Source organism: Physella acuta, unplaced genomic scaffold (genome assembly GCF_028476545.2).
Source record: "Physella acuta isolate Inbredline_101_S28 unplaced genomic scaffold, ASM2847654v3 ptg000188l, whole genome shotgun sequence".
NCBI classification, from domain to species: Eukaryota; Metazoa; Mollusca; class Gastropoda; family Physidae; genus Physella; species Physella acuta.
The window spans coordinates 270,001-388,985 of record NW_026731707.1 but is presented as its reverse complement, the minus strand read 5'-3'; the positions used below and the strand labels follow the sequence as shown (position 1 = coordinate 388,985).

Here is a 118,985-nt window from a genome sequence, read left to right as displayed (position 1 = left end):
ATCAGGGTACATGCGAATGTGACATCCATAGGTAGGATAAGAAATACATGTTCTCAAAATCGACCCTGTGGATACAAAATGGATAACAACGCTGTGGATACAAGATGAATACAACCCTGTGAATACAAGATGGATACATGTGTTTGACAGCTAACACAGCATATATCATGAACATATATGTCACATAAAGTAGATTACTGCTATCAGCGTGAGTGTTTACGTCAGAGTTCTAAGCTTATTATTGCGGTTGGTGCATTAACGATCTGAATAGAATTAGGGAAGGGTCGGGTTGATACAGATTACGACCTGAAGTTTTAGAAGATTTAAAGCATTGACCAGGTTTGAAATCTTCAGGAAAAACTCAATATGGACGCTGAAAATAACAATACACATTTTATACTTTTAGCCATTAACTCAATGTAGACTGTGTCTGGACTTCCAATTTAAAAGTAACATTATGCAAATAATATTTTATCTAAATGTGTACTTGGTTTAGTATTACAAAGACCACAAAACGTTATTGGAACAAGTAATGGATAAGTCCTACGGCTATGAATGTAATATAAGGTACACTGGTTTTTCACTCGAAATGTAAGTACTTATCTTTACACAGCAAGTAGATAAAAGAAACGAATGTGTAGGCAAGGGTTTGACAATTTGACTTGTTTCAAAATTGTAAGTTACGATTCTGCCACTGTTTTCATTTTCAAAAATTAATAATAAAACTGATAATTAAATCTGATAATGGCAGTTTTCCGAAGTGATTATTTTAATTGCAATGCAAGGGAAGTAAATCAATAAATAGTTTGTAGCGAAATAACACAACGTAGTTACATCCCCTGACATGGTCATATTTTTTTTTTTTTTAATTTTTTTTAATATCTATGTGAGCGGCTGGAGTGTGTTTATCTGTTATAATTATTTGTAACTAAGAAGGCGAATGTCGCTTTTTTGTGTTCCTTTTAGGATTGTTGTGGTTTTTGGTTAAGTAGTCCGCTATTATGGCGCTGATATGATTTTGATTTTACAATGGTTTGTAGCCTGGTTATTGTGTCTTGTTTATATTTTAATGTTATTATTTATGCAAACTTTGTTTTGAATTGTTGCTCCACTTTGCTTTATTTCCTGAATGTAAGTTATTGTTGTATTAGGGACTATTTTCTTGTGCGTAGCTTTGGTTTCTTTGTTCGTAGGATTGGGTTCTTTGTTCGTGAATGTGGGGTGTCGACAGGGAGGGACGTTCTGCTGGAATGTCGAGGCCTGTGTGTTAAAAAGTTTCTGTGACACGTTTATATGGTGTATGGTAACGTAGGGTTATTTTTATAGTGTTTTATTATGTTTTCCATATTTTTGTTTGCTTATTTTGTATACAAAGTGACTATATACTAGATCTATTTAGTCACTTCAACTTTGAGAAGTTTCAATGTTTGTTTTATCCAGACCACGTGGTAGCACGATGGCCTGGGTTTAGTCATGGATTATTGTAGATTTTACTTTCATTTATGAGAGCCTCTTGTTTAGGCTGATAATTGTGTCAGCTTACTGTCTTGTGTATAACTTTTTTTACATTTTAAATTGATTTGTCTAATTTATTTGTTTTCCTTTTTCTAGGACGAAGTCCGAAATTGGGTGTTTTGTTTGATGTAAAAAGTTTGTTTCGTTTGGTTCTGTTTTGTGTCAGTTTTATCTATTCTTTTTTTATAACTTTTGGTTCCATATTTTGTTGAATAAATCTATATTAGTCATTCTTGATAAATAAATTTTATTAAATTGTTAAAAGTTTTGTTTTATTTTAGTAGCTTATTATTTAGACTAAGGTTAGGGTTTAACCACTGTGGGTTCTACCACGGTTGCACTGACCGGACAGATTAGTTAAGCCTAGAAGGGTAGATTGTAGGTATCCCCCCCTAGCAGGGCTTACATCTAGATGGCACTTGCCCATAATATATCACAATCTACGCCGCTTAACAGCAACCTTAAAAAATGCAATATAATAAATAAGAAAAATCGACAAATTAAAGATGCTCATCAGGGGCGTATACAGGTTTTCGAATTAGGGGTAGCGGCGAGGAGAGAAAAAGGCATTTATTTAATTATTTTTTGTTTTTTTAATTTATTTTTTAAATTATGCCCAACAGAGTGAAACTCTGGAACCTGCGACAGAAAAGTCATGATCAAGACCACTATCAGCTAAGCATTATTAAGTCAACAAGCATATATTTTTCGCCCGTATGATGGCCACCGTCGATGGGGTCGTGCGTATAGAACCGGTACTCCATTTGGTCCGAGCATATACCACAGCGCATCTAATGAACGTGATAACGCGTGTATAATAGTGCAGATTAGTTGGATGAGACAGCCTACTAATTTCCCAAAGAACAAATGTCTAATTTTAATTTAATTTTATTTTTTTTGAACTTGTCTATTAGTTACCTAAATGACCCTGTGCTTCAATGAGAGTAGCATTTTAAGTGTAGGCCTACATGTAAAGTTTTAGTATTGAAAAAAATCTACGTTAGGCTTGGCAGTTGACGACCTAGAATTTCTCACGGTTGTTATTTGCCGTGATTTTACTAGTCGGTATCCGTATTGGAGGCGAGCGAGTTGGCGAGAATCCGTCATGTTGTTGACATGGAATAAAAACGTACTTTTTTTTTAGATTTAGCAAACAAAGCGACCGTAAAAATAATAAAAAATAAAAACTTAAGCCTAAAATTAATTCAGAAATTTTATATTTTTAGAATCAATGCTATAAAAGTTGCAAATCCAGAGAACTTGAAAATAATTTGTTGAGTTTAAGACAAATATTGATTGGCTGTTTAGGAACTCCGTGATCGATAACTATTTGTTTACAAAACTTTGCAGATAATGTTTTTAAATAACAATGCAACTTCAAACCCTATGACCTAGTTTTCCTTTTTTTTCCCCTTTACAATGTGTTCAATAAAGTTTATGGCAGCCTATCAAATAGCAGGATGCCATTGTTTATGTCGCCATTACACGTGAGAACAAAATTGTTTTTTTTTTATTTATTTAGTTACCGAAAATATTAAAAACATTAAATTTATCCAATCTTTAGTTAAGTCCCAAAAAAAACAGACAGACAGGATTTTATGACCTAACTACGCAGTGCATGATTTTTAAATTAATTAATCCGCCTCTCGAATACTTTCTCGCTCGTGTCCATTTAGTTCGAACCTGTGAATTTTGCTTAAGTGCTCACATGCCTAAAATATTAACAGTGTTTGCTGCTCAAATAGATATTTATTGTTGAAAATCAAAGACCCCCCCCCCTTTTATTTCCTGTGGAAGGCGAATAATTAAATCTTCATATACCAAGTTTGAGATTTGTATATATAAACAAGTTTACATGCCATATTGGAAGGTTGCAAAAACAAGTCTACATGTCAAGCTAGCGAATTCTGGAAACAAGGCTACATGCTTGGCGGCATCTGGGAATAGCACACCTACACCCCTAGTCAGGAGTTTTCTATATTAGAAACCACAGCTTCAGTATAGTGCTAATATGATATTAAAATACGATGTGTACAAACAGAGTTATACATGTAATATTTAAAGTATAAAATACCTCAAGTATAAACAAGCCTGCATGCCTAGTGAGACGATACACAAGCACGTAACGCCGAGCTGTAAGCTGTGGTATAGTGTACTATACCACATGTATTTACAGATTTTATACTTACGGTATTTTGATTAAAATACTTTAAAGTATATTATGCTGGATAAATACTCGCTATGCAGCTGGGTAGAGGCCAGTGTAGGTACTACACGAGGGTCAAGCGACAGTAAATACACACTACTAAACTGTCGTGCGGTAGGTAAACAGTCACCTCCGTGAGCTAGACGGGGTTTGATATCCACACTGGATGCACAATACTAACAGAGCTCCGATTAACAGTTCTACATAGCCTGACAGAGTACGGATTAATGCTATCTAGCCAATATGACAAGAGTTCTGGTAAATAAGTACAAGAAAACTTGGTACAGTATTACTTAATTATACGCACTATGCAACAGGACAGATTATTGCTATATTTATTTATTTATTTATGTATTTATATTTATTTATGTATTTATGTATTTATGTATTTATGTATTTATGCAATTAATTTATGCAATTATGTATTTGTATATTTATGCAATTATGTATTTATGCAATTTTTATGCAGTTATGTATTTATGTATTTACGCTATTGTGTATTTATGTATATTTGTATTTATGTATTTATGTATTTATGTATTTATGTATTTATGTATATATGTATTTATGTATTTATGTATTTATGTATTTATGTATTAATTTATTTATTTATTTATGTATTTGTGTATGCATTTATTTATGTATGCATTTATTAAATTAAATAATTAATGTATTTAACTAATTAATTTATTTATTTTAATTAATTAATTTATTTTATTTAGTTTTATTTATTTATTTATTATTTATTTATTTATTTATTTATTTATTTATTTATTTATTTATTTATTTATTTATTTATTTATTTATTTATTTATTTATTTATTTATTTATTTATTTATTTATTTATTTAATTTATTTATTTATTTATTTATTTATTTATTTATTTATTTATTTATTTATTAATTTATTTATTTATTTATTTAATTTATTTATTTATTTATTTATTTATTTATTTATTTATTTATTTATTTATTTATTTATTTATTTATTTATTCAATTTATTTAATTTATTTATTTTATTTATTTTATTTATTTTATTTATTTTATTTATTTTATTTATTTTATTTATTCATTTTATTCATTTTATTCATTTTATTCATTTTATTCATTTTATTCATTTTATTCATTGTGTTCATTTTATTTATTTTATTTATTTTATTTATTTTATTTATTTTATTTATTTTATTTATTTTATTTATTTTATTTATTTTATTTATTTTATTTATTTTATTTTGTTCATTTTGTTCATTTTGTTCATTTTGTTCATTTTGTTCATTTTGTTCATTTTATTTATTTATTTTATTTATTTATTTTATTTATTTTATTTATTTTATTTATTTTATTTATTTTATTTATTTTATTTATTTTATTTATTTTATTTATTTTATTTATTTTATTTATTTTATTTATTTTATTTATTTTATTTATTTTATTTATTTTATTTATTTTATTTATTTTATTTATTTTATTTATTTTATTTATTTTATTTATTTAATTTATTTTATTTAATTTATTTAATTTAATTTATTTTATTTTATTTATTTAATTTATTTAATTTATTTAATTTATTTTATTTATTTTATTTATTTTATTTATTTTATTTATTTTATTTATTTTATTTATTTTATTTATTTTATTTATTTTATTTATTTTATTTATTTTATTTTATTTATTTTATTTATTTTATTTATTTTATTTATTTTATTTATTTTATTTATTTTATTTATTTTATTTATTTTATTTATTTTATTTATTTTATTTATTTTATTTATTTTATTTATTTTATTTATTTTATTTATTTTATTTATTTTATTTATTTTATTTATTTTATTTATTTTATTTATTTTATTTATTTTATTTATTTTATTTATTTTATTTATTTTATTTATTTTATTTATTTTATTTATTTATTTATGTATTTAATTTATTTAATAAAGAATTTATCTATTTATCTATTATTTGTCTATTATTCATCTATCTATACTATATTTTTTATATATGTGAAAAATACATTCAACCTTTACTCTGTAGCAAACAAAAGAACAACACACCATGTAGGACAACAACACAAAACAATTTGTCACACAAAACAAAATACAACACAAAATATACACACAACACAACTTGTAAAATAAAAAGACACTTTCTCATACAGGCAACCTGGGGATCCCACACCCACCGCCCCACCCCAATCCTACAGCAGACTTCAGAACTCTGCAGTTATATGGCGCTGAACGCCAATATGACGTGTTTATCGGGGATACACACGCACACAACAACAACAACAACAATAACCACACAAACAAATACACATACATACACACAGACACACTATGGCAGCCGGTTGAGACCACCACCAGCGACCCCAGCAGCAGACTCCGGGGCTCTAACTACTTTTTAAAAGGGCGCCAACACTTTCACGTGAGTGCAGGCGATCCGAAGATCCTCTGGTACCAAAAGGCGCTCACTCCCACGCTAGCAGTGCTCTTGTTTTGCACACATACACACACTACCAGGTCGGACAGATACTTAAACAACACCACCTACCCAGGCGCCAGCTTGCAACGACTTCCTACTGCACTTAGGTGGCGCCACTAGCGACAGCCTTCAGAACAGAGTTTCTTTCAGTTTCTTTTCAGTCTACCGCCCCCCCGCCCCCCCCCCCCCCCCGAAAATTTAAAGTGCCCCCCCCCCCGGAGAAAAAAGTCTGGAAGAATCACTGCTTCAGGACTCTTCGCGTATGGGGCGCTGAACGCCCAAGAGGGAATATCTTTTTCTGGCCTTTACACTGGCACACACACACTACGAAGGCCGATTGCAAGGCCTCCACTAGCAACCCTAGCAGCAGACTTCAGGACTCGGCATCTATGGATGGGTGTTCTCATTCAGGCCCTTATGCGCACAATTTAACACGCCACTTTCATGTATACATTCTGTACGCATACTAAGACGGACATATCACTCCAACGAAGCTTGGCGTAGATCTATATACCACTCTGTGAAGAAACATCACATATAAGTGCCTACGCATCGTTGGCGTGGTTGGTTAAATGTGAATTTCACTGGGAGAACAGCTCTACGTGCGGACGTTAAGGAAAATACGATTGGGATAATAGAATTTTATGAAAATCTAAGCGGACGCCCGATAGGGAAAAATGCGATATTTTATTTGCTAACCAGTAACGTGCAGATCTCTTCGAGACATTGAAACGCTTTGTATTATTGATAACTTAATCAAAATAAATAACATCATTTAATTGTTTTTAAGCATACATTTACATTTTTTTTCTACAAGAGTAAAATGGCTGATGTAGTATAGCTTAAGGTGGCCCATCGATGAGCAGGAGTGGGAAAGAAAACCATGTTTGAGAAAAAAAAATCGTGCTATTTTTTTTATTCCCCCCCCCCCCCCCGCAGATTTAATTAAATTTAATAGTAATAATAGCAACGGGAAAGCGCTGTGTCCTCAACGTTGGTCGAAGAGAGCTAATAAAATTTGTCCGTTGAATTTATCTCACCGAGGCCTATCGGATTTTCCCGCAGTTGATTTTCCTTCACTTCTAAACTTCAGCATAGAAGATGTATACTAAAAAGAAAAACACCGAAGTCTTTCCTTTTATTGCTAATTTTAATTTTTATATTTAGATCTAGATCTAGATCTAGATCTAAATCTAGATCTAGTTTTTTTTTTTGTTAAAAATAATTATGACATAAAAACCAAGATGAATTCAAGTCAGACAACCGTTATATTAAATTTTGGACACGAGAAGCATTGTTTTCTCCGTCTTGTAAAATCTTTCGATGGGCAAAAAAATTCGAGAAATTCATTTTCAAGAAACGATGAAGTAAGTGATCTAGATTCTAGGAGGGGCCTAATATCTATTATCTGATTATCTAGAGTCTAGATCTAGATAGACTCTAGTAAGAAAACCAGAGAACTGTGAAATTCATTCTCTGTGTACTAGAATAGACAATAAGACATAGATCTAGATTCTACGACTGTACACACTGTACTGTAGTTATACACTATACAAATGATTCACGACTGACAAGACTAGATAATAGAATAGATTCTACGATTAGAGGCCTATTACAAAAAATTTTGTCCTACTAATAATAAATTATAATGTTAGTCTAACACTAATGACTAAACTTTACTCTCTACACTATTACTAGATTTAAGACTAATTGAGTTTCTGTTAGTTAGTCACTGCTATTTGACGGTGACTGTTAAGACTAAGACATAGGTGTTATGCACTCTAACAAGATAAAGTAATAAACCCTACCCAGACTTACTCACAGAGTTTCTTCAAGGCATCTCCTACCCCCCCCCCCCCCCTGAAGAAAGTCTACCGACCCCTCAAACGAAATGGAATTTCAATTTATATAGAAAACATACACTTTTACCAGTGTCTGCCCCCTTGGAAAATGTTTTCTGCCCCCCCCAGAGAAAAAAGTCTGGAAGAAAAGCTGCTTACTTACTACTGACTCTTTTGATATAGAATCTGGAATCTAGAAGATCCAGTTCCTAGACTCCTAAGCTCTCAACTCTTAGCCTATAATTTTTTTAAATTTCGTGCAATTATTTTATTTTTTCTGTAATAGATCGTGGTATACCAGGCTGATTTGTCACCCAAACCCAATGCCTACTTTAGCGTGTACGGAAATGACAGTGTACTTACATCGGGAGATTATGTGCAAATAAATGGTTGGTATGGCAACAAGCTGGGCCTAAGAGATGAAGAACCGGTACATCTATTTATATTAATTTTTTTATATATCAACACAGTATTGTAAATTGTTTGTTTTTCACACAACATATAGTAGTAATTCTAGAAGTATGCTACTCTCTCATATAATTTTAAAAAAAATATGTTAAACATCTTTATGCTCATCAGTGTCTTATATTTTATATGTATTTGATCCAACATATGAAAGTAGTGTTGTGTGCTGTTACTGTATGATGATTAGTGTCTTATTCTTAGCCTGCTGTTTTATAGACCTATATTTTTTTAAAATTTGTAATGTGTGATAATAACGTTAAAAAAAAGCATATTTAAGGAAATGAAATTGCTGTAATTTATTTGGGGGGGGGGGGGGGATGGTGCATTTTAATTAGTGAGATGGGTGACTTATTCATCTCATTGATAATAATGAGTTCAATTTGTTAAATACTTCTTTAACCCTTTCAGTACCCCACATGCCAAGTATTGCATTTAAAAATAAAAGATAACTCTTATCTTTGACTATACTACACAATTTAAGTTAGGTCTAAAAGAGTGGTAGTAATATGATTTTCTGAAATTTAGGCAGTCTTTTTGGTTTGAACATTCAGATTTTCCATCTTTAATAAAAACATATTTTATAAGTATTTGAATTTTAACAGAAGAGTTTTGTATTAGTATTAGTGCCTGGTTAATTTTAAACTATACCAATGTTAAAAAAAGCATGTTTTCATTGCAATTATTCATTTAGAGATTCATGAAGGGGTTATTTATTGGAATATTATTAATTTTTGAACACTATTTAGTAACAGTTGTGCCCCCTTTATTATGGTTTTTAGTTATTTCAATTTGAGTTTGCGTTCATAAAACTGTTTACTATCTTGAGAAAAGTTTGCATCAGGTGCCATAGATATGGAGTAATGAAGGTTATTAGTAAACCACCTTTTTGACATAGCCAGCATGTCTTCAAACTTTAAACTATGTGTTTTCACCTAATTTTTCTAACCCTAAACCTAACATGCAGTTAGTACAGTTACCTCAGCAGTGTGGCTTCTTTCACATAATACAGAGTTAACTAGCCCTATTAATTTAAATGTAAACCCTTTCTTTAGTATATTTTCTCTTTTTTCATTGTCATCATATCTTTTTACTCTTAAGTAACAACTTTTAAAATATCTGACCAGTCCCTTACTATCGAACTGTTTACACTCATTTTTATACAATATCCACACACTCATGGATCCAGTGGATAAAGCTGAAAAGTAAAAAAAAAATTGCTCCCTCTAGTACTGATTGATTGTTTCAGCTGCCCTTAAAACAGTTGAGCAAAGTCCTGGCAGCCAAAATGGTGGAGATGGTGCCGCTTTCCCCAGATGATTGGGAAATCATTGTAAGTATAGATGTCACACTCTACGGTTGTCACAGAGTTTAGTTGTCACATTGTGCAGCTGTCACTGATCTAAGACATTACCCCCCCCCCCCTCGAGGGTTAATTGCCCCTGTCAATTAACCCCCCTCCCCCCCTCCCCCAATGGTGAAGAACCCAAACCCCAACACTAGCCCTATCCCTAATTGGGCGTGGGGTAATTGCCCTGAAGAGGAGGAGGGGGGGCGTCAAGCTTCTGGCTGTCACACCATATAGATGTCATACTGTATGACTGTCACATAATGTAGTTGTCACATTATGTAGCTGTCACATAATGTAGTTGTCACATTATATAGCTGTCACATAATGTGGTTGTCACATTATGTAGCTGTCACATAATGTGGTTGTCACATTATGTAGCTGTCACATAATGTAGTTGTCACATTATGTAGCTGTCACATAATGTAGTTGTCACATATAATAAGGTAGCTGGCATGGTATTGTCGTAACATGGTATAGCTGTCGTACCATAGCTATCACACTATTTAACTGTCACATTGTGTAATTGTCACATATTGATTTTATTTTGGTGTTTGTTCCACATATTCATATGCCTAGTATCGCATAGCCCTAGCCATAATAGCTAAACAATTGTTATAAGCCATGTGGGTATAGTTAATCACTGAAAACTTTTAATATAAAATTTTTGTTATCAGCAGTATGTGTCAAATTATGTGAATATCACATGTATAACTTATCAAGGGTAACTACATGTATATGTGTATAACTTGTCAAGCATAACTACATTTTGTAAATTACTAGCTCTATTGAATATTATACATCAGCGATAACCCTAATGGTTAAATGATCTAGCATGTATGTGATTTATACGTAAACAAAAGTACACTTTTTGTATTTAACCTCCACTTGATGTCTAACTACAAGATTACTTTTTAAAAATAATTATATAATTTATATGTATATGTAATATAGTTTATCAATCAGAACCTTTAATGAAAATAGCTTTGATATTACAATTGTTATCTACCCCATTTTAGCGATCAGAATATGTGATTACGGATAATCAGTTTGTTACCGTAACCCTTAAAGTGCGCGCCATGTGGCCTTATGTGTTATAAGTTATGTAACATCAAAGCCATGATCGTGGCTTGGCGCGCTTTAAGGTTTAAGAATTTTTTCTTGTAGACCCTTTTATATTCAAAGATTTAAAATTGTATTCCTGCTAGGAACGGAATCCTCGAAGAATAGAATCCGTCCTGCTGGATCAAGTCCGAGTTGTCTGGACGTCTCAGATATTTCCAATATGGATAGAAAAGAGCGTTTGCATCTACATGAAAATTAGTAGGTGTACTATTTCTTTTTGTTTTTAAAAATGTAATCACTATACACAAATGGCCCTTGAAAATGTTAAATCAGAAAGTGTTTCATATGTTGGTCATCAAAAAAAATGGGTGAGTGTTAGAATTTAAATAAATTTATACAACGAGATATTTTTCTTGCTGGGTAATTGCTTCTAACCAGGTTTAATGAAGGTTATAAATTAATTTTTATTAGATGTAATTTTATGTAATGTTTGGTAAAAATCAGCAAATTATTAGTTGTTGAGAGAAAGGTCACATCCAGATGGCGCCATTAATGTCAGTGTATTTTGAATCCAGCATCCACAGATCCAGCATCCGCTTGTGTCCTGTTAGAAAACGACACGCAGATCAATGTCTCCTCAAAAACTCGGGTGTTGAGTCCCCCGCAGTCGCTGGCCTTGAATCAAACCCCCACGACCCAAGGTTTGACACCTTCTAGTCAAGCAGGTATGTTTTAAATATTTAAAGTGGTTAATTAAAACTATACTTAATTAACTTCATTTAATTATTCTGTGATGAGAATCTTTTTTTTTTTTAAATTTTTATTTAATTAGAGTAGTTTTGTTTAAGTAATTTGATTATTACCTGAGACTTTTGTTAAAAACAAGGAAGCATAATTATAATAAATTATAATAAATCAGGTCGGCGTGGTTGAGTCGGTAAAGCTCATGGTTGCTAATCCGAAAAGTCTCGAGTTCGAACCCTCGGGCGATAAGGCTCGTTAGCTGGGGACAGCCACTCTTCTAGGAGAGACAACTCCAAAATCAAACAACTGCTGCCTTGTAGTTTGTTCTTGGTTGGACAAAGGCTATGGAAGCAAATCCAAAAAGAAAAGCAGGCTGAAATCGAAGTCAATGGCCTCAATGGCGCATAACCAGTTGACATGTAATCCTTAATTGTGATTGAAGCATGGTCGAGTCTGCAAAGCTCATGGTTGATAAATTCGAAAAAAAAAAGTCTCAAGTTCAAACCCTCTGGCAGATAAGGCCCCATCCCTCCCCACTAAAAATTAAGATCGAAGAAGAAGATAATAAATTAATATTCAATGAGCAGTATATTTTTTCAAATTAAAATAACGCAATTGAAATAGTTTAATTAAAATAGAGCATAAAGTATCCAGTGTTTTTTTTTTTTTTCTTAATATTTAAAAGAAATCATTTGATACAGTGAGTATTTTAAATCAGTACTTTGTCTTGGGTAAGAAACACTATAATATGATACTGTGGTACTCTTTTTTTCTCAGTACTGTAGATCTCAGCAATTGAGCACTACAGTATCTTAGATACTGATATAGTACTTTATACTGTGCACTACAGTACTCCACGCTAAGTGATGCATGGATTTGTTCGGTATTAAAAAAGTACCATTAGAATTGTGACTTGGTACTTTTATTTCATGCAGTACCCTAGTGAAAAATTGGATGTGGATTGTTTTCTTTGTGTTGTTGTGTTGATAAACTCAATCACATCTTCTACAATGTTTGGCTCCGTGCTATTTCACAATCCAAATCAGAACTCTAAGTTAGCCACCACAAACAAGGTCATTCACTCAACATAAAGTCAACCACCAAAGTCAACCACTCTAAACAAAGTAATCCACTCCATACAAAGTCAACCCCTCCACACAAAGTCAGAATCTCCACACAAAGTCAGCCATCAAAGTCAGCCCCTCCACACAAAGTCAGAATTTGCACACAAAGTCAGCCATCTAAGTCAGCCCCTCCACACAAAGTCAGCCATCTAAGTCAGCACCTCCACACAAAGTCAGAATCTCTACACACAGTCAGAATCTCCACACAAAGTCAGCCATCTAAGTCAGCCCCTCCACACAAAGTCAGCCATCTAAGTCAGCCCCTCCACACAAATTCAGAATCTGCACACAAAGTCAGCCATCAAAGTCAGCACCTTCACACAATGTCAGCCCCTCCACACAAAGTCAGCCCCTCCACACAAAGTCAGAATCTCCACACAATGTCAGAATCTCCACACAAAGTCAGCCATCTAAGTCAGCCCCTCCACACAAAGTCAGCCATCTAAGTCAGCCCCTCCACACAAAGTCAGCCCCTCCACACAAAGTCAACCCCTCCACATAAAGTCAACCCCTCAACACAAAGTCAACCCCTTCTCACACAATCATCCATTACTTAATCACCACCCCACCCAACAAAAAAATTCACCTATTTACAGACACTAATCTGGTGCAATACCTTCACCACCAGGATTACATATCAAACAGGATCTACAACACATATTGTGTATGGTGCCACTAACTAATTCTTCACTGCACATTCAGTTTAAAAAAAAAATCAATATTCTGTTATCCTGAACATTTTTTGGGGAAATCTATTGTTCTATTTATAGCTTCCTAGTGCTCTAAATATAAAATTTCCTGAAAATTGCCATGCATGGTTTTTATCAGAGTTTCTTAGTCTAGTTCTTGGAAGTTTTTGTTTATGCACATATTTGAGACAGTCTTAGACAAGTTGCCTAGTCGTCTGACTGGTTGTATCCCAACTTGTACTTGTGAATCAAATATCTTGTTCACATCATGCCTAGGTTAACTTTTTTTTCTGTTGAATTTTATTTTTTAATTTCTTGTTTCTAATTGATGAAGTTTTTCAGGATTATTTAAATTCTGTTGTAAAGGATTTTTTTCTTATCAACAATTCTTTAAACTATGTTGCAACTGTTTTCAGTGCCTTATCTTGTTAATTCTTTGCTTGTTTTGAGTATTTGTGAATTTGTATTATAATGTGGATATTCACAGTTGTGAAGATTTAAGGCATTGTTTTTTTCTGAGATTGTCCTTAAACTGTAGTGCAATTGGCTGTAGTATTTAACTGTTATGTATTGAGTTTTTTCTCATATATATTCTTATTTGTTTTGAATTATTTTCAATATCTAAGTTTCTTTGGTAGTGTAGAGAATATGATTTGCCAATGTGGATAAAAATAAAATACTTTACATTGTGATAAAGAGTGTGTTATCAGTCACTTAATGATTTGATGGATTTGAATTTTCTAATTTTAAAAGGAATTATTTCTAAACTAAACCCGAACTGCAGATGCTAGTCTATGAATAATGTCAACAATGTCAAGCCAGTGTTTTCATTTGACAAACAGCACTAGCAGTATAAAACCAGTTGACAAAAAAAGGCAGGAGCCACTGACTAATTTCTGTATTGTCGCCAGCCTCCCAGGTCAGATCCCGGGGTGACCTCTTGTCTGCCAGTGACTACGCCAGTATTGACACACTGGAACCACGCCCAGCGCTATTGAGCCCAGGCAGAGAGTCTAAGAAAAGCTCCAGGAACGTAAGGAAAAATGCAACCACCAATCCACCAGATAACCCTCTTGCACAGAGGCAGATTTCTCTAATGGATATGATCAAGTGAGGGGACACTTCCTACCAACATCTCACTATTTTATTTTAATGAACCTTTTACTAAGAATTTTTTTTAATAATTTAGTTGAAAGTCTGCTAATACTGACTCATGACTGCAAATAGTCTTGAACAGTATTTTATTTTAATGAACCTGTGACTATCTAAGAATTTTTTTATAAAATTTAGTTGAAATTCTACTAATACTGACTGCAAATAGTCTTGAACAGTATTTTATTTTTGTTTTTAGATAGTATGACGAATTTAAGTATAAAGTTGAATAATAATTAAGATGTTGTATTAGTTACAAAATTATTATTTTTTATTAAATTTAAAATATAATTAATTTTTGTACTTAAAATGTTGTATGTGGCCTCAACTCTAGACCTTTAATATTTAGTTTATATTTATCTAAACTTTTTCTTTAGCAATAGCTCACACTCCCTTATTACTATAAGTATGTATGTGAAATTTGTATAGCATGCTTAAAAAGTGTGAAAGATTGCAACAGTAAGGTTTATTTGAGTTCTAGACCTTTACAACAGATATGTTCAAATGCCAGAAAAAATGATAGAAATGTGATCAGTGCAAGCGCAAAGTGCATACATCTTGACCATTGTCTAAGGGAGCTAATTCAACAAACTAATTTACACATTTTAAATGCACTAAAAATGTAGTACCTCTATGATTATAAGTACTTCTGCAGTACCTAGTTTAGGGGATTATTAGTCATTGAAGAATTCTTTTTTTTTCTTTTCAAAAAAGCAATATATTTTCATAGTCCTAACTATTTTAATTATTTTATGTTTTGTAATTGAATTTTTACTTGATTTGTAACCCCCCCCCCCCTTTCCCCCTGAACTAGCAGACTAGTCATGCCTATGTGGAGGTAAATATTAATGCTAAGCCTGAATTCATGCTTGCACAATATGAGAAGCATACATTTGTCTGGTAACTTGTGCTGATGATTGTTACAGACGTGTTCCAAATTTGGGCATGATAGGTTTTGTCCCTTTGGAATGGATGTTTAGTTTTTTTTATGATTGTCTTCATTTTCTTAGCCTCAATTTTTATACATTGTGAAGTAGGGTGACAGCCAGACTGAGTCACAGAATTCATATTTCACCAACAGCCAGATTCACCTAATCCATCTTTCACATAGTCAGATTCACCTAATCTATGTTTCACATACAGCCAGATTCACCTAATCCATGTTTCATATACAGCCAGATTCACCTAATCCATGTTTCACATACAGTCAGATTCACCTAATCCATGTTTCACCAACAGCCAGATTCACCTAATCCATGTTTCACATACAGTCAGATTCACCTAATCCATGTTTCACATACAGTCAGATTCACCTAATCCATGTTTCACATACAGCCAGATTCACCTAATCCATCTTTCACCTAGTCAGATTCACCTAATCCATGTTTCACATATAGCCAGATTCATCTAATTTATACTTTAACTAAAACCAGATTCACATAATTCATGCTTTGCCTACAAAAAGATTCCTGTTAGCCTAAACCAGGGGTCTCCAAACTTTTCAGTCTGAGGGCCGCATTAACTATCAAATTTCATTTCGAGGGCCAGTTTGTTCCAGGCATGTCTTTGATTTTTCTGGGCAAAGTTCCTCAGCCATCACCAACAAACGTTTTTTCCGAGGACAAAAAGATTGCCGCGGGCCGGATGAGAGGACCTCGCGGGCCGCATCCTGCCTGCGGGCCGTAGTTTGGAGACCCCTGGCCTAAAGCCAGAGTCATATAATTCATTTTTTCCCACAGTCAGATCCCAATAATTGCTTTACATTACAGCCATTCACATTGCCTACAGCCAGCTTCACATAATGTATGCTTTGCCTACAACCAGATTCCTTTTTGCCTAAAACCAGATTCACATAATTCACGTTTATCCTACTGATCGGATGCATGCATATTTATAATTGTTCCCAGTGTTTACTTGGGTCTAAGTGTACAATGTACAAATGTAAGACACTGCCATCTTGAGGTACAAGCACAAGTAGTTGACCTGTTGACATAAATGTTTTCTGTATTTAGAGGAGAATCAGGAGAAAAAGATTTTAGCAAAAGCATGGGCTAACTTCAATGTTCATGCTCACCTGGTTACGGGTATTATTTAGGGCTGAGTATGCTCAGATAGACTATGGCCCGGATTTATGTTAGCAAAAGCTTGCTCTGTTTATTGATTGATCTGTTTATTGATTGATCTGTTTATTGATTGATCTGTTTATTGATTGATCTGTTATTCTTTTCTTTATAGTAAGGCTAAAAGGTTTTTTCTTTCTTTTTCAAACATTTCCTTTCATGAATGTTTTTTTAAAAAATATTTTTATGTTAAGTGTTGGAAATATTATCCTTGGATCCTGTTTGTACAGCCAGTAGTGTTGATTGTTTTAACAATTCTCAAGTCACTTGTTGTTTGTCTTGTAACCCCTTTCATAATTCCAACACTGTTTTTTTTTATATTTTTAAAACTATGTTTTTATAACTACCTATGGTAAGTATATTTAAAAAAACCTCATAAATATTATGGTATACCAACAGTCTCCATTATTTGGGTTTGAGTCTGTAGGATGTCCCTGAGTACACCCAACTCTGATGGGTACCTAACGCAAGTTAGGGAAACAAAGGCATCAGGGCATAATGGTGATCACATTATCCCTGTGTATTCTGAGGTCATTGAACCAGATCATTTATCTGCCCCATGTGTCTCTGGCACAAACAAGAAAGATGATGACATTACAATTTACTGTAAGATAAAAAGCAATGAAATATGAAAGGAGAGTTATGTTTCTGGTGCTTTGCACTCACCATCACAGTAATGAAAAATTGAGTGATTCATCAATTTCTTAAATCTTGTTTAAAGAGTAGCGTGATGTTGTTTTAGTTAATACAACCAACATTTGGATTATGAAAATTTATGGAATTTTTTTACTGCTGATACTGACTATTTTTTTTTTAATTATGTTTTTTTTAAGTAATGAATTAGTAATTAATTTTTACTTTTTTACTTTCTCGTATATACAAAGTATGGAGAAAGTCTTGTAAACTTGCAATGAAAAAAAATCAAGATTTTTGCAAATCTCTACTTTTTATAGCTCCCTGTTCCAGAAAAACATAATTTTGCAATCTTGTCCATGTGTGTGTGTGTGTGTGTGTCTGTAAAAATGATAACTTGAGTACCGTTACAGCTAGGTTGATAAAATCTCATTTATAAGTATTATATCAAAATCATAGATCTGTATCAACTTTTGAGCGATATCCGATAAACGAAACTGAAACTTTTTCTACTTTGAATTTTTCAAAAGCCTATAACTTGAGTACTATTTCAGATAGATAAATGAAATTTCACATGTAAGTAAAAGATCTAATTCTCTGCCTTCTATCAAATTTTGAGTAATTTCCGTTGAACAGAAGTAGTAATTTACGCTATTCCCGATTTCTCAAAAAACTCATGTGAATTTATAAAGTACTAAATATATTCCACACTATTATTCACATTTTGTATGGCATTCATTTGGTGTGCAATTTTTTTCTACGAGATTTTATTCTATTTTTAAAAGTTTAAGTGTTTAAAATGGATAAAATCATGTCTATATCCCGAGTTGCCTGTTGTTTAATGTAAGAATATTCGAGAAAGTTTACAGGAGATCACTCCCGGTTTATTTGAGATGTTTTATTTTACTTTTTCAAGTAAAATAAAATTATATATGTTGTAGTAGTCACTTATTAAAATGTTATTTATTTATCTGGCTAACTGTTTATGTTTGCTCTTCTAGATTTCTCAGCTTCCGCAAGAAAGAGGAGTACGACAACAAGTCTGACTCCGACACTGGGTCAGGCATCGACTACTCCATGTCCAACCTCCCCCCACGAAGCAGCATCCTGCGCGTGCAACCGCTCAAGCGCAGCTGCACATTGGAGGAATGCTTCCCCGGCATGAAGCCTGGGATCAAAACAGCTATCATTTCTGGAATTAAATCAACCTCCAGGTCCAACAGCAAAGTCTTCCCGATAAACGTTGAACCGAAATCCGACGAGGAGATGAAAGGTCGATTCCCGTATGAGCTATTCCAGCCGTCAACAATATACGTGGACGCTGAGAGCACTAAAAGTGAACGACTTCTGCATCCGTATCTCCCGTACCTGCCTCGGTGTTTTATCGCTAGAATCCAGAAACTTTACTCACCTAATGACAAAATAGAACTGGCGAAAAGCAGACGGACCAGTTCCACAGGGAACAACACAGAAGGGCAGGCCGGGACGACAGATGGGTCATCTGGCACTGATGCCAGCCCAGGGAGCGTTTGTTACGTCAGGGTTGTGGCTATTGACAGGAAGATGGGGTTGACCGACGATGCGTGGCAGGATGCGGCTGATAGGGTACTTAGTGAGCAGCCGTTGTTGTATGGTAAGTCCCAGCATTTTTGCTTAACCTTTGAATAATTAACTGTGTAATTAGTATTAATTTATTTTGGCACTATTTCATTTGACCAGAATTCTGATAATTTTTAAAATTAGTTTTCGTGTGTTTGTATTGGCATATGTATTCATCTCTTTAATTTTTTAATTAGTAAGTAAATTGTTTTCTGTTTAATTAGTGTTAATTAATTTTTGGCAATATTTAATTCAACCTGAATTTCTAACTATTTTTAAAAATTAGTCTTTGTTGGATTTTATTTGCAACCTTACTCAACTCTTTAATTTTATAATTAGTGTTAACTAATTTGTTTTTGTTTTTTTATTATATGACTTATGTTAGTATACCAAACTAATTTGATTGACTACTAGTTTAGACCATAAAGTACTAGTTTTATCCCTTGCATTCAACAGATCAATTAAATACATATCTACCCCTGGCTAGTAATGCCCACCTAAAATATGATACTTTAGTAATGTCCACCTTTCTTTGTCTCTATCCCTGGCAAGTAATGTCCTCCTAAAATTTTATTGTGTAAAGTAATGTAGACCTGTCTGTACCCCCAGGCCATGCCATAGTGCCAGACCTGTTGAGACGTCAGCTCAAGCTGGAAGCCACCAGTTCTGTCTGGCTACAGACGGGTCCAGTGGAGATGGTCACGCCACGCAAGGTCTCCATCTACCCAGCCAGTACCTCCTTGGTGAGCTCAGTTTTATACTGCTCAGTTTAGCATACTGCTTGTTTTTATATAGCTGATGTACCATAAAACAAACTATAATCCATATGTATGAATTAGACCCTCTTTAAAGGTGTCGACATGGTGGGGTCGGTTAAAGCTCTTGCTAAACCGAAAATTCCCAGTTCGAACCCCAGGCAGATGAGGCTCGATAACTGGGACAGAAACTCTTCTAGGGGAGACAACTCCAAAATCAAACAACTGCTGCTGTGTAGTTTGTTCTTGGTTGGACAAAGGCTATGGAAACAAATAAAAAAGAAAAGCAGGCTGAAAAAGGAGTCAATGGCAGATATGGCATGTAGCAGGTTGACTCATGCAATTTTAATTGTGTTGGAGGAAATCCAGTCTATCATTTCAACTAAAAACTAAGAAGAAGGAAACAAAAACTCTCTATAACATAAACCATAACACATGTATAAATATAACCCTGACTATACAATAAGATAAACAATAACACATGTATCATGTATGTATATAACCCTGACTATACCATAAGATAAACAATAACACATGTATGAATATAACCTTGACTACACCATAAGATAAACAATAACACATGTATGAATATAACCCTAACTATACCATAAGATAAACAATAACACATGTATTAATATAACCCTGACTATACCATAAGATAAACAATAACACATGTATGAATATAACCCTGACTATACCATAAGATAAACAATAACACATGTATGACTATAACCCTGACTATACCATAAGATAAACAATAACACATGTATGAATATAACCCTGCTTATACCATAAGATAAACAATAACACATGTATGACTATAACCCTGACTATACCATAAGATAAACAATAACACATGTATGAATATAACCCTGACTATACCATAAGATAAACAATAACATATGTATGACTATAACCCTGACTATACCATAAGATAAACAATAACACATGTATGAATATAACACTGACTATACCATAAGATAAACAATAACACATGTATGACTGTATCATAAGATAAACAATAACACATGTATGAATATAACCCTGACTGTACCATAAGATAAACAATAACAAATGTATGAATTTAACTTTATATAAACCTTTTCTGTTCCCAGCCCAGCAAGATGACAACAGATCTACTGAAGACATTTTTTATCAAGTACATAAAGCAGTGTGCCACTGAGAAAGTCCCGCTTGTTGTCTTCCAGGGCATTTTCCTCAAGTACATGGTCGCAAATGGTCAGTCCCTGTAGGTCGTGGTTGCAATTAAGCAGTCCCTATAGTTTTGGTCTCAAATAGTCAGTCTCTATAGGTCATGGTCTTAAATAGTCAGTCTCTATAGGTCATGGTCTTAAATAGTCAGTCTCTATAGGTCATGGTCTTAAATGGTCTGTCCCTGTAGGTCATGGTCATAAATGGCCAGTCCATGTAGGTCATGGACTCAAATGGTCATTCTGTTTATGGCTTGGTCACAAATGGTCATTTTATATAGATCATCATGTATTTCTACAAGAAAAAACAAAAGTAATGAGTTTAGATTCCTGATGTAAATCCCTCATTAACTCAATGCTCTCTAGTCCAGCCGGCTCTGATAGGGAAAGTAAAGGCAGCTAGGCATAGAACTGACCACTATCTCTTCAAATACTGAGAACATCACTATAACCAGTTGAAATGTTACTCCCCAATAGAACTGGTGAATAAGTTCATCCTATAAGACCTGGGCCACATTGGTTTTCTTTTCTCATGATTCCCAAAGCCTGCAAGAATTTCTTTTGAGTCTAAGAATTTTATTCACATGATTTCTAATTAATAGAAAAGATCCTTTGATTTATCCATATTTTGGTCTCATTATTCGTAATTTAAGATCTTTTATTTATCAATATTTTGGTCAATTGATTTCTTATTAGAGATTCATCAATTTAACTATAGTTTAGTCACATGATTTCTGATTAAAGATCTTTTGATTTATTGATATTTTGGTCACATGATTTCTTATAAACGATTCTTTAATGTCTCATTAATGATTTGTTGCAGATCCCTTGGAAGTTCAGCTGGTGTTTTATGGAGAGAATGACCAGTACCACCCCAATGGAGTGGCCATGCTGAACGAGGTCAACATTGACTACGTGCTGCTGACGGTGGAGCGTGATATCAAGACCGACAAGGCCAAGGTCATCAACAGGATGTTGTCGTACGTCCAGATATCTGACATGGACCCAAAACCTCACTCGGTCAGCTTGAAACAGCTGGGGTAAGTCTCACAAACCTCTGTCAGCTTGAAACAGCAGGGGTAAGTCTCACGTCATCAACAGGATGTTGTCGTACGTCCAGATATCTGACATGGACCCCAAACCTCACTCGGTCAGCTTGAAACAGCTGGGGTAAGTCTCACGTCCGCAGCATCTTGCGTCAGGTTCACCTAGAGTACTTTGGTCTGTTCATAACACTTAGTTAAATAACCTGCTTAGGTGAAGCTCCCGTGATCTTGCAAAACCCACCATGGTGAGTTAAATAACAGCCTTATTCAGGTAAAAACCACCTAGGAAGGTAAAATCCACCTATCAGGTAAAACTCCCTTGGTCAGGTAAAAACCACCTAGTCAGGTAAAAACCACCTAGTCAGGTAAAAACCACCTAGTCAGGTAAAAACCACCTAGTTAGGTAAAAACCACATAGCAAGGTAAAAACCACAGAGGAAGGTTAAAAGCCACCTAGCAGGTAAAACTGCCTTGGTCAGGTAAAAACCACCTAGTCAGGTAAAAACCACCTAGTCAGGTAAAAACCACCTAGTCAGGTAAAAACCACCTAGTCATGTAAAAACCACCTAGTCAGGTAAAACTGCCTTGGTCAGGTTAAAACCACCTAGTCAGGTAAAAACCACCTAGTCAGGTAAAAACCACCTAGTCAGGTAAAAACCACCTAGTCAGGTAAAAACAACCTAGTCAGGTAAAAACCACCTAGTCATGTAAAAACCACCTAGTCAGGTAAAACTGCCTTGGTCAGGTAAAAACCACCTTGTCAGGTAAAAACCACAATAGTCAGGAAAATCCAACTCCAATAAAAATTTATCCAGGTAACAACTAGTTTACAAAAAAATAAATAAATGCAAGCCAAGTTTATGTCAAGCATCAGATATAGCTATTTGTATTTTCAATTTTAATTACATTATCCTTCCTAATTAATTAAATTATTAAGTAAATTATTTAAAAATAAACATTCCACAAATATTGTTTTATCCTGCTAATATAAACCAAAAAGTCTTTTTCCTTATGTTCCAGGGGTGTCAGAAGTATAGCCGAGAAAGCCCTCACCCACATGCACACATGTCTGGGGGTGCGGCCCCTGAGCCAGCATACTTTCATGTCCCGCCCCGGCCTCTCCCACGGCATCCTGCTCATCACTGGACCCAAGGGCTCGGGGAAGACAACTCTGGTGAAAGCACTGTGTCGCAGGGTCAGTCACCTCCCCATTATGGCTCACATCACCATGGTAGACTGTAAATCTTTCAGAGGTAATCATTCAGCTCAAAACTAATTAGGTAATTAGTCTTTAAATCAGGCAGGAAATTATAATTTCTGTACTTGTTACAATTTATTTTGCCTTAAATTGTCTTGATTGTTTTTTTTTAATATAGTTAAGTTCTAACAAATGTTTGATAACTTATTCAAAATTGAAAACTGATAGCACAGGTGAAGTAGAGTTTATTTGTTTTTACAACTGTTGTGATCAGTGCAGAGCAAAACAGCTTTTGCTATAGAATAACTTTTGGTGTCATCTGTTTTATGCGTCTATGTCAATTATTTGTAACGTGGTGTTTCGATGTCTGTTGTCATGTTCAGGCATGCCACTGACATATGTCTCATTTCAGGTGTGTCACTGTCACATGTCACATTTCAGGTGTGTCACTGTCACATGTCACGTTTCAGGTGTGTCACTGTCAAATGTCACATTTCAGGTGTGTCACTGTCACTTGTCACATTCCAGGTGTGTCACTGTCAAATGTCACATTTCAGGTGTGTCACTGTCAAATGTCACGTTTTGTGTGTTACTGTCAAATGTCACATTTCAGGTGTGTCACATGTCACATTTCAGGTGTGTCACTGTCACATTTCAGGTGTGTCACTGTCAAATGTCACATTTCAGATGTGTCACTGTCAAATGTAACATTTTGGTGTGTCACTGTCAAATGTCACATTTCAGGTGTGTCACATGTCACATTTCAAGTGCGTCACTGTCAAATGTCACATTTCAGGTGTGTCACTGTCAAATGTCACATTTCAGGTGTGTCACTGTCAAATGTCACATTTCGTGTGTCACTGTCAAATGTCACATTTCAGGTGTGTCACATGTCACATTTCAAGTGTGTCACTGTCAAATGTCACATTTCAGGTGTGTCACTGTCAAATGTCACATTTCAGGTGTGTCATTGTCACATGTCACATTTCAGGTGTGTCACTATCACATGTCACATTTCATGTGTGTCACATGTCACATTTCAGGCGTGTCACCGTCAAATGTCACATTTCAGGCGTGTCACTGTCACATTTCAGGTGTGTCACTGTCCAGCATCCAGAAACAGCTGGAACAATTCTTTGACGAGGCTGCCTGGCGTGAGCCGTCCATCATCGTGTTCGACAACCTGGACGCCATCACACCAGCGCCATCTGGCCCAGAGAATGAGATGAACGCTGAGGCCCTCTATGCTGCCAGATTTGCACAAAGTAGGTCACGTCGACCTGGTTTTAATATTTTTAGTTAGCTTTTCTCCCTTTATAAATTCAACACCATTTCTTCTTGTATTATTTTTTTCCTTTTTGTGTAATATTGTAACCTGTTCTTCTTGTATAAATATGTGACCATATTTCCTCATGTAATATGACCTCCATGTCAAATTGTGTAACAACATCTTGTGTAATTGTATCCCCATTTCTCAGTGTATAATTTCATGATCTTCACTATTGGTATAATTTTATGACAATTTTTCATGTATAGCTATGACCATTTCTACTTGTGTATTTTTATTTTGTGATCTTAGCCCCTTGTATAATTGTGACCATTTCTACATGTATATTTTTATTTTGTGATCTTAGCTCCTTGTATAATTGTGACCATTTCTACCTGTATATTTTTATTATGTGATCTTAGCTCCTTGTATAATTGTGACCATTTCTACCTGTATATTTTTATTTTGTGATCTTAGCTCCTTGTATAATTGTGACCATTTCTACTTGTATATTTGTATTTTGTGACCTTAGCTCCTTATATAGTTGAGACCATTGCTCTCTAGCTACAATTGTCACAGTTGCTTCTGGTATTACTGTAAGCATAAAATCCTGTGACCTTTGCACCTGGTATAATGAAATGACCTTTCACCCTTGCAGTCATGCAGGGCCTAATCAAGTTTGAGGTGGAGAACAACAGCCGGCTGGCGGTGATTGCCACCAGCAAGTCCAGCTCCTCCCTGCACCCCACCCTCGTCTCATCCAGGGGCATTCACTATGTGCAACAAACACTCAACATTCCCTCCCCTGATAGGGTAGGTCATTTTTAGAAACCATTTGTTTTTTTTTAAATTACATTGTTGATTGATTAAACTTAGAATTTAAAGGGAAATACCTAAAATTAAAATTTTCACTCGTTCAATTAAAAGTGTTGAAACGTTAACTTAAAAGGGAATAAGTAACATTAAAATCATCACTTTCTTGTTTGATTGTCTTGTGGTTGGATCCTGAATTTGGGAAAATAAATATGCAAAGCGCATATATAAGCAAATTTCATTCACCACAGACTCTGCATATCATCATCTACATCATCATCTTTTCCCGTTTGTACCCAAGACACATTGGGCGGATGAAGTAGAGTTCATCTGTTTCCAATACCTTGACATACAAGGGTATAGTGTGGTCATCACTATGCCCAACCCCCATTGTTTCCGTAACATGAGTTAGGTACCCATCAGAGCTGGGTAGATTCAGGGACTTTGTACTGATTTGAACCCGGATTCGAACTCAAGACTTTTGGTTTAGCAGTCTAACTAGGCCAATCCATCCCAGTGTGTGTCACTTATTGGGTGCAAATGTTAGTTCAATGTTGTGTTTCAAAAACCAGAGTTCTAACATTACTATGATCTCTCATCAGATTGAGGTCTAACATTACTATGTGATCTCTCATCAGATTGAGGTCTAACATTACTGTGTGATCTCTCATCAGATTGAGGTCTAACATTACTATGTGATCTCTCATCAGATTGAGGTCTAACATTACTATGTGATCTCTCATCAGATTGAGGTCTAACAATACTATGTGATCTCTCATCAGATTGAGGTCTAACATTACGATGTGATCTCTCATCAGATTGAGGTCTAACATTACTATGATCTCTCATCAGATTGAGGTCTAACATTACTATGTCATCTCTCATCAGATTGAGGTCTAACATTACTATATGATCTCTCATCAGATTGAGGTCTAACATTACTATGTCATCTCTCATCAGATTGAGGTCTAACATTATGATGTGATCTCTCATCAGATTGAGGTCTAACATTACTATATGATCTCTCATCAGATTGAGGTCTAACATTACTGTGTGATCTCTCATCAGATTGAGGTCTAACATTACTATGTGATCTCTCATCAGATTGAGGTCTAACATTACTATGTGATCTCTCATCAGATTGAGGTCTAACAATACTATGTGATCTCTCATCAGATTGAGGTCTAACATTACGATGTGATCTCTCATCAGATTGAGGTCTAACATTACTATGATCTCTCATCAGATTGAGGTCTAACATTACTATGTCATCTCTCATCAGATTGAGGTCTAACATTACTATATGATCTCTCATCAGATTGAGGTCTAACATTACTATGTCATCTCTCATCAGATTGAGGTCTAACATTATGATGTGATCTCTCATCAGATTGAGGTCTAACATTACTATGTCATCTCTCATCAGATTGAGGTCTAAGATTACTATGTGCCCTCATCAGATTGAGGTCTAACATTACTATGTATCTCTCATCAGATTGAGGTCTAACATTACGATGTGATCTCTCATCAGATTGAGGTCTAACATTACTATGTGATCTCTCATCAGATTGAGGTCTAACATTACTGTGTCATCTCTCATCAGATTGAGGTCTAACATTACTATGTGATCTCTCATCAGATTGAGTTCTTACATTACGATATGATCTCTCATCAGATTGCTAGGATGGAGATCCTAGAGGCCATACTGCACCACCACAACAGCATCACCATCGAGACCACTAAAACACTGGACTTTCAGCAACTGGCGGCCAAGATGGAAGGTTACGTGGCTAGGGATGTCGAGTCACTAGTTAACATGGCCATACACGCTAAGTTGACACGTGAAACAGAAAGTGAGTGCTAAGTATTAGAGAAAGTGAGTGCTAAATTTTAGAGAAAATGAGTTCTAAGTATTAGAGAAAGTGAGTGCTAAATTTTAGAGAAAATGAGTTCTAAGTATTAGAGAAAGTGAGTGCTAAGTTTTAGAGAAAGTGAGTGCTAAGTTTTAGAGAAAGGGAGTGCTAAGTTTAAGAGGAAGTGAGTGCTACGTTTTAGAGAAAGTGAGTGCTAAGTTTTAGAGAAAGAGAGTGCTAAGTTTTGGAGAATGTGAGTGCTAAGTTTTAGAGAAAGTGAGTCCTAAGTTTTAGAGAATGTGAGTGCTAAGTTTTAAAGAAAGTGAGTGCTTAGTTTTAGAGAAAGTGACTGCTAAGTTTTAGAGTGAGTGCTATGTTTTAGAGAAAGTGAGTGCTAAGTTTAGAGAAAGTGAGTGCTAAGTTTTAGAGAAATTGAGTGCTAAGTTTTAGAGAAAGTGAGTGCTATGTTTTAAAGAAAGTGGGTGCTAAGTTTTAGAGAAAGTGAGTGCTAAGTTTTAGAGAAAGTGCGTGTTAAGTTTTAGAGAAAGTGAGTGCTAAGTTTTAAAGAAAGTGGGTACTTAGCTTTAGAGAAAGTGATTGCTAAGTTTTATAGAAAGTGAGTGCTTCAACACCTTCTTCCACTTAGTGCTTTGCTGTTATAGGGATCACTCAAACATTACTTTTAGACTACTAAACTGTTTCATCTTTCCCTCCCTCCACCCTAATCCCTCCTCCCAACAGCTGCCAATTCCAAGCTGACCCTCACCCAGGAAGACTTTGATGCAGCACTGCTGACCTTCAAGCCAGCATCCACCAGGAACGTCAAGCTCCACAAACCTGGTGAGCTGGGATGGGACGATGTCGGGGGACTGAAAAATGTCAAGACTGCGCTGGTGGAGACTTTAAAGTGGCCCACTAAAGTTTGTATACCTTTTTTTTTAGTTTGTTTACCTTTTCTTAAGTTTGTATACATTTTCTAAAGTTTGTATACCTTTTCTTAAGTTTGTAAACCTTTACTGAAGTTTGTAAACCTTTACTGAAGTTTGTATACCTTTTCTTAAGTGTGTATACTTTTTCTAAAGCTTGTATAACTTTTCTAAAAAAATTATATTTCAACCTGCCAATTGAAAAATAATTTAAATTTGTATTTTGATTTTCATAAATGTATTTAATGTTCATTTCTTTTTTTAAAGACTAAGGAAAATAAATTGTTTGTGTTATTCTAAAACTATTCTAAACTAAAGTAGTAATCTTTTAAACTTTTTAACTTAGGAAATGCATCTGTGATGTAAATGAATTCTAAAATTTAGCTTACCGTATACTTAACATTAAATCACAAGCATAACACCTCAATCCACTTACCCTGGACATTTTTCCTGACATTAACCCCACAATGAGCCGGACAAAGTCATTTTAAATTAAGCCATTGTTTTAAATCTTTTTTTTTAGAAAGTTATAAGGAAAACTTCTTATGTGACTGGTGTAAACATTTTCTGAAAATGTGTGTTGATCTTTAGTTTACAGCTTTATCACTCAGCTGTTTTTATTCCCCAGCTCTGTTTAGTCCTCAGCTCTATTTAGTTTCTAGCTCTATTTAGTACTTAGCTCTATTAAGTACCCCTCTCTGTTCAGAGCTGACCTTTTTTGTGATCTATTTGCAGTACCCAGCTCTATTTAGTACCTAGCTGTATTCAGTACCAATCTCTGTTTAGAGCTGACCTTTATTGTGATCTATTTACAGTACCCAGCTCTGTTCAACTCCTGCCCACTGAGGCTGAGGTCTGGAATCCTGTTGTACGGGGCGCCAGGCACAGGCAAAACTCTGTTGGCTGGGGTGGTGGCTAAGGAGTGTGGTCTGAACTTCATCAGCATTAAGGTAGTGTACGTTAACTTTCTCCTGGGGTCATATGGTTTCCCCAGGGTGGGGGGGGGGGGGGGGGGGTGGCTAAGGAGTGTGGTCTGAACTTCATCAGCATAATGGTAGTGTATGTTAACTTTCTCTTGGGGTCATACAATTTCCCCTGGGGCTGGGACATTAACTTTATCTCAGGCATGGGTTCTCATGGTTGGATGACAGAGCATAGAGCTACAACCCAAAAGTCTCAAGTTTAAAACCTGGATTCATGTCAGTAGAACCTCCCTGAGTCCACTCAGCTCTTATTGATACCTGACACATTAGGGAAGGTAATTGCAGCTGGGCATAATGGCCAGTCCATCCAAGGTCACTGAAACAGATGAACTCTACTTCACCTGCCCCAAAGGGTACTTAACTTACAGGTCTGGGATTGTGACCAAGGAATATAAACCTCAATGCTGAACTTCATCAGTATTAAGATTGGCACATCTGCATTCCCCAGCGCTGGATGAATATTGTGTACAAATAAATTTTGTCCCCAATCTTGCATAAACCTACCTGTGTTTTCTTCTCTCTAGGGCCCTGAGCTGTTGAGTAAATATATTGGTGCCAGTGAACAGGCTGTCAGGGACTTATTCATCAGGTCATATTTTATCTAGTGTGTTAATAGTGGTTACTTCCCTTGTATTTTAGGTTTATATCAGTTGCTTCCCCTACCCTATAAAACTTTGTTTTCAATATTCACATTTTTCAAATTAATGCTGTATATTAGATTATTTTTTTCTTTTTAACGATTTTTTCCCACATGTTATATTTTTAAAATTTGGTTTCTGAAAGGTGTAAATTAGTTGCTTATAAATATGCATAGGGTGAAACCTAGATTGTCTTATTTTTAGTGATATTCCTATAATTAACTTTTGTTGACCAAATTTTCTTTCAGAGCCCAAAGTGTGAAGCCATGCATACTTTTCTTTGATGAGTTTGACTCTATTGCACCCAAGTAAGATTTGTTCTTTATGCATGCTTTTTTTCCATTAATGATTCAACTATTGAGTTGTCTAACTTTTCACAAAACGCTGGGACAACCTTGAATCCTTGCGGAAATTGAGCTAACATGACATCCCATAAAGGGCATAATAAAAACGTTTGAAACCTCTTCCTTCCAAGGGTGTTTCAAAATTAAAATGTTTTTTTAGTTGTTTAGTTACATTTCTATTCTTATATTCTTTCCTAAAAAAAAATGTTACTTTCTTTTTACCCTGGTTATACAGAACGTAATAATTATTCAAGGTATATTGGACTACCTTACCCTTTAAAAAGATTTTTTGTCCTACACTTTTTAACTGGGGATGTTTAGGGCTATGTTGTAGATTGGGGATTGCCTGAGATTACTCTTAACACTGTAGGACATCTTCAAGTCCACTAGAGGTGCATGATTTCAACCAGTGACAGTAGGATTATCTCATTATTGTACTGGCTCTACAATCACATTCTTTCTATATTGGTGGTAAAAATAAATTAACTCCATCTGCTTCCACTGGTTTGCGAAAAGTGCCCTTAACAAAGTCTGTCTTATAAATATATTATATTACTGACAAAAAGTTTTTATTTTGTCCAGACGAGGTCATGACAGCACTGGCGTCACTGACAGGGTGGTGAATCAGCTGCTGACACAACTGGATGGGGTCGAAGGGCTTCAAGGTGAGATGGTGACACATGCCCCCACCCCCTATGCCCGACTGCAACTTTAAAATCTTCTCTGTTAGGTTTTTCTGACAGACAGAAATACTGTTGTCAGTTTTTTTAACTCAGTTGTTTATAAAACATGGGATGGCATGGTCTAGCTGTAGAGCGCTCGACTGCTAACTGAAAATCTTGACTGAATCTGTTTCAAGTCAGTAGAAGGTCGAGTCTGGAAAGTAAAGGCGGCTGGGTATAGTACTGACTACATTATTCCTTTCATATGCTGAGGTGACAGAAACAGGTGAACTCTACTTCACTTGTCCTATCAGGTTTTAAAAAGGAACCTTACTGTTAAAAAACATATCACCATAACCTAAAGTCATGACCTTAGGCTGTACGGCTGGAACTAGCATTCAGTTCAAAGAACAAAAGGACCATACCTGCATTTCTTAACACACAACTATCATATGAAAGTGTGGAAACTATATTTTGATGTATTTTATTACAAGAAAATTGTTTTTCATGTAACACTTATACATTATTCTGGTTTCAAAGGTCATACTCATTATGTTGATTTTTTTTTTTCAGTGAATCTTAAGAAATTTTAAAAAAGAACCATACACTTTGATAGTCTAAGATGTTAATTAAAAATATTTTTAAAAGTAGAAAAAACTTTTAAAATTTTGTTTTAGGGATCTATGTGCTGGGCGCCACAAGTCGGCCAGATTTAATTGACCCGGCTCTTTTGAGGCCAGGAAGGTTGGACAAATCCATGAGTTGTGACTTGCCAAATAAGGTAGATTTGTGATTTCTTTCTTGGTTATTATAGGGCAATATTTTTCCTTAGGCCACAATGGCACAGAAGTATTTCCTGGCCATGGTGGGATAAAATTTCTCCTTGGCCATCATGGTTGATTGGGTACAAACATGGACCAAAGAAAAATATTAAAAAATGTTTAACTACACTATAAATTTTTGGAAAAAATTTATTTTTGCAACTTTCTAGTCGATGTAGGTAAAAGCAAGCCTCACAGTATCACAATGAGTACGGCTCTAAATTTTGAAAAGCTAATTTTTGCACCTAACCTCAAAACGTTTCTAACATAACTTAATCTCCAGGATGACCGCTACGAAATTCTCGTCGCCCTCACCCGAAAAATGTCTCTGGCTGATAATGTGAACTTACAGGAAATTGCAGAAATCTCCGAGTTCTTCACCGGCGCCGACCTGAAGGCTCTGCTGTACAACGCGCAACTGAAATCTATCCATGAGCAGACAGAAGCTGCGCGCTGTATGAAGGACGGTGTCTTCAGAATTCAAGGAGATGCCACAAAATGCATCGCTTTCAGGCGGCCGTCTCTAGTAGGTTACGAGAATTTTACGTCTAAGCTTCATATTTCTTCTTCAAAATCTGCTTCCTTGAACACGTCAGTTGATGAATCGATGCCGAGTAATGAATCCTCCAATAAAAACTCACCGATCTCCCCCAAATTTCAAAAGTTAGATTCAGGGGATAGGTTTAGTAAAACTCTGGCCGGCAAAGTTGTAAAAGGGGAGTCATTCGCCCATCCGAACGCGGTTCCAATTCTAGATGAGGAGGAAATTGAAACCCAAGATCAGCCGGAAACAGTGGGTCAGGTTGAGAAAAATCTGAAGTATATTGATGACATTGAAAGTCCAACTGTTGCCTCGGAATCTTTATCCGACACCAGTCTAGCGGCTTCGACCTCACAGTCTCAATCCTTAGAAGCTCCAGCTCCACCATCCGGTGATGCTGTTGCCGATGGCAACAAGAAACCATTGTCACAGAATGAGCTGGATGATGTTGTTAAGAAACTGACCAACGTGGTGGAATCACGTAACGCGCCTCAGGAGATTCACTGGCCGCACAAAGAGAAGGCTCTTGCGGCTCTCGCGGCTCTGCAGCGCCAAACTGAGGCAGCGAATGCCGAGGCACCAATGGCTAGAAGTAGGTCATTTGTGTCAGAGGCGGAGTCCAGGCCTAGTTCAGCTTCCAGGCTAGTGAAGACTTCATCACTGGATATAGAAAACAGGACTGGAAGTCCTGAACATTCTGGGCAGAAAGGCAAGAGGAAACGACAAGCTCCACAAACTTCCGGTAAGTTTTTTTTTTTTTTAAGTTAGGTAGAAAACCTTCGTTTTTCAATTGATGGTTTGCTAGTTTAGAGGGGACTCCTGTATTTATTGATGGTTTTCTAGGTTTGTTGAGGTAAGTTAGAAAACTAAAAGCACCCTTCTGACCTGATGGTCTATTAAGGCAGAGGCTGTAGAGTTCATCTGTTCCTTCAAACTAGCATGTTGGTGGGATTGTGTGATCAGCTCTCCTTTCAGCCTTGAGTGCTAGCTATGAGCTGTGTGAACTAAGGCACATCTCATGGGTGAAATATGAATCCCAGCATTTGACCTTTGTGCTAGCAATCACATACTGATCAGACCCCTTGACGTTCAGAGAAAAAGCAGCTGTTTAACATTGTTTACCTTTAGATGACCCCTTCCTTTTGACATTTGAACTTTGTTGTTTACCTCTAGATGACCCCTTCCATTTGACATTTTAACTTTGTTTACCTCTAGATGACCCCTTCCATTTGACATTTTAACTTTGTTTACCTCTAGATGACCCCTTCCATTTGACATTTTAACTTTGTTTACCTCTAGATGACCCCTTCCATTTGACATTTTAACTTTGTTTACCTCTAGATGACCCCTTCCATTTGACATTTTAACTTTGTTTACCTCTAGACAACCCCTTCCATTTGATATTTTAACTTTGTTTACCTCTAGACAACCCCTTCCATTTGACATTTTAACTTTGTTTACCTCTAGATGACCCCTTCCATTTGTCAGTGAAATTAGCCCCCGGCTCCCAAAACCTCAAGTCCCCGTCCCAAGAAAAGCCAGTTACAGTTTTTAACCTGGAGCAGGGGCTGGCAACTCTATCTGCTGATGATCAGGCCAAGTATCTGGCCATGGTGAGTTTTGTCTCTTATTTCTAATCCTTGTTTTTAGTTTACTTTTGTATCAGGCCAAGTACCTGGCCATGGTGAGTTTTGTTTTGTCTCTTATTTCTCATCCTTGTTTTTAGTTTTCTTTTATATCAGGCCAAGTACCTGGCCATGGTGAGTTTTGTTTTGTCTCTTATTTCTCATCCTTGTTTTTAGTTTTCTTTTGTATCAGGCCAAGTTCTTGGCCATGGTGAGTTTTGTTTTGTCTCTTATTTCTAATCCTTGTTTTTAGTTTACTTTTGTATCAGGCCAAGTACCTGGCCATGGTGAGTTTTGTTTTGTCTCTTATTTCTCATCCTTGTTTTTAGTTTTCTTTTATATCAGGCCAAGTACCTGGCCATGGTGAGTTTTGTTTTGTCTCTTATTTCTAATCCTTGTTTTTAGTTTACTTTTGTATCAGGCCAAGTACCTGGCCATGGTGAGTTTTGTTTTGTCTCTTATTTCTCATCCTTGTTTTTAGTTTTCTTTTATATCAGGCCAAGTACCTGGCCATGGTGAGTTTTGTTTTGTCTCTTATTTCTCATCCTTGTTTTTTGTTTTCTTTTGTATCAGGCCAAGTTCTTGGCCATGGTGAGTTTTGTTTTGTCTCTTATTTCTCATCCTTGTTTTTAGTTTTCTTTTGTATCAGGCCAAGTTCTTGGCCATGGTGAGTTTTGTTTTGTCTCTTATTTCTCATCCTTGTTTTTAGTTTTCTTTTGTATCAGGCCAAGTTCTTGGCCATGGTGAGTTTTGTTTTGTCTCTTATTTCTAATCCTTGTTTTTAGTTTACTTTTGTATCAGGCCAAGTACCTGGCCATGGTGAGTTTTGTTTTGTCTCTTATTTCTCATCCTTGTTTTTAGTTTTCTTTTGTATCAGGCCAAATGCCTGGCCATGGTGAGTTTTGTTTTGTCTCTTATTTTCTAATCCTTGTTTTTAGTTTACTTTTGTATCAGGCCAAATGCCTGGCCATGGTGAGTTTTGTTTTGTCTCTTATTTCTAATCCTTGTTTTTAGTTTTCTTTTGTATCAGGCCAAATGCCTGGCCATGGTGAGTTTTGTTTTGTCTCTTATTTTCTAATCCTTGTTTTTAGTTTACTTTTGTATCAGGCCAAATGCCTGGCCATGGTGAGTTTTGTTTTGTCTCTTATTTCTAATCCTTGTTTTTAGTTTTCTTTTGTATCAGGCCAAATGCCTGGCCATGGTGAGTTTTGTTTTGTCTCTTATTTTCTAATGAGCTGACCCACGACGTAGCATATGCCACTATTTAGTTTTTTAATTTTCTATTTTTCAGTAATTCATAATTTGTGAATTCGTCACTACCAATGCTGGGACTGAAAATATTTTGCTTTAAAACACTATCAGTAGCTAGTGAAGGATGATTATCTCCACCCTCACTTTCCACTTCTCTTCTTTTTTTTCAATCTGCATATATCTTTTTCCTTTGTTTGATCCTAATTGTGCTTGACCTCATCAGCAGACACATTGTCCATGACCAAACATAATGCCTTCATCCAGTGAAGTTGATAACATATTTTTTTTTACCTTTGAATTTTCATCATCATACAATTAGTTCTACACCTTTTTTAAAGAACTACTGTCACATTGACAACACTAAATGGCCTTGACCTTGTGAAGAAAACAAGTTATTTTGTACCATAATTATAATTGACCTTGTTAAAAAAATGCCCTTGACAATGTCAACAAACAAATTGTCCTTGACCTTGTCTACAAACAAATTTTCCGTGACCTCGTCAACCAACAAATTGTCCTTGACCTTGTCAACTAACAAGCTGACCTTGACCTTCCCCAGGTGAAAAAGATCCAACAGAGAGACGAGTACTTGTTCCAGTCTGCCAACGACAGACGCAGGACCTCACTGCAGATGGCCTCCAGGCCGGCCGTACTCCTGGAGGTCAACCAGCGCCACCTGCTGGAGGCCATTGTGGCCATGAGGCCGTCCGTCTCCCCCCAGGAGAGGCAGAAGTACCTGGACATGTGAGTGTTGTTGTGGTGCTGGTCTGGATAATATCATTTCTGTAATATAGAGGTATCCTCCATGAGGAAACTCCAAATTTCAAATGTCTCACCCTAATGTTCCAGCTGCTCAACCCCCCCCCCCCCCACACACACACACACACACAAAGCCTACATGATCTACATCCCCTAGATTGCTGATCATGTGACTCTACTTCTATAAAGAAAATCACTGGTACCAAAACAATTAGCCATGAAACAACTAATTACACTATTTACTTTTTAGAACAGTAACCAGCAGTATTTTTTTTTACTGAATATAGCAACAGTAATGAACCAAATCTTAGCTTATTAGCTTATTCCTTTGATTACACCTAAAATAAGTGCAGGAAACTAGAAATGGTTCACCGAAAAGTATGTTACACAATCAACTTGTTCACCAAATAGACTCCTTTTGTCTTTCATGTAACACTTTTTCATAGTGTCTGTGTGGATATTATAGCATTCCCTCACAATTACGTTAAAAGCTGAATTTTATACATTTTCCTCTACCAATACAAAAAGTTTCAGTCGTTCAGTAGCTTGTTAAAGTTATTCATATCAGTCAGCACAGGGTGACACTATCTAGGGGGGGGGGGTGACACCAAACCACCGAAAGTTTTACAGCAACAGTGAACGAGGGGTGGGGCCCTGCATCAACACACCATGTGCCCCCTCCCCTATCCAACTGACGTCACTCATAATATATATAGATATTAATATGTATATATATATATATATATATATATATATATATATATATATATATATATATATATATACAATATATACACACACACATATACAATCAGTGGCTTTAACAGTGGCAGAACTAGGGAAAAAAAGCCCCCCCTCCCCACCTCATCGTATCGCGGGGTATATGATTTAAGCATTAAAGCACTTTATATTTCCCGGCCATTTTACAAAATGAGTTGAGCTCATGGTTTTAGTTTTACCAACTGAAATATTCCATCCCACCCCTCACCCATCCCATCACGAGCAAACATCTAGTCCACTACTAGGGGGCGTCTGGCCCTGTGATGTTTCCACTTTCTGTTTGTTTTTTTACCCTCCGTTTACAAATGAGCTTTGTAAGGGAGACAAAAACCTACAGTGTTGCCGTTCTTGTCAATAAAATCCTGCTTCTGTCCCTTGGACAATACCGCGGGGTGTACCCGGCCGTCCGGTCTATTTGCACGGACGCAAACCCGGGCTTTGATTTATAAACATTAACCCTCCCTCCCCCACCCACCCTTTATCGTGCTGTGTATCTACTCCTTTTTGTTGAATTTTCCACATGGGGTCTTTACCTAGGACGATGAGCCCCGTAGACAAAAGACCCCGACTCGACTAATTGAATTACAAAGCACATTTTTTTTTTTTCAATTTAAAAAAAAAAAAAGTTTTTTTAGTTGGGAGTTGGCGGAATTGTGATCAAAGTTAAAGTTTTTTTTTTTTTAGACTAGTGAGTTTAAACAAGAGCTGTGTAGTTGATGTTATGTTAACTGTACTTACTGACAGGAGTATTCAGGGATAGGGGAGGGAGATTTGTGCTTCATTATCTGGCGTTCTAAACGAGAGGAAAATTACCATGTTGGGTCAGGGGTCATCGATAATTGACATCATGATTTTTGTTTGATTTTAAACAACATCTTCCTTTCTCCCCTCCGGCGCATTATTAGACAATATCTCTACCCTTCCCTCCGTCCATTAAACGTCGCATAACTTCCAATACAGATCACGTGTATAAGTAAAGCTCCCCTTACAAACCTGACGGCCTATAGGGCAAGTGAAGTAGAGTTCACTTGTTTCTGTGACCTCGGCATATGAAGAAGAGATAGTGTGGTCAGCACTATGCCCACCCGCCTTTACTTTCCCTAACGTGAGTTAGATACCCATCAGAGTTGGGTGGACTCTGGGACATTCAACTGACTTGAAGCCGCATTCGAACTCGAGACTTACGGGTTAGCAGTCCAGCTCTCTACCACTAGACCACTCCGTCCCAGTATTAGACAATATCTACCTTTTCCTCCGTCCATTAAACGTCGCATAACTTTCATTACAGTAGGAATATCACGAGTAAGAATATAAAAAATCTGCTCACATCGATTATCCATACCGCCGCATCGAGTTAATCATTCACTCGACATTAACACGTATCCTAAGATTTTTTATTTAATTGAATTGTTTAAATTTTTTTTTTTTTTTGAGTGAGGTGAGGATGGAGGGGGTGAAAGAGGGTCATCCATATAATTATGACGCCAACCTCCTTGGGCAGTTGAAAGGTCGGAATTTTGTCTCGATTGGGGACGGTGGTGGATATCTAAAAATATGATAAAGTTTTATTTTTACGATAAAAAAATAAAGAACAACACGTATTTCTTTAGAATTATGGTTGGAGGGGGGGGGGTGGAGGCAGGTTTGCCTGGCTTTTCGTGCTCACGTGTAAAGATACGGGTCTGGTTGAAGGTAAAAAATCTAAATTAAAAGAGTGACGTCATTTATGGGTTACCCCCCCCCCCCCCCCCCTTTTTCTAAATGTCGAAATAACAAAGCTTTAACTAATCCGTGCTCTAATTTCACTCAAATCCTAATTCTCCCAGTATTAACGTTTACGTAAATACATGTGTGTACACCTGGTACTTCATAACGGAATTGTAGCGCAAACATCTACCATCCATACCCCTTGTTCACTGTTCAAAAAACCGAGTGCTCTATATCACCGTGACGGTATTTCCTATCGACAATTTTAAAAAATCATGAACCGGCCTCACTGTGAAAGATGAACGAAACAATTCCGAACACAAATGGGATTAGCACTAGGAAATTCTTTCGTTTAATTAGGCGTGTGTTTAGGATTTAGCCGGCACCGGCAACAATTCCGGCTGATGCATGACAGGCCACCTGTGTTGGTTCAGTCAACTTAGTGCCTGGTGTTGCCTGACTTCGGGATTTCAATATTTGACTTGACTCATGACTGAATAGAAGATGGTGGGCTTGTTACTTATATTTTTAGATAAATTATCCCTTAAAAAAGTGTTTAATCTTTTTAAAATATTGTAGGATGGTTGTTGTAAAAGCTATTATAAAAGTTTTCTTTTAGAACCTGGCTATCCATAGGGGCAAGTGAAGTAGAGTTGACCTGTTTCTGTGACCTCGGCATATAAAGGGATAGTATAGTCAGCACTTTACCTAGCCGCCTTTACTTTCCCTAACGTGTGTTAGGTACCTATAAGAGCTGGGTGGACTTAGTGACGTTCTACTGATTTGAACCCGGATTCGAACTCTGAGTCTTACTTTAGCAGTCTAGCGCTCTACAACACGGCCACATCCCGTTGTTTATTATGTTATTTTTGCAAATTTAGACGCCAAGTATTATTTCAATAGTTCTCGTCATTGCCCTATGCTTTTTATGCCAGTTACTCACGATCAATTTGATAGATTTTAAAGTCTGTCTTTCTGCTGTATAAGTCTGTCTAGCTACAGTAGTCAGACACAGACATTAGGCAGACACGAGACAGACATTCAGTATGTATTAGACAGACATTTAAACATACTTAAAGCCGACACTCACTCAGACTATGATGTCAATCGCAGCCTCAGTTTCTCTTCATTAATCCTTAATCTTAACGTGAACTCTAGCCTAGCCCTAACCTAAATCAAATGGCCCTAACTTCACGTCACTAAATGGAAATGTCAAACTGTGTTAATGTGGGATGGTGTATCAAAGTCTGGGACTTACGGGGATATGTATTTAAACTTAAACAGCAGAGGCTTTACAAAATGTCTGAGTTTGATATGTTAATGTTACTTCACATGATCGTTTTGCTCTGTTTTGTTATTGTAAGTAATTGTTGTTTTGTTGTTGTTGTTTTTTTTTAAAAAAAAAACAATCTTGTCCCCTCTTAATCAACTTGTCTTATGTAAACCTATAGTTATTTCGTGCTTGTCTGATTAGTGTTTCGATCCCCACTCCCCCCTCTCCCACTATGAAAGTTGTTTATCCTTCTTGTTATTTTTCTATGAATCCCCCCCCCTCATCCCCACCATTAATTTGCCACTGCTGTCAGTGGCGACACTAGATTGGGTGACACGTTGTGCGGCAACTGAGAGTGTCATACCCCCCTCCCCCTCTTAACAATGACTACATTTTCAGTTTGGTGTCACCCGTCCCCTCAACTATTGTATTTTAACTGAATTGATTTGACAATAAAGTTTACGATTTTTACTTTCTCGTATATACGAAGTATAGAGAAAGTCTTGTAATCGTGCAAAAAAAAAAAATCGAGATTTTTACAAATCTCGACGTTTTACACCTCACTGATACGGAAAAACATAATTTTGCAATCTTGTCCGTATGTCTGTGTGTCTGTCTGTGTGTCTGTGTGTCTGTGTGTCTGTCTGTCCGTGTGTAAACACGATAACTTGAGTACCGTTACAGCTAGGTTGATGAAATTTCATATATAAGTATTTTATCAAAATCGTAGATCCGTATCAACTTTTGAGCGATTTCCGATAACCGGAAGTGGTACTTTTCCTACTTTGAATTTTTCAAAAGCCTATAACTTGAGTACTATTTCAGATAGATAAATGAAATTTCACATGTAAGTAAAAGATCTAATTCTCTACCTTCTGTTAAATTTTGAGTAATTTCCGTTGACTGGAAGTAGTACTTTACGCTACTTCCGATTTCTCAAAAAACTAATGTAAATTTTAAAAGTACTAATAATATTGCGCACTATTATGCGCTTTTTTATAAGGCGTTCACTTGGTGTGCAATTAATTGTCTACGAGATTTTATTCTATTTTTAAAACTTTAAGTATTTAAAATGGATTAAAAATCATGTCTATAGCCCGAGTTCCCATCCCCTGTTATTTTATATAATAATATTCGAGAAAGTTTAGGGGAGATCACTCCCGGTTTATTTGATTTGGTATCACCAACGCCCCTCACCCCCGCTACTGTTTATTGTGCCCCCCACCCACCCCATGTTAAGTTGTCTCACCCCCTGCTTCAACCCCCCCCCCCCCCCCCGCCCCCCTCTCTCTCCCACACCATTCACTCACATACAAACACCTCACCAACGTACAGTTATTTCGCCCTTGTCTGATTGCGTCCCTTTGATCTACCGGATCAACTGCGACGTGTTATGTCGGTAGCGCCCCCTGAAATGGGATTTAATTGCTCCCCTGTTTGATGTCGTTCGACCATTAGTTCACCCGACGTGATGGGATTGAAACCGCTCTTGTTTCAACCCCGGCTCGCATGAGTTGCCGCCCTTTGTTTTAATTCACACGCCGGACAGCTCTGGGTCGTACGCTGACAATATAGAGGTGTGGTGACGAGGGGGGGGGGGGGGAAGAGAATTGAGGTGGGGGGAGGGGGGGGGGGGGGTAGATCAGACACCGGATGTTGTACAAATGACTTTGCATTGTTGCGTGGCGTCGCTGACGTCATGGGTTTTGTGTGGAGGGGGGGGGGGGGGGGGGAATTGCACACAATACGCGTGGATTATTAATGATCAGTTAACGAATGTCTTAATTGTTTGCTAGTGATCGCTGAGCTTATCATGTGGGCGTGAGGGGGGTGGGGGTGGAATAATGGCGTTGTCATTGCTGTATATTTCCATAGGACCCGCTCCAGTGCATGGGTTTAGCACCATTCTTGTACAAGCTATTAAAGTCAATATTTGGTCTACACCATTTCTTTCAGGCTTTTTTCTCCCGGGGGGGGGGGGGGAAGGGGGGCACTGGATATTTTCGTGGGGGGGGGGCGGACGATGGAAAAAGTATGCTTTCTGTTTAAATTCCATTTTGTTGGGAGGGGGGGGGGGGTGTCGGTAGAAGTTCGTTTAACCTTAACATTAAACCAAACGTAGCCGTAACCTAAATCAAATGGTCTTACTTAACGCCAATAATAGGGCTTGTAAGTAGCCTACTCTTGGTATTCTAAAATCTTGCTCCCCCTACCTCCTTCCCCTCACACATCGTCAAAAAAAGCCAGACATTCCCCCCCCCCCCCCCCCCCCCCCCCGCCTTAATAGCCGCTATGAATTGTGTTATCAATAAAAAAAAACGATGTTCAAAACAATTAATTTAGTTATAAAATGTATATCTCTCCCTGGCTATCGAGATTTCAAATTTTAAGCGAGAGAGACCGAGACTTAGTAGCTCTATTAGAAATGACAAACTGTATTACTGTGCGAAGAGGTGCCTGAACGAAACTCTTCACGTTTGTTTTAAAAATCACCAGTTAGATAAACATTAAGGATTTGGTTCAAAGATAACTAACGTCATGATTGTATAAGCTTTTTTAATGTTCGTAGGTGCATCAGTATCAGTGGCGTAGCTACCGTAAAGCTAGCGTAAGCAATGCATAGGGGCCCAAGGCAAATAGGGGCCCTTTTTCAAAATTTGAAGGGGGGGGGTTGCAAGTCGAAATTCTGAGGGGGGGGGGGGGTGCAAATCGACAGTCTGAGCAGGGGGAAGGGGTGCAAATCGAAAGTTTGTGGGGGTGCAAATAGAAAGTCTGAGCAGGGGGAAGGGGTGCAAATCGAAAGTCTGAGGAGGGGGAAGGGGTGCAAATCGAAAGTCTGAGGGGGGTGCAAATCGAGAGGCTGAGGGGGGGGTGCAAATCGAAAGTTTGTCCCCGGTCGCCGGGAAGGGTCGCTACGCCTCTGAGGGGCCCACTAACACTTTTTGCATTGGGGCCCAAAAATCCTAGCTACGCCACTGATCAGTATATTATGGCTGTTATACGGTTGGGAACAATATGAGTGTAGGGAATATATGAAAATATGTGTGTGTGTGTGTGTCTGTCTGTCTGTCTGGTGTGATGTGGGGGGGTGCTAGGAGTGGGGGTGCACTGAGTATGTATAAGATTATTGAATTTTATATATATATATATATATATGTAACTGGGGTAGGCCTAACTACCAGTTACAAATGATAACGAACGAGAAGCCGCGACGCAGTATGAAATCTGACGCAACTATAACAGGTGGCTTATTGGATCGGTCTGATAACAATCTCAAAGCCAACGCGTGCTATTTTGGGAAACGGTACGAGAAGTTTCAGACGAGCTGTCAACTTTGATGGATAGGATGCAGGTGTTTTATTAGTCGGACTGTACGTAGAACTGCGCAACTAGTATTCGGAGACATCGATTACAAGTATCGATTACGGAAATGGATACAAGTACGACTACGATTTCAAGGGATAAATAGGGGGGGGACGGCGGAGCTCGACCCTTTTTCCCCTCTTGCCTCTTTCATCGCTCGCTTAGATCAGTCAGTCTGTGTGACTATGTCAAGTCGGTTATAGAACGGGTTAGCCGTATTGTGTTAAGGAGGATTATAGACATGTGGATTCAGTTATATGAAGCCTAGTGAAGGACTGTTAGGGGTCAGTTGATTCAGACTATTATTGAGAAGCATTCCTGTTGATTTATTGTGTTATTATGAAGCATTTCTTGATTCATGTAATAAAGGATCAATAGCGAACCTGCATCTTGAGTATCTATACTGTGGTCAATGTTGTCTAGAATGAGTGGTTAAACTCGTTAACACGTGGCACTACAGGCAATTAGGTCTCATTACATGTGGCGTTGCGAGCATGGTAACTGTTGGCTCGTTACAATTGGCGTTGTCGGCAGGATAAATGTTCGCTCGTCACAATTGGCGCTGCGAGCAGGGTAAATGTTCGCTCGTCACAATTGGCGCTGCGATCAGGATGAATTCAACTAGACTTGCCGTTTAAGGCACCTATAGTCAACCTTGTGCATAACTGTGTTTAGTGTGTGTGTGAATTCGGACATTCAGGAACTGTGAAAATTGAGGAACGAGGAAAAATTTTTCATACACACACGGTAAGAAAGAACTCTTTTTTTTAGTACTTAAGGAAGAAAATGTCTACTCTGGACGAGAAGCAGACCCATATAGTGGTCCTACCCAGAGAGTCCCATATTAACAAATTTTACGGGGACGGAGATCCAACTTTAACCAACAGGTTCAGTGAAGAGGTCAAAGCGGCCTGGGCCTCGAGACATATGTCACCAGAGGAAAGATTAAGACTGCTGATGGGCAGTATAGGTGAAACGGTTAGGGCAGAGGTTAAGTGCCACGATAGGACCGTCCAATCAGATCCAGATAAGGTGCTAGATCTGATTATGGAGACCTTTGGGGAGAGACGGTCGGGAGTGCAACTGCTATCGGGATTCGTGGGCTTAAAGCAGAGAATGGCGGAGAGTGTGATGGAGTACTCACACAGGATGAACAGGGCCTTTGATTTGGTAAAGGGCAAATCACCGGACATTGATGTACGCCTACTGAGGGACCATTTCATCGAGGGGCTAGCAACCCCGATCTTAAGGAGAGAGTTGAAAGAGGAGGTCCACAGAGACCAGCAGTTGACCTTCCTTCAGGTCAGGAACTCAGCGATCCGCAGGTCCGAGGATGAGGACCAATCGAACTGTTCGGTGGACAAAGTCTCTGTGCCTGAACAGAGACAATCCCCACCCACAGGGGCCGACACGATGGAGACCATGATGGCTCAACTGTTGGCCCACCTAGAGAAGGTTGACCAACGCTTGAAGTGGTTGGAAAGCAGGTCAACAGCTGAGAATCAGGAAAAGAACGGTACAAAACAGGGACGGGTTGGACGGCCGCGTCCTGCCAAGCCATCACTCCAATGGACGGCAGACGGTCGACCAATTTGTTTGTCTTGTTCACAACCCGGACATATGGCACGGTACTGCCAGGGAAACGGTCGTCCTCTGTAAGGCAGGGCCAGGCTACAGAGGGGCGAGGTTATGGCCCAAGAAGCAAAATGATGGGAGTCTGTCCCGAAATGGTGATTACGATTGGGGACATCGCGGTGAAGGCAATTGTGGATACAGGCTCCCAGGTGACGACAATCACGGAAAATTTTTACACCAAATGGATGAAAGGAAAAGACCATGGGTTGAGGTCTGACACAGGCATGCGCCTAACGGCAGCTAATGGACTAACCATTCCATACTGTGGTTATTTTCTGGCGGATTTCGTGGTGGCAGGACATAGGTTGAAGCAGGTTGGGGTGTTCGTTACGAAACACAACCTAGAGACAAATGTGTCAAATATACCTTGCCTGTTGGGCATGAATATTCTTGGCCAGTTGCCAGAATTTCTTACAAATATTGTCGGATCGACCACACCAGGTCGGGGATCCAAGTTGGCCAGGTTTGCCAAGACCAGAGGAAGGACAGCAGTCCCGGCAAACACGGTCAAGGCAATCACATTACAAATTGGTGATAGAAGCGTGAATGGTGATGTGATGATAGAACCATGTGGCGCCGCACTGAGGGCAGGCGTCGTGTTACTGCGGACATACACATCAGCGGAAAACGGACTAGTTCAAGGGTTGGTAGCTAATGTTTTGGATGAGGAAATTTTTATACCGCCTAACACTCTGGTAGGAGTACCACAGAACGTCGAGGTACAAAGGTCGGCACAGTGCATCGAACTGATCAATACCAGTAGTAATGAAGTAACAATTAGGTCGGTCAATGTGACGGCCGAGGTGAAGAAAAAGGGTGGCCGATCATATATATTCCCGGAAACTGAAGACCCAAAATTAAATGAATTACTGAATAAATACAGGGATGTATTTGCCTCGTATGAGGGTGATTTGGGGTACACGGAAGTAATCAAACACCAGATACCCTTACTACAAGACAAGCCGGTGGCGCAACCTTATCGAAGATTACCACCGAGTCACTACTCGGCGGTGAAGGCACACCTGAATGATCTACTAGAAAAGGGAATTATTACAACTAGTACAAGCCCGTATGCGGCACCGATTGTAGTGGTAAAAAAGAAGTCAGGGGAGATAAGACTGTGTTGTGATTACCGGAAATTGAACAATATCACAAGAAGGGATGCATTCCCCTTGCCTCGTATTGATGAATGTCTTGATGCGTTGGGGGGAGCAAGATTTTTTTCTACCTTGGATTTGGCCAGTGGCTACCACCAAGTGGCCATGCACCCCAACGATCAACATAAAACTGCATTTATTTCTCCACTGGGACTGTACGAGTGGACCCGTATGCCGTTTGGTCTAACTAATGCACCTGCTACATTCCAGCGAGTAATGCAGAGTGCTATGAGTGACTTTCTATTTCAAATAATGTTGGTGTATTTGGATGATATTCTAGTTTACTCAAAAACTTGGGAGGACCATCTAAAAAGATTAGAACAAGTGTTTCTCCGTCTTAGGGAGATAGGAGTAAAGCTGAACCCAGACAAATGCTGCTTTGGTTTGAAATCGGTACATTTTTTGGGTTACGTGATTTCGTCGGATGGCATCGCCACTGACCCAGATAAAATTGCAGCTGTTAAAGAATGGAAACAACCAACAACTACGGTAGAGGTCAGGTCATTCTTGGGCTTTGCTTCCTATTATAGAAAATTTGTGCCGGGTTTTGCAAAAATTGCCGCACCATTGCATGACTTGGTAAACAAAATGACAAAGAAACACAGTAAGGAGAAAAAGAAAGGTAAAACACAACTGATAGGTGAATTATGGACTGATGAATGCCTGAACTCGTTTAAGCTCTTGAAAAAGGCTTTGACAGAGGCACCGATATTGGGATACGCGGACTTTGACAAACCATTTCGGTTAGAAATCGACGCCAGCTCTAAAGGTCTGGGAGCTTTGCTATCACAACAACAAAAGCAAGGTTTCAGGGTTATTGCGTATGCCAGTCGAGCTCTGAAGGGATCAGAGAGAAACATGACAAATTACAGCGCCATGAAACTAGAACTTTTGACATTAAAATGGGCTGTGACTGAGAAATTCAGGGACTATCTATTAGGTGCTAAATGTGTGGTATACACTGACAATAACCCCTTGAGTCACCTAAAGACAGCAAAGTTGGGATCCATCGAACAGCGATGGGCAGCAGAATTGGCACTCTTTGACCTAGAGATAAAGTATCGCCCGGGGCGGTCCAATGGCAATGCGGACGCCTTATCAAGGAATCCTTACGAGAGACCGGGTGATGAGGAGGAAACACTGACAGGAATATGTGAGGTCAGAGCGTCAACAGATATCCCTCATGGGGTACAAGTGATGCAGAACGGGCAGACCGGGGTGGAGCACATATCCACGGAACCCGAACATATGGACAGTAGTGATTTTATTTGCCTTAATCACAAAAAGATAAGAGATGCCCAGAGAACGGATAGTGGCTTACAACCGCTATTGAAATACGTCCAGGAACAAAAATTCCCAGGAAGAAGGGAAAGAGAACAATTTGGTCGAGAAACAAAGAAAATACTGAGTCAGTGGGACCGTCTCAGTATAGAGGATGGTGTTCTCATACGGAGAATTCATGACCAAATTGATGGGACAATACACCAGGTGGTGGTGCCTGGACAGTTAAGAGAAGAAGTGCTAAGGTTGGCACATGACAGGGCAGGACACCAGGGTCAGGACAGGACGCACAAAATATTACGACGGAGGTGTTACTGGCCCAATATGGAAATGGAGGTCAAACGCCATTGTGAGGCTTGTGTGAGGTGTCAGCATGCGAAAATGCCAGTTGTCAAAATGAGACAGCCATCAGGACACCTACTAGCGACAAAACCACTAGAGATTGTGGCGATGGACTTTACGTCGTTGGAGCAATCATCGGATGGGACGGAACATGTGTTGGTAATGACTGATGTATTCACCAAATGGACTGTGGCGGTGCCCACACGAGATCAGACTGCCAAAACAGTGGCAAAGGTATTAATAGAACATTGGTTCATCAAATATGGCATACCAAGACAATTACACTCTGACCAAGGAAGGGCTTTCGAGTCAGAAGTAATTAACCAACTGTGCAGCCACTACGGGATCAACAAATCTAGAACAACCACATTTAATCCGAAGGGAAACGGACAGTGTGAACGGTTCAACCGCAGCATGCATGATTTGCTGCGTACGCTAGAACCTGAACAGAAAAAACGTTGGCCTGATTTTCTCCCAGAGTTGGTATATCTATACAACTGCACACCCCATGCCACAACCGGCTTTACGCCATACATGTTGCTGTTCGGACGAGAGGCTCGACTCCCTCTTGATTTGTTCCTAGGAAAAAGGGAGAGTATGACTGGCTCATACACCGCACTGGAATATGTGAATGAACATATGAGAAGAATTAGAGAAATGTACAGGGTAGTACAGGAAAGACTAGAACATGAATCTCGGCGAAGGGAACCGCCGATACAGACGAAGGACCCGCCACTCAAACTGAATGACAGGGTATTAGTAGTATATTAGGTCACTTTTGGGTCGTATTTGGGTGGCGCAAAGGTTATATAGCAAAATACTCGGGAGGAGGATGCGCGGGATGTACAACGACATATAGTAAAATACTCCCTAGGGTGGCGCAAAGACATATAGTAAAATACTACGCCAGCTGCCGCAGGGTGGGTGAGCAGGATGTACAATGAGATATAGTAAAATACTACGCCAACTAGGGTTGGCGGAGGTGGTGGGGAAGTAGGTCACCACCGGTGACCTTGTGACGTAATCATTGACCTTGTGACGTAATCAGTCACATTGTGACGTAATCATTGACCTAGTTACGTAATTTTAATGCGTTTTTTTAATGAGTTTTAATGAGTTTTTTTAAATTTTAATTAATTTTTGACCTAGTTACGTAATTTTAATGTGTTTTTATTACATAATTGTTTAATTTGTTTGATTTAAATTGTTTAATTACTTTGTTTATATTGTGTAATTTTTATTAACGAGTTACGTAATTTGATTATTTGTTTACTTTTTAATTATTTTTTATTGACCTAGTTACGTAATTGGATTTTAATGAGTTTGAATTTAATTTTGTAATTTTAATTAATTTTTATTAACGAGTTACGTAATTTGATTATTTGTTTGATTTTAAATTGTTTACTTTGTTTGTTTACTTGTTGTTTATTTGTTTATATTGTGTAATTTTTATTCAATAGTTACGTAATGTGATTTTAATTATTTTTATTTTGTTTATTTTTAATTTAATTTTATTTTATAATTAGTTAAATTATTATTAACGAGTTACGTAATTTGATTTTAATTACTTTTGTTTATTTATTTATTTGATATATTTCTTTTCTTTGATGTATGGTATTTAAAATAAAAGACAATGTTTATTTGATTTTAAACGGATAGGGGTGTTGGTCGATGAGAGGGGAGTAATGACGGGGTTTGAGGGTAGGGGTGCGTTAGCGTGTACTTTGTGAATAACATCCATTAACCAGACACGTAACATCTGTTACGTATCGACCGCCCGCGAACTTTTCCGGGCTGCGTATTTTTTAATGGGAATGTATTGATCGCACCCACGGGCCATCACAGCATGATGTCCCACCTAATTAAATTTTTTTTTTTTTTTTTTTGTTAGGCTTCACCGAGTTTCCCCCACTCGGTTGACAGGTTATGGTAATTTACGACGTACATTAAGTGGCTTTCCACGAAGTACGTAGGTCATTATGCAACAGCTGTGTAATATCGATCGCATCCACTGACCATCACACCTAATTAAATTGGTCACGTATCGTAAGTGTAGCGACATCGGTAATTATTCGCTTATAGCGAGGTCAGCGAAAACCGATCGATTTGTCAGCTCCGTGAAGCCCTTAGGTAACAGCTGGTGCTGTAATTAGTCACGGCTCTCGGATTTTTTCATTAGATTACAGCTGTCCATGAACTATGTTCACATATCATACGCCCGATCATTCTTTGATCAAATTAAAAAATTTTGTTTCCACATGTCCTACGAACCGTCCCTTGCTATGTATGAAAGATTAATGGTTGTAACTATTCGCTTATAGCGAGGGTCAACGAAAACAAAATATATTTAAGGGTCGGAATTTTCTTTCGACCACCGTTAAAGCAGGTTTTGAGACGAAACGAGGTCTCGGTAGGTTCGTGCTTTTTAATGGGCGACAGGGGCGACTTAGTGCGTTGGTACGTAAGATATGCGTGGGTAGACATGTTTTTTACAAGTCTGGAAAAGTAATTAAGTTTTTTATGACCGTTCCGATTTTCTTTTGATCTGACCACCATTTGACCACCCTGAGCCAGATAAATTTAACAAATGTTCAATACATAGTCGCTTATAGTAACATTAGTGATTGTATGTTCGGCAAGACGGTTTGACAAGACATCACGACTCTGTTCACCGCCGACAAGGACATCTCTGTACAACATGCGGGAATCTATTTACACGACTTGACAATTTAACAAGACATTGTAAAACAACACACACCAACCAAACATCACCGACCGACACCCCATCAGCAACCGATAGACAAACTCCACAACCACTATACGTGACCGACAGACAAACCATGCAACCCCTAGCAGCGATCCAAACAACTCGTACCATGACCAATACTATTCCATTAAAGCGACATACGATATATGACGACATAGCAATCAACAAACGCGTAAAGACTAACAACGACAGTAACGTTAATTCATACACCACTATTTTTCCTATAGACGACCTACCCATGATACGTTATACATGTGACATATGTGAGCATGCATTCACCTGCAAACATGGTTTGAAACGACATCACGATACGGCACACAGACGACGAAGACATACATGTAGAGAATGTTTGCAAGAATTTACAAGAAAATATAATTTAACGAACCACTATAAAATACCACACACCATCAAAACATTACCAGACGACACATCAGCGACCGACACGAATATCCCATAGGATGACTTCTCACAGACATCTCCTTACACCCAACACAGAAACTCACTTTCTTACTTTTATATTAAAAGACAAGTAGACACAATGTGACATCTCCCCTAGACTGTAGACCGATGGGGTTGTTTTTATTCAATAAAAATTTATTATATATGGTCTTTTGTGATTTTTTAATGTGTTATTGTTTTGTTACTTGTCCCTGAAAGTTATGTAACTCGGTATCCTGTATAAGAGGTATGACTGGAATCAAAATCAGGGGAGAGAACGTGACGTACATCGCGATATTTGAAAACATGGCGATGTTTAACCTCAACCAAAAAAGGCAATGAACCTAGAAGGAAGACGAATATATATCTTAGTCTTGCAGCAGATTACCTTCCCATGTTCGCTTTAGTATTACAGTTTTCATCAATCTTCTTTTTGACTTGAACTTCTTTAATTTTTAAGAAAGTTTACATAATACATTACGTCTAATGACAATTTTTTTTTTTTTTTTATTTTTACCACTCAATGTATTTTCTTTTTCTATATCTTACATTGTCATCTTAATTTTTGATCACCTTAGGTGGTGGTAAGGTGGTAAGGTGGTGGTAAGGTGGTGGTAAATTTGCTTAAGATTATAAACTTCAAGTTTTAAAAATCAACAACGTTATAGTACGTCGTGTCAAATGACACACCTTTAAAATGTCTACATTTAAAGTTCACCAAAATAATGACGTAAAAACTAAATATGATATGACGTTAGCATACATATCATTCAATCTAATCACTCTAAAGTACAAATCAATAATTTTTATTGATTAAGGGGCTGGGTGAGTTATTTTTATCACTATTCGCCCTTCCCCTTCCCTTTGTCCGCAACCCCGTTCCCCTTCTCCCATCCAACCTTGCGTCATCACACTAACCTCAATACCAACCGCTAGATAAACAGACCGTACTACTACTACTCACACTATTCCTTGGACAGACAAAGGCTGTATGACAATCCTACAGACAAATATTTATTCAACTAATAGCACAACCCCCTAGAAACCACTCCAACAGACTGGGATACATAACTTGTAGACACCACTCCCCAATGAATATCTCTTGCACCCTACCTACATCGACAACTTTGTCCGCCACCCTCGCCCCCGTCCCTAGTATGAACTCGGTTACCAACAATTTCAAAACATGCATGTTCCGAGTTCAAAACCAACCTTCACCGACACTAGTATGAACTCGACCCCTAACACTTCCAAAACATGCCTGTACTAACTTTGAAACCACTTCGGTGAAAACTTCACCGACCCTAGTATGGACTCTACACCTATCGATTCCAAAACACGCATGTTCCGAGTTCAAAACCAACCTTCACCGACACTAGTATGAACTCGGCTACCAACAATTCCAAAACATGCATGTTCCGAGTTCAAAACCAACCTTCACCGACACTAGTATGAACTCGGCTACCAACAATTCCCAAACATGCATGTACCAACTTTCCAACCTGCCTCAGTGCTAACAAAATTCCCCGACCCTAGTATGAACTCGACTGCCATCAATTCCTAAACATCCATGTACCGACTTTGTAACCTGCCTCGGTGAAAACTTCACCGACCTTAGTTTAACTCTCCCTAACAATTCCAATGATGCATGTACGAACTTTGTAACCTGCCTCGGTGAAAACACCCCCGTCCCTAGTATGAACTCGGTTACCAACAATTTCAAAACATGCATGTTCCGAGTTCAAAACCAATCTTCACCGACACTAGTATGAACTCGGCTACCAACAATTCCTAAACATGGATGTACCAACTTTGCAACTTACCTCGGTGTTAACGAAAACTCCCCTGACCCTAGTATGGACTCTACACCGACTGATTCCAAAACATACATGTTCCGAGTTCAAAACCAACCTTCACCGACACTAGTATGAACTCGGCTACCAACAATTCCTAAACATACATGTAACACCTTTGCAACCTGCCTCGGTGAAATCATCTCCGACCCTAGTTTGAACTCGGCTGCCAACAATTCCTAAACATGCCTGGCCCAACTTTGTAACCTGCCTCGGTGAAAACTTCACCGACCCTAGTATGAACTCTAGACCTACCGATTCCAAAACATACATGTTCCGAGTTCAAAACCAACCTTCACCGACCCTAGTATGAACACGGCCCCTAACAATTCCAAGGATGCATGTACCAACTTTACAACCTGCCTCGGTGTTAGCAAAACTCCCCGACCCTAGTATGAACTCAACTGCCAACAATTCCTAAACATCCATGTCCCAACTTTGCAACCTGCCTCGGTGAAAACTTCACCGACCCTAGTATGGCCTCTCTACCTATCAATTCTAAAACATGGATGTACCAACTTCGAAACATCCCTCTGTGTTAACAAAACTCCCCCGACCCTACTATAGACTCGACCCCTAACAATTCCAAAACATGCATGGTCTAGCTTCGAACCTCCCTCGGTGAAAACGTCACCGACTCGTGTATAAAATCTGTCCCAACCAACTCCAAACCTTCCCTGGGCACCCGAATAAAAATAACTCACCCAGCCCCTTAATCAATAAAAATTATTGATTTGTACTTTAGAGTGATTAGATTGAATGATATGTATGCTAACGTCATATCATATTTAGTTTTTACGTCATTATTTTGGTGAACTTTAAATGTAGACATTTTAAAGGTGTGTCATTTGACACGACGTACTATAACGTTGTTGATTTTTAAAACTTGAAGTTTATAATCTTAAGCAAATTTACCACCACCTTACCACCACCTTACCACCTTACCACCACCTAAGGTGATCAAAAATTAAGATGACAATGTAAGATATAGAAAAAGAAAATACATTGAGTGGTAAAAATAAAAAAAAAAAAAAAAATTGTCATTAGACGTAATGTATTATGTAAACTTTCTTAAAAATTAAAGAAGTTCAAGTCAAAAAGAAGATTGATGAAAACTGTAATACTAAAGCGAACATGGGAAGGTAATCTGCTGCAAGACTAAGATATATATTCGTCTTCCTTCTAGGTTCATTGCCTTTTTTGGTTGAGGTTAAACATCGCCATGTTTTCAAATATCGCGATGTACGTCACGTTCTCTCCCCTGATTTTGATTCCAGTCATACCTCTTATACAGGATACCGAGTTACATAACTTTCAGGGACAAGTAACAAAACAATAACACATTAAAAAATCACAAAAGACCATATATAATAAATTTTTATTGAATAAAAACAACCCCATCGGTCTACAGTCTAGGGGAGATGTCACATTGTGTCTACTTGTCTTTTAATATAAAAGTAAGAAAGTGAGTTTCTGTGTTGGGTGTAAGGAGATGTCTGTGAGAAGTCATCCTATGGGATATTCGTGTCGGTCGCTGATGTGTCGTCTGGTAATGTTTTGATGGTGTGTGGTATTTTATAGTGGTTCGTTAAATTATATTTTCTTGTAAATTCTTGCAAACATTCTCTACATGTATGTCTTCGTCGTCTGTGTGCCGTATCGTGATGTCGTTTCAAACCATGTTTGCAGGTGAATGCATGCTCACATATGTCACATGTATAACGTATCATGGGTAGGTCGTCTATAGGAAAAATAGTGGTGTATGAATTAACGTTACTGTCGTTGTTAGTCTTTACGCGTTTGTTGATTGCTATGTCGTCATATATCGTATGTCGCTTTAATGGAATAGTATTGGTCATGGTACGAGTTGTTTGGATCGCTGCTAGGGGTTGCATGGTTTGTCTGTCGGTCACGTATAGTGGTTGTGGAGTTTGTCTATCGGTTGCTGATGGGGTGTCGGTCGGTGATGTTTGGTTGGTGTGTGTTGTTTTACAATGTCTTGTTAAATTGTCAAGTCGTGTAAATAGATTCCCGCATGTTGTACAGAGATGTCCTTGTCGGCGGTGAACAGAGTCGTGATGTCTTGTCAAACCGTCTTGCCGAACATACAATCACTAATGTTACTATAAGCGACTATGTATTGAACATTTGTTAAATTTATCTGGCTCAGGGTGGTCAAATGGTGGTCAGATCAAAAGAAAATCGGAACGGTCATAAAAAACTTAATTACTTTTCCAGACTTGTAAAAAACATGTCTACCCACGCATATCTTACGTACCAACGCACTAAGTCGCCCCTGTCGCCCATTAAAAAGCACGAACCTACCGAGACCTCGTTTCGTCTCAAAACCTGCTTTAACGGTGGTCGAAAGAAAATTCCGACCCTTAAATATATTTTGTTTTCGTTGACCCTCGCTATAAGCGAATAGTTACAACCATTAATCTTTCATACATAGCAAGGGACGGTTCGTAGGACATGTGGAAACAAAATTTTTTAATTTGATCAAAGAATGATCGGGCGTATGATATGTGAACATAGTTCATGGACAGCTGTAATCTAATGAAAAAATCCGAGAGCCGTGACTAATTACAGCACCAGCTGTTACCTAAGGGCTTCACGGAGCTGACAAATCGATCGGTTTTCGCTGACCTCGCTATAAGCGAATAATTACCGATGTCGCTACACTTACGATACGTGACCAATTTAATTAGGTGTGATGGTCAGTGGATGCGATCGATATTACACAGCTGTTGCATAATGACCTACGTACTTCGTGGAAAGCCACTTAATGTACGTCGTAAATTACCATAACCTGTCAACCGAGTGGGGGAAACTCGGTGAAGCCTAACAAAAAAAAAAAAAAAAATTTAATTAGGTGGGACATCATGCTGTGATGGCCCGTGGGTGCGATCAATACATTCCCATTAAAAAATACGCAGCCCGGAAAAGTTCGCGGGCGGTCGATACGTAACAGATGTTACGTGTCTGGTTAATGGATGTTATTCACAAAGTACACGCTAACGCACCCCTACCCTCAAACCCCGTCATTACTCCCCTCTCATCGACCAACACCCCTATCCGTTTAAAATCAAATAAACATTGTCTTTTATTTTAAATACCATACATCAAAGAAAAGAAATATATCAAATAAATAAATAAACAAAAGTAATTAAAATCAAATTACGTAACTCGTTAATAATAATTTAACTAATTATAAAATAAAATTAAATTAAAAATAAACAAAATAAAAATAATTAAAATCACATTACGTAACTATTGAATAAAAATTACACAATATAAACAAATAAACAACAAGTAAACAAACAAAGTAAACAATTTAAAATCAAACAAATAATCAAATTACGTAACTCGTTAATAAAAATTAATTAAAATTACAAAATTAAATTCAAACTCATTAAAATCCAATTACGTAACTAGGTCAATAAAAAATAATTAAAAAGTAAACAAATAATCAAATTACGTAACTCGTTAATAAAAATTACACAATATAAACAAAGTAATTAAACAATTTAAATCAAACAAATTAAACAATTATGTAATAAAAACACATTAAAATTACGTAACTAGGTCAAAAATTAATTAAAATTTAAAAAAACTCATTAAAACTCATTAAAAAAACGCATTAAAATTACGTAACTAGGTCAATGATTACGTCACAATGTGACTGATTACGTCACAAGGTCAATGATTACGTCACAAGGTCACCGGTGGTGACCTACTTCCCCACCACCTCCGCCAACCCTAGTTGGCGTAGTATTTTACTATATCTCATTGTACATCCTGCTCACCCACCCTGCGGCAGCTGGCGTAGTATTTTACTATATGTCTTTGCGCGACCCTAGGGAGTATTTTACTATATGTCGTTGTACATCCCGCGCATCCTCCTCCCGAGTATTTTGCTATATAACCTTTGCGCCACCCAAATACGACCCAAAAGTGACCTAATATACTACTGGTATTACTGCGTAGCCACCCGTTAGGCAGAAACAAAATCCACGATCTCTGGGGACAGGAGATATGGCAAGTCGTGGAGATGCCTAAAGCAGCAGGTGGCCCCTTTAAGATAAGACCCATCGATCACGCCAAACCGGATCGGTGGGCGAATATTGCTCAATTAAAGAAATATTGGAATAGGCAAGAAGAGCAGCTACACACAGAGAAACCCAAGACAATTAGGGAACCGGAAGTTATAACGGAAATTCACATACCCATTCCGGAACCATATCACCATCAACAGAACAAACGCGATATACAAGTGGAGGATACCGGCAACAATGAGGATCCCGGTCCCTCCAGAAGCAGAGAGACAGTAGACCATCGGATAAGTGGTCCGCGGAGAAGTTTAAGGAACAGAAGGAATACGAAATTTTTTGTCAGCAACCATCAATTCTTTCATGGTCGCGCTGGTATGAAAACAGACTGTTCAAAGAGCTATAGAAGTGAACTGGTGAAGGCACCAAATGGAAAGGGTGGATGTGAATTCTAGAACTGTTTTGTGTCTCAGGAAGATGATGTAGACACAGTTGATATGTGAAATAGGTAGAACTGTCAATCGTAAAGAATGGAACGTCGTGGACAGTGAGTGGAACAATAAATTTTTTTTTTTACGACTGTGCGATTGACTTTGGAGGAGTGCACCTGCCAGGCGTTGTTTGTGGTTGAAAACACACAAAAAAAGCAGGGGTGGATGTAACTGGGGTAGGCCTAACTACCAGTTACAAATGATAACGAACGAGAAGCCGCGGCGCAGTATGAAATCTGACGCAACTATAACAGGTGGCTTATTGGATCGGTCTGATAACAATCTCAAAGCCAACGCGTGCTATTTTGGGAAACGGTACGAGAAGTTTCAGACGAGCTGTCAACTTTGATGGATAGGATGCAGGTGTTTTATTAGTCGGACTGTACGTAGAACTGCGCAACTAGTATTCGGAGACATCGATTACAAGTATCGATTACGGAAATGGATACAAGTACGACTACGATTTCAAGGGATAAATAGGGGGGGGACGGCGGAGCTCGACCCTTTTCCCCTCTTGCCTCTTTCATCGCTCGCTTAGATCAGTCAGTCTGTGTGACTATGTCAAGTCGGTTATAGAACGGGTTAGCCGTATTGTGTTAAGGAGGATTATAGACATGTGGATTCAGTTATATGAAGCCTAGTGAAGGACTGTTAGGGGTCAGTTGATTCAGACTATTATTGAGAAGCATTCCTGTTGATTTATTGTGTTATTATGAAGCATTTCTTGATTCATGTAATAAAGGATCAATAGCGAACCTGCATCTTGAGTATCTATACTGTGGTCAATGTTGTCTAGAATGAGTGGTTAAACTCGTTAACACGTGGCACTACAGGCAATTAGGTCTCATTACATGTGGCGTTGCGAGCATGGTAACTGTTGGCTCGTTACAATTGGCGTTGTCGGCAGGATAAATGTTCGCTCGTCACAATTGGCGCTGCGAGCAGGGTAAATGTTCGCTCGTCACATATATATATATATATATATATATATATATATATATATATATATATATATATATATATATATATATATATATATATATATATATACACACATATATGGATCATTGCCATTCTTATATTTAGGTTATTGAGAAAAACTATAAAAGATCCATAAAACCCGCGTATTGTTGTAACCCACTAAGGCATTCAAACGCAAATGATTTTAAACCAAAACAGAAAATGAAACAGCGGGTAGTCTGTGCTATCTATACATTAATTTTTTTTTTTAAAGTTTCAGTATTTGCTAAACCGATCTGCCTAATCCCCGGGTTTAATCCGCATTATTTTCGCATCACCCGATCTCTGTTTTTTGTGCCGAGTGCCGCGCCATAAGTTTATGCAAGGGGAGATCACTACGAACTGCCTATTGATATCTCGACAAAGCAAACGTCGTATGATGTATTGAGTTGAAGATATTTTCTATGATTTGAAGTCGAGTCTGTCAAATGTTTAAAAAAAATCCTTTGAGTTTAAGTATTGAATTCTAATATCGAATTCAATGCGTAAGAAATAAAATTGTAAATTGGTTTACTGTTACAGTCTTTGAAGTTTCATGAGTTAAGTCAGCTGTGATAAGTACTCAGCATAATTTGGGGGAAATACTTGTCTCTGTTGTTCCTGGATTCTCGCTCATAATTTTTTTCTTTCTGATTTATCAAATTCGCGAGTTCTAAGCTCCTAGTTGGTTTGTAGCGATTGTTTTTGTTTTGTTGTTTATTTCCGGTTAGACTTTTGCCTCTATTAAAAATCAATTTGAAAAAGTGGTGTTTTCTTACCCCATGTTGAAAGAACTGAGACTTTCTTCCAACGCAGTGCAATTTTTGTCTGCCCAACTGTAGGGTGGGGAGTTTCTTAAGGCTCAGTGGTGGGCGGAGTTCACTAGGGCTCAGCCATGGGGGGGGGGGGGGGGGATTGATAGTCACCAATGTTTCCTCTAAGACGAAAAAAATCGTGTGGAACGTATATTTTGTGTGCGCGGTGTTCTAAAAGTCTTATATAAGGATACATATATTTTACAAAATGACTGCGCCGCAGTTAAAAACTACTGCGCGGCCACGCAACTGCGCAGCTTTGAGGGAACATAGCTCAATTATTGAGAGGGGTAGTTCCCTATGGAGGGGAACAGTTACTTAGCATAATTATGAAGAGGGGTAGTTCACTAGGGCTCAACTATGGAGGTGGGGGGCGGGGGTACCTTGGGCTTAGTCATGCGTGGGGGTGTCTAGGGCTTAACCATGATGTAGGGGGTGGGGGGGGGGGGGTTACCTAGGACTCAGTCATGTTGAGGGGGGGGGGGGTAAATTTGTCAAGTGATATGATGAGGGGGGAGAGATGTTACCTAGGAATCAGTCATGAGAGTGGGGGGTAGTTATCTAGGGCTTAACCATGATGTTTCTGGGAGGGAGGGAGGGGGGGGGGGTTCAAGTCCCATGATATGGGGGGGGGGGGGGGATAGGCTAACTAGGAATCAGCCATGAGAGTGGGGGGGGGGTAGTTGTTGTCTAGGGCTAAGGGCCTGCAATGTGTAAGAGAGGACTGTCGGCTGATCTTACTGTTATGGAACTGGCTCAAACCACACAGGTGGGAATGTTAACCCACCTGGAATTTCCGTGGGGAGGGGGGGGGGGATGAGGACGAGGGGGTGGGGCGGTATGTTTATTTTGTTGTGTAATTGAAAACAGCGAGCGTGTAAGTTCTCGTCATTTTCCCGCCCTTTTTGGTCGTGGCTTGCGTGTCACAGTTTGCCCCGTCCCCCCGGATTTTCCCCGGCTCCGTGGAAGCAGCCAAATTAAGTATGAAAGCGCAGCTAATCCGCGCTGTGTTTGGCTCGCGTTAGCAGATAAAACCGGGGCGCTGATGAAAGGGAAACAACCCCGACACTGAAAACGAAACTCGCTTTTATTCATTTACTTTTTTTAATTTTTATTAGGAGGGGGGGTTGTTTGGCGAGGTTTAAAAAAAACAGGGGGGACAATTTGTTAAATTCAACTTGCATTATCTTCTCTTGACCCACAGCAATCGAAAGTGTTGACAAGGGGATTAATTTTGCATTAACCCCTCGGAAGCGTCGAACAAATACTGGGTTTAAAATGGACGTTTTACACCAGAATAAAAGATGAATGCGAAACGTGCGGAGAGAGGTGCGGAAGTAGCTCTGTCTGAGCGACCAAAACGAGGTCTGGTAGTTGTTCAGTTTACCATTGCGCGATTACCTTTGTCGTGTAAACTGGTGGAGGTAAACAAGATCTGTTACCTGCCTTATAATGTTTGAATGACGTTTGAGTAATGATATATCATTGTTATATCAATGTTTTTGGTGTTTGGTTGAATGATTAGTTGAATAAAGGTATACATTAACATGGTAGGTCTATAGCCTTGCTGTTGGTAATGTTGTATACCCTTGCTGTTGGTAATGATGTACAGCTTTAACGTTGGTAATATTGTATAATCTTGCTGTTGGTAATGTTGTATAGCCTTGCCGTTGGTAAGGGGCAGAGTGGCTTAGCGGTAGAGAGCTGGAATGTTAACCCGTAGTCTCAAGTTCGAATCCGGTTCAAGTCGGTAGAATGACCCAGCTCTGATGGGTACCTAACTCACTTTAGGGAAAGTAAAGGCGGCTGGGCATAGTGCTGACCACACTATCCCTTCATATGCCGAGGTCACAGAAACAGATTAACTCTACTTCACTTGCCCCGTAGACCGTCAGGTTTGATAGGGAACTTTACTACTTTACTTATTATTGGTAATGTTGTATAGCCGTAATGTTGGTAATGTTGTATAGCCTTGCTGTTGGTAATGTTGTAGAAACTACAATTGTAAAACACCGAATTTTCTAGTATACAAGACGCATTTTTTAAGCCAAGAAAAACATCACAAAAGTTGAAACTTTCCTTTACCTATAAAAGTTGGGAGCCTATAAAACTCCATATTGTCTTAATCGCTGGAATACACCGTGCTTAAAATATTTAGGGCTTGAATTCTGTGTTTGCAGGTTTGTGTTTGCAAGATGGATCGCTTTGATTTAAGAAATTGTATCGATGATAAACAGTTATTTCTTTTATTTATTTATGTTATAAAAAGCTAAATAAATACGCATAGTTTTCTGTACCCGTCCCATATTCTTACAAAAAGTAGACCCCCACCCCTAATAGGTAACGCTCGTAAATCTCATGTTATATGTCCCCTCGTATACATCTCGTTATGTGTCCTCCCAAAAAATCTTATGTTATGTGCCGCACCCCCGTACAAATCTCATTTTATGTGCACCCCCCATACACATCTCATGTTGTGTGTCCCCCCTACAAATCTCATGTTATGTGCCCCCCCCCCCTACAAATCTCATGTTATGTGTCCCCCCTACAAATCTCATGTTATGTGCCCCCCCCCCCTTACAAATCTCATGTTATGTGTCCCCCCCCCTACAAATCTCATGTTATGTGCCCCCCCCTACAAATCTCATGTTATGTGCCACCTCCCCCCCATACACATCTCATGTTATGTGTCCCCCCCCCCCCTACAAATCTCATGTTATGTGCCACCCCCCCCATACACATCTCATGTTATGTGTGTCCCCCCCCCTACAAATCTCATGTTATGTGTGTCCCCCATATAAATCTCATCTTATGTGTGTGTCCCCATATAAATCTCATGTTAGCTGTTCCCCCCCCCCCCCATATAAATCTCATGTTATGTGTTCCCTCCCCCCCCCCTTCCCCCTACAAATCTCATGTCATGTGTTCCTCATATACATCTCATTCCTCTACTTTCAGCTACGAGAGCTTTGTGTCCTCACGTACAGGCAAGTATGAGAAACCTAAGCCAGCGCCAGTGGGCAGCCGAGCCACATTGGCATAAACAAAGTGAAAGTGGCCAGATTTTTCTCAAACTCGTGCTCAAAATGTTTCCTCAAGTCAGTCTACTGTGTTAGTTATCACCAAATAAACAATGTATTTCGAATTGTTATTTTGGCTTATGCTTTGTTTAAAATCAATTTTTATAATAGGGGCGTGAAAAGTTATATTGGCTTTTGCTTTTTTTTTTAAATTAATACTTATATTAGAGGTTTACTAAAAATTAATTTACTTAATTTATGTTTTGTTATAAATAACTGGATACCTATTTACCTACAGATTTGAGAATTACTTTATTGTATGATCTGTAAAAGCAAAAAAAACAAAACAAAAAAACTCATGACAAATTTGTATTGTGCCGGTTAAAGCTATTACTCCAAACTGTCCATGCTAATTGTTGATTAAACATTGAGAAAAAGAGTAATTTGATCCAAATACTGTAAGCCTTTTTTTTCATCTATGTATATTATATTAATTTTATGAACAGGTTGCTGAAATACTCAGCTATGTTGAAATCGTTATGTACCTCAGGTTTTTCTCATTTGTTTTTATTAACTCCTTCCCTGCCGATGTTTTTTTTTTCCTTTACTTAATGCCATGAAAATTACGATATCACTTTATATACATTCTCAATGATGCTGTAATGTTTATTTTCTTATTTAGTTATCTTTTTTTTTTTTTTGGAAACTTATCCTTAGATTTATAATTATATTTTAAATATCCTATTAATTAGTATTCTTACTCAGTAATTAATTTAAAAAAATGGTTTAATAATTTTCCTTAATGAGTGTTGCTGTTTGTACTTACTTGATAAAAATGCCTATATTATTTGTCTTACTTTTCTTTAAATAACTATTTGATATTTTGTGTTTGCTATTATCGTATTTTATTCAGGAATTTATTAAGCTACTTTGATTATGTAATTAGCTGTATATATCTTAAGTTAATTGCCAATGATCGTCCATACCTTAAGACAAGAATCCATATAACAGCTCTTAATTGGTGTCTTTGTTTCAATCCTGTTTTTTTTTATTTAAACCAACTCTATTGTAAATGACAGAAAATATACGGTGAAAATAAACAAACACAATGCATGCTGTTTATGCTGAAACTATGTTTATCAGGCAAAATACTTTTTTAAGTTGAAATATAGTTGAAATGTATGTATGCTAAATATGCAATGTATGCTGTGTATGTAATGCTAAAGCTGAACATTTGCTATTAGTATGCTAAATGGTTGGATGGTAGAACCTATGACTGCTAACCTGAATGTCTCGAGTTCGGAACCCCAGGCTTGAGTCTGTAGGACGTTCCTGAGTCCACCCAGCTCTGATGGGTACCTGACTCATGTTAGCGAAGCTATGGCGGCTGGGTATAAAGCTGCTCACTGTGGGTGGCATCACACTACCCCTGTATGCCGAGGTCTTTGAAACAGATGAACTCTACTTCATCTGCTACATGTTTCTAGGGCAGGAAAGGAAAAAGGTTATGTATGGGAGTATATATGTATGTATGAGTGTATGGATGGATGATGTATTGGTGTAATAATGGGCTGAATATCCCGAGTTTACATTCCGTGGGTAAAACAAACAGAAAAATATTAACCCTTTCTTCATTGTTGTAAATGTAATGTTAATCGTGGAGTCAAGCGTGATTAATATTGTTCCAAAATTTACTAACCTTTTCTTGAAGAACCTATGTATTTTAATAATATTGGTGAAAATAATATAAAATATTATCTCTAATGTATTTGTGTTTATCAACACACAATTGATTTTTTTTTCTTTTAAAAAAATATTTTTTTTAATCAGAATGTCAAAGATTTTCGTTTGTTTAGATGTAAAATATTGCGGTTTAAAGCTTAGGCAGTGTCCAAACTCACGCTCAACCAATTTACCTCCCTTTAATTTCTCACTGTTTTTTCTATTGTCTTTTCTCAAATGCTCATTTTTCTATTATATCTGAACACGACAACAATGTCAATGATGCAAATAGTGGATGACTGTGGTTGGTGGGCTTTGCTAAGTTTCTCTAGATAACTGTTTGAAATTGGGTTTTAATTTAGGGGAGAAGTTGTCTGGTTTTTTGAATGGTCGGATGACTTTGTTGACTAGGCACGACGATGTTGACTGGACAGTGGAATATTGACCAGAGGTGGGATCTAGGCTGGACACGAAGATCCTAACTGGACTAAAACGTTGACTGGATATCAAGATGTTGAATGGATATCAAGATGTTCACTGGATATAAAGATGTTCACTGGATATCAAGATGTTGACTGGAAATGAAGATGTTGACTGGATATGATGTTGACTGGATATGAAGATGTTGACTGAATATGAAGATGTTGAATGAAGATGTTGATTGAGATTGACTGAACCCTTAGTTTTAGCACAATTTAACCGTAATCAATTTTTTCGTATTAAAATAATTAGCCTAATTGTGATACATGACACATTGCTGAGAATTTTTTGCAGTCTACCTTACAAAATCTGATTAAAAATATATGGCTACGTGCCAAAACCAAATCCGCCTTTTATTATCTTTTTTTATGTTTTATTACAGGGGTCAGTTGAAAACCGCATAGGTCTCAGGGGTCATGTTAAACCCACATGTGCACAGGGGGCATGTGATCACCACATACAGTGGTCACTTGTATTTTAAGGATCAAATAAATGCCACGTATGTGGATCAAACAAACACAACATAAACAGGTCACATGAACTCATACGGTGTTGTAGGTCCACCTTATTCAGGGCTCACTAAGTCCGGCTAAATTCATATTTAGGTCCCCCTTTTAAAAGGTTCATAAAGTCCAACTAAATTCATATTGACGTCCACCTTTTAAAGGGCTCATAAAGTCCAACTAAATTCATATTGAGGTCCACCTTTTAAATGGCTCATAAAGTCCAACTAAATTCATATTGAGGTCCACCTTTTAAATGGCTCATAAAGTCCAACTAAATTCATATTAAGGTCCACATTTTAAAGGGTTCATGAAGTCCAACTAAATTCATATTTAGGTCCACCTTTTAAAGGGTTCATGAAGTCCAACTAAATTCATATTTAGGTCCACCTTTTAAAGGGTTCATGAAGTCCTACTAAATTCATCTGCAGCGTGTACTGAATATTGGCATACGTAGAAGCATGTCGATTATGTTTATCAATTGCTTTAACATGTGAAATTAATTTGTTTCATTGACAGGTCTGGAAATATCTTCAAAAATACTTTTTTTAATGAAAAAATTGTTTGCAAAATTTATTTTAAAATGTGATGGATTATCGATGGCGTCGCTTGGCAAACATGGCGTCGCTAGGGTGGAGGGGGGGGGGGGTGACGACCAGGGCGTCGTTAAGTGGGAGGGGGGGGGGGGCACAGTGTATGCGCCATAAAGGGGAGAGTCGTCATTAGGTAGGAGACGCATTGTATACGTCACAAGGTTGGGGTGAGTGGCGTCACTATACATCAATCAGGGAGTCAGCAGGTAAGAGGGGGTGAGTCACCTATAAATACAGGCTGTTTTACAAAGGGCGATACGTTTAGTGGATGCCACACATATATTGACGGGAAACGCCCTAAAGTTCGAACCTCAGAACCCACCCGAACAGATGAAGTAGAGTTAACCAGTTACTGTCACATTGACCACCTATCCCATCAAGGCTGGGTAAACTTCATGACTTCATAAGGACTGAAAATCGTGGAACCGAACTCTAGACTTTTGTTCTGGCAGTTGTGCGTGTTATCCCCTTGACCACGCCGTTATATTATTTTCAAAAAGGACATTTGATTATCAAATCAAAAGCACCGTCCCCACCCCAACCTCCTTAACTTTAAATGTATAAAATCTACCTACCGTGCTTTTTATCACATTAAAAAAAAATAGAAACCACATGATAAATGTCTCTCATATGATCGTATTGAAATCATTACCCCTGCCAACAATAGGCTAAAGAAATCCTATTTGTTTTTATTCCCAGTCAGCCTTTGTGAGGCGCGGCTTCCTCTCCCGCTCTGTTGATAAACAAACGCTGACGCAATCTGTCGCAGTTCATAAATAAAAAAATCTTTTTATTGCGTAAAAGAGGCGCACACCTACACCCAAATTTATGATAACTCTTCACTCCCCCAAACTCAATTTCAATTAATATTAATTTAATAAAGTAATACTTTATTTAAATAATAATATTTAATAATAATATGTGTTAATAAAGAATTAATAAGTAGAAAAATAATGTAAATATTGTAAATATTCGAGTTGGTTTATCGTCGAAAGATCTTCGTCAGCGAAAATAAAAAAAAAGATGTGTTTAAAAAAATAAACCAATCTTTCGTTATCTGTTTTGTACTTCAAAAGCCAGAAAAAAATATCAGTTTTTTTTTCGTTTCATAGGAGAGGGTGAAATAGAGCTTAAAAGATGACCCGGGCGTTTTTTTTTTTTGCTTGCGACCCGGTAACATCTCCAGTCTGTGAGAGGAACGGGGGGGGGGGGGGGCTGCGCATGTGTCTGGCAGATTGGAATCATTAAAAGAAGGCGGGAACAGGTGCCAGAACGGTGTCGTCGGGTGCAGCCTTGTTGACGCAGCCATCGGCGTGAACGGGTTCGTGGTTAAGAGGCCGTGGAGGGGGTGGGGGAGGGTGGGGGGGGGGGGGTTCTCGACCATCAGGAATCGCTCAAACGCCTACACACGATGGTTCCATTCATTCCCAGGACAAGGCGGTGAATAGGTCCTGGGGTAGGATGGGTGGGTCCTATTGGATGGTGGATGGGTCTTGCACTATGCTAGTGGGCCCTGCGGTATGGTGGATGGGTCTTGCAGTATGGTGGGTGCGTCCTATAGGAAGGTGGATGGGTCCTGCAGTATGGTGGATGGGTCCTATACGGCGGTGGATGGGTCCTACGGTATGGTGGATGCGTCCTATAGGAAGGTGGATGGGTCCTACGGTATGGTGGATGGGTCTTGCACTATGGTGAATGGTCCTATAGAATGGTTGTTGGATGCTGCAGTATGGTGGATGGGTCTTCTAGCATGGTGGACTAGTTCTACTGGACGGTTATTGTGTCCTACAGGGCAGTGAATTGGCCCTAAACGCTGGTGACTTTGTCCTACAGAAAGATGAGTCCTTATGTCGTACATGAAGACAGTGGCGTAGCGAGGTCGGGTGTCACCCGGTGCGGCACTTAATGGTGTCACCCCCCCAGAGGCATAGAGACCCTTCCCAGGGACAAACTTTCAAATTTTCGATTTGCACCCCCCCCCCTCAAGTTTTCAATTTGCCCCCCCCCCCCTCAACCTTTCGATTTGCACCCCCCCCCCCTCTCAAGTCCTTGGTGTCACCCCCCTAAATGGTGTCACCCGGTGCGGTCCGCACCCCCCGCCCCCCCTCGCTACGCCCCTGCATGAAGGGGATGGGTCCTACAGGACAGTGGATGGGACCTACAAGAAAATGGGCCCTATATGGGTCTCCCCTTTTGGACAACGATTTAACGTTCACAACAAACTAACGTTTTTCGTGACTCGCACAGAGGTAAGGAAAGGAAAGGGGAAGTAAGAAAACACATCATTTCATCTCAAAGCAAAGAAAACAATGCTTAAGTTACCGAGCCAGTCCACAGGGAGATAACATACAGTTACTGTACACAAATTATCTCCCTTCACCACTGACAGCTGAAGATGCATTTCAGAATAACAGTTCAATCAATTAGTCATCAATTAAATGATAATTACATGCTTAAGTTATAACGTGAGTTTATGATCAAATTTTAATTAGTGTCGAAAGACATAACTGTACTAATTAGTCTCTCTAAGTGGCACGACGGGGTCGTATAGTAGAGCGTACGACCACCAACCCAAAGGTTCGAATCCTGGCTTGAGTTTGTTAGGGGAAGTAAAGTCGACTGGACATAGTGTTGACCACACCATCTCGGCATACGCCGACGTCACAGAAACAGATCAACTCTACTTCATCTGCCCCGTGTCCCGCTTGAGTACGGATTAAAAGTAGGCCTAGTTGCTGTAAGTCACGGGTTCCCAACCTGGGGGTCGCGACCCCCCTGGGGGTCGCGAAGGGCTTTCTGGGGGGTCGCCAACTGGTATACTAAACCTTATTAATTTGAAACAAAACATAAATATTTAGAAGAATTTTTTGAAATTCGGCTTTACTAACATCACTGGAAAGGGAATAGAGAAGAAGCAAAGCGTACTGTACAAAGTTGTTCTCAGTCACGAATCTATGAAATCTTCAAAACTAAAACGTCATTTGAGACGAGTCATTCGGAACACATCAACAAAGATATGGAGTTCTTTCGTCGGTAAGAAGCTAGTTGCAGACGTCAGAGACTTGATCGAACAGGAAGTTTTCACCAAGGAAACACAGAATTAGTGCAAGCATAAGCATCACATAAAGTCGCGACAGAAAATGCCAAGCAAAAAACAAACACAATAGGAGAAAATCTCGTCAAACGCTGCATATTGAACATGGTGAAGTTAATTCTTACATGTCAGTAGATGTTAAATAACACATTTTTATTGAAATTAAGCTTTCAACATGTTTTGCTTTTCAAGTTGATAAATCAACAGACGTGAGTTTGTGTTCGCAGTTGCTGGTCTTTGTCTATATTCATTCAGATGATAGCAAAGAAGAGTTGCTCTTTTGTGAAGATAGCATGGAGAAAATAAATACGTTTTTTTTTAAAATTGGATGATTAAAACGGTTAAAACGGCTGTGAGGGTTTGTACAGATGGTGCACCATCTATGTTTAGGTCAAAATCGGGCATTCAGAAAGCAGAAAAGATTTAGCTCCCTAACCACTGCCCTCACCAATCGCCATCAAGACTCCATTGCTAGTATAAGTCCTAAATTATATAAAATCTGGAGCCTTCAAAGAACTGAGCAAAGACCTGAATAAAGATAACGAGGTTCTGCTCTTCTACGCTACAGTGCGCTGGCTGTCAAACGAATTGTTGTGAGTCGTGTTTTTGAATTGAAATCTGAAATCAAATTGTTCTTGGAAATGCAAAGGAAACAAGACCTTTTGATATACTTAAAACGACATAGAGTGGTTGGAGAGAGTATCATACCTAGCAGATGTGTTCGAACATCAACATAAGCATAACATGAAGCTTAAGGGAAAATGAACGAATATTATCACTTTCCATGATAATCTCGGGGCATTTTTATCAAAGCTGCAAAATTGGCGAAGAAAATAAATCTTGGAAATATTGTAAATTTGAGAAACTCTGCAGTGTGGTAGATGAATCTAATTGTGAGATAATTAAAATTTTGAAAGAAGCAATTTCTGGGCATCTTAAATATCTTGAAAACGAACTGTATCGCTATTTCTCTGAGCTGAAAAAAAAAAGAATCTGCATTGACGCATTATCCATTCTCTTCGTCCCTTGATGTTGCCAGCATTCCCGAAGAATTACAAGATGAATTCTTTAATTTGTAGAATGATTCCGCGTAAGATGAAAAACTTGAGACACAATTTTGGTGTAGTATTAACCATTTATATCCAAACGTAAAATTGATTGACTTTTCGAGAATATAATTTTATTTTGAACACTATTTTTCGAGCAAAAACAAAATTAAGATAATGATAATGACATAGGTTGGCGTTAACAAAAAAAATACTTTAAAAAAAATTAACCGCGAATGTTTAATGAATAGTATGCAATTTTACTCATGGTATTAAAACAGTTATCAAGAGTAGTTCATATTGAAAGTCTAGAAAACTTTATTTTAGTGCTTAGTGATTTCCATACTAATTTCGGCTTTTTAATTCTATGGGGGTCGCGGGTCACTTAATTTTTATAAAAGGGGGTCGCCACTCGAAAAAGGTTGGGAACCACTGCTGTAAGTTTTTCGAGGGGGGGGGGGGGATGGAGAGATGTGATAGTTAATTGTTAGTCAATTTATTCGTGTATTTCTATGTATGTAGTATGTATATGAATGTTTATGTTTCCTTGTACGCCAATGTATAATTTGTGTGAATTCACGCACATTTCAAATTGGGATAGTTAATCCTTTCTCTGATCCAACTAGTAAAAATCTACAAAAAGTGAATTAATTAATTAATTTAATATTAAATTTTAAACACGCCTTCTCTACCACCGAGCTTCCTATTATTAAAACCGATTCTTTGACGTCATCAGAGCAGAAATCATTACAATTGTCGTCACTTTCGTTGTTTTCTTTGAGCTAAAATTAACCTCGTTGTTTTTACTAGTGCACGGGTCCGCCTATACAACAACAACATTGCCAGATAAAGATACGAATAACGGGTAAATTATGTAAACATCAGAGGCCATTTCATGTAACAATCGTCACTCGACTTCTGTAATTAATTTTCACTTAAATGTTGCCGTTTATACCGAATTCTGCATTCGTTTAGAGGTTATAAAATAATACAATATAAATTATATATTTATTTGATATTAATACTATAAATAATAATTATCAACTGGATACTAATTAGAACATTTTTAATGAGCTTCACATACGTCAGCCAAATTTTAAAAAAAAACAATCCTTATCAGAAATGTATTCTTCTTATACGACGAATATAGACGGGATAATGCATTTTTGTTGGTATAAGAAAAAACACCTTTTCAGAAGAATTAATTTTCAATAAATGATGTGTACCTTTACGCCTCGCTTTTGTGCATGTGAGGGTTGGGGGAGGGGGGTGGTGATGGAGGGAGAACAGCGTAGGAGTTTAACATTTTTGTTGTTGCGTTCCAACGATTTAACGCAGAGATTATTTTTAATTATTTTATAAATATAAATTTATAAAATAATTAAAATAATTTATTGAACAAGTGGATTCGAACCTACCATCTAGCGAGAACAATAGAAGATAGAGTGTTATAGATATTCAATAATTCGTTCAGTCAGGGGCTTACTTCCCTTTTTTTCTTAGTATTTTATCTCATCACATCGACCTTGTCGTCTGTCTTATTATCGCTTCCCTTCCGTCGCCTCTATCGAATCCTTTCTGTCACATCATCCATGGTATGTATTCCTCATATCTTTAATATATACCATACCCCACCCCTTCACCCCGCCCCCACTCCTTCACCCCCAACACTGACTACAGCCGACCCCTACACCCCACACACTCTACACATAACTGGCCTAAAGTTCCCTTCAGAACCTGACGCTCCGTGGGATAGGTGAAGTAGAGCTCATCTGTTTCTATGACCTCGGCATCTGAAAAGATAATGTAATCAGCCACCTTTACTTTCCCTACTGTAAATCAGGTACCCATCTGAGATGGGTTAACACAGCCCCGTTCTTCTGACTTAAATCCGGATTCGAACTCGAGACTTTCATGCTAGGAGTTAGCCGTAGTATACTCTACTATTCGACCCTACCGCCACAAATAATTTAAAATAATTTATAATTTTCCAGACAACCAGAAAAGCACAATGCGGACTTGCCAGTACAACTAGATCTGTGTAAAATATTTTAAAATTAACACCGGTTAACTTCCTTTTTAACCAACTGTTTTATCACCCTTGTATAAAATTCCTCATATTAATATTGTAAACCAATAAATGAAAACCTAGAGTTCTAAAAGCGTAAATTAAAGATTCAGAATCGCCTTTTTGTGTGTTAATAACCACCAATTAAATTTCAATGGTATTATCCGTAGGTTAACCAACACAACACAAGCTCTCCAATGCAACTTCTGTCCCTTTCGTATTCAATTTTCAAAAGCTGTTTTAGTTTCGTATTCACTTTTCTAAAGCTGTTTTAATTTCGTATTCACTTTTCAAAAGGTGTTTTAGTTTCGTATTCAAACGGACAAATATTACTCACTCAGAATAAACTCGCACGAACGGATAATCAGTAAAACGAATTCTAAGGTGTCGCTTACAATCCAGCTTAAAAGAGGATTGGAAACAATTTATCCAACAAAATAATCATTGCCGTGGATTTTTTAAAATGCATTATAAATGCAAATCTTTTACAAATCCCTAGTATTTAAATCTTAATTTTGAAAATTTAAAAAAATTGTATTTTTAAGCGATTTGGATTAAAGGCGGCGCCCTGGGATTAATCTAGTTAACGGACGTCAAGAAATTGCCTTAAAAATTTTACAAATATCATTGCTAATAATAAGCTTTCTTATGTGCAATAAAATGAATTTAAAATGATAAACTGTCTAGATTTTAAAATGCTGTTTTTATGTCAACCCCCAAAGATTATATCTAATGAAGTTAATCTATACCCTAGTAGTTAATCTTTAGTTAAGCTAATCTTTTACCATATAAATTTATGCATATTGGAAACATTTATTGACAATAACTTTTATGTCAGTTTTAACACATAACTTACATAATACAGAAAGCATTGTTCTTTCAAAGTTAGTGTGGAAAATGTTGCAAGCATAGTCATAAACGTTTCTTGAGAGTTTTAATTTTATGTCTAAATAAATTTATAGTTACAACCCTTTTCTAACAACCCATTTTAAAAAACATCCCAGTTTTGCTCAATCTATTTTAAGAAAGAAAAAAAAACTTATCCAAATATTACAATACAAATATGCACTTTTTTATAGCAAAAATCTTTAAAATAAAATAAATAACCCATATACAATCTAATTAACAAAACATTTAACAAAATATTCTGCTTACATAAATATATAAAATTCAAATCGAACTATCATTGAACATTGAACACATATATTGTGTTTACATAATTGAACACATATATCGCATACGGCCTGATACAGTTGACCTTTTTAAATATCGGTAAATCAAACACTGCGCATGCGCTGTTGAAGTATTCACTTCCCCTCAAGTCTATCCCCTTTAGTTAGAAACCGATTAGGTTCTGGAAACCATTAAGTCGACTGTTCTTTTCGGCGCCCTCACTTTAAGGGCGCCGTGGGGCGCGGTGTTCTGGGATATCAAACGAAGGGGAAACAGTTTGCCAACAAACATTATTCCTTGTCATTCAGCTGTCCACAGGGGAAACAAAAAACCTGTCTAAATAATGCAGACACAATCTGCAAGGGTTAATTCCCCTTGGTGCCATCACCTGCAGGCCGACCGCCATTTTGGAAGCACAGGTGACGTAAACAACGCGGGAGCTGATTGGCTGCGTGGCAAGGGGAGGGAAGCAGGCTACACCGGATGACCCCCGCGCTAATGATAAAAACCTTCGGGAGAATTCCGACTGTGCATTTTCAAGAAAAACAAGGGAGAGTATTGAACATGAAACAAAAGTTGCCTCACAAAACACAGTGGGGATGTCAAATTAGTTATCTCCCCCTACACGATTAGTCTCTTAACGCTATTTTGGCAAGTGACTTCCCTTTGATTTCAAGAAAATTGTAAACTTGGGTTTTATTTTTATTTTTCTTTATTTTTTTTTTAAACTCCGTAAACGATTCAGTAGAAGTTGGAACAGAACGGTCCAATTACTCAAACCGAAACCTCTTTGATATAGGGTGAGTTAGGCTTTTCTTAGCCTCGTGACAACAACTTCTGCAAATAGATAAGTGGCGCGAAACACACGCAATCAGCAGACGTGGGTGCACAAGGCGGCAACGAGTTGTGGTTCTTGTTACAGCTAGTTGAGGGCGCTATACGTTTCTTCCTTCCAAATAGACACAGAAACCGGAAGTGTGGTTCTCATTATGGGATGGGTTACAATATGGCGGCCGGATGGGAGGCCGAGTGACGAAGTTTAGTAATTTAATTAGTGATTAATTATGTTTTATGTGTGTGGTGGAGGGATTTAATTTGCTGTTTTTTTTAAGCATTCCATAATTTGCCAAAAAGATGGGTTTTTGAGTTGTGTTTTGTGAAATCTGGAAATGTATCAAACAAAATTTCACAACCACATTCTAGGTATAATTTGCATTGGCAAGGTGTAATACATTATGCTAGTATTTCCTGGCACAAAACTAGTATAATATATGAATAAGGTTATAGTAAACACTGACTTCCAACAATCAGAAAACAGAGTTTCTTCCAGGCATCTCTTTGCCCCCCCCCCCCCCCGAAGAAAGTCTACCACCCCCTTCCCCTCCGAACGTGATGGATTTTATATAGTAAACATACCCTTTTTTTGTGTCCACCCCCCCCCCCCCCAAAATGTTGACCGCCCCCACCCCACCCCTCCCCCCCCCTGGAGAAAAAAGTCTGGAAAAAAACACTGACAACAATTGGTTGAAAAAAAGTTATTAAACTCACTTGTTTTCTTGCCTTTTTCTACTTTTATCTGAGTTGTTGCTATGAGTTCAAATATTCATTTCTGAAAGTGTTAAAATTCTTTGTTTTTGACATTGGGTTTGTTTTTTTTTTTTTTTTTTTTTTTTGGGGGGGGGGGGGTATTTCATAACCTTATTCAATACTAATTTTATGATTTTCTGATATTTTATTTGAATTGCTTGCTATTTGGGACGCTGTCCCCAAAACTCGCAACTTCCGGGGTTTGTCCCTATAGAATGGGTACCCACGGGCTCTGTTTCCTGGGTGTGGGCCCACTTGGACATGGTTTCCATGGATTGGGAACCCCTGAAATATAGGCAACAAAATACTAATTGCGTCTTTCAGCAAATAGTATACAACGTTCAAAAAGATATCGTATTATGTAAATTAAAGGTCTTTGAGTTTTTATGTAAGATAGTTTCAATGACGGTGTGAAAATTATTGCCTACTCGTGAAATTCCATCAATTTCGCGATTCTAGATATTTTCGCGCGAAACTTAAGCCAGAAAACTTGGCGAGGTTATAAGATGTGGCTTGAATGTATGGGAGATAAACTCGCCATTTAACTAATGTTCAACCTGTTTTTTCTCCCATTCGCGATCACCGTTTAAATCTAGCTCGTCCCACCAGAGGTATTGTCCCCTTCCGTTTCATGGGAGGTAATTTGTTTTTATATCTATTTCCACATCAACATTTCGCCGGCGACTCGTTCCCAACCCCCACAAAAAAAAAAAAAAAAAAAAAAAGCAAGGTGGTACAGTTACATCCCCTTTTATGAGCTAATAAATTATCGCCCCTTGTTGAATGCGAAGTTTTGTTCGCTCCCTATACATTAACTTGACACGTATTCGCGAAAATAAAGATTTGTTGTCTCCCTTTACGAGGCAATACGATAGTGTTGAATGCAGTGAAGTCCATAGCTCTCATGCTCCGCTATGAACAATTGGAGTTTTTGAATATATTTACATGAACCTTTTTTATCACTGAAGGGTATTATACCATTACAATAAAAATATTTTATACGTATAGAGTCTAAGCGTACACACGCTGAATAGACTGCCGGGTGCCGTTTCAACGCAGCGGCGAAGATATTTTTCTTCACTGCGCTAGATGATACGTTGATTTTTTTAGAGTTTATTTCCATTCAGATATGTAAAAAAGGGTTTTGTTCGCTGCTGAATGGTTTGAATCGCGCCGAACAAACCTCGTTGTCAGGTGTTTCGTTTCCAACTGTGCAATGGATTCGGGTTTTGTATCGCGGACCACAATGCATGTTTTGTGCGGAGCTTGTGTGGGATTGTGTGGGGTTGTGTGGGGGTTGTGTTGAGAAATGTTAATGCCACGAGATACGTGGATGCAGAGAGAAGAATAGTGGGGGTTGAATGCGCATAAAAAAGTATACGGCATATGCGGTGACAATGGCAGCCCATGAGATTTGTTGAATAATGGATTGTGTGCGTGTTACACGAGCGAGGTAAGGTAAAGAAAAACTAGTAAATAAAACCCGTCGAGCTTTGTAAGCAACGGGCATATTGTTTTAGATTAAGAAATACTACAAACCTGATCAATATGATATGTTTTTGTTGTAAAGAATGAAATATATTTCTTTTCTAGTCATAATGGTTATAGGGCAAGGGGAGTTGAGTTTTTTGTTTATGAGATAAATATGGTACAAATGTGTCGCTTTTGCAATACATTGCGAAATGTGTGTTCCTAAATTCAAACCAGGTATCTGTCAAATTTGAGATAACTCTGAATGTTCTAACAGAAGAAACCAGGCGGGTTGCTGTCGTTTTAACAGTCTGGGATTAGTCCAGTAGCGTAGCGAAGGGGGGCGGGGGGGTACATATGTCCCCGGGCGCCGACCTTAAGGGGCGCCAAAATGGGTTGGAAAAATAAATTGAAAGGTTGAGGGGGGTGCAAATCGAAATCTCAAGGGGGGGGGGGTGCAAATCGAAAATTTGAGGGGGGGGGTGCAAATCGAAAAGTTTGTCCCCGGGCGCCGGGAAGGGTCGCTACGCCTCTGGATTAGTCTCATTAGCGTGAGATCATAAATCAGGTTTTAGGGTTGGTTATGTATTTAGGGTGGGTTAGGGGGTAGGTTAAAAGATAGATTAGGGTTAAGGCTATGGTATGAGTTTAGTTATGTATTAGTAGAAAGATAAATTTTTACATTGGGATTAGGCCTGGGCTAAAAGATTGATTAAAGCTAGTGCTAGGGTATGAGTTTAGATTGGGATTAGGGTTAGGCTAAAAACATTTACTAAAGTGATAAGGTATGAGTTTAGATGGGGATTATGGCTAGGTAAAGCGTTTAGATCAGGGTTAGGTCTATGGTAGGCTTTAAGAGTGACGTTATGACTATGGTAGAAGCCAAAAAAATCCCCACAACCTCAACCAGAGTGAACAAAACAATACATTGTGTGAGATCTAACTTTTTCAATTAACATGAACATATCTTTTGACATAGGCTGCCTTTCCCCCTTTTTCCCAACTGCAAGTACATCGAAGTTTCGAACTTTTTTCACAGCTAGATTCTAGATCTAACCAATGTTTTTAAAAACAACTAACTACACGTACTTTAACACAAGTAGGCATTTTTTTCAACATATCTAATTAAAAATATCATGATTTGGCAGATAAATTATGAGAAAAACAACTTGTTGAATGCATTGAGAGAAATCCACTCCAATATTACAATTAAGAACGAAGAAGAAGAAGAACGCTGTTGAAGCGTTGCCCCTGGGGTTACTGAAGATGAGCATCAGTTTTGGTGTAACATCACTCAGAAATTTCTAGGCACTCGTAGAAATTTAAACATGTCGCCTCAGGTCGAGAGGGGTCTCCATATTTTATTATTAGCGGTTAAGGTGCCTCTATGGCGAGATAACTCCCGGAGTTTTCATGACTAATTAAGTTACTTCCCTTATCCCTCAAGACAAATTGTAGTAATATCCAGCTGAAATCACTCATTATTTCTAGAAAAAAAAAGTGGTTAGTATTAAAGTGTGTATATTTAAAAAAAAACATACATACACACGTACACAATACAAACGCATTATATATATATATATATATATATATATATATATATATATATATATATATATATATATATATATATATATATATATATATTATTTCCTTTACAAACTAATTAAGTTCCTTCCTTACTGTCATTTTTCTTGCGTAATAATTCATGTTTTTATTAAAGCCAATCGGTTGGGTTAACTATAGAAGAATTTATTTTCCAAATAATTGTAAAGATAGTTGTAAAAATTTATAATACTCTCCCTACACATTTTTGTACATTGAAAAAAAAAAGCAAACAAATATTCTCCAATTTCTAGATTTGGCCCTGATTTGGAAGACGAATCCAATGAAAGCGAGACCCTAGTCCGTCAATTAACCACGTCCTCTCAGCTTGACTAGCAAAATGACCCGATTTCAACGGGGGTCGCGATCTGTTTGTGTGCCGCGCAAATCAAATTCCCAGCCCGCGGTCTTGCCAATTGCGCCCCTTTTTCCGCGCCCGTTCCCCGCAAGACAACTCGCCCTATAGCAGGAGCTGTGCTTGACTGCGGCACGGGGACATTGGGTTTATGGGACCTCATTATCAGACACACTGGGCAGGACAAGTGCCGAGGAAGAGAGCCGATGGAAGGCTTCTAAAGTCTCAGAATTCGCGTGTGGATGGTTGAAGAATGGGGGTCCAATTGTTGAGAATTAGCGAAGGTTTTTTCTTCCCACTTTGCTTTTCGTGTCGGGGAGGGTTAATACGCTGGTGTCGGGAAGGGGGGGGGGGGTTAATACGAGGAGAGGCGCGTGCTTCACAGCGCGTGACAACTCGGGCGTGCGTTAAAGGGGGAAAACTCATCAAGGGAGGCGAGCGAGTTTATAAATTGGACGGTTTAGCACCCTCCCTGGAGAAGGTTGTATTTTAATGGTTGAAAATTAGCTTGATAATTGCATCTAAATCGTCTCGATGGAGACCTTCTTAAATCGGCTTTGCTCTGCTAGATTGGAGAAAACGTTATTATCTTCCTTCGTTATTTTATACATGCAGTGGTTGTATCCCTTGTCAGAGTAAACATAAAACATTTTTTTTTTCAAGACTTGAAAACTAGACGAAAATAAAAGAGAGAATTGCTATCCAAGTAAACTTTTGAAATCAAAACTGTTTTATTAATATTTAAACAAATACAGTTTGATTTGTTAAAATTATTCTCCCGATCAGAGTTTTGTTTTCCCAGAGCATAGTGCAATTTTGACATGAGTAAAAGTTTTCAGAGTAATCTCCAAGTAAAAGGATTCTGCTCAACGCGAGAGACTGGTTAAGTTTTGGGTCGGTATTAATGTTGTGTAGTCTTTAATATAAGTAAGTAAGTTTCTCTTTCAAACCTGACGGTCTATGTTTCTGTGACCTCGGCATATGAAGAGATAGTGGGGTCAGCACTATGCCCAGCCGCCTTTACTTTCCCTAACGTGAGTTTGGAACCCATCAGAGTTGGGTGGACTCAGGGACGGTCTACTGACTTGAACCCGGATTCGAACTCGAGACTTACGGGCTAGCAGTCCAGCTCTCTACCGCTAGACCACTCCGTCCCTAAGTCTTTAGTATACCTAATAGTAAAACTGTTCTTTTTCTTCTTCGTTCTTAATTATAATATTGGAGGGGTTTTCGTTCACACAGTTAAATATGACGTGTCAACATGTTATGTACCTTAAGTCCATTGACTTCAACTTGAGCCTGCTTTACTTTAAGGATTTACTTCTTTATCCGTTTTACAGCTAAGAACAATCTGCATGAGAAGTTCATGAGTAGATGAGAATGTTTTCCCCCTCCTAAATGGGCTGCTATTCCCAGCTCAAGAGCTTTATCAGCCCGAGGACCGAACTCTGGACTTAGGGAGTTAGCAATCATACGCTCTCCCCTACCACACCATTCCCTGTAGTGTTTACTTGTATTTTTGCCAAACTCTTTTATCACTAGACTGCTAACTAGAACGTCTCGAGTTCGAATCCGGGCCCGTCAGTAGATCGTGGCTGAGTCCACCCAGCTTTGACCACACTATTCCAGCAAATGCCGAGGTCACAAAAACTGGTGAACTCTACTTGGGCCGTCAGGTTCGAAAAGGGACCTTAACTTGCTTGCTTGTGCTTTTATGGGAAAATATGTGCCGTATGGGGTATCCCCCCTCCCCGTCTACCCACTATTGAAAGGCGTGGTCGGATGGTAGAACATACGACTGCTAACCCGAAAGTCTTGAGTTCGAATCCCAGGCTCATGTCAGTAGAACGACCCAGCTCTGATGGGTACGTTACCCAGTAAAGGCGACTGGACATAGTGCTGATCACACTATTCCTTCATATGCCGAGAACATAGAAACAAGTGAACTTGTCTAACAATATAGTTTGATAAGAAAACCGTCTGACAAGAATACTGATTGACAAGAATACCACCTGACAAGAACACCGTCTAACCAAATACCGTCATACCAGAATAACGTCTGTCAAGAATACCATCTGCCAAGAATACTGTGTGACAAGAATGCCTTGTGACGCGAATACCGACTGACAAGAATACCTTCTGACAAGAATACCTTTTGACAAAACGAATTGTGAGACAATAATACTGTTTAGCAAGTATTCTGTTCAAACATTACAAGAACGCAACTTGACATAGATACTGTTTATCGACGATGCTTTTTAAAAAATCTAACAAAAATGATGTTGACAAGTTTAAAATTTGCCAAATATGCTGTTAAAAATTAACAAAAAATGGCACTATTTCGAGAAAATCGACTAAACAAATATGCAAATACGCACTTCTCATTTTCTTCCAACTCTAACACCAGTCGCCTCCCTTTCGGCTAGTTCTCATTGTCTCCCTTCTCAACAAAACCATCAAGGGACACAATCGAGTACATGACACATGAAACTGTTGGCCAGATTTTTCTCGCCACTCATCAATGCAATCACCCAAATCAAACAAACACGCCATCACGAAGCAGCCGTAGTCAGCTTTTACAGTTATTATTATTATTTTTATAACTCATTCAAAAATCACAACTACCCAGATTTTTATTAGAAACACTCGACGAAAAGCCCTTTTATTACTTCCCTTTAACGCCATTCAGTTCAAAAACTGAGAAAATAAAATTTATTTTATTTCTTCACTCGTCTAAAAAGATTTTATTTCACCACTCGTATTCCCGTTTCACGTTTTTATAATACCATTTCCTTCATTAAAAATTATTCCTTACAAATCAAAACGAGCGTTTTATAATTTTGTACTTCCCCCTCTGATACAGGGAGACAATCCGCTCAAATTATGGTTTTCTTCTCTCGGCAAGTGATGAGTTCGGCGTGGCTGTGCTTTGGGTGATCGCGGAGTGGCAGTGTGGTGTCTTGCAAGGGATGTTGATTGGAGCGTGCTGTGATTCTGGCGAAGGGTTTCTTCAATATGCGAAACGAGAATGAATCAAACAAGATTTCCGGAAATTTCCGGTTGATTTATTTTACTTGGAAAGTATCATCGTTGGGACAGAGGTTCTGATGTTATAGTGTTCAGAGGCTCCGGGAAGGTTTAGAAGGTTTTATAATTTTAGGTCAAAAGGTCACTACATTATTAACTGAACAGATTGTTACACAATTAAGTCGAGAGGTCCATGCATTTTGTAACTGTAAATGACACTACAATTTTAGTTCAAAACAATCTCACAATTTTAGCAGAGAAAGTTCTTACTACTTTAGGTCCAGAAGTCTTGAAAATGTTTAAGTCGTTATAATTTAATTCAAAAGATGAATGCAATTCTATGTAAACAGGTCATTTCAATGTTCGGTTAAGATCCGTTTTCAACGTTGTCATTTCGATTTTTCTAGTTTCACAAAGAGGTTTTAAAATATCAGCGTCTGGAGTTTTCTTAAAATATCTGGTCCAAAGGTCTTTAATGTCTTGAGGTAATTCGCCATTTTTAGTTCAACTACAATTACCTTTCTAAAAATTTAAATTAAATTACCAATCTAAAATAAAGTCAAGCAAAACAACGAATCTAAAATTCAAATGTAATTACCAATCTAAAATTCAAGAACAATTACAAATCGAACATTCAAATATAACTACCAATCCTAAATTCAAACAGAATTACAAATTTAAATTTTAAATATAATTACCAATCTAAAATTCAATGAAAATTATCAATCTAAAATAAATTCAGGCACAACAACGAAACTAAAATGTAATTGCAATTACCAATCTAAAATTCAAGCATAATTACCAACCTAAAATTCAAATATAATTACCAATTATAAAATTCAATCACAATAGAAATCTTCTATCTAGATAAAGCTGTCGCTGAATTGAGTTATGAAACAGATTAGAGAAATTGTACAAGTTTTCACCTTACATCAGATATACTTGAAGCGTAGAGAAAGTTTCATAGGCCAACAGAACATTTATGACAAGTTTCATGTGTTGTAACAAAACATGACCATCTATTCAATTTGACAAGTTTTATTTCTTGTCACAAAACACGACCATCTATTCAATTTGACAAGTTTTATTTCTTGTCACAAAACATGACCATCTATTCAATTTGACAAGTTTTGTTTCTTGATACAAAATACTTTTATTTGCCTATACCAAGGCCTGTCGTTTTTTCACAATACACTTAACAATTTGAGGCGATCGAATACAGTACGGTCGTCGTTAATGAGTAGCATTTTAAAGACATTCAGCGCAATCTAAAAACTAGAAACAAACGAGGTATTGAAAGCAGGCCGAACTAGTATGTTTATAATTGTATCCGTACACTCTAAATGCCGTGACGTGAATGAAAACACCGAAACGTAACAAGATAGGAACACAAGAAATTGGACATTCTATTTTATCTTGTGACATTGATGTCGGTGACAGAGAAAATAAAGTAAATGAGGTTTTTAATGAGAGAATATTTTCTAGGTTGTTCAGTGTTGATCGATGCAGTGACAATCAATAGCTATCAATCAACGAGGACGATTCCGGTTTATTTACTTATTAAATGATTAAAATAAATATCGCACAAATATTGGGTTAGTAGTTGCACAATCTCGATTGCACAGTCCTCAGATGTAAAGTACTCAAAAGTCAGCTCCAGACACACAAACTCTACTTCACCTGACTTTTGGAAAACCGTATTCTAGGCCCGCACTTAGACGTAGAGGTGTTTAATCTCTACATCGCATCAACCACATACCTTAATGCAAATTAGTCCTTGCTACTCTCATTACAATTCTGATTTACAGTAACTTTATTTTCGATAGAAAACAACCCGTAAACACAGAAGCGTATCGAAAGGGGGCGGGTGACATTTGTCTCCGGGCGCCGACCCTAGGGGCGCCAAAATGGGTTTGAAAAAAAATTAAAAGCTAATTTTAGCTGCAGTTTTAAATTATAAATATTAAAATATATGGGGGGGGGGGGGCGCCAAATTGAAAGTTTGTCCCCGGGCGCCGAGAGGGGTCGCTACGCCTGTGGGTAAACATTGTAATGTACGCTATAACCCAACAATTTACTATTTACTATCTATATATTTGAAACAATCGCATTTGACAAAATACAATAACGCTACATGCTGTTTCGTCGAATAGCCAGATATCTCTAATTCTGTAATAACGAATCTATTGAAAAGGCCCCTAAGACCCTAACAATACCACTCCAAGTACACGGCGATACTTTACACAATGCCCGACGATACCGCCAACAATACCCGCAGTAATCGATTCCGCGGGTACAATAAAAATTATTTTATGAATTTAGGAACAAGCTTTTGTGTTGACGTGGGTGCAAACTAATCGTACATGAATGGCGCGCGCTGAAATTGTGTGATGTCAATTATCGCAGTATCGTTCATCAGAAAACGGGCCAATAATAGCCATTTCCGGTTTCGTTCTTTTGTTTTGTGTCGTGCCATAAATGATGCTACGCTCGGCTGGCACTATTCGATTCCAGCCTATTGTTGTTTTTTTTTTGTCTATGTGACACTAACGTTATGACGAGAATGCACAAAGATATTTTTTTTCACCCCCACCCCCTTAACAAAAGTTCGGAACTGCGCAGGCGTTGGACCAATCAAAAACAGCGGTACATCTGCACGAGAGAAGAACGCGACTGTTTTGTTTATTTCAATTAGTTCATCATGTAAAATTGCAGCAGGGGGAAGAGGACGGTTGGTTAATGAAGCGTGACGTAGTCTTAGCCACGTGATCTTACACCGACAAAATGTTATGGCTTACATGAGTTTAAATTGTACCGTATAATAAAATACTTAAAAAAAACTTTTAAAAAAACCACGTTTTTCTTGTGGACTAAAAAGTAGAAAATAACTATTTACATACATTTGATGACAAAAAACGTGGGTACGTTCACCATCAAATTTCCCGACCCATCTGCCCGACCCACGTTTTTTGTCATCAAATGTATGTAAATAGTTATTTTCTACTTTTTAGTCCACAAGAAAAACGTGGTTTTTTAAAAAGTTTTTTTTTAAGTATTTTATTTTCTCCTTTTTAGTCCGTTGCTACACATGAAAAACGTGGTTTTTAAAAAAGTGTTTATAAATACACGGACTAAAAATCTTGAGCGACCAGGATTCGAACCTGGGTTGTCGCGGCCACAACGCGAAGTACTAACCGCTATACGATCACGGCCAGCGCGCTCACATCGATTGGGGCCGAAGTAACTGTGTCAATAGGCCTAAAGTCTTGTCGGTATCTTTAGAAATCATGTCCTCAATTTTATGGTCCTTGGGGCGTAATTAAATTAAGCTAATTACGGTCACTAATTGCTAGTTTTTATGATTGCATCTGAAATTGTTAGGCGAAAGTAGCATGCATGCCAAATTTCAGGTCTCTAGAGCAATCAGAAGTGGGCTAATTTTCGATGTCAATTTTAACAACAAACATCCAAACAAACAAACGCGAAGCTGAGTTAAGAAAAACGTTTTAAAAATACACCGGGTTTTTCAATTTGGAATAATTCATTCTTTTATTGCCCTAATGGGTATGTTAATATACAAGTAAACATGTAAACTCTGTTCATCTTCTTCTTCGTTATTGTTTATGTTAGACTGTTATGCGCCTCCGTTTTCAGCCTGTTTTTCTTCCTGGATTCGCTTCCAAAGCCTTTGTCTAAGCAAAGATCAATTTTCAAAGCAAGAATTGTATTCTTTTTTATTTTGGAGTTTTCTCTCCTAGATGGAGTAGCTGTCCTCAGCTATCGAGACTCATATACCCGGGGGTTCGAACTCAGAATTTTTCGGTTTAGTACTAACGAGCTTTACCAACCCGACCACGCCAACCAATTGAGTACTGAGTACTCTATTATATCCCCATAAACCCAGTACTGAGTACGCTACCGAAATGATATAAATCCAGTACTAAGTGCTATATAAAACCTTGTAAGTTTTGTCCTAAGTACTCTAACACATATAGATTGGTGTGGTATTAGCGGTAGAGCGCTAGGTTACTAACCCGAAAGTCTCGAGTTCGAATCCGTGTTACTAAGTACACCTAACACAATCTTATACAATCATATTTGAAGTACTGAGTACTCCTATCACATCCCTATACATAGTATTGAGTACTAAGTACACCTAACACAATCTTATAGAATCATGTTTGAAGTACTGAGTACTTTTATCACATCCCTATACATATTTTGAGTACTGAGTACACCTAACACAATCTCATACAATTACATGTCAAGTACTGAGTACTACTATCACATCCCTATACATATTGTTGAGTACTGAGTACACCTAACACAATCTTATACAATCATATTTGAAGTACTGAGTACTCCAATCACATCCCTATACATGGTGTCAGTACTGAATACTCTATCACCTCGCTAAATATTAAATGCGTCTTTGTCCCTAAGTACACACCACCACAATGCCTGCTACTACACAATGTTTTTACCATTCAGACTTGACAATACTCATTTGACAAGTCTTCAAATGCTGCTGTCAATACTAGACTAACCGAACAATGGTCGTGTCAAGCCTCGCCATATCCCAACACACAAAAGAGCCTGTTTCGCCATAAGGTAGAGAAAAAAAATGTCTTTGAAATTTTTAAGCCGTGAAATTATTTTATTCAACAATTTAATTTTTTTAATGTAACAATAACTCTATTGACTTTTTTCTTTGTTGACTTTTTTTTTCTGTTAGAGTTACGTACCCTTAGTTATTAGTGTTTTGTTTCATTTGACACGGTAGTCAACTTTTGAATATTTTGGAAAAAAAATATATTTTGTTCTGCCTATTTTTATTTTCTTTTATTCTCTAAGTAAATTTGCACACGACGTAAAATTCCCAGAGACTTGGAGGTTTAATGGGCTTTATATTGGTGCTTACCCCCCCCCCCACCCACCCCAAGGCCTTTGTCATGCTTCCATGATGCCACTACACCACCCTCCCCCCATTCCCCTTGTATTTTCAGTCAAACAATAGAATCGATCGAAATCTTTGATTAGTTGCAATAACGGGGGATGAAATACAGAACAAAAAGCGCCGTGGTTGAGTGTGAGATGGTGCTGTTGGTTGAGTGTGGGGTGGTGCCGTTGGTTGGGTGTGGGGTGGTGCCGTTGGTTAGGTGTGGGGTGGTGCCGTTGGTTAGGTGTGGGGGTGGTGCTGTTGGTTGGGTGTGAGGTGGTGTCGTTGGTTGGGGATATGTGGGAGGGTGTTTGTTGTAAGGGAAGGCAATGTGTTTTGTGTTTTCTAATGGGTTTTATGTTTTCTAATATGTTTTATGTTGTTGAATATGTTTTATATTGTTACCAGTGTTTTGTACTCTCAAATGCGTTTTACGTTGTCAATGCTTTTACATTTCACAATTTTAACACGCACACACACAAAACACACACAACACACACAACACACACAACACACACTTATCCTTGCTACTTCATCTCTGCCCACCCTCCCCCCCCCATCTAGCGTCACATCTTATGTTGTGTTTTTTTTTTTACATATACCTACTATGTAGAATATGTATATGACACCCCCCCCCCCCACCCCACGTTTGCCCCAAATACCATTTCCAAAAACATTTTAGTACGACAAAAAAATTAGGATTTAAAAATAAAAGTATGGGATTCACGTCATTTTAGATAAAACAGCTTGTTATATCTTAACTGTAAATCTGCTGGGACTAATTTTGCGTTAATAAAATGAATCTTAAACCCTCTATTTATGAGTATGTCTAACTACGTTTTCCCAAACCCATTATGATAGTTTACAAAAAATCTGAAACCAATTAACGACATGAGCTAATTACTTAGATAAAGCATCATTCTCAAATAGCATCGGCTATCGCAATATAATGAAGGGTTCGAACTCCAGACAACTTTATCAACATTCATTTGCTCTATCGAGTTACCACGCTTATATATGTCTCAATACAAGTATCATCTTATAGCATGAGAGAGAAATGAAATTGGAATTATTTTTTTTAAATATTTACTGAATTTTATTTTTACTTTTGTTCTTTAAATATACCTTGTGTTTATATGTTTTTATTCATCATTATTCCCTGTTTTCATTTTATTTTCTGCTTTAAAAAAATAGTTAATAAAACCGCAACGTTTGAAACTGCGTGGAATAGTACACAAAACAACGCCAAACTGTAATAATGCTTTTATAAATTATAAATGATTAACTCGTACAGTTTATTAATCATTAATCCATATCGGTGATTATTCCCCAGCATTAAAGGTGTCGCTATTGTCAGGGTTTGTGACATTCAATCGCTTCATTTGTTCCGGTATCGTCGACGCCGATTCTGTGTAGTGGTATCGTTTACACAGCGATTACCTGACGCCAAATCGTGCGAGGTGGAGCTTCGATAAATCACGTAGGAATATAATCGATTCCCTAGCAATCGAAGTATTGTGGTGTGTGTTTTGTTTTTTGGTTTACTTGCACGTCCGCGTGGCGAGCGAGAACTTGAATTGGATAGTCATAAAGGTTTTGGCTTTGTTTTTAGAGTTCTTTCTTCCTGGTGATAATTGTTTGTTAGTGTGTCGTTGAGGTGTGTGAATGTCGACGAGGTGTAAAAATAGCAGGTGATGGTTGGAACGTGAGGTAGGGGAGGGGGTAGGAGGGAGATGTGGGGTAAGGGACGTGTTAATTTGACGAAGAAATTTAAAAAAAAATAATGTCAAGGGGTCTAAAATTTAAAATACGTGTTTAGCTTTTATAAATAACTTTCCTAATGTAAGTGGTCAAATGGTAGAGTACATGGTGAGTTCGTATCCCATGCTCGAATCCATAGGAAGTCTGAGTCCACTCAGCGCTGTCGAGTACCTAACTCGAGTTGGTGAAAACTAAGTTGGATAGACATTATACTGACCACAATCACGTCAAATGCTGAAGGCCTTAAAATAAGTTTCCCCTTACCATTCTAAAACTACAATCAACATCGGAACCCAAATGAACGATAACATGTAATACTGCAAGTTAAATTTATCACTCACCACAATAGGGCCTAGACTCTATATATTCAAGGCGAGAATTCAATTTCTGAAAGGTGTTCACTTTACTTTCTTATTTTAACTTTTTTTTTAAACTTAGAATTAAAAGAACACGAAAGTTAACCATCCTTGGCTATCTCATGAAGGCTTTATTTTGTGGAGACGATGTCTCGCATGCAAGGGAGTTAACCCTTATGGTTTAAACTGTTTACAATACACCAACACTATTGCATCGTCAGTAGGGGAAGCCATCTATATATATATATATATATATATATATATATATATATATATATATATATATATATATATATATATATATATATATATATATATATATATATATAATTCTCTTCTGGGAGACGCTAGAAAACAAGCTGTAAGCGCGCTCCCTACCTCCCCACCCCTACATGATCTCGTGAGCTGTGGTTCACACTAAATGTTTACAAGCAGAGCCGGGTTTAGTGACGAGTATTAGGGGCAGATAATTTAGTTTGAAACGATTTGAAACGTCCTTAACGAGCTACTTATAGTGTTTTAAAGAAATATTTTCAGTGGCAGCGTTGGTACTGTCGAATTCACAAATTATGAATTACTGAAAAGTAGAAAAAACAACAACTAAATAGCGGCGTATGTTATGCCGCGGGTCGGCTCGTTCTTAATAACCGCACTATGTTTACATTTGATACAGGAACGCACGGACATGTTAGCAGCCGCTAACAACACAGAGATCAAATACACTAGCCGTTGACGGTTGAAACTTTTCCTGGATTGTATAGATAATTAAAATATTTTTCCGTTTGTACTCATGATGAAGTAGAGTTCATCGGTTCTAATTACCTCCGTCATACACGAAATTAGTGTGCCCAATTGCTTTAGTTTACCTAGCGTGAGTCAAGTACAAATCAAATCCGGGGATCCGAACTCGAGACCTTTGGGTTAGCAGTCGTGACCTCTACCAACCGACCACTCCGCCTCAAGTTTCCAATATTTTTTTAATGTACTTTATGGTTATGGTTTAATATAATGAGAGCCTTATAATACAGTTTAAAGTAGACAAAAAATACATTATTTTTTGTTTAATTAAGCATAAAATTCAACAGCACTAACCATCAATTCGAACCCCCACTTCAATAAACATTTTAGCCAACAAAAACTCGACATACATCAAATCGAGTTAGCCACGCGATTCAACTGTGAATATTGTTTTAAAAAGTTAAGAACTGAATGAAATTTAATTTGGCGACAATAGTTTGTAAAATGAATTTGTTTTATCTAATTTTAAACGCTTTTCAATAATGTTTTTTTTTTTTTATTTTTTTTTGGTAGATAAATCTTTGTGTTGAAAGTTTTGTTATACATTGAAAAGTTGGAAAGTGAGTGGGGGGGGGGGGGGCGGTAGATTGAAGGAGACGGTCCCCCATAAAGAAAGTGCTTTTCATTTCATCGTCTTGTGTATGCCGCCGTGAAGGCCACCCCCCCCCCCCGTCCCCCGGGACTTGTCGGATAATCACCGATAATGGAACCTCACTGAGTCAGTGTAACGTGACGTAATCCCCCCGCGTCCCCCTTGCGTTGCGGGAATTCTAAAAACTCGGATAAACACAAACCGGAAGTACTCACGTAGTGAGTTGTTTTTTTTTTTAGATAAAACTTTACGATAAATTATTATCCTGTTTTAAGCACAATCTGTTAATCAAAAGTTGCGTTAATCTGGTGAATTATAGTTCAATTAAACGGTTTAGCAGTCAGTTGAGTAAAGTGAAAATCAGGTTTTGTTCATTGTTTAACATCAAAGGTGGTTTAACCCTACGAGACAAGCAAAGCAATTTGACTGAAGTAATAGAAAGATTCATACAAGGGAATTAAAGACTATTATCTAAATTCAATGCCACGGGTGGAAGAAACGATGTTTAAAATGCATTTTAAATGGAATAGCCTTTCTCGCTTTGTATTGAAGAGCAGACAAACGTAAAGGGGGTGAATTCAAAAGGACACAATTGGTGATTTATTTTGTGTACGTCGGTATTGTAGTTCATGTTGAAATCAATGAAAGCGTTTTTTCATTCCTGAAAAGGGTTGGAAACTGGAAAGGATTGTAAAGAATATTGTTCCGTTGATTTAATTGTTTCAGGTTTTTAAAAAAATTCTTTTGTGACGGCTGTACTTGATGACTTGGGAATGGAACAGTAGCAGGGAACCGATCGACAGGAACTTTAGCAGGAACCGTACTCTGGAACTCTTTAAAGCAGTGTGTACTTGTCTACGACTTGCTACAAGGGAGACAATTGCACAAATAGACCTTACACTTAAAGTTATATAAATAGTGGTGCATTTTTAATTTCAAAGAATTTTTTTTTCGATTTTTAGTGCGTGAATAAAAGCTCGCTATAATTAACGGTTAATGTTTTGTATTTTTTAGTTTTAATTTTAAAGAAAATCTTACTAAACGCAAATAATGAAGGTAAAGTCCCGAGTTTAAGCACATGAGGAAATAAGGTTCAATAGCCAAGGACAGCAACTCATCCAGGAGAGACAACTCCAAAATAAAATAAAAACTGCCACCTTGTAACTTGTTCTTGGGTGGACAAAGGCTATGGAAGAAAATCAAGAAAGAAAATTATTCTGAAATGGGAGTCAAGGACTTATATGGCGTGGAAAAAGCTGGGGACCTAATATTTAATTGTGTTGGGGGAAATCTAAACCAACATTACTCGTAGGAACGAAGAAGAAGAAAAAGATTAGACAGAGGGTCATAGTGATCAAGGTATAAGCTTGTAGAGTTGAGAGCAAGTGAATGGAATAGTGTGAAGTGTGGGGAGAGTATGCTTGATACAATTCGAGGAGAGCGTATCAGAGTGTATGATACAATTCGAGGAGAGCGTATCAGAGTGTATGATACAATTCGAGGAGAGCGTATCAGAGTGTATGATACAATTCGAGGAGAGAGTATCAGAGTGTATGATACAATTCGAGGAGAGCGTATCAGAGTGTATGATACAATTCGAGGAGGGAGTATCAGTATGTATGATACAATTCGAGGAGATAGTATCAGAGTGTATGATACAAGTCGAGGAGAGAGTATCAGTATGTATGATACAATTCGAGGAGATAGTATCAGAGTGTATGATACAAGTCGAGGAGAGAGTATCAGTATGTATGATACAATTTGAGGAGAGCGTATCAGTATGTATGATACAAGTCGAGTTGAAGACGTGTTAAAATATTTGGTAACACGCTAGTATCTTTACACTGTGTACGGCATTTAAGCAAGCGTTAATCCTCATAGGTTTTCAATTAAAATAATTCTCACCCTTTTCGAATCGATAGTACATGTGCTCATTATAAATTATATGACTTAGCAACGTATGTGACTTTATGATAAATAATGTGACTTTAGCTAAGTATGTGATCTTATGACTTGACTTACTTGACTTAGTCCTCTTTACTGCTTGTGTAGCAATCATGACCTTCTATTTTGTCCTGTCCCCAGTTGTTGATTTTATGTGATCTAACTTGACCTAAGTATGTGATGTATGAGATCTTATGGGGAATTTTATTGTGCCCGTATGGTATGTGACGTCACTTAGCTATAAATACTAAACAAAACAAGGTACCCTATGGACCGAAAGGTTATAGTAAAACTGTGTACAAGCACTTTCTATTTATGTTTTCAAATTGTGACAAACAAAATAATCCGACCCGGCGGCACTGATTATAATTGGAAACACCGCACGAAAAGACAAGGTCACTTAATTAATCATTTAATCATTAATTTATTAAACCAGAGTTGGTTTTCGTGACAATATCTGTCAAATTTCCTGACCAGATGACATTCACTTGCGGAAAATAATTAGCGTTAATTAATAAACTTTAATTAATCTTTCATGTGGAGACACGATTTAATGGAATAAAATATCAAGTTATTTTTGTTGGTTGTGGAATTTGTCTGCCTCTGTTTCTGTTGGTCAACATATTTTATCGAGACTTTTTGTATATGTATATATATATATATATATATATATATATATATATATATATATATATATATATATATATATATATATATATATATATATATATATATATATATATATATATATATATATATATATATATATATATATATATATATATATATATATATATATATATGTGTGTGTGTGTGTGCGTGTGTGTGTGTGTGTATCTATAGGCCCTATATATATAGCCCCTATATATATATATATATATATATATATATATATATATATATATATATATATAGCCCCTATATATATATATATATATATATATATATATATATATATATATATATATATATATATATATATATATATATATATATATATATATATATATAATTAACATGGATTTATTGCATAAATATTATGAATCTGGAGCGACCAAAATTTTTATTCTGAGGGGCCCATTGAGATTTTTTTCCTGACGGGTCCACTGAGATTTTTGACGGTAAAACGGCGGACCAGTCCACCCCTGAATATCAATGATTGGTCAGTGTCTAGTGCTAATAAGGAAATATTTAATGACATAAGCGTTACATTGTTTTGGTTATAATAATATCATCATCTTTTCCCGCGCCCATGACACAAGGGCAGATGAAGTAGAGTTCATCTGTTTCAGTGACCTTGGCATATGAGGTGATAGTGTGGTCAGCAGTATGCCCAGCCGCCTTTATTTCCCCAACTTTAGTCAGGCACCCATCAGAGCTGGGTGGACTCAGGGTCGTCACAAGGACTCGAACTCAGGATCCGAACTCGAGACTTTCGTATTAGTAGTTGTAATTTGGTGAAGCCGTCCCCATTTAAAACAATTTATGTATGGAAAACGTGCTTGGCATCTTGTTTCATGACCATTACGTGAACATGAATGTGTCTCAACTATATCAATTATAAGATGCTTAGCTTATCCAGCATGCTGAAACATTCTACAAAAAACAATAATTTTAGATAGTTAATGACTATCTTATCGCTGATATATCCTCCACCACACACCCATCACAACCACAGCTTAACCTCACCCTCACTGACATTCTAACCCCCCCTACCACCACCATAACTTCACCCCTCAACCCACTGCTAACCCTATCCCCACCCACACCCTTACCACACCCTCACTCACACCTCATCTTCTATCATCCCTGCATCAAACCATCTTAACACAGACACCAACATTAAAAAAAAACCAACACAAACTCTCTACCCCCAGTGTTTTTATCCACAACCCCCCCCCCCCCCCCCCCCACCCATCGATCAACAACCCCCCCCCCCCCCCCATACCTCAACCTCCACTCCCACCACCCCTGGAGCTATTGTCAAACGCACAAGCTATTAGTTGAGCCGTCTGAAAGCAAGAACGTGGACCCCCTAACAAAAGCAAGCCAGCTCGCCATTCACCCCCATTCACAACATCTATGGCGGCATAGACCCGTACCATTACAGCGCCTGAATGGCAAAGAATGGGCCCCCGCTTTTCTAAGTGCTAAAAACGATGATAATTTCATTTGCGGGTATAAACAGACCGTTTCTCTTCCGTTAATAGCCTTGCTTTATTGGACGAAGGACAAGGTTTGCACCACAAGGGGAGTTGTGAGGGAACAAAGCCCGGCTAGTGGGGGTTATTGTGGGAGGCTGGACGAAAGGAGAATGTTATTTCTGAATAAGCGAATGTTAACAGTTCTTTTTTATGGATCGCGGGTGGGGTAGGACAATGGGGAGGTGTGGGGAGTGATGGTGGGGAGGGACTATGGGTAGGGGTGAGGACTGGTGGGGGTGTTGGATGTGTAGAACATGAAGATGTGTAAGGTCAGTGTTGTCTTTGTGGAGCTCGTGGTAAACCGATGTTTAATGAGTTTTAAAATTTGACGAAAAAATTATTACGCTGGTACCGATATGGGACGGCATGGTCGAAGCTTAGAGCATTTAGCTGGTAACCCGAAAGTCTCGAGTTCGAATAGGGGATCAAGAACTTACCTGAGTCCACCCAGCTCTGATGGTTATCTACTCACGTATCGGAAAGTAAAGTCGATTTGATATAGTGCTGACTACACTATCACTTCATAAGCCGAGGTCACGGAAACAGGTGAACTCTACTTTACTGGCCACATGTTCGAAAGGGTTTCTTACTTACTTTTTTTACTATCACGTTTAATGCAACGATAAATCCCGTTGTTTTTTTTTTACTTTAAATAAGATCAGACAGTCATAACTCGGTTTAATTAAGGTGGCAGTAGTAAATAATGGTAAGTCTAATACGTCCCATTTCGTCGTACATTTCCTTTCTATTGTCACTATGTCTTTATTAGGTCTCCATTGTTTCCACATTAGGTCTGTAGTAGGTCCCTAAAGGCTTGCTTTAGGTCCCAAAAGGCATGCTGTAGGTCCCTATTATGTCTCCATTACCTCTGTATTTCTATCAAAACTACGAATATTGTAACATCATTACAAACAAAAAAAAAACACCCCTATACTGTTTTCTTCTTTGATGGGTTTCGCTCCTACCATATCCCATATACTCATCCCTTTCTCCCCAATAAATAAAAAAAACGACCAATACGGTCATCGGTTGTTTTGTCCAGCTTGACCAACCACAAACTACACTATTAGCTTTAGACGCTGACCACTTGGTCCAAAACCTGACCGTTGGTGATTAAACGTGACGCCGCTTTCAAAACTTGTCGAACGCACACAATTTAGCAGTGGGCGAGAACCAAAAGGTAATTTCCCCTTCTTAACAAACCCTCAGCACTGGAGTCAGACCCGGGGGTCAGGGGTCTACGACTAGCCAGATCACGTGATTTGTATTTTTTTTTATTATCTAAAGACTAGAAACTTGCAAGGAGTTGGTCACCGAAAACAAATGAACCGCATTCTTTCTCTGATTGTCTTCGCGGCTATCAAACCCCTTACCCGCTTGTTTTGGAGTTGGAGAGTATACTTCCTGTCTGTGTCCCGGGCGCATGCGCAGCGCGGCACTCCTGGTACCGGAAGCGGAGATGGGCTGTCGTCTTGAGTCCACAGGGCTACGGCTCTGGTGAGAAGCGGGTGCTCTGCGCGGAGGAAATGGAGACTTAATTAATCAGCGTGAATGTGATACAGCGAACCGCTAGAGTATATCCCGAACAGAATGGGTGTGTTTGCTTTAGAAAATGAAGAATTTCACGGAGAATAGATTTTCTATTCTTTCCCCTCCCTCCGCCCCCCGTCCCACGTGATGGGGGGAGACGGGACGGAGTTAATTCCAGGAGGGGAATTTCTTTAGACGGCGTCACGGATTGACCACAGAACTGATTTGTTGATGACGCCGAATATTGTTCGGTGGATTCTGACGCTTTGTGTGAGAATGGCTGGGGCAAGACTGCTCAACAAAAACAATACCCCTCCACTGGCCTCCACCCCTTCCCCGAAACCCTCAAACCCTAACCATGCCCTGACACTTCCAGATATGTAACATGAATACAAATCCTTAGTCGGCCGATAGATCATACATACATAGGCTATTGTTTAAAAAACTTCTATTTCACAATAGCTTACCTAAAAAGTGCTTTTTTATGATAGCTATTAAGTACAGCTAACTCCAAATGAGTCTAAGCTTACAAACCACTGATTATCAAAGTTTACAAATCTGAAAATGTAAATATTTACCAAGTACTAGAAATTTACTGTCATTTATGCGAGAAAATTTCAGACTTTTCAATCAAGTATTGGTTCTGACCAACGTTCCCTCTAAAAGGAAAAAGCTATTGGGAAACGTGTATTTTGTGTGCGTGGTGTTCTGAATGTCTTATTTAATGTTATATGTATTTTACAAAATGACTGCGCGACCGCGCAACCGCGTAACTTAGAGGGCACATTGATTCTGATTACACAAGCTTCAAGCTAGATGATAACTTACATGCACCTTTATCGGTGACCACTCTCGCTAAGCCTCGTGACATCTTGATCCACATCTTGTACGAATGGACGACAATCACTTGCTTCTAGTTATACAAAGCACATTTTTATGATCGCGATCTTGGTATTTAGTTTCATGTTTTTGCAATAAAACCATCTCATTTGTTCGCTTGCAGAAGTGGAAGTTTTAATTTCTTTTAAAAAATAAGAATCCATTTAAGTAAACAATGTGTGGCAGGAAGCGATGACAGCTAATGTTTACACTGTGTGGCTGAGAGGATTCAACCGTTTGAAGTATAAACATATCACACTTTTTTGTGACTCGAAAATAATATTATTAAATATGACATTTAATCCTACATTCTGGTGTATCTAAAAAGTTTTATTACATAAAAAAAAATTACGCGGTCTAATGCACTTTTTCCTTACGTAATAAAAAAGTTTGGGGTCCCAGAAAAATGAAGGGCACTGGTTTATAGCAGACACAAAGACAATGTTTCCGCCGAGCCGCTACTGGAATAGAATGTTAACCTTCCTGGTAATGTTTGAACTCGGGCTAGGGTAAGGTAACCAAAGCTTCAACGACGCACACTGTAACGAAAAAAAGAAACGACCACTACACACACTGACGCCAAAAAGAAAAGACAACTACACACACTGACGCCAATAAAAGACTACTACACACACTGTGACGCCAAAAAGAAAAGACAACGACACACACACTGACGCCAAAAAGAAAAGACAACTACACACACTGACGCCAACAAGAAAATACAACTACACAGACTGTGACGCCTAGAAGAGAAGACAACGACGCACACTGACGCCAATATAAGACTACTACACACACTGTGACGCCAAAAAGAAAAGACAACGACACACACACTGACGCCAAAAAGAAAAGACAACTACACACATTGACGCCAAAGTGAAAAGACTACGACACACACTGACGCCAAAAAGAAAAGACAACGACACACACACTGACGCCAAAAAGAAAAGACAACTACACACACTGACACCAAAACGAAAGACAACCGTACATAGTGTGACGCCAAAACCAAAAGACAACGACACACACACTGACGCCAAAAAGAAAAGACAACTACACACACTGACACCAAAACGAAAGACAACCGTACATAGTGTGACGCCAAAACCAAAAGACAACGACACACACTGACGCCAAGAAGACAGAAGCCTGAACCACAGGGAACCACAGGGAACGTGTCACGATGTTCGGCCACGCCCATTAAGCCTTAACGACCCCTCGGGGGGTCGCTCGTTACCCTACTTAATTATGCAAAGCTTTTTACTCTCTGACCCCGCCCCATTGAGTAATTAGTGTCTTTATTAAGCGTGGCGAACACAGGAAAGGTCAAGCCAGGATTGGGTATTGTGGTCTCGGATAGAGACGACGGAGGTCAAGACAAAAAGGTCCCTGACATGACCTAATCTCTGATCAAACTGACAGTAGGTCACATACATGACCCAAGTTTTATTTCTCTTTCGCAATATGTCACATACATTTCTCATACATGTCATATACATGTCATATACATGTCACATACATATCACATAAATGTCACATAAATGTCACATACATGTCGCATACATGTCACATACATGGTCACATGTCACATACATGTCACATATATGTCACATACATGTCACATACATGTCAACTACATGTCACATACATGTCACACACATGTTACATAAATGTCACATAAATGTCACGTACATGTTGCATACATGCCACATAAATGTCACATACATGACCTAAGCGTTAATCCCTTTTCAATGTAGGTCACACACATGTTAGATACATGTCAGATATGTGTCACATACATGTCACATAAATGTCACGTACATGTTACATAAATGTCACATACATGTCACATATTGTAACATGCATGTCACATACATGTCACATACATGTCACATACATGTCATATACATGTCACATACATGTCACATACATGTCACATACATGTCACATACATGTCACATACATGTCACATACATGTCACACACATGTCACATACATGTCACATACATGTCACATACATGTCGCATGCATGTCGCATACATGTCACATACATGTCACATACATGTCACATACATGTCACATACCTGTCACATACATGTCACATACATGTCACATACATGTCACATACATGTCACATACCTGTCACATACATGTCACATACATGTCACATACATGTCACATACATGTCGCATACATGGCACATACATGGCACATACATGTCACATACATGTCACATATATGTCACATATATGCCACATACATGGCACATACATGTCACATACATGTCATATACATGTCACATACATGCCACATGCATGTCACATACATGTCACATACATGTCACATACATGTCACATACATGTCACATATATGTCACATACATGTCACATACACGTCACATACATATCACATACATGTCACATACATGTCACATAGATGTCACATACACGTCACACACATATCACACACATATCACATACATGTCACATACATGTCACATACATGTCACATACATGTCCTATGTTGTAATCCACTTAACACTACCCTCTATTGCTATAATAAAAGTATTAGTCGCGAAAATATCTCAATGATGTTATGAGCGACCAATACAGCTAGCTGCCATCTATGTTGGCTTTTCTTCTTCTTCTTCTTCTGAATTTTAGTGTTGGAAGGTATCGCCTCCAACATAATTAAGTATACGTGTCAACTTGTTATTCGCCTCTTGGCTTTTAAAATTGTAGCTTTATTGTAAGCATCGAAGATCTTACTCGGGATTTGCTTACTAATAAGGTGTGTGGTGTATTTCTACTTTTTGTTTTTTGGCGTCGTCCACGAATGACGTCACACAATAATGGCGTACAGGGAAGACTTCGAATGGTATAATATGATGCGTATGTGGGGGTATGTGGGAGGTGGGGCAGGGCGGGGGGGGGGGGGATTAAAAAATGTGTTACATAGAACATATTTTTAATCTATCTTAAACTTCTTCTACTTCGTTCTTAATTTTTAGTGTTGGGAGGGATCGAGCCTTATCTGCCAGAGGGTTTGTACTCGAGACTTTTTTTTCGAATTTATCAACCAATGAGCTTTGCCGACTACAAGCCAGCAGTTGTTTGATTTTGGAGTTGTCTCTTACATGACCTAACGAGCCTCATCTGCCCGAGGGTTCGAACTCGAGACTTTTCGGTTTAGCAACCATGAGCTTTACCGACTCGACCACGCCGACCCTTATTTTAAACGAATGTGATAACAAAAATTAGGACAATTAAGTTAGAAATACTGATGTTAAGTTTGATTTTGATTTATTGGCATTTGAGACGCCATTTTTAAATGGGGTGGGGGGGGGGGGTTGCAAGTCGTGACGAAGCGTGACGATAAAATTGCCATGTTTTTTTTTTAAAGCGTGACGTCATTTTAAAGACGGTCCTTACTTCCGTATTTAAAATTTTGAAGAAATAATTTCCAATGTAGCCAATCAATCGGCATTCTTTCAAAATCTCCCCCCCCCCCCCGCCTCAACATCAAAGCTAATCACCCTCTCATTAAACTAGATAAAAGCCTCCAACCCAGCCCTTAATGAAAGAAATGTATTGTCTCGTTACTTCATAAATTTCAATTGCTCCCCCTCCCCCCTCCTCTCGCGTACACCTCGTAATGAATGTATTATAGACAGGTGATGACAACATAATCTACCTACTCACTCGAACCGTTCTACCTGTCGATACAAAACGACTCCATTAACAGCTCCGGGAGCCGGGCGCTCGAAGCTGGATTGGTAAAATGGCCGTTATTATATGGATTACAATGTCAAAATCGGGGGCCGCGTCTTCGTAGGGGGAGTGACAAAGAACCGGCAAGCCGGCTAATGGCCGGCTATTAAAGACCGTGACAATGGGAGTGACACTTGCAAGGGGTAAGCGTCAGGAGTGTGACGCTGGTGTTACGTCACGGTGACGCAAGGGGAGGAGGATATACGGGTATAAATAGGTAATTATGTTCGGGGGTTAGGATGGATGGATGGGTGGGGCAGGGGGGGGGGGGGTAAGATGAAGAAAAGTGTCAACCAAATGGGATCGTTACTGCTCCAGACAAAAAGTAATCGAATATCTGAATCATCGTGGTGTTTTTGCAGACAAAAAGTAATCGAATATTTGAATCATCAGGGTGTTTGTGTAGACAAAAAGTAATCGAATAAAATAATCGAAAATCTAAATCATAGAGGCCTTTGTGTAGTCAAAAAGTAATCGAATATCTAAATCATCGAGGTGTTTGTGTAGACACAAAGTAATCGAATATCTAAATCATCGAGGTGTTTGTGTTGACACAAAGTAATCGAATATCTGAATCATCGAGGTGTTTGTGTAGACAAAAAAGTAATCAAATATCTAAATCATCGAGATGTTTCTGATGTGTTCGTAACTTGATTGTTGAGAATGTGCATGATAAAACAAAGTCAACTAAAAAGCCAGGAAAGTCATCCCAAAAACCAAAATTCGTCCAATTTCATCAATATCATCCAGAAATACAGCGTCATCCAAAGTCATGAAAATTAAGTTATAATTTTAATTTTTTAAAATTATATCTAAGACTAATAATCCAACAGAAAAAAAAAAGATGATAAATAATTGTATCCTCAACGAGAAATATTCCAAATCTTCGTCCTTACCCCTATGGCTATCAGAAGATGTATCCTTCTGTTGGGGGACGGCGTGGTGGAGTGGTACAGCGTACGACTACCAACCCGTATGTCTCGAGTTTGGCTCCTGTCCGTAGGGCCGCACTAAGTTCACCCAGCTCTGATGGGATTGTAAAGCCAACTGGGCGTAGTGCTGACCACATTATCCCTTCAAAGTCACAGAAACAGGGAGACTCTACTTCACCTGCCCCATCGTCCATCACGTTCAAAAAGGGTACTTTGTTAATGTTACCATACCCTTCATGTACCCATAACACCAAACGCAATCTTTATGGAAAAGTGGATTAAAGCATCACCCTACCCATTAATCCTATGTAATTATAATCCTAATCCTACATTCAGATTTTACACTATTTACGTAACCTTTAACCCTCCCTCGTCTACGGATTAAACCAACACCGCGTCAAATGGTGTCATTGACACCCGAATAAAAACAAAAGATTCAAACAATATCATCTTCAGAGCCTGGACATAAAAAATATGCAAGAGACAATAATTAAATTTTTAATTAATTATCCAACCACTTCCTGGTTGAGTGCCCTACATATCTTGCTGATATAATTCAACATGTCTGATTTTGTTTAGTTACACCTGACTGTCAACGTTCCCTCTAAGGGGGAAAAGCTAGTGTGCAAAGTTTATTTTCTGTGCGCGCTGTTCTGAAAGTTTATACATGGATACATTTATCTTACAAAATCACTGCGCGGCAGCTCAAAACTACTGGGCGGCCGCGCAACCGCGCAGCAACATTGCTGGTTGTCTGAACAAAATTTAGACTTCACCTTAATCAGTTAATTAATTACAGCCAGGGGCGTAGCTACCCATTCCAACTCTGGCGAGAGGGGTCGTTTTCTACATCATTGTTACAAATCCCGTGAGGTTTTAGTCGAGAGGTAGCCCATGCCATTACTAACCTGATTAACATGTTCAAATCCTTAGATCCACACAGTTGAAATCGTAGTTCAAATTTCATCTGGAGAGCGAGCTTGATGAAAAGATCTTTGAAATTATACAGGTATAACAGAAGCTGCACTCTACTTTACCTGTCTTTCTTGTCTTCTTTACCTCATATACATGTGTGTAGAAGTAAACAGTTGGGCACCTAATGCCACTGGTAGCATCAACCCTTACACACTACGGCTTACTGCCCAATTTACCACATAAATTATAGCTGCCCCAATCAGCCCATAGCTTATAGTTAGCCCATTTAATCCATATCTTATAGTTAGCCCATTTAATCCATAGCTTATAGTTAGCCCATTTAATCCATAGCTTATAGTTAGCCCATTTAATCCATAGCTTATAGTTAGCCCATTTAATCCATATCTTATAGTTAGCCCATTTAATCCATAGCTTATAGTTAGCCCATTTAATCCATAGCTTATAGTTAGCCCATTTAATCCATAGCTTATAGTTAGCCCATTTAATCCATAGCTTATAGTTAGCCCATTTAATCCATAGCTTATAGTTATCCGTTTAATCCATAGCTTATAGATAGCCCATTTCATCCATAGCTTATAGATAGCCCAATAAACCCATGGTTTACAGTTAGCCCAATTATCAAATGGCTTACAATTTGCCCAATGAGCCCATGGCTTATAGTTAGCCCATTGAGCCCTAGACTAGCTACGGCCCTAGCTACATACTATATTCCATTTTATTCGCCAACTATAGTTCCTCAAAAAGACAGGTAACTTTTCCCCATAAAAATGAAACCAATGATAAACAAAAAGACAAAAAAAAAACATGATGGACATTCGTTAAAGACGATTAATTAGCAAACCTTTATTCTATTACCCGTAATTAAGATCTGTTGCTTTATTTTCTTGTTGATGAACTTTTGGTTAAAAAATGTGACGAGTTCATTAACACTTTGTTGTGTTGTGTCTGTCACATATTGTTACAGTTTTTGACATATTTGTTTGTCCAAGGTCTAAAGAAGGGTGTTTTTTTTCCCTGAAATATTACGGGTAGGTTAAGTGAGTTATGCAATGTGGGTCATGGTTATAAAGACGATGGTCATATTTTGAGTTAATTACGTCAAAGTAAATACGTAAAAAGGATTAGGACAAATATTGTTCAAACGGATGGGTCATTTTATGAAATATTCGTCTAAAGGTCCTGGGTCTTTGGTTACATATTGTGTGACATTTTTTTGTGACATCTTGTGATTCTTCACTCCACCTCACCTACTTTTTTGTCGTCCCTGGAGAGCAAAGGGCTGCAACCACACCTCTCCTTGGGAGCAAAGGGCTGCAACCACACCTCTCCTTGGGAGCAAAGGGCTGCAACCACACCTCTCCTGGGGAGCAAAGGGCTGCAACCACACCTCTCCTTGGGAGCAAAGGGCTGCAACCACACCTCTCCTGGGGAGCAAAGGGCTGCAACCACACCTCTCCTTGGGAGCAAAGGGCTGCAACCACACCTCTCCTTGGGAGCAAAGGGCTGCAACCACACCTCTCCTGGGGAGCAAAGGGCTGCAACCACACCTCTCCTTGGGAGCAAAGGGCTGCAACCACACCTCTCCTTGGGAGCAAAGGGCTGCAACCACACCTCTCCTGGGGAGCAAAGGGCTGCAACCACACCTCTCCTGGGGAGCAAAGGGCTGTAACCACACCTCTCCTGGGGAGCAAAGGGCTGCAACCACACCTCTCCTTGGGAGCAAAGGGCTGCAACCACACCTCTCCTGGGGAGCAAAGGGCTGCAACCACACCTCTCCTGGGGAGCAAAGGGCTGCAACCACACCTCTCCTGGGGAGTAAAGGGCTGTAACCACACCTCTCCTGGGGAGCAAAGGGCTGCAACCACACCTCTCCTGGAGAGCAAAGGGCTGCAACCACACCTCTCCTTGGAAGCAAAGGGATGCAACCACACCTCTCCTGGGTAGCAAAGGGCTGCAACCACACCTCTCCTGGGGAGCAAAGGGCTGCAACCACCTCTCCTTGGAAGCAAAGGGATGCAACCACACCTCTCCTGGGGAGCAAAGGGCTGCAACCACACCTCTCCTGGGGAGCAAAGGGCTGCAACCACACCTCTCCTGGGGAGCAAAGGGCTGTAACCACACCTCTCCTGTGGAGTAAAGGGCTTCAACCACACCTGTCCTGGGGAGTAAAGGGCTTCAACCACACCTCTCCTGGGGAGCAAAGGGCTGCAACCACACCTCTCCTGGGGAGTAAAGGGCTGTAACCACACCTCTCCTGGGGAGCAAAGGGCTGCAACCACACCTCTCCTGGAGAGCAAAGGGCTGCAACCACACCTCTCCTTGGAAGCAAAGGGATGCAACCACACCTCTCCTGGGTAGCAAAGGGCTGCAACCACACCTCTCCTGGGGAGCAAAGGGCTGCAACCACCTCTCCTTGGAAGCAAAGGGATGCAACCACACCTCTCCTGGGGAGCAAAGGGCTGCAACCACACCTCTCCTGGGGAGCAAAGGGCTGCAACCACACCTCTCCTGGGGAGCAAAGGGCTGTAACCACACCTCTCCTGTGGAGTAAAGGGCTTCAACCACACCTGTCCTGGGGAGTAAAGGGCTGCAACCACACCTCTCCTGGGGAGCAAAGGGCTGCAACCACACCTCTCCATTGGACTCAGGTTTGGGCAGCTTTACTTACCTGTGCCCACGTAAACCCAGAAGCCGTTGCATCTCCTCCCACAGTCTCTCAGGATTTCCTCTACCGGCCTATATTTTCCTCTTCCGCTTCCCCTGGGGATTCAAGTCTTAAGCTTGTCTCACGATGTTATCATCTCCCTTTTGTTCGCTATTCGAATAGGTCACCGAGCCTGAAAACGTAGGTCCAGTTATCTTCTCCATGCCTACCCCAGAATCGTATCATTTGAAAGAATTGCTGTCACCGTTGTCTGTTTGTTTACTTTTCAGCAGTTCGTGATCTCGCGTAATTAGATTTTAATTGTGATTTTTTTTTCTGGACGATGGGTTGACTAAACAGATGTCAGACAGGTGCCAGAGTTCTCAGGTACCAGGCTGGAATCCCAGGTGTAAAACAATAAAGGCCCAATGCGTAAAAAGTGGTTGATGAAATACCACAATATTGAATGTACACGAGGGAAAAAATTTGGAAAAAATACCACAATCAGTTCTTCAAAATACTCAACAAAACCAATTTTTCCACTGTAAAGTGTGTAGTTTGTGTTACACTCCCCCCTCCCCCCGCCTCTCCACCACCCTCGGGTGATAGTTCTAAACTGTGCACAACTAATAGTAAATATGTTTATCTATAGTCAGTTATTAATACAGGTGGGTTAACTGTAATTAATCAGTAATTGTACTGGCAAAAAGCATATTTCTTCTATATATTTTGCTACTGTCGCCATGGTGTCACCCCCTAAATGGTGTCACCCGGTGCGGTGCCTCCGCCTCGCGACGCCTCTGGTCAAGAATACAACGATCTCCTACACAAAGACACACGGGCACACTTTGAGAACCTCTGTGAACGACACCCACCTATAGTCCCCATGTCATGAATCCAACTATCTAGTACACAATGAAAAACGAGGACACACGTTGAGAACCGCTGTGAACGACACCACCTGGCCATTGTTCCCTTGTCACAAATACAACTAATTAAATCCCACTAAATAAAACATCGCCGCCAAATCTCCAACTCTCCCCAGGTTTCATTGCCTAGCAGATAACTCTTTCCAGGCTTTTCCGCTTTAATCTCTCGAGTAGTGTCCCCTTTCAAAGGTTTTATTTTTATTTTTTTTCCCTAAAAAATACTCTTGGTCAGCTCTACAGATATCATACACTTATCTCAAGATTCATTTTTTTAATGTTCGAGGATAATCATTAAAAAAAATTTGATATGTTTAAATAAAAATGTTCCTGCTATTATTAGAAGTGTTCTCGATTATTCTTTGGTTGTCGCCCCTTTGCGATACGGGAAATGCCGGCTTATTTCGACGGACGTGACATAAAAAAAAAACTTATCGCCCGGCTTTATCTGGACGTACGGACGTAGTCTCAGAGACCGCACGGACGTATGGACGTACTTTAAGAGATCGCGCGGACGTATGGACGTACTTTTAACAGACCGCACGGCCTAGCGCTTCGAGTTCATCACAATAGAAAGAAAAGCCCATTTTCCAACAAAGTGGCGATTGTGTGCGTGCTTTGATGCTGTTACCCGATGCGAGAAAACGCTGATAATGGTAGCTCATGTTATTGTTGGTGGGGTTTTTTTTTTACTTCCGCTATAGCCCCACCCCACGTGGCACCCCCCCCCCCCCCCACACACACACACACACTAGACCCAGCGTATGTCACAATTACACGTACAATACAGGCCACGTTTCTCAATTTATTTATTTTTAAAACTATTTTCTTTCTTTCTACAAATTCATCTTTTGTTTTCAGTACCGCTCGCCATGAGCTTGAGTTTAAATCACCTATTCGCGGCGAATCTTTCCGCGATCGCCATGAATCCGAAGAACTTAATCGCAGACGAATCTGAAACCGGATCCTCGGAAAAAAAAAGCGCGATTCCATGAGTTCTGGGACCCTTGCAGGATGGTTAAAAAAGACAACTGATGATCCCCGGAGAGAGTAGCATTGCAGACTCGCCATTGTTATTTTTTTGTTATGATCCTTCTAAAAGGGGAATATCCGCTAGCGCTGTTCGTTAATCGCATGCGGATTAAACTTAATCCAAAATCCGTAGGGAATGTGATGTACAGTGTGGTTCATGGGCTAATTATAATTAAGCAATTATGTTGTTTTTTGGCCTCTCATCTCTATTCTTATTTAAATGTATTTTTAGTAAAGTAGTAAAGTAGTAAAGTACCATTTCACACTTTGCGACCACTGTGTAGATGAAGTAGAGTTCATCTTTTTTTTTTAAATTTCGCCTATCAAGGCTAGCACTTGTCTTGTTATTTCATTTCCAAGCTATTGTTTAGGTATACTTCAGAAACAAAGGAATTTTGCACAGTATTTCTGCTTAAATCTTTAAGAGACATTTTTGCTTTGCTAAATTCAAAACGCCATTTTTAATCGTTTAAGGAGCTACATGGCGAGACGGCGTGGTCGGGTGGTAGAGCGCTCGACTGTTAAATCGAAGGTCTCGAGTTCGGATCCCGGGCTCCAGTCCTAGGACGTTCTGAGTGTACCCAGCCCTAATTGGTACCTGACTCACATTAGGGAGAATACAGGCAGCTGACTGTGAGGCTGACCATACCGTCTCTACAAGAAGTCAAGAAACATGAAATCTACTTCACCTGCCCTCTAGATCATTAGTTATGAAAGGGTATATTTATTTACTTATTTCCCTTACACCGTAAAGATATGTTGTTTTCAAACACTAAAAGAATGCCCCCACCCCCATGGAATATTTAGTTTGGATGTCCGGGTGTTAAGCCCAATTCGTGAGTCAGGTACCCATTAGTGCTGGGTGGACTCAGGGACATCCTACAAACTCGCTCTCTAGATCTGAACTCGAGAGCTTTGGATAAGCACTCACAACCTCTACCATTCGACCACTACGTCCAAAAGATCTAGTTCCTGTTAATCTGTGATTTTAAAACAATTATGTTTCCTTCTCATGAAGTTCAGACTCATCTATTATTTTAATCTTCGATAACTCTTCTAATTCTAATTCCTAAAACAAATGTTTAAATTCTAACATATGCGTCGACCTGGGTTCGATTCCAACTGCCTCTAAAAAAACGGAACTCGTCATTTCTATTCAAACATCATCATTACCAAACACATCACGTCCAGATTTTTATTTATTTTTTTTCTCCCCCCCCCCCCCCCCACCCCCTCTCGTTCTAACTTCGCCCCATTTCCTAATCTTGCGAATAATTGAGGACATTCAAGGCCCGCAACTCAAGAGGACAAACTCCGGTCGCGATTATACAATTTAGAATACAAATAAATGTCCAGCGACAATTCAACCGCCTGTTTACGCGGCTAAATTGTGACGTTTTCAAGCTGAAATCTAATTTCTCGTCGCAAATTGCGTCGGAGATGGTACGTTTAATTGTTTTAGATAGCCGGCAGGAAATGCGCGCTCATTAGTTGCGCGTCGACAAACTTCGGGACTCCCCGATGGGGGGGGGGGGGGGGAGGAGGGGGGAGTGAGAGAGAGGGGGGGGGTTAACTCGATGATGCGAGAGTGTGAACAGGGGGACGTAATCCGGACAACAATTGGGACGATTCGATTGTCGGACGCCGACGTCGCCATTATTCATTGGAGTTCTGTTTGATAAAGTTGGATGGTAACGTGGGTAGGAGGCTAGATTTATAACTAGACTATAAAGCCTTGTTTTGGTTTGTGAGTTCTGTTTGATAAAGTTGGATGGTAACGTGGGTAGGAGGCTAGATTTATAACTAGACTATGAAGCCTCGTTTTGGTTTGAGAATTTTTGATAAACTTAAGGGTAATGTATGTAGCAGGCTAGATTTAAAACTAGACTATGAAGCCTCGTTTTGGTTTGTTCTGCTTGATAAACTTAAGGGTAACGTGGGTAGCAGGCTAGATATTTTATAACTAGACTGTAAAGCCTCGTTTTGGTTTGTTCTGTTTGATAAAGTTGAGGGTAATGTGGATAGCATGCTAGATTTATAACTAGACTATGAAGCCTCGTTTTGGGTTGAGAATTTTTAATAAACTTGAGGAAACGGGTAGTTGGCTAGATTTATAACTAGACCAGGGGTCGGCAACCTGCGGCTCGCGAGCCGCATGCGGCTCTTTTGATATCAAGATGCGGCTCTCCAGCTCCTTGAACAAATACTAATAATCTTAATAAAAAAATAAAATATTTGAAATAAAAAATATGTTAGTGGCTCTTTAAAACCAGGAAAATTTTGAAAATTGTAACTTTTGGCTCTTCCGCTTCAAAAGGTTGCCGACCCCTGAACTAGACTATGAAGCCTCGTTTTAGTTTGTGAGTTCTGCTTGATAAACTTAAGGGTAACGGGTAGCAAGCTAGATTTATAACTAGACTTTGAAGCCTCGTTTTAGTTTGTGAGTTCTGCTTGATAAACTTAAGGGTAACGGGTAGCAGGCTAGATTTATAACTAGACTTTGAAGCCTCGTTTTGGTTTGACTATTGTGTTTGATAAACTTAAGGGTAACTGGAAGCCGGCTAGATTTATAACTAGACTATAAAGCCTTGTTTTGGTTTGTGAGTTCTGTTTGATAAACTTAAGGGTTCTGTATTTAGCAGGCTAGATTTATAACTAAGCTATGAAGCCTCGTTGTTGTTTTTTTCGCAGACTTACTGAAAATGAGCCTGTTATATTATTGCCTCCATCGTTAAATATGACTAGACTACCCGTTATCTAGTTAGATAACTGTGGGTTTCGAGGGTCATCCATAAATGACATCACGTCTGCCAGCACTTATGATCCCAAAATAACCAGACCCCACATTCAAAAAGACGTTTTTTATATTTTAAAACTCTACTAAACTCTACTTCACCTGCCCAGTGCCCCGCCAAGTCTCAGACATGACCTACCCAGTGCCCCGCCAAGTCTCAGACATGTTTGTATTTAAAAAAAAAAACGATTCCGGCCGAGCATGGCTCTGACCACACTATCCCTTCATATGCTGAAAACATAGAAACAGGTGAACTCAACTTCACCTGCCCTGTGTCTCGCGAGGTCCTGATAGTCAACCTTATCATTCACATACAGGCCTAAAGAAAAAAATAATTGAACATTGTTGTAAAATAAGAACTTTAAACTATTACTTGAGTCTATGTTCTAAATTTTATAATAAATGTGGTTAATCTACCTAAGAATATATCAATAAATTAATTAACGACTTTAAATTAGTTAGTAATTAACAGTGTGTTCAAGAAAGAACAATATTTACCACCCACAATCCTATTTTACAGCTCTACACATAATGCAGATTCTCCCCAAAAACAAATCAAAAAACAAACAAACAAAAAAAAACAAGTAATTTAAAAAAGTCTAGTGACAATTTTAGCGCAATTTCCTTATGTTATCTAGAAATAGCTCTGTCGTAGCGTAAATCAAGAGCAGGGTTAGTAAAACCATTGGTTAGTTATTAAAACGTTTTTTATTAATTTTTTTTTTCAGTATTTTACATGTTTTATTTACAATAGAGTAACATGACTAAAAACCATTGCGCGCCCAGCTACCGAACGTGACGTCGCAGCCATTGAACGTGATGGCGCAGCTATTGAACGTGATGACGCGTGTGGTGTGGTTGCATAAAATACCTACTAATTCGGTCCAAATTTTAATTAATTCAAAAAAATTTTTGTGACCGAACGAAAGGATATTTTTGAAAACTTTCTTCAGCAATATTGTTCTAAATTATGGCAGGAATCGATTGGTACATGTTTCAAGTCGCTAAGTGGTCTGGTTGCCGAGATATGGGCAAAAAACTGCTTTTTTCCGAGGTTTTTTGGCTTTTCCGGGAAATCCATGAAAGAAACCCGTAATTTTTATGGCCTATGCTCATCCTCTTAACTTGCTTAACATAATTGCTTTTGGAACTAGTCATCGATATTGCTTCGTTGAGGAGGAAATACGACTTAAAGCTGCGGACACACATCCATCCATCCATCCATCCATTCATTCATACATCCAGAAATGACGGGTTAATAAACGCAATTCTCCAGAATGGAAATTGCGCTAATGAGTTATCAAACGTCACTATTCAGTCAAAATTAAGCCATTGTTCTAAAACTTAAAAAAAAAATGTGGTTTATCTACCTATGAATAAATCAATAAAGTAATTAACGTCTTTAAATAAATGTGTGATTAACAGTCTGTCTGCAATAAAAAATTGTTCTCTACCTACATACTATTTTACAGCCCCCCATATCGAGCAGTTTCCTTACAGTACGAAATCAGACAAACAAATAAATATTCAAACATGTAAACAAACTTGAGTTTTAGAAGTATTAGATATTTATTTTCAGATAATAAAGTATGGTTTTTAATTTAGTAAGACATTTTTTTAACTATAATATTTTTTTTAAACCTCGATGTCAAATGTGTTAGCCGTTTTAAGCAAAATAATTTTAGTCCAGTGGCGCTTCTAAGAGGGGTTTGCGGGGTAGTCTGCCTTGGGCGGAACTCCAAGAAGACAGTTTAAACACACACAAAAAGGCCAAAACTAAAGATTATCTCAGATACCAAATCGCAAAATTATGCCAATGTTGAGTCCAATAGTTTAATTAATGTGAAAAGCCACTTTCACGTTTCTGTTATTTTTTTTTAAACTTTGTTCAATCGGGTTAGCCGTACCACGACACATTGTACCCAAATATCTCCCTGGGGAGTGGGGCACATTTTAGTTTCCCGGGGATGATGTGCGGATATAATTTTTTCTATATAAATTCTATATTTTGTGTATTCCATACTTATTTGTGAAATTTCGTCTCCCTAACTGAAACGGTTTTCAAATTATCGTGTTTCCCCAGAAATAGTGTATTGTACTTCTTTCGCTTACCGGAAATCGTTCAAAAGTTGACAAAAAATTGCGAAACAATTCCAAAACTTTGTCCATCTAATTACGCAATACTCAAGTTATGGGTTTTAATGAAACCGGAAGTAGAGTCAATACAGCTTGCGGTTAATGGAAATAATCGTTCGAAAGTTGGAAGACAATTTTAAATATGATATAATACTTATATATATATATAATGTCGTCAATCTAACTGAAATGGTACTTCTGTTATAGTGTTTACACACACACACATATGCATGCACACACGCATGCATACACACACACACACACACACACACACACACAAACAAATATCGACAGCCAAGATTGCAAAAGTAAGATTTTTTACTTTTTTCATAGGCATTCACAGTATACGAGAAAGTAAAAAATAAAAATAAATAATTCTAGTTCCTTAAATACTCTGACTATTTAACTTTATTTTACGTACTTCCCCAATTTGCCTAGATTTGAATTCCGTAGTGTATTTCAAAATGTTTTTTCTCTCAATTTAATACATACAAAGAAAAAGCATACACCGAAAGTCATAGCCATGCTTTGTTAAAATGAGTATATAAAAAACTTTTCCCGTTTTTGTACAAAACTTTCACGTGTAAAACATTCACGCCCGTGACATTAGCGATCACGTTCGTGAATGTTATCGACGTGGCCACACCATGTCATTGTCTTCTTAACATTCCACACCGGCAGTTGTTTTCTCTGATTCGTTAAATTGTCTCCCCTGAACGCTAGCCCTAAATTGTCTCCCCTGAACGCTAGCCCGCCCCCCTCAGTGTTTTTACTCGCTTAATTTGAGCTCTCCCGACGAGAGGCTAAATTGATTTGCATGTTAAACTAAGACGCCCATCTTCCCCTCTGTGTTGCCCTTTCTGGTGGTGCCACTGTGGAACTCGATTCCAGACCGGAGGTTTTTGAGTTAAGGTGTGGAGGGCCAAGCAGTTCGTTGGGGGTAGAATACAAGAAGAGTAGGATTCCTGATACAACATAGTGTTGAAGTGTTCTTTTTTGTTTTGTTTTGTTTCTTTCAGTTCAGTTTTTTTTATAGATTAGTGGAGCGGTCGGCGTGGCTGAGTCGGTAGAGCTAATTTTTAAACCGAAAAGTCTCGAGTTCGAACCCTCGAGTTGATGAAAGCTGAGGACAGCAACTCTTCCAGGATAGACGAATCCAAAATCATACAACTGATGCCTTGTGGTTTGTTCTTGGTTAGACAATGGCTATGGAAGCAAATCCAAAAAGAAAAGCAGGCTGAAATCGGAGTCAAGGCCTATATCGTGCATAATAAGTTGACACGAAATATTTATTTGTGTTGAAGGAAATCTCTTCCAACATTGCAATAGACTTCAAAACTTGTTCCAAATTTTCTTTTGCTAGATAGCATATTTTTGTGTAATAAGTACATCCGTATGATATTCTGTGGACTTAGGTACGATAGTCGAAAACCCTTTGATCCCCTCCCCTGTATGATAGTTTAAGCTCCCGTCAAACGGTGTTCCACAAACCACAAAAGAAAACACCGCTTGTGTCAACGCGAGCTTGTTTTTACCCTGACGCAACGTCAATCACCCCTGACCACCCCTGGCTACCCCTGACCCCCCCCCTGACCACCCCTTACCACCACCCCCCTGACCACCCCCTGACCACCCCCTGACCACCAGCGTGGACATCTGGCATTCAGACTTTGTTTCCACTTGCTCTGATAATTCGATAATCCCCCCCCCCCCCCGCCCCTTCCCCACCTCCCTCCCTCGTCCCTCCAAAAAAAATCTTAAACCAACACCGCCAGAGACCACGGTTTCACGAAAAGGGAGTTTACTCTCGTACAAAGATATCGGAGGCGGCCATTACAAGCTTGAAAGGTGTCTCCAAAAAGCCCATTACACCAACCCCGTCCAGAATCAACTTCAACTCAATAAAGCCTTTTGACCGCAAGCTTGACCACTGTCCGGGTATCTCGGGGGGGGGGGGGGGGATTCGCTGACCGCTATTGTCCCCCACCCCCCACCCTCAACTTGCGGTCCCGGCAAAGGAGACCGACACCCCACAACGACCAAGGTGCTCTATTCACTCCTATTCACTCTATTCACTCCCCTTTTCTCTTCTCTACAGCCCGTCTCTTTTTATGGTTTAAATATCCCCTATTCAAGGGAGGACAACTGCGGTATTCAAGAGGCGACAACACCGAAGCCTCGTCCAGTATGTGTAATTTATTTCATTTCCACTAAAACCAAATCCCCGGGGCAGATAAGACGCCATGTTGCTTTTGTCAAGGGGGTGGGGGGGGGGGGGGGATCCCGTGGGCGGATCGAGTTATTCTTTTGTCACCTACACCCGGAGTGGAGAAAGAATCAAAGGGTTTAAACGCAAGTTTCAGAGCAAGGGGAGTGAACTCCCTATTTGCTGCGGTTGACCTTCGCGAAGGGAGATAACGCGAGGCATTGTCGTGAGCCACAAAGGAATTACAATGGGAAGAAGACGTTTTTTTTTAGGGTAGATGACGGATGGTGTATGGAAAAAAGGAGGGTGGGTTGGAGGGGGATGAAACAGTATTCCTGTTTTTTTTTTTTTTTTGTTAATAGTCGAAGTTCAGTACATTAAGTACCGGACCTATTTTTGTACCAATAAAAAACACGAAAAAAGCGAAGGAATTTTTTTTTTTCATTCTGAATTCTCAATAGAGTTTTTTTTTAATGTACTTGATGGTTAGAAAGATATGATGGTTGAAACCATGATCATAATAAAAAAAAAAAGCCTGATCGGGCCGTGATTAATCTCCAACGGTAATAGAGTACACCGTTGACCCTCCCGCTCCCACGATATAGAGCAGTAGTAATAGCATACAAAATGACCCCCAAATATGACTAGACTGGCCCGCAGGTCTATCGGGAAAATCCCCGTGGGCCCCAGGTGAAAAATCTCATTGGGCCCCCAATTAAAAAATCCGGAAGGCACTCAGGTAAAAAAAATCCGGTGGGCCCCCAATTACCAGTGGCCCCACATGTAAAAAATCTCGGTGAGTCCCTAGGTAAAACTAAAAAATCCGGAAGGCCACCAGGTAAAAAAACATCCGGTGGGCCCCCAAGTAAAAAATCCGGAAGGCCCTCAGGTAAAATATCTCGGTGGGCCCCAAGGTGAAAAATCTCAGTGGCCCCACAGGTAAAAAATCTCGGTGGACACCCAGGTAAAAAATCCAGTGGGCAAGTAAAAAAACTGGAAGGCACCCAGGTAAAAATCATGGTGGGGCCCAAGGTAAAAAAATGTATTGGCCCTCAAGAACAAGGTGTTTAGATTTTTTTAAAAAGAATTTGTTGCGTCTATCTCCTTTATGCTGGGGACAATGATCAGACTACGATGCAAAAAAAATGCACAATGGAAATTTTTAATCTGGGGTTTGGGGCCCATTTTAAAATGTCCCAGGCCTTTTGGAGAAAGCCCTGCCCCCACATATGGGCAACAGTAGTAACTTACTAAAATAACGCACCTCTAAAATAGATGTACCTTGATATTAGAAAGATCCACACCCTTATATAAGCTGTACTTTGATACTGATGAGACCGACATCTTTAAAGTATACGTACTATGGTATTAAAATGTCCCCAATTCTTAAGTATATATATCATAATACTGAAATGACCCCCACAGATTAAATAGCTGTATTATAATACTTACCTGAACCCTTTTGAAGTACCTGTATTTTGATACTAAAATGGCCACCATCTTTAAATTAGAAGCACTATCATACTCACATTACCTCAGAGGCAACACTACTAGACAGTGACGTCATCGGGTCGAATGTCACCCGTTACGGGAAAATTAGGGTGTTACCCCCCCCCCCCCCCCCCCCCAATTCCCTCAAATAATTTTGCACTTTCTGTTTGATGTCACCCCAATTCCCTACTATTTTGTTATTTTAACCGGGAAAAACATTATTTTGAAAGTAAATTGTAAGATTTCTTTGTCGTGATGTTACCTTAATAAGGTGTCGCCCGGGGTGGACCGCCCCCCCCCCCCCTCTACACCCACCTTGTGACGCCCCTGCTGCTAAATAGTTAAATCAAGAGCAGCAAGAAATTTTCAAAGACCCCCTTCAATCTTGGCAGAAACATTCATTAAGAAATATGTAATTGCTGTTAGTTTTACTAAAACAGTGGTTCTTAACCTTGTTGGAGGTACCGAACCCCACCAGTTTCATAAGCAAATTCACCGAACCCTTCTTAATATTTTCATCATCCGCACTGATAAAAACAGATCGTGAATACTTTGAGTCGGGTTTTGAATTTAGCCGAACCCTTGAGACTGCCTGACCGAACCCCAGGGGTTCGATCGAACCCAGGTTAAGAACCACCGCACTAGAAGAAAGTCAAATCACGGATGGGTGAAAGTGTAAAACCTAAACCACAAATGTGAAATAGCAAAAGACCAGCTGGACTGATGATGGTGAGACAGACCTACAGCCACCGAGAGCCGAGACGTTAAAGAAGAAGAAGAAGAAGACAGCAGGAATGGAAGAAGTTGGTGAAGCGGTAGGTACAGCCTCTTGGGCTGGTGGAGTACACGTCAACTGTAACTGAACTCTTTCAACGTGACGTAAAACATTTTATCCTTATCACAACCAGGCATTCTGGACGAAAATATCCACATAACATTGTATTAATTTTTTTACTGAAAACATTTTTTTCTTATAAAAAAAAATAGGCTTCTAGACTAAAATATCCACATAACATTGTATTAATTTTTTTACTGAAAACATTTTTTTCTTATAAAAAAAAATAGGCTTCTAGACTAAAATATCCACATATCATTGTATTAATTTTTTTACTGAAAACATTTTTTTCTTATAAAAAAAAATAGGCTTCTAGACTAAAATATCCACATAACATTGTATTAATTTTTTTACTAAAAACATTTTTTTCTTATAAAAAAAAATAGGCTTCTAGACTAAAATATCCACATATCATTGTATTAATTTTTTTACTAAAAACATTTTTTTCTTATAAAAAAAAATAGGCTTCTAGACTAAAATATCCACATAACATTGTATTAATTTTTTTACTAAAAACATTTTTTTCTTATAAAAAAAATAGGCTTCTAGACTAAAATATCCACATAACATTGTATTAATTTTTTTACTAAAAACATTTTTTTCTTATAAAAAAAATAGGCTTCTAGACTAAAATATCCACATATCATTGTATTAATTTTTTTACTAAAAACATTTTTTCTTATAAAAAAAATAGGCTTCTAGACTAAAATATCCACATAACATTGTATTAATTTTTTTACTAAAAACATTTTTTTCTTATAAAAAAAATAGGCTTCTAGACTAAAATATCCACATATCATTGTATTAATTTTTTTACTAAAAACATTTTTTTCTTATAAAAAAAATAGGCTTCTAGACTAAAATATCCACATATCATTGTATTAATTTTTTTACTAAAAACATTTTTTTCTTATAAAAAAAATAGGCTTCTAGACTAAAATATCCACATATCATTGTATTAATTTTTTTACTAAAAACATTTTTTTCTTATAAAAAAAATAGGCTTCTAGACTAAAATATCCACATAACATTGTATTAATTTTTTTACTGAAAACATTTTTTTCTTATAAAAAAAATAGGCTTCTAGACTAAAATATCCACATAACATTGTATTAATTTTTTTTACTAAAAACATTTTTTTCTTATAAAAAAAATAGGCTTCTAGACTAAAATATCCACATAACATTGTATTAATTTTTTTACTAAAAACATTTTTTTCTTATAAAAAAAATAGGCTTCTAGACTAAAATATCCACATAACATTGTATTAATTTTTTTACTGAAAACATTTTTTTCTTATAAAAAAAATAGGCTTCTAGACTAAAATATCCACATAACATTGTATTAATTTTTTTTACTGAAAACATTTTTTTCTTATAAAAAAAATAGGCTTCTAGACTAAAATATCCACATATCATTGTATTAATTTTTTTACTAAAAACATCTTTTTCTTATAAAAAAAATAGGCTTCTAGACTAAAATATCCACATATCATTGTATTAATTTTTTTACTAAAAACATTTTTTTCTTATAAAAAAAATAGGCTTCTAGACTAAAATATCCACATATCATTGTATTAATTTTTTTACTAAAAACATTTTTTTCTTATAAAAAAAATAGGCTTCTAGACTAAAATATCCACATAACATTGTATTAATTTTTTTACTGAAAACATTTTTTTCTTATAAAAAAAATAGGCTTCTAGACTAAAATATCCACATAACATTGTATTAATTTTTTTTACTAAAAACATTTTTTTCTTATAAAAAAAATAGGCTTCTAGACTAAAATATCCACATAACATTGTATTAATTTTTTTACTAAAAACATTTTTTTCTTATAAAAAAAATAGGCTTCTAGACTAAAATATCCACATAACATTGTATTAATTTTTTTACTGAAAACATTTTTTTCTTATAAAAAAAATAGGCTTCTAGACTAAAATATCCACATAACATTGTATTAATTTTTTTTACTGAAAACATTTTTTTCTTATAAAAAAAATAGGCTTCTAGACTAAAATATCCACATAACATTGTATTAATTTTTTTACTGAAAACATTTTTTTCTTATAAAAAAAATAGGCTTCTAGACTAAAATATCCACATAACATTGTATTAATTTTTTTTACTGAAAACATTTTTTTCTTATAAAAAAAAATAGGCTTCTAGACTAAAATATCCACATAACATTGTATTAATTTTTTTACTGAAAACATTTTTTTCTTATAAAAAAAATAGGCTTCTAGACTAAAATATCCACATAACATTGTATTAATTTTTTTACTGAAAACATTTTTTTCTTATAAAAAAAATAGGCTTCTAGACTAAAATATCCACATAACACTGTATTAATTTTTTTACTGAAAACATTTTTTTCTTATAAAAAAAATAGGCTTCTAGACTAAAATATCCACATAACATTGTATTAATTTTTTTACTGAAAATATATTTTTCTTATAAAAAAATAGGCTTCTAGACTAAAATATCCACATAATACCATTGTATTTATTATTTTACTGAAAACATTTTTCCCTCATCAAAACATGGACTTATTGACTTAAGTATCCACATATTACCATTGTATTTATTATTTTACTGAAAACATTTTGTACTTAACACAACCTTCTGGACTAAAATATCCACATAATATTGTATTTATTATTTACTGAAAACCTTTTTGCCCTTAATACAACCATTCCATTTGGACTAAAATACACATTTATTATTTTACTGTAAACATTTTGTTCGTATCACAACCAGGCATTCTGGTCTGAAACTGGTCTAAGTAATTTCGTGATATTTAATAATTTTTTTTTACTGAAAATAGTTTTGGTCTTATCACTACCTGACCCTTTTGTTTTGAAATATCCACATAATGTTATTGTATTTATTATTTTACTGATTAAATAGAAACATTGAGAGTCCATTGATTGCCGATGAAAAATTAATTTAAACAAATTCACATTCCCTTTTAGACAAACTATTTCTTTGTCCGCTTCTAAAAACAGCTGTAAAATATTCAACTCAGTTTTGAATATGCCATTCAGGAATAGTGAATTATTTTATTTGTTATTTTTCTTATCAATATACGATCAATCACATCGATCTGTTGGCGTCATTGTTCATGTCACGTGACATTGATGTAGAAGTGTAAGAGGAAATGTGTTTAATGGTGTTGGTGTGCGTTCTTTGTGTGAGTAGTGCGCTGGTGCGCGCTCTTTGTGTTGGTACTGAGTTGGTGCGCAATTTTTAGCATTGCGTCGGTGCGCAGTCTTTGAGTGAGTACTACGGTTGTGCGCAGTCATTGAGTTATGTGATACTGAATAATGTTAAAGTAAGTATTGAGTCGATGCGCAGTGTTTGTGTTATGTGTTTGGTGCGTAATTTCAGAGAAAGCACTGTGTTGGTGTGCAATTTATAGTAAACAGGTTGGTGCGTAATCTTTGAATGAATACTGCGTTGGTCCACGATCTGTGCACAGTACTGTAACGTTTCATCGGAAAGGTTAAAAGATAACCAAATTAATTTTAAGAAGGGATTAGTCGTTGTATTAATGATTAGTAGGTTAAGTTTAGTCAAGAGTTTCTTGATGAAAACGTAGTTGAAGTATGTTTACATTCGATAACAGTAGTTGGAGAGTGAGGTGTGTTGACCAGTGACGTGTGTTGACCAGTGACGTGTGTTGACGTGTGTTGACCAGTGACGTGTGTTGACCAGTGACGTGTGTTGACGTGTGTTGACCAGTGACGTGTGTTGACCAGTGACGTGTGTTGACGTGTGTTGACCAGTGACGTGTGTTGACCAGTGACGTGTGTTGAAGTGTGTTGACCAGTGACGTGTGTTGACCAGTGACGTGTGTTGAAGTGTGTTGACCAGTGACGTGTGTTGCCCAGTGACGTGTGTTGACGTGTGT

General features: G+C 38.2%; 1 protein-coding gene across 1 annotated transcript; it reads left to right on the top strand.

Annotated features, from left to right (window-relative positions):
* Positions 1–7,397: 7,397 nt before the first annotated feature.
* On the top strand, positions 7,398–62,212 carry LOC131936820 (peroxisomal ATPase PEX1-like). Its single transcript, XM_059293899.1, has 25 exons — positions 7,398–7,566; positions 8,327–8,470; positions 9,752–9,835; positions 11,059–11,173; positions 11,491–11,640; positions 14,384–14,582; positions 18,379–19,010; positions 19,586–19,719; positions 20,847–20,970; positions 21,766–21,982; positions 22,020–22,112; positions 23,009–23,241; positions 24,281–24,451; positions 25,112–25,266; positions 26,942–27,119; positions 27,861–28,039; positions 28,861–28,995; positions 29,553–29,617; positions 29,915–29,974; positions 30,593–30,675; positions 31,350–31,453; positions 31,777–32,776; positions 33,502–33,647; positions 35,470–35,654; positions 61,581–62,212. Exons 1-25 carry the CDS (start codon positions 7,444–7,446, stop codon positions 61,663–61,665), a joined length of 4,794 nt encoding a protein of 1,597 aa, XP_059149882.1. The 5' UTR covers positions 7,398–7,443; the 3' UTR covers positions 61,666–62,212.
* The last annotated feature ends 56,773 nt before the right edge of the window (positions 62,213–118,985 follow it).

What these genes read in the sequence shown, in the direction of transcription:
- LOC131936820 (XM_059293899.1), top strand. Translation starts at nt 7,444, where the DNA reads ATGAATTCAAGTCAGACAACCGTTATATTAAATTTTGGACACGAGAAG. An exon ending in TTGCATCTACATGAAAATTA is followed by an intron (nt 11,174 to 11,490) that starts GTAGGTGTACTA and finishes TTTTGAATCCAG; the next exon opens with CATCCACAGATCCAGCATCC. An exon ending in AGGCAGAAGTACCTGGACAT is followed by an intron (nt 35,655 to 61,580) that starts GTGAGTGTTGTT and finishes CTCTACTTTCAG; the next exon opens with CTACGAGAGCTTTGTGTCCT.